Consider the following 125,000-nt stretch of genomic DNA (forward strand, 5'->3'; position numbering starts at 1 on the left):
ACAGAGGCTCAGAGGGACAGCCTGTGTGCTGGGATCCGGCCTCCGTTATCAATGTGCTTCGTGACAGTACTTGGGGAACCCCAGAGAAGGACTTCCACCTCCTCTAAGATAAACAAGATGAGATAAAGCCTAAAGAAGCTTATCAAAACAGACAAGTCTCTCATTCCAGAAATGAGTCTCTTTGGATTATGGGGAGTGGAGTGGGGAGGAGGCTAAATGAGTCCTATGAACTATGGAAGAAGGACATTGGAATTGGAGTGCTAGGTCTAGTGTGGTAACATTGTAGTCCCCAAAACCTAGCCTTGGGCCAAGGAGATAGTACAATGTATTGGAGCACTTGTACTCGAGCAGACACCTGGGTTCATTTCCTGATACCTTCAGCATCGCAGAACCCAGCGTTGAGTGGAGAGTATTGCTGAGGGTGGTTCAAAAACCAGAAATGGGCCTACTTGACCCCTATCACTGCTAGAATTTCTCTCAACACATCAGCTAGCTCACTTCCTCCTCTTCTGACAGTTAGTTGCATTCTGTCTTCTTGATACGAGTTACAGTTGGGGCCTTAACAGATTACAATATACAGAATACAATCTTTGAGATAATCTTATCAAAAATCAAGACTTCTGGGTAGAGCTTTACTGACATGGAAATTAAAGAGAGAAAAGACAGTCCTGAAATGACAAGGAGAAATGAATTTTCTGCTTTTGCACAAACTTGCCATCCCCTCCCTTTGGTCTTTGAACAGCAGTCCCTCCCAAAATTAGTTCTGTCACACATAAAATCAAGCTTTTTGTGCATGATGGGAAGAAATCTGGCCTCAGGAAGATGACTGGGATTCAGGACACAAATACACCAAGCAGGAAAAATAAGAAGAGCCTCTATTTGGGGGTGCAACAGAAGGTGGGTGTTGAATCTTGGTCTTTCAGTTACTCACTAGCAGAGGTAATTGGGACTGCCAGGCCCTACAGGCCTCAATGAACTAGCTAGTAGCATTCAGAGACTGTAGGATAGGGGCTGGAGAGATAGCATAGAGGTAAGGTGTTGTCTTGTATGCAGAAGGACAGTGGTTCAAATCCCGGCATCCCATATGGTCCCCTGAGCCTGCCAGGAGCAATTTCTGAGCATAGAGCCAGGAGGAACCCCTGAGCACTGCTGGGTGTGACCCAAAAACCAAAAAAACAAACAAACAAAAAAAAACCATAGACTGTAGTATGGGGGATAATGAAAAGCTGTCATTGATAGTAAAGATGTCACACTCTTTTTCCTTCCCTTCTTCCTTTTTTCTTTTATTTCTTTTTCTCTTTCTCTTTTCTTTCTTACCTTGATAGTGGACTATGAACTTTTTCTTTCATTCCTTCTTTCTCTCTTTCTTTCTTTCCTTTATTTTTTTGGGGGAGAGTCAGTGTCCAGGGGCAATGTTTCTGGTTCTGTGTTCATAAATGAGCATGGCAGTGCTCGGGGGACCACAGGTGCTGCCAGGGATCAAACCCAGGTCAGCCACATGCAAGATAAGTGTCCTACTTACTGCACTACCTTCTCTAGCCTCTTTGTTTGTTGGCCAAGAGATTAAATGGTTAATCCTGGACTTTCTTAAAGCCTACCTCCCACCCTCCCAGACTCCCAAATTTATAGTCATCCTGGAAGCAGCTGTATCTCACCCCAGGCATAATCATTCGCTCAATGTCGCCAAAGATGCTGTCCCAGTTGTCAGGCTCCTCGGGGGCACTCTCAGGCATCAGGGCTCTAAGGTATCCAGGCTGCACATCTGGAGTGACTCTGCGCTCTCGCACAGTGCTCAGGTAATGGCAGATGTAATCCACCATCTCCTTCCCTGCAGGGGCAAAGAAGGTCAATTCACATCAGACCCCAGGATTGGGACCAAGAGACTTGGAGAAAGAGATAGGCTGCTGCTGGGGTGGGGAGGGGAGGGCAGGCCATCCCCGACATCTGCCTCATTGTCAGTATTTTTTTTTTTTTTTTTTTGGTTTTTGGGCCACACCTGGCGGTGCTCAGGGGTTACTCCTGGCTATCTGCTCAGAAATAGCTCCTGGCAGTCACAGGGGACCATATGAGATACCGGGATTCGAACCAACCACCTTTGGTCCTGGACTGGCTGCTTGCAAGGCAAACACCGCGGTGCTATCTCTCCGGGCCCTCATCGTTAGTATTTTAAAAAGACAAGAGAGCATGAGTGAATGACAGAAACGGTGGCAAATAAGTAAATATCAACCAGCTCCAAACAGGCTGGAATATCATCCAATCTCCAAACAAGAACCTAGTGCCAAAGCAAAGAGTTTCTTCTTCCTCCTCCCCTTCTCTGTAGCAAACTTGATTTTTAGAGTCTTTCATTTTTCAGAAATAGATTATCTATTAATGTACCATCGGGGAGATTTGGTATAAATTTTTGAACTCTCTTTACCTGCTACTTTCTCAAGATCAGACCACTAATTTACTACCTGACGTGTTAGGTATAAACTCTCTCTTACAATATAAAGAAAATTACACACTTAGTATCACACACCACACACACACATACACACACACACACACACACACACACACACACACACACACATACACACACACCACATGGATACACCCTAATTTCTTTGTAAACCCAGAGAGCATGTCCTCGTGTAAGTTCTGATAAAAGGGGAAAGTATATTTGGTCACAATTTGCAGTGAAACTGTCATGGCTTCTCCTTAAAAAAATTCTGTGCTGCTTTCAGGGTCTGATCTAAATAAATTAAAGGCTTCTACAAACTCTCACTATTTTGTGTATAATTGTTGGCATTCATAGGATCCCTGGAGCACACAACTAAGAACCATACTCTGTACCAGGCTCTTAGGATAGGAGAGTGCTGAAAAATTTTTAGATTTTGATAAGAGAATGAGATTGAGAAAAGGAAAAAGAAAGGGAAAGGAGGGGAGAGAAAAAAGGGGGAGAAAAGGGGAGGAAAGGAGGTAGAGGGTTTGGGAGGGGAGGAAAGAAGATAAACAAAAGCAAATTAAAGAGCAATTGAATAGGTAAGGGAAAATATCCTCACTGCATACTCTAAAATCCTTAGAAATAATTTATTCATTTCCTGGGGCCGGAGAGATAGCATGGAGGTAAGGCGTTTGCCTTTCATGCAGGAGGTCATCGGTTCGAATCCCGGCGTCCCATATGGTCCCCCGTGCCTGCCAGGAACAATTTCTGAGCCTGGAGCCAGGAATAATCTCTGAGCACTGCCGGGTGTGACCCAAAAACCAAAAAAAAAAAAAAAAAAAAAGAAATAATTTATTCATTTCCCTTCCATTTTTCCAGTATCTCTGTCTCCAATTCTCTTTTGTTCATCACTCTTCTGAGTCTCTGTGTTCATTCTTCTCTGTCTCTATCATCATTTATAATAATCCTCTCTAGAAACCCTGTGGGTGTCTTTTCCCCTGCAAAAAAAAAAAAAAAAGTAAAATAAAACTGGGACCAGAACATCAGTACAGCCAACCTGGATTCAATTCCTCTGCACTTTGGTCCTCCATCCCCAAAAGTGAGTTCTGAGTGCAGAGAAAGGAATAAGCCCTGAGCACCACTGGATGTGGCCCAAAAACAAATGAAAGAAGGTCAAATAAAACTGAAAAGAGAGGAAACTCTGTTTCTCTTCTTTGCATCAACTGTGTGTGTCTGTGTGTGTGTGTGTCTCTGTGTGTGTGTGTTTATGTGTGTGGTATATTCAAGCAAAAGTCTTAAGACAAGACAGGCTGCAGACCTAGCCCAGAAGGAGATAAAGGATCGTTTTTCTTCCCACACCCAGGCCAGAGCCTCAGTGCAGTGCCAGCCCCGTCAGCACTCAGAGAGGGCAGGACCTAAATCTGCATTTGTCCAGGGACAAAATGAAGTGAGTTTGTGTTGGTCCAAAGGAGCCTGTTCTTAGCCAAAAGCGCCTTAGGAAAGCACTGGGCTTAGCAGCCCTAATGTGGAAAGGCTGAGTGTGGGGTGGTGGGTCCTCTCTGGGCAGAGGAAAGGAGTGAATTAAGAGCCTGAAATAGAGCAGTGCCTTTGAGTAGAGGCATTTTAGGTGATCTAAACTGCCAGTGGGATGACATAAAAATTGAAGGGAAAGAAATGATAAGGGATTGTCTACCTGTCCTCTCAGGAGATCCAAACCTGACTGGCACCATTCAATTTGTTTCCCCCCCACCCCCAGCTTGATGCACCACAGCAAGTATTCACGGATGGAATAAATGACCAGAAATCAAAACACTACAGGGGCTGGAGCGGTGGCACAAGCGGTAGAGCATCTGACTTGCATGCACTAACCTAGAATGGACTGCAGTTTGATCACCTGGCATCCCATATGGTCTCTCAAGCCAGGAGCAATTTCTGAGCACATAGCCAGGAGTAACACCTAAGCATCACCGGGTGTGGCCCAAAAATGAAAGAAAAGAAAAAAAGAAAGAAAAGAAAGAAAGAAAGAAAGAAAGAAAGAAAGAAAGAAAGAAAGAAAGAAAGAAAGAAAGAAAGAAAGAAAGAAAGAAAGAAAGAAAGAAAGAAAGAAAGAAAGAAAGAAAGAAAGAAAGAAAGAAAGAAAGAAAGAAAAGAAAGAAAAAAAAGAAAGAAAGTACAGAGTCATACATACATGAAGAAAGGAACTACAGAAAATTGTTTTTTTGGGGGGTGTTATTTTTCTATTTCAGGATTCAAAGAATCCCCTTCTCTTTATTCTTTTTGGATATTCTTTGGAGCAAGAATCCAAACCCCTTTATTTTCTGAGGTAGGCAACAAGGAAAGCGGTGACCTAGTGGCGGACACATCACAGGGAGAATGAGAATGACAGAGGCTGAGAAAAGTTTTCAATTCAGGTTCCTCCTCTTGTTAGCAGAAAAAAAAGGTTGTGGTACCCATTTTTTCAGGATAAAATGCTAACACTGCCACAGAATGACACCCTACAGTACAAGGGTCGACTGCCTGCAAAATTCTCGCAGGAGTGGCCTCTGCGAAGAAGGTGGACCGGCTTGCACTCACCTCTCTCTCGGTACTCCTCAGGGCCCATCATCTCTGCAACTTCAGGCTCCTTCTCCTACACAGGCGAGGGCTCGAGTTGGCTGCAAGTGGAAGGCATCCTATGGGCAAACAGACTGAGCTCTATTAATATAGCCCTCTTCTTGAACCTGAGCTCCGCCCTATAAAGGGCCCGCCTCTGGCTTTAATATATTCCACCCCTATTTCTCCACAGTCCTAGCTAGAACTGAGACTCCAACTTTGCCTCATCTGGAGATCCAGGGAGAGGGAAAAAAAAAAGACCCTTCTGAATTAGACAACGCTCCTAGCAACCCCCTCACAGCAGCTTCCAAGTGGAGATATTGAAGAGCTCTCAGTGCTTTCTGCCCCTGCAGCTAAACAAAAGATCCCTGACCAACAGAGAGCATTCTAGAACAAAGCTAAGTATATAGAGCATATAAGTGGCACCAATTGTATTCTTCTGTTCCTACCTTCCCATCAGGCAGCAATATCAGAACAGCAGATGCTATCTACTGTCGACACCCTGGGTTTTATTACTGAAGTAGTATAGTAGGTGAGAAGGTGGACAGTGAGCAGGTAAGGAGTTTTGGAAAATAACACAACCAAGATGCAACATAAAAAGAAATTACTGGGGTCGGAGCTGTGGCACAAGCAGTAAGGCATTTGCCTTGCCTGCACTAGCCTAGGACAGACTGCGGTTCAATCCTGCAGCATCCCATATGGTCCCCCAAGCCAGGAGCGATTTCTGAGTGCATAGCCAGGAGTAATCCCTGAGCGTCACTGGGTGTGGTCCAAAAAATAAAAGAAAGAAAAGAAAAGAAAAAAATATTACTGTATTGTCAATCCTGTTTCCAGTCCAAACAGCAAAAGCATCCTCAGGAAAAGAGAAATTTCCACAGGAAAAACCCTATAAGACGGAGAGAATGGGGCCGGAGCGGTGGTGTAAGCAGTAAGGCATCTGCCTTGTATGTGCTAGCTTAGGATAGACCGAAGTTCTATCCCCCTGCCTCCCTCCCATATGGTCCCCCAAGCCAGGAGCGATTTCTAAGCGCATAGCCAGGAGTAACCCCTGAGCATCAGTGGGTGTGGCCCAAAAACAACAACAACAAAAAGACTGAGAGAAGACAGTCCCCAAGTTCCAAGTCTTGTTTTTGGTTGATGGGGTCAGAGCCTGCTCAATGCTCGGGGACTGCTCCTCCTGACTCAGTATTTGGGGATTTATCTCCGGACTCAGACATAGAAAGCTCCAAATTGGGGCAGTTTGGGGAAGAGCCTATAACACCAGTTTTTTTTTTTTTTTTGGTTTTTTTTTTTTGTTTGTTTTGTTTTATTTTAGCTTTTGGGTCACACCCGGCAGCACTCAGGGGTTACTCCTGGCTCTGTGCTCAGAAATCGCTCCTGGCAGGCTCAGGGGACCATATGGGATGCCAGGATTCGAACCACTGTCCTTCTGCATGCAAGGCAAATGGCTTATCTCCATGCTATCTCTCCAGCCTCTGGCTTTTTTTTTTTTTTTAAGCAAGCGATGTGTGTTCCACTTCTGCATGCATTGTTTCTGGGTGTGGAAAACAAAAACAGAAAGAGTGGGAGAGATAGTACAGGGGTTACAGGGGTTAAGTTACTTGCCTTGCACACAGCCAACGCAGATTCAATTTCTAGCACTGAGTAGGAGCCCCAATCACTGCCAGATGTGATTCATGAGCACAGAGGCAGGAGTAGGCCTGTGAGTATTGCCCCAAATCTTCCAAACAAAAATAGTTTGAGTGTGTTCTTTCCATATCCAAAGCCCATTTCTGCGTGCTCTTCAGCTTCTGGTTCTGCATTCCATTTCTCCAGTCATCTGCATCTGCAAGTTAGGTTGTGTCACTGCTCCCATTTGCAATATGGGTTCTCTCTCTCTCTCTCTCTCTTTCTCTCTTCTCTCTCTGGGTTCTCTCTCTCTTCTCTCTCTCTCTCTGGGTTCTCTCTCTTCTCTCTCTCTGGGTTCTCTCTCTGGGTTCTCTCTCTCTGGGTTCTCTCTCTCTCCTCTCTCTGGGTTCTCTCTCTCTCTGGGTTCTCTCTCTCTTCTCTCTGGGTTCTCTCTCTCTCTCTCTGGGTTCTCTCTCTCTCTCTGGGTTCTCTCTCTCTCTCTCTCTGGGTTCTCTCTCTCTCTCTCTCTGGGTTCTCTCTCTCTCTCTCTCTCTCTCTCTCTCTCTCTCTCTCTCTCTCTCTCTCTCTCTCTCTCTCTCTCTCTCTCTGTCCCTGTCCCTCTCAGATTCTCCAGTCATCTGCATCTACAAGTTAGGTTGTGCCATTGCTCCCATTTGCAGTATGGGTGCTCTCTCTCTCTCTCTCTCTCTCTCTCTCTCTCTCTCTCTCTCTCTCTCTCTCTCTCTCTCTCTCTCTCTCTCTCTTCCTGCCTCTCTCCTCAGATTCCTTAAATATAATGACTGCTTCATTATTTGTCTTCTTAAATTCTTTTCTGTGAGACTAGATAACAAAATGAGGAAAGCTGGGGAAAGTCAAGACAAACTTTTACTTTTCCTACAAAGAGCAGGACACTCCCTCCAGCCTGGAAAGGCACAGCTCCCTGGAAAACTCAGTCTGCCGCAGCACCTCTATATAACATTTACTGCAGAAAAGGACGAGAAGACAGATCAAGATGGGAAAACAGAAAAGTAATAAAAAAAATTTTTTTTCAGATTTTTAGCATTTAAATCGGTGTGCAAATTATGTATGTGTGATTATGTTTGAGAGCATTTGTGTGCACGCGTGTATTTAAAAGTACTTGGAGAAACCACTATGGTAAGGAAAATACCCCCTCTTAATGCTTGATTTGTAAGTAAAAAGTGGTCAAGAGTCAGGGGGCCAGGGGCCTAAATTTGCTTCCAGCACTGAACTCTATGACCAGATTGGTAGAGTATCTCTAGAAATGGCCCCAAAGGGGCCAGGTCAATAGTGTGACAGGTAGGTTATGTGCCATGCATATATATGGCCAATCCAAATTTGATCCCCAGCATCCCATATGGTTTCCCAAGTCTACCAGTGGTCCCTGAATGCAGAACCTGGAGTAAACCCTGAACAAAGCCAGATGTGTCCTCCAAAAAAATCAAAAGAAACTAAAGTATCCAATAATTTCAAGTTGTCTGTCTTCGTCTCTGATCCTCTCTGCAACAGGTATTTGGACCTTCCTGCTCCCTGTGCTGAGCTCAAGAGCTTCTCCTCCAGGACTCTCCATGCAGCTATCTCCTTGCACCCCTGAATGCATGCTTTACTGTTATCAGCAATCTCTCCGCCTATGGGCTTTATCCATCTCTAATTATTATTATTTTTTGGTAGCGGCCACACCCAGTAGAGTTGGTGGGACAGCAGGCAGTAGAGTGTGGGATGCCATGTTGGAACTCAGCTAAGGGCGAGAACACAAAGGCATGTGCTCTACCACTTGAGCCACATCCCCAAAAACCATTTCTATGGCTTTATGTTACCTATATGGTCCACAAAGGTCAAATCTCCATGTAAAATATATAGCCTGAGGCTCTTCCAGTCACCTGATCTCCAAAATTTTATCTCCAACTTGCTAAAAATGCCTCTTAAACTGTCAAAAATGAAGGTCTTGTTTTTCTCTAAAAAAATGCTTCTCTTCCACTCGTCTCCATCCCAATCCCACTGCTCTTCACCTATCCACCTATCATACCACATGCTCAAAGCATAAACCTCAATTCTTCTTCCCCCTTCACACTAGGGACCCCACACCTAACAACTATTTAGCTCCATCTAGCCACCAATGTAATATTCCCATTTTTTTTAAGTTCTCCCCATCTCAAAGCTAACCAGGGGGTTCTTAAATGGTGGGTCCCAATTCCATATGACTCACCTAACTGAAGGCCTTCTTCATAAAATTTAATTATTTACTACCTGTCAAAGGTCTCCCAAACAACACTTAGATTTAGAACCAGAGTTTATTTCCAGTGATGATACCGTTTTCCATCAGAAGTTACAGATTAATCTGAAAACGAATTCAAGAAATTTACGTCAAACTGAAACCATGTGTTCTGAGATTATTTTATCCATCGTTAGAAAGCAAATAGTAAATAAACATTATTGTAGACTACAACAGATTAGCTATCTATAATGAAATCCAAGTACAGTAAATATTGCTTTATCAAATAACAATTCTGTTAGCTCACTCCTAAATTGATCTGATGTGATGGAGAAGTTATTTATTCAACAGAAGCAAGGAGAATAGAACTGACATTTTCTATTTGCATATAAGCCTGATTGTTAATGCCTTGGGAACCCATCCATATGGACATAAAGGTTCCTACTATTGCTTTTGTGATTTTATCTTAAAAGGTTTTTCTTCCTAATATATTTTGAAGTAGTTCTCAAGGTTTTTCAGGAGTACTAGGAAATCAAGAAGAAACTTTGGGTTGAATAATGCAGAAAAAAATCAGTTTTAATGGCATAAGGCTTCTATGTCTATCAATTTGTCAGTTCCTCTGTGGGTAGGAGTTTCATTTCTAATAACGTTTTGTTTATTGAATATAATGGCATAAACTTCAATTAGTGTGTTTTGCATAAACATAATTGTATGCAATCCTTTTTGGTAAAATTAAGTGTACTTAAAATTATATGGGATTTATCTCCCTTTTTTGAATATCATAGGAAACTCAACCCCAGTCAGCCCTCCTCCATCATTAAAACAAACAAACAACAACAAAAGAGGGTCAGAGAGATAGCACAGCAGTAGGGCGTTTGCCTTGCAAGCAGTAAACCCAGGATGGACGGTTGTTCAAATCCGGCAGCGCTCAGAGGTTACTCCTGGCTCTATACTCAGAAATCACCGCTGGTAGCACAGGAGACCATATGGAATGCCAGGATTCGAACCACCATCCTTCTGCATGAAAGGCAAACGCCTTACCTCCATGCTATCTCTCCGGTCCCCAGCAGGAGTGATTTCTGAGCAGTCAGGAGTAACCCCTTGTGTGCCCCCGGGTGTGGCCCCAAAACAAACAAAAAAGAGAGCAATTGGGGTAAAATAAAGGAGTATTAATTCTCCTTGGTGCAGTTGATAGTGTATGCCTATAATATTAAGGGGCCAGAACAATAGTACAACAGAGGGGAGGGTACTTGCATTGCAAGTGGCTGATCTGGGTTTGATCCCCAGATCAAAAAAAAAAAAAATCCCCTATGATCCCCCAAGCCTACTAGAGTAATCCCTGAATACAAAGTCGAGTCATCCCTGAGCACCACCAGATGTGACCCCCCCCCAATAAAAATAAAATCAGGCCGAAGATAGCATGGAGGTAAGGCATTTGCCTTTCATGCAGATCAGTGGTTCGAATCCCAGCATCCCATATGGTCCTCTGAACCTGCAGAAGCAATTTCTGAGTGCAGAGCCAGGAGGAACCCCTGAGCAGCTGCCAGGTGTGACCCAAAAACAAACAAAAAATATCAATATCATAAATCACAACTCAAAGAATAATTACTCTGCCTTCATATCACAAAAGATTAACAAAAGTAATCCCTAAAAAAAACAATGTAAACAAATGGCATTACCAGCACTTGGAGAAAATTAACAAAATTAACTTGGAGGAAAAAAGCGGACTGGAGTGATTGCACCGCAGGTAGGTGCTTCGCTTGCCATATGTCTGATTCAGGTTCAATGCCCAGCACCATATATGATCCCTCGAGCCTCCAGGAGTAGTGGTCCCTAAGCATTGCCAGATGCGGTCCCAAAAACAGAAATAAAAGGAAAACAGAAATACAGTTCATGCAGATGCCACTTGCCAGACATTGCTTTCTGAAGGCATCACAGATTCATATATAGAATTTGTGATCCTGGGGGCGGAAAAAAAAAGAATTTGTGACCCTGGAGTTTTAGTTTTTTTTGTTTTGGTTTGTTGTTGTTTTTTTTTTTTTTTTGATGGGGTTGAGTATATTGAGCCTAAGGATCACATATATAAGCACATTCCTGGCTCCTGGGAAGTGTTAAATCTTAAGAAATGAGGACATCTAAAGAACTCAGTGTACACTATGCCCACCACTCTTATAGATGACATAGGTATAAACTATTCAGTACAAGAAATAATATCATGAAGTCCATTTGAATGAAGAGACCGAATTCTCTCACAGAGCTAGTTGAGAATGGTTGCTCTGATAAAGGCTTATTCAGCCTGACTGGCAATTACTAGCCAGCATTCTGGCAACCTGATGACCCTTAAAGTGTAAATCACTCGTGGGAGTGAAACAAAACACAAGTGTGTATTTCAGAAGACTTGAATGTTATCCTTCCATGTTTAATCCTCTGCTGAGATGGCCGCCAAAATGCAAGGCTTTTTTTTTAGTGAGGTAAAGTATTTTTATTTAAAGAAATTTAGAGAAAGGTGAGGGGAATAAGGGAAGCATTCCAGAGAGATTACGGGCGTATGCGAAGTGGAAAAGAGCAGACACAGAGCTTTATCTGCTTGCCTGCAAACAGAAGCTACAAAGTAAAAAAAAAAAGGAAACCCATTTTAACTTTTAGTCTTAAATTCTTCACTATCGGTTTCATAAGAGTATCAGGTACATACAAAGAATTACAATCCAACATAAATAATCAGACTGAAAAAATGTGGACTTCCTGTGATATTTGAATATGATTCTATCATTGGCATAATGCCTTAAACTATAAAATATTTTCCTATGTCAAATTTTACTACAGATTTTTTTAAAGGGGTGAAGACCTGGGCAGAAGGTTTAGTGATCCTAGCAGTGCTGCAGTGCTTGGGGGACAATATGCCATGTCAGGGACTGAACCAGGATCTGTTGCATGCAACCTTACCTATTTTCTTTGCCCCCTACAAATCAAAATTCTTTTTAGTATCAGGGAAAGCTGTTAGCAGAACAGGCAATTGAAAACTAAAGGCATCATTAAATTCACTTTCAGAAGTTTGTATTTATCATGGTCTCAAGCTTCTTCAGAGCTAACATGGCCAGGAAGTAGATTGGTTTCACTAGGATGAAGCCCGATACTGTGTTTATCAGAGCACCCCAAGTAATAGGACAGTTATCAAAATTAGATACATGCTGCAGAGACAGTACAGGGGGGAGGGTGCTTGTTTTGCAATGTGGCTGGATGAGGTTCAATTCCCAGCAACCATATGTGGTCCAGATTCCTGCCAGAAGTAATCCCTAACCAAGAATAAGCCCTGAGCATGGCCAGGTGTGGCCCAGAAACAAACAGAAAGCACAGAAAAAAGTATCTACATACTCCTGCCATTAATAAAACCCATAATTTCAGTACATTTAAAATGCAAACCGTAGGAGCCTGGGAAGATAGCTCAAATGGCAGAGCCTGGCATCTACAAGGTCCTCAGTCAGTCCCTGATAACAAATGATCCACCTCAACGCTGCCAGGCTGAAGCATCTCAGGAGCAGATACTGACCACACCCCCACCTTCCTAGGAGCCAGCCTTTGTTTTTTGTTTTTTTTTGGGGGGGGGCACACCCAGTGACATTCCGGGGTTACTCCTGGCTATAGACTCAGAAATCACTCCTGGCTTGGGGGACCATATGGGACACCGGGGTGAAGGAGGGATCGAACCGCAGTCCATCCTAGGCTAGCGCTGGCAAAGCAGACACCTTACCACTCTTCGCCACTGCTCCGACCCCTGGCCCTTATTTTTCAAATGTTAAACATAGTAAAAATTTTAAAAGATTTTTGCAATCCTTTGGTATTTTTTGCAGAGCCACGAGTTAAGCTCATGTCTCACGCACATCTCTATTAGTGAACTATATCCTCAGTCCTCTCTAGAGTTCTTAATGTGCCCTAAAATTTTTCTAAATGCTTCTAATAGCAACTGTGAGTTCTTATTACTACATTCACTGTACTGATCACTCTAGTGAGAGAACCAATGAATTCCCAAGGAGTTATCTCAAAGACTTTTAAGACTATCATATACATCATAACCAATATTCATTATATGGTATATATCCTTTTCAATGTATGTAAATATAAAGATTATACAATTTTTCTGTACAAAGGAAGACAGCTCTTATACATGGAACATATGTTTTAAAATAGGAATAAAATGTGGCAAAAACGTAAGTCTACACTGAACTTATGTGGAAAAGATATTTAATTGTAAAATAGAAAAGTAGGCCAGAGTACAGTTTTAAGGGTAATTGCTTCTTTATACAGTATAGGTAATCTAGAGGGATCTTAGGGTTAAACATTTTCATAAAGCAGTAAAACATTAAAAAAAATAAGAGGGTACTTGAAGTTATGCTTTACCAAAAAAAAAAAAAAAGACAGTATGACAGAACTTAATGTCAATACATTGTGGAATTCAACAATATTGTTAAAAGAGCAAAATATCACAGCACATACATACATAAACTTTCACAGGGAAAAAGAGAATATATACGACATATCGATATGGCATCACTGTTGTATAAAAGATTCTTGTTCTACATACAAAAGCAATGTTTCTCCATAAGAATAATTTGGGGGAGGGGAATGAGTCCATGAATATTTCAGAAACTCATATGCATAGAGTTTTCCAAAAGACATTATCTTAAAATCCAGTGCCTTAAAGTGCTTTCATGTGGAAATCATGATGGAAGGCACAAAATAGGTTCATATCCCCACTATGAAATTTTTAAAGAGCATATATATTTTGCAGTTCGCAAATTCAAGTTTTCTTATAAGCTGCTCCTATTAAGAACATTGTCATCCCAATAAAACCAGCTGCTAACTTGTCCAGTTCTGATGAATAAAAGGGATTTTTTTCCCCTTGTAACTGTCATCATCTTTGTGGGAAAAATACCTATGCAAGTGATGCATTTGGAAAATATAAAACATGCAGAATATGTACAGACAGAAAGTTTAAAAAATATTTGCTTCATATACATGTAAATCTACTGCAGTATAGCTGAAATTGAACAAATATAAAAGTTCACTTTCTAAAAATGTTTCCAGAAAACCTGAGACAACTTAGAGCTGTATAAAGATTTCCTGGGAGAGAGCTTCTCTTTAAATAGAAGGTTATACCTAAAAGAGAAATTCCAGCATCAGTCCACCACATAATTATTACACGACATTTGGTCTAATCAACGATCACCCTTAAAACTGTTCTGCTTCTGAGAAATTAAGGTTTGTACTAAAATCAGAAAAAATTCACAAAAGCATTGGCTTGTTGTTTTTGGATCTCTTCAACAATCTTTATCAACTCTCATTGGGAACTGTAAAAAAAAAAAACCCAGAAACTATTTACAGAATTCAGTTTTAAATACATGTCACAACTTTTGAAGTTTTATGTTACAAGAATTCAGAGCTCATGGCTTAAGTCCAATTATCAATCTGCAGACTCTTCAACTATCCTGTCTTCCCACGACTGTACATAATGTGTACAGTTCAAGATTGTATTCTTTCTTGACCAACAGTAACTCAAACTACATGTTCATTTCAATTAAACAGCTTCTTTATTAGTCTGAAGTCGAGTCATTGCTTCTAATTTCTGTCTGTAGGCCTCTGCTTCCTGTTCTTTCTTTAGAAGCTGCTGTCGATACTTTTGTGCTTCTCGATTTGCTTCATCCAGCTGTTTTTGAAGGGCTTCTCTTTCCTAATTTAAAACAAAAGGTTTTTCTTCAATTTTTGCATAAGTACATTAATACATATAAGCATGCAGCCTTCAAATAAAAAAAAACAGTTGTGGCTAAAGACACCCTGCCTTCCCAAACAATAATTAGAGTCCATAATTTTGTTGAAGCTTGACAGCACAAAAGGTAAGGTACTTGCTTCCAGAGTGGTCAACCTGGGTTTGATCCCTTAAGCCTCTCAACAGGTGTGATCCCTAAACTCAGAGCCAGGAGTAAGCAAGCCCAGATATGGAGATAATCCCAAAACCAAAATAACAGAAACAACTTAAAATTCCTCATTCTGTATCCCAGACTAGACCATATAGATAACAACTTCTGACACTTAAGAAATTCTTTTCTTGGGGCCGGCGTGGTGGCACTAGAGGTAAGGTGTCTGCCTTGCCAGCATGCGCCTAGGTCAGACCGCGGTTCGATCCCCCGGCGTCCCATATGGTCCCCCAAGCCAGGAGTGACTTCTGAGCTCATAGCCAGGAGTAACCCCTGAGCGTCACCGGGTATGGCCCAAAAAACAAAGAAATTCTTTTCTTTTTTTCCCAGGGATTAAACCTAGGGCATATATGTACAAATCAAGTGTATTACTGGTGAGATGTATCTCCAGCAAAAAAGAAAAAAAAATCCTGATTAAAGAGAGATTAACATAATGTACCACCACATGAGCACTATGCTGGGAGTAGCTCAAGTACTGCCAGGTGTGAACCCAAAACAAAATTACAGCGTGAAAACTCAAAAGAGGGATGGCATGCTGTACCTGTGCGAGTTCTGGGTTCAATCCCAGGCACTATATGAACCCATGAGCACCACTGTCTGTGGCCAAAAGGAAAAGAATTCAGATTTCCCATTTTCTAATAAGCATATAGATGAAATGTTCAGCTTGTACAAGCCCAAGTCTAAGACCCATTACAGAGGTCCAGGATATCTTTGAGAGATAGGGACTGAGAATGGGGCTTTTGATGACAAGGACCAAGTTCCCAGGGGATAGGACAGCGCAGCTGGGACTGAAAGTGGGCTGTCAGCAGCTTGCTGGAGAAAAGGACAATAATCAGGTCTCTGCCCACTACGATTCCACTGAGGTTTCCTTTCCCCTTCAAAGGGGCCCAGAAGCAAGAGTCCAGTACCCTTCCTGCCTCCCTGGCTTCTTCCTTTGACCACAATGAAAGAAAGCTAGATTCAGCACGCACTTTTCCTATGGCTCAACAGACGTAGAGGCTGACTAATCTGACTAATCACAGTTAATCGCTAAAGGTTTCCAATTACACAAGTATTCTCTTATCTCTGATTCAAGCAACAGATCACCTCACCCATGCTAAACTCATCTTTACCCTACAGATAACAGAACAAGTTGAAAAGGATATCAATGAATTGGGTCCTCATATTAAAAATCAATACCAGTCCCTTAGTGGAGGCTGGGGAAACGGGACTCTGAGAACTTCAAGAAGAGGTGGGGGATAAAGTTTGTTTCTTAGGAGCTAGACTCTTGTCAGGGACTCTCACAGCCTTGCATCAGTGTTTTTACATTTTCATGTGTGAGAGCCAGAGAAAGAGTACAGGGTTTGAGACTTGTCTTGCATGCAACCAACCCCATGCAATCCCTGACATCATATATGGTTCCCCAAAGCACTGCCAGGAGTAATAGTGGAGCACAAAGCCAGGTATAAATCCTGAACCTCGCTAAAACCCGAAAACAAGAAAGACTACACATGTGATAAGATCCTTTAAGTGGTCAACATTTTGAAAATGGATAAAAACTTGGCCAGATTAGATGGGAAATACTGGATACATTAACTCTAAAATATCTAGTTTCAGTGTTTAAACTAAAATCAGCTACAAATCCAGAATTATTTAGATGCAAGCAGATCCTAGGGCCAGTCTAATGAGTCTAGGCGGGCTCTCTTCAAGTGTGTGTTCTCCCTTGCTTGAACACTAATGTCTTTATCACTCTTGCTTGTCTCTTATTGTTTCTTTGCTTTGTCTATTTCAAGTCTGGAGACCTTCCTGTTCTCTCAAAATACGTACTTCTCCCTCTCCCCTCACGTATTTCTAATAAATTTCAACAAAAGGTTTTCTCATGTCCTGTATTTTTGTTTTTGTTCTTAAAGAATCTTACTCCCTTCTGCCTAATAAATAAATAAGGCTCATTTCATTATGCTTTATTGGCAAAGTCTGTAAAATCTGAAAGGAAAAAAAAATTACTGGCACTTCTCGTTGAATATACTTAATCCTCAAAACAAAGTATAATTAACACATAAATTTGAGTGGCCTTTGTTTCGGGGCCATACCCAGAGGTGTTCAGTGTTTACCCCTGGCTCTGCACTCAAGCATGACTCATGTCAGTGCTTGGGGAACCACAAATCATGTACCAGGGATCAAATCTGGGTCAATTGCACGCAAGGCAAATGCCCTATCTGCTATACTATTGTTCTCTCTGGCCCCAGTGTTTTCTTTTTACACTTCTCAGCACTTAGGAGGTATTGAGGCAAAAACTTTTCCCTTTGTCACTTTTTTTTTTTTTTTTTTTTGGTTTTTGGGCCACACCCAGCGGTGCTCAGGGGTTACTCCTGGCTGTCTGCTCAGAAATAGCTCCTGACAGGCACGGGGGACCATAGGGGACACCGGGATTCGAACCAACCACCTTTGGTCCTGGATCGGCTGCTTGCAAGGCAAACACCGCTGTGCTATCTCTCCGGGCCCTTCCTTTGTCACTTTTAAAAGCAATTAAAAATTCTCTAAAAAGTGAAGAATAATATTTATTTTACTCTATGTTTCAAATTTATGTTAACTCCTTTTTGGCCAGGCACTCAGGGAATCAATCCCAGTGTTCACACTTGCAAAGTATGTATTCCAGTTCTCTGAATTACCTCCCTGCCCTATTTATCAAATGTTAATTGAACATATATGCAAGACCCTCCCTTCCTACAATCAGTAATTTGGCTGTTTTACACACACATACATGTTCTGAAACATTTGAATTTTAAGACATTTGAGATCTATATTTAACTAGAAATACCAATCGTATGGGTTTTATCTTTTTCAACAGAACTTTATTAAGGATTCTGATTATTTTTAAAATACTTAACAGTATGAATGGAAAAATTTCAGGACATGTAATATGTAATTTCTGATTCATTAAGATTTGCTAACAGCTGAGATTTCATTAATATCTTACTAATGAAGTATCTTACATTAGAACTACAAACCCATGTAATATGTTCCCATTTCATTAGGCAATGGAATAAGGAGATTTGCACTTGCTTTTTAAATTTTTCAAACCTAATTCATGCATTCTGCTTCATCTGCAGCAAATAAGATTAAGTTTCCTTTGGGGGTGGGGGTTTGGGACTCACCCAGTGGTGCTCAAGGGTTCATTTGCACTGTGAAAAATTGAATAGGGGTAAGTAGGATGCAAGGCAAGCACTTTAAACCCTGTACTATCTCTCTAGGCCTTAGTATCTCTGATAATAAAATTTACATGTTACTTTAGCATATAAAGCAAAAAATCATCACGCTTGTCTTTTCACCAGTCCTTAAATATATGCGTATTTAAACATTTCTATGATTCGATAATGTAGGTACTCTTCATTTTCCATCTTTTACTAATAGGAAAGCCAAGCCTTGAAACAAACAACTAGACCAGATCACACAATCAGGAAATTATATAATTCCAATTTAACCTGACACTAGACCCATATTTGAATAAGGTAAATTTAATCTCAATTCAGACCATTGATTTATGTTAATCAAAGAAGCCTGTAAATAACAACTCTCTCAAACAATTACCACCAAAGAGGTAAAGTTAACGAGTGAAAATGACATATTATTGCAATTTGGTATCTTTTATCTCCTCTCCAATAAACCATATATTTAATTACCCTTAGCTATACTATTTACAATTCATTTTCCTTCACAAAGCAACTTTCCAGAGTGACAGACCTCTGCAGAGACTCCAGTACTTTCATTAGACATTCAGTCTGATAACTTTAAATACACACGCTCAAAGAAAATCCAAACATGTTAATGTTATTCTTTAGTTTCTTAACTTCATGCTAGTGTTTTAGACCACTGTATAGGGGAGGGTTTGTCCTTTATTAAGGGGAACTGTGCACTGTAAGACATTAACACAAATCTAGCCTCTATTCACTAAATGCAAGTGGCATACCTCTAGGGTGACAAAATGTCTTCAGACACTGCCAATTGTCCCTAGGAGTCAAACTTGCCCCAGTTAAAAACCACTGCTTGAGGGAGCCTTTGGATTAATGGTCAAATGATTATGTACAAAGAAAAGTCAACGTAAAGAGACAAGTCATAACCCAAGATAATCCTACTGGTCATCTAAGAAAATAAATTCAAAAGAACCCTTCATGTATTAAAGGAAATGATTACCTGGTTTGATGAAAATATTGGAGGTCATTTCTTCATTCTATATCTCCATCCCACCTCTACCATCTATACTTACTGTATGTTTAAGGGTTTCTCTTTAATACTCTAAGTAGTCATTCAACCTTGATCTGAACATTTTTAGTGATGGAGAGTAAGATTTCCATTACCAGAAAGCTCTAATTACTAATAACAAAAAACCACTTTTTTAAATACCAAGTTGACACCCTATTTCTTATCTCCTTCGTTTTATTCATACTTTCATGTTATTTAAAACTATGTGCAACTATGTGCATTCCTAAAGACCTTAAGAAAGAAATTAGGGGCCGGCGAAATAGCATGGAGGTAAGGCGTTTGCCTTCCATGCAAAAGGACAGTGGTTCAAATCCCAGCATCCCATATGGTCCCCCATGCCTGCCGGGGCGATTTCTGAGCGTAGAGCCAGGAGGAACCCCTGAGCACTGCCGGGTGTGACCCAAAAAACAAAAAAAGGAAGGAAGGAAGGAAGGAGGGGAGGGGAGGGGAGGGGAGGGGAGGGGAGGGGAGGGGAGGAAAAAAGAAATTAGACTAAACTCTAGGTTAAAACAGAGGTGACAAATTAAGATTATAATTTTTTGGTATTATGGTCTGAAAGTTAAAAGTACACAATGACTCTTTTTTTTGTTTGTTTGTTTTTGGGCCACACCCAGTGGTGCTCAGGGGTTACTCCTGGCTGTCTGCTTAGAAATAGCTCCTGGCAGGCACAGGGGGACCATATGGGACACCGGGATTCGAACCAACCATCTTTGGTCCTGGGTTGGCTGCTTGCAAGGCAAACGCTGCTGTGCTATCTCTCTGGGCCCACAATGACTCTTTTTATGTCACCTGATATAAAAGACACATTTGTTACTAATTTATACTAATATTATTCAGTGGAATAGATTTGTTTGTGAATAACTAAAGTTCTGAATATTACTTTTATTTGATGAAATAAAGCAACATAATCAAAATTTAATAACCATAATTTTCATCATAACTTAATAGCCATAATTTTAATTTAAAATTAATCATAATTTTAATTTTTTTGTTTTTTGTTTTGTTTTTGGGCCACACCCAATGACGCTCAGGGTTAACTCCTGGCTATGTGCTCAGAAATCGCCCCTGGCTTGGGGGACTATATGGGACGGTAGGGGATCAAACCGCGGTCCGTCCTAGTTTAGCGTGTGCAAGGCAGATGCCCTATGGCTTGCGTCACAGCTCCGGCCCCCATAATCTTAATTTCAATAATAATTTTAACCAAACATTCTGGTTAAACCACAAACAAGTTTCTTTTAACTCAGTACTGTTATAATGTGTTTATAGGTCTGTAAGTCTAATATTTAAACAAATTTACATCAGGGGTTTTTCTAATTGTCTTTAGTCAGAATTGTGACTCTTAAATGACTTTTTAATTCTCATTTGTAGGATGGCCATTTTAACAAGAATTTCTAAATATTTACCAACATTTACTAAATGAATTGGCTGACATTTTAAATGATTAGAATATACAAATACAGATGGTTTACTTCTAAATTTTAATTTGAAAAGGTTTTTTTTTAATCCAAGACTCAAGTAAGGTAACTTGCCTCCATGCAATGATACAAACCTAACTCAGTAAATTTCAAGTTCAAGTCCAATGTTCCTTACACTGCATTTATTATTTCAAAGTTATTTAAGGTTTTCATTTTATGTATATTAAGTATCAAATTTAGGAGATGTGATTTTATTATAGTTGTGTGAAAGAGGGAAAATGAACCTGTCAGGTATCTATAGTTTAGTCACTCATAACTAATTTGTACTTATTAAATGTTTGGGAGAGAGTAAAAAGGCTGATTCTTATCAACTACTACTCGACATTCATTTAATTTCCATACTTCATTAGTAAAATAAGAAATTATCTACCAATTAATAAATAATAATCATGGACCACCAATCTCAAAAGGCATTTGTGTTTCATTTTTGAAAGAAAAGAAAACTCCTTTTAAGTACCGGTGAGAATAATGTGTTTAATAGAAAATAAAGAATGGAATACAAGAACCAAAGACATTCTGATGTTACCATAAAGACAGACTTTGTTACAAACAAATTCTTCACTCATCCATTCATTCATTCAATATTTATTTATTGAGGGCTTGCTATATATGTAAGGCAAAAAAAATAAAAGACAAAATAAGACAAAATACTAGATGCTTTCATTCTGTATCAAAACAGCACTGTCATCAATAAATATAAAAGACCAAAAAAAAAAAAAGGCAAAGCAAATTCAATTTATTTTGGATGACTGCTGCAAAACACACCGGGCAAAAGACTCCTTACTTCTATTTCTGCAGATTCCACCCGGTTTTCAATTATTTCGATACATTGTCTCTTAGCTGGTGGCTCTTCGCTTATAACAGTTTCTTCAGCAATGTCCGTTGCTGGAACTGTCAATACTAAAAAGAAAAAACGTATACATATACACATATCACTTTACTGTCAGGTTTAGCAGAAATATCTTGGCATCTTGGAGGCTCATGTAAAACATTCGTGCTCTTTTTGGAGGGAGAGGAGGCAGGGCAGAAATTTGAGCCACACTTGGCAGTGGGATCAAACCCAGTTTGGGTTGATGGACTAGAAGACAAGTGCCCTACCTGCTCTACGTTCTCTCCATAACCAAGCTCTCTTTAACACATGGGACAGAAATATATTCTTTAATTTCAAAGCAGTTGAAAAACTCTTTACTTTTACATTATGCAGTTTAATTCTCTCATGTTCAGAGAATATGCTCTGCATGAATTACATTCTGTGGGGGGGTGTTTCCCAAGCAGAGCTCAAAGGGCCCAAGGGCAATTTCCAGAATTTCTCAGGGACCAGGGCAATATCCAGCACTTAAAACATGTGGTGCCAGATAATCAAACCCAGGACTTCATCACAATGAAAATCCTTTGTTCTAGGCCCTGAGCTATTACTATGATTACTATTATTGTTATTTTGGTTTGGGGGCCATACCCAGCAGTACTAGTGGGTTTCTTCCAGCTTTGAGTTCTAAGGATCACTCCTGGCAGTTTAAGTATATGTGGTAGAGGGGATTGAATTGGGTCAACTTTGTTCTGGCAAGCACCTCCAGCCCTGGACTATTTCCCACTATGCATGCCAAGTCTATTTCCTTGGGCGACTTCCTACTCAAACCAAGCCCTCTCTTCCTGACTTCATAAATGGCCTTTTCTGTCCTCCATGTGCCATGATACATTTCCAGGAGGACTGTCTTCTCCCTGGCTGTAACAGTCTTAAAGGTTTGAGGAACCATTTAAAGTACAGAATTTTATAGTCTTCTATCTTCCAGATTCATTAAAAGTGTGGCTTTAATCAGTCATTTTATTCATCTAAAAATTTTTATTTCATTCAAACACTGTATTTACAAAGTTCTTCATAGTTGGGTTTCAGACGTACAATGATGTAATTTTGTTCTTTTGAAGTTTCCCGGAGGGAAACAACAAGGTTGTTTAAAGTTGCTTCCTAGTCCTACTCCAAGTCCTGAATCCAAGTTTTTCATTTTGTATGCTATCTTAACTGCATTACATGCAATCAATAATTCTGAATTATTTAAGTTTATTTTCCAATCAGAACAACTGAGGCTCTTTCCACTTAATATGTATGAGATAAAGTTAATTTTAATATCCTAAGGAATTTGGACAATTAAGCCAGATGTGAAAAACAGGGCTAAGGATATGGCTCAGTCCTAGAGGCTAGCATATACCTTGAATTTGTGCCTGGGCTTCAATTCTTAGCTCTGCCAAACAGAACAGCAAAACAACAACAAAAAACAACAACAAAAGATGTCATTAAATGCAAAAATAAAATCTCTGAAGAGCCTCGCACAATTTCTAGTGAAATAAAACAAAATGTGTGCAAATGCCTCCTACCAACCTTGCTGTCCATCTGGCATGGTCACAATGATGGGTTGGCCTATTCCGCTTGTTGGAATGGAGTGCAAATTTCCAAGCTGAATTCCATCTGTAACTATTGTGATGACTTGCTGACCCCCCGAACTAACTACTTGCTGAATTGCACCATCCACAGATTCTGCAGTGACTACTTCCTCCGTGGCCACTACTGGAAAAAAACATATATATGAAAGTCAATGAACATATACCAATGTATGAAGAGAAACTTATATTTGCTTTATTACCTTTGCTTTCCCAAATTACTTTGTTTATTTGCTTTGGGGGGGGGGGGACACGTCACACCAGGTGATACTCAGGGGTTCCTCCCAGCTCTGCACTCAGGAATCACTCCTGCCAGAATTCAAGGGACCAGATGGGAAGTTGGGGTTGAAGCCAGATTGGCACATGCAAGGCAAGAGCCTTATCTGCTATACTATCCTCTGGCCCCTCTGGGATTCATTCTTACACAGAAAAGCTTTTGAAATTCAGTCTTCATTGTTCTGTAGATATTTATATATAAACAGCTAACTACAAATTCCACATATACAGTTAGTTCCAATATCTATGTGTTGTTTAAATGAACAAGTTTTCTTTAATTACATGAAGTACTAATTTTATAAGACCTCTTGAGGTCATTAATATGACAAAGTCTTTTTCTTTTTTTCTTTCTTTTTTTTTTTCTGGTTTTTGGATCACAGCCGCCCAGTGCTCAGGAGTTCCTCCTGGCTTACGCTCAGAAATCACTCCTGGCAGGTTCAGGGGACCATATGGGATGCCGGGATTTGAACCACTGTACTTCTGCATGCAAGGCAAACGCCCTACCTCCATGCTATCTCTCCGGCCTCAACAAAGTCTTTTTCTTTGTTTTGTTTTTTTGGGCCATAACCGGTGACCCTCAGAGGTTATTCCTGGCTATGCACTCAGAAATCGCTCCTGGCTTGGGGAACCATATGGGACACTGAGGGATGGAACCTTGGTCCGTCCTAGGCTAGCGTCGGCAAGTCAGCCAGCCGCCTTACAGCTCCACGCTACTGCTCCAGTCCCATGACAAAGTCTTTTGACTTAAGCAGTAAGATTATGGTTACTTACAAGGTTATAACCCCATTTATATTGACATGGGTTGAAAATTCTATATCCTAACTAAGTAGGTGAGGCCAATGACAGAAAAATTTGTATTTTTCTTTTTAAACTTTATTTATTGATTGATTGATTGATTGGTTAGTTTTGGGGCTATACCCAGCAGTGTACAGGGGTCTCTGGCTCTGCACTCAGAAATCGCCCCAAGCAGGCTGGCAGACCATATCGGATGCCAGGAATCGAACCAGCTCCGTCCCAGGTCAGTCACATGCAAGGCAAACACCCTACCATTGTGCTATCTCTCTGGCCCAAAATTCGTATTTTTCAAGCAAAATAAACAGAATTTCCTTTTAGGATTATGTAAGCAAGAGCTATTTGTTAAGTGGCCTAACTACATGATAGTGAACAATATAATATAGTAGCTTACTTCAACCACTGTATACATGGGGACTGGCATGTTCTCAATAATTTATGAGACACTCAGAAAATAGCACCCTAGTTTTGCCTGAATAAAGAAACTACAAGTTAATACTGCAAAATCCTATTCAATGGGCAATCCTAAATCCAACCGCTAATATTGAAAAACAAGCACAAGAATATTCATGGCAGATTTAGTGTAGTTAAAAACTTAAAACGGGGCCAGAGCAGTGGATCAAGTGGTAAGGCAGACTGCGGTTTGATCCCCGGAATCCCATATGGTCCCCCAAGCCAGGAGCGATTTCTGATTACATTGCCAGAAGTAACCCCTGAGTGTCATCAGGTGTGGCCCCCAAAAAAACAAAACAAAACCAAAAAAAATACAAGAGGGAGAATGTACACGCAGGTACAGCCAGGTATTAATAGGTGAGGAGTACAAATAAAAAGTACACAAGAGGTTTATCCACTGTTTTTCTATAGTTCTAAAAATAACATTAAGGGGCTGGAGAGACAGCATAGTGGTAGGGCGTTTGCCTTGCATGCAGAAGGACAGTGGTTCGAATCCTGGCATCCCATATGATCCCCTGAGCCTGCAGGGTGCGATTTCTGAGCGTAGAGCCAGGAGTAGCCTCTGAGCTCTGCCGGATGTGACCCAAAAACCAAAAATCAAAAAAAGAAAAGAAAAGAAAAAGACATTGAAAAGTCTAATGGGGGGGTCGCTAAAAATTTTTTTAAAAAATAAAAGTGTTGGGGCCGGAGAGACAGCATGGAGGTAAGGCGTTTGCCTTTCATGCAGAAGGTCGGTGGTTCAAATCCTGGCATCCCATATGGTCCCCTGTGCCTGCCAGGGGCGATTTCTGATCATAGAACCAGGAGTAACCCCTGGGCACTGCCAGGTGTGACCTAAAAAAACAAAGAACAAAACAAAACAAAAAAGTATATAGTGTATATAGCCGCTCTTATATATTACTCCTACCCCCACTTCAGAATCCCTTTTACCTTCTCATCCCCCAATCCTGATCCGTTATCCCTCCTTATTTAACCCTCTTTACCATCAGTTCTTAACTGACACCACTGACACTGTCTGGCACCAAGACAGACCTCCTGCCCCAACAAACCCCACCCAGTTCTTCAACAAAAAGACACCCTCAGTCCTACATCTCGTGCCCTAGCAAGAAACTACAACCACACATATGCTGACTCATGCTATGTGGCCCTTCTCACCCCCCTCAAAATATGGACTGTTGCATGGTACCGAACTCAGCTTCAGAAAGACCCCGTCTGCCAGAGGTATTCCCTGAGCACAAAGGGAAGAGTAAACCCTGAGAACTGCTGACCCAAAAAATTAAAATGAAAACCAGGATCCTAGTTTTCAAGACCTTCCTCAGACAGCAGTCCTATTATTTTGTTCTCTAAAAAATCAAAACAATCTCTATATTTTGATTTATTTTCTTAAAATATAATTAGGCTTTGTCACCAGGCACTTAAAATAATTTCAGGAAGGTAATTATAAAACAAAATGTGGGGCAGAAAATAACAGAATGACTACTAAGGTTTTCAAAAACATTAAATATTGCTTTGATTTTTTGAGAAAAATATCCATATAAAAGATTTTTTTTACTCTGGTTGAATATTAACTACCAATATAAATACTTTAAAGCATAATCATATGTAAGAAATTTCTGAGACGAAATATAATCAAGACATAACTCGAGAACTTTCATCTTTGCACTATCTGCAATGACTACTATTAAAACAATAGAGTATTCTTGCCTTTCATCTAAAAAGCTTTCTTTTTAATTTGTGCTAAGGGAAAGAATTTAAAAATAAGTAATTGTATACAACATTTATTTACAAATTTACATCTATATCAATATTTTTAAACATCACATTTCTTATTTCTCTAACATAACAAGGTTTTATATTCCTCTTTATTGTGACTGAGCCTTCATTTCTTTCCTAGTTTCAATCTCCTTTCTAATTTCCTAGATTAGAATATACTTATAGAGACATCTAAGCTTCAAACTTAAGATCTTGAAAACAAGCACAGCTTCTCTGATGTATAGCACATATAAGCATTTCAAAGTTTAGATAGCTCTGAAGGAAATAAGTCAGAATGGCATTGGGAAGTAGATACTAAGGGAAGCTCTACGTAAACAGGCAAGAAATCTATCACACATGCTGAGTTTCCTTTAAAAAAAAAACAAAAACAGACAGACCAAAAGTAAATAAACCATGCTTAATTCTTGGCCACATGAACAGGAAATATACTATGAGAACACTTCAAATATATGTTTTTCAGGAAGATGCTTACTTTTTCTAAAATTAGAGAAATAGGAACATAAGAAAACAAAAACATATTTTAACAGAACCTCTGCAAATCTTACCTGTTAAATGAAATGTTTAACTATGCCTAAGACATAACTTGCACAGTTTCCTAATATTAAATTTCCTATGTGGTTAGGTGACTACCTCAAAAAAAGCAAATGTGCAAAGAACCCCAAAGAGCAGAGAGAAAAATAGAACTGAAACTAGGCTTCAAATAGACTAATTTGGCACAAAAAGCCAAAAAAGTTTGTCAAAAGAAAATGGTAATCCTGCTGATTATTAAGTTTCACTATGGGAAATACCAGCAAATATAGCAGATATTCTTCATTTAAAGTGAAGTTAAACAGGGGTTGTAGTAATAGGACATCAAGTAGGGTGCTTGTCTAGTATGAAGCCAACCCAGGAGTACAAGCCCTGAGCACAGAACTAAGTGGAAGCCCTGAACACGGTTGAGTGTGGCCCCAAAACAAAACACAACACAACAAAAAATGGGCTGGAATGATAATATAAGTAGGTGGAGCATTTCCCTTGTACACAAGTTCAATTTCTTGCAGCCCAGCTGGTCACCAAGCACAGAGCATCTCCAGAAGTAACTTCTAGGTGCAGAGCCAGGAGCAATTTGTAAGAATTACTGAGTACTGGGTGTGGCCCCAAAATTTAAAGAAAAAACTGAACTATAAAGCACTAATCATTAATACGGCATGGTATTAGAATAAAGACAGGTCCTTAGGTATATGATCAATTAATCTTTGATAAAGGGGCAAGAAATATGAAGTGGAACAAGTTCGGAAAGCCTTTCAACAACTTGTGCTGGGAAAACTGGTCAACTACATGCAAAAAGTTAAATTCAGACCTCTCTTTAACACCATGCACAAAAGTCGAAAACTTTTGTGAAACTTTTTGGGGAACTAGGGTGGGACCAGGACTCAGTCCACAGCAGCCGAAGTTACTTTGGGACCCAGATGTTGGCTCGCTGTAGTGGATGCCAGGGATGCTGCTAGGCGTACAGGCTGTATTAAAGACCTTGAGATCAGATCTGAAACAATAAGGTTCATAAAAGAATACGGAGACAGAATACTTCATGACATTGAAGCTAAAGGCATCTTCAAGGATGAAATATCACTAAGCAAGTGGAAGCAAAGATAAATGAGACTACATTAAACTAAGAAGCGTCTGAACCTCAAAAAAGGGGGGAGGGGCCAAAGTGGAGGCGCAGCAGAAGCATTTGCCTTGCAGGCAACTGACCTAGCATGGACTATGGTTCAATCCCCCAGCATCTCATATGGTCCCCCAAGCCAGGATAACACCTCACGTCACCGGGTGTGGCCCATAAACCAAAAAATAAATAAATAAATAAATAAATAAATAAATAAATAAATAAGTAAAAATAGGTGACTAGGATATAAAGTCTACCCACAATGGGGAAAAAACTATTCACCCAATACTCATCAAATATGGGGTTAATATCTAAGTCTTAGATTCTAAGATATACAAGGCACTGGTAGAGTTTAGCAAGGAAAAAAAAAAAACTAACCCCACCCAAAAATGGAAAAAAGAAATGAGTAGACATTTCCTCAAAGAAGAAATACAGATGGCAAAATGAGACATGAAAAAATGTTCCACATGATTTATCAACAGGGAGACCCAAATCTAAACAACAATGAGATATCATCTCATGCCACACCCAGACTGGCACACATCGCAAAACAAGAAAAACTGGGGTGGATACAGGGAGAGTGGGGTGGATACTCATTCATTGATGGTAAAAACTAACCAAATAATATAACCATAGGACAGTGTTTAAATAAAGTAATTAATGTCAACTGGTCCACCTTTTTGAAATCAATATGAATATTCTTCAAAAAAACTAGAAATTGGTGCCAGAGCAATAGCAGTGATGGGGCATTTGGCTTGCACGTGGCTGACACAGGACAAACCTGGGTTTGATCCCCAGCATCCCATATTGTTCCCCAAGCCTGCCAGAATCAATTTCTGAGCACAGAGCCAGGGCGAGAGCTGCTGGGTGTGGCCCCAAAAACAAACAAAAATATTGAAATTGAGCTCCTATATGACCCAACAATACCACTCCTGGAAATACAGCTCTAGGAGCTTAAAAACAATGTAGAAACGCCCTCTGTATTCCTGTGGCAGCAGTGTTCATTATAGCCAGAATCTGAAACAAGCCCAGTGCTCTAGAACAGATGAGTGGATAAAGAAACTGTGGTACATCTATACAATGAAATATTACACAGCTGTTAGAAAAAAAATGAAGTAATAAAATTTGCTTATGCATGGATGGATATGGAGTATTATGTGAGCAAATGAGTCAGAGGGAAAGAGATAGACATAGAATGATCAAACTCATTTGTGGGATATTAAAAAAGATAGTGTGGTAATAATGTCAAGAGACAATAGTGATGAGGGCCAAGAGGACCAGTTCACCGTAGGAAAATAGCGGGGGAGGGCAGTAGGGCAGAGAAGGAAATGATCACTCTGGATAAGAACTGGGTGCTGAAAGCAGATAAAGTGATGTGCATGTTACCCCTTCAGTAACAATATTGCAAATCAGTGTCTAAAATGGAAAATAAAAGAGACAGAGACAGAGAGACAGAGAGAGAAGAAAACAGGCAGGAGGATAGTGGGAGGGAAACTGGGGACATTGATGGTAGGAAATGTGCACATTGTATAATAATTATGAACAACTTTATATCTGTGGGGGAAAACCCAACTGTATTATGTGACTTTGGCATGTGTTTAAATAATTAAAAATAATGCTTTTAGGGGCCGGAGAGATAGCATAGCAGTAGGGCATCCCATATGGTCCCCCGAGCCTGCCAGGAGCAATTTCTGAGCGCACAGCCAGGAGTAACCCCTGAGCTTTGACGGTGTAACCCAAAAACCAAAAAATAAATAAATAAATCTTTTATTAAAGGCTTGATTTTTTTGTTTTGTTTTGTTTGTTTGTTTTTTGTTTTGTTTTGGTCCACACCCGGCAGTACTCGGGTTACTCCTGGCTGTCTGCTCAGAAATAGCTCCTGGCAGGCACGGGGGACCATATGGGACACCGGGATTCGAACCAACCACCTTTGGTCCTGGGTTGGCTGCTTGCAAGGCAAACACTGCTGTGCTATCTCTCCGGGCCCAAGGCTTGATTTTTAATCAAAATAGTATATACGTGGGGAGGGGCGGGAAAAAATAGTATATATGAAAGAGAGTTTACCTTGACCATGACCTGCTCAGATTTGATCCTGGGCATCCCACAGAGTTCCCCTAAACCCACCAGGAGTAATTTCTAACTGCAGGGCTATGAGTAACTCCCAGGTACCAACAGATGTGGCCCAAAAATAAAAACAACAAAAAAGATATGCATTCCCATAGTTTAAGTAGGAAAAAAAGAGCCCCCTGAAAAAATTCAGACTTTTACAGCTCTTTTTCATAAACCAGGATGTTCTTAGTACTCACTGATAAGTAGCTGTACAAGATAAAATTTTATAAGAATCCCACAATTGGCAAAATATTTTTCATCAGTTTTTACAGAAATTAATGTTTTAGATAACAGCATATATTGATATGGGTAACTGAAAGAGATACATAAACTACAGAGAAGTGGATCGTTAAGATCTAGACACTGGGCCCGGAGAGAAAGAGCACAGCGGTGTTTGCCTTGCAAGCAGCCGATCCAGCACCAAAGGTGGTTGGTTCGAATCCCGGTGTCCCATATGGTCCCCTGTGCCTGCCAGGAGCTATTTCTGAGCAGACAGCCAGGAGTAACCCCTGAGCACCGCCGGGTGTGACCCCCCCCCCCAAAAAAAAAAAAGATCTAGACACTGTTGGGGCAAATAATTGCTGTTTTGTTTATTTATTTGGATTTTGGGCCATACCCAGTGACACTCAGGGATTACTCCTGGCTATGCGCTCAAAAATCACTCCTGGCTTGGGAGACCATATGGGACGCTGAGGATCAAACCGCAGTCAGTCCTAGATCAGCCACATACAAGGCAAACACCCTACACCACAGTGCCACCACTGCTGTTTTATTTTTATAAAGTGCTCAATACAGGGCCCGGAGAGATAGCACAGCGGCATTTGCCTTGCAAGCAGCCGATCCAGGACCTAAGGTGGTTGGTTCAAATCCCGGTGTCCCATATGGTCCCCCGTGCCTGCCAGGAGCTATTTCTGAGCAGAAAGCCAGGAGTAACCCCTGAGAACCGCCGGGTGTGACCCAAAAACCAAAAAAAAAAAAAAAAAAGTGCTCAATACAACACTCTTCTAATTGCAATGTGAGAAATCTGATCTTAATAATCCAAATTAAATTACATTCTAATTACCTTACGCCAGCCTTATCATTATTCACCTCTTGAAAAGGTTAAGTAGCAGGTATCCATATATATAGGAAATGACTAGCTACTACATTAAAGCTATTATATAAACAATTAAAGTTATTCATTTCATATGACTTTTCCTTATATGAAATTCACCTAAGTCTTCCATAATAGCTAAATGAATATTAAATTACATATAAAACAAAGTAAGAAGGTTGAAGAGAGCTCTCAAAAGTGCATACTTAATGTGGGAAGCCCAGGATTGATACCGGAATAGCATGGACCACAATATCTTTAAGTAATGATGCCAAGTAATGAACCAGGAGTGAGTCAAATAAAGTCATATATATATATATATATATATATATATATATATATATATATATATTTTTTTTTTTTTGGTTTTTCAGGCCACACCCGTTTGATGCTCAGGGGTTACTCCTGGCTAAGCGCTCAGAAATTGTCCCTGGCTTGGGGGGACCATATGGGACGCCCGAGGATAGAAGCGCAGTCCTTCCTTGGCTAGCGCTTGCAAAGCAAACACCTTACCTCTAGTGCCACCTCGCCGGCCCCAACATATATATTTTTTTAAGTAGCTAAATATATATCACTCAATCAGATACTGCAAATTAACTGAGTTCAAATTAGTAGGAAACTTAAATTACAGTATGTTTGAAAGCACATAAGCTCATCACATTGCCTACATACACTACTAACAATTTTATGTGCAGTTCTTTTTGTATGTGCATAGTTTTAAAAGATTTTACTGATTAATTTTTTTTACTGATCTATTTCTAAACTGAGAAATTTTCATATATCAAGGAAATGTGATAGCTAGTCTTTGAAATAAATGTTAAAGTAGGGGCCAGAAAGATAGCATGGAGGTAGGGTGTTTGCCTTGCATGTAGAAGGATGGTAGTTTGAATTCCATTATCCCATATGGTCCCCCGAGCCTGCAAAAAGCAATTTCTGAGTGTAGAGCCAGGAGTAACCCCTGAGCACTGCTGGGTGTGACCCAAAAACCAAAAAACAAAACAAAACAAAATAAATGTTAAAATAAGCCGAAGAGGACAAAACCACAGGAAGCACTCACTTTTATGTGGAACTGAACAATGGAATGCAACATGTGAAAGGGAAAAATGCGTAGATCACTAATGGTCCCAGAAGGAAAGAGAAGAAAGTGAGGAAGAAGAAGAGAAGCAATGGGAAACAGGGGGTCAAGGGGATATACGTACTTCAGTGGTGTACAGTGGTAAATACCTAAACCAGAGTCAACAACACTGAAAACAAGAAATATAAACTTTAACAACCAAACTTAAAAATGTACCTAGCAAGGCAACAGGCTGGGGATGGGGAGGAGATGGGAACCTGGGAACACTGATGGAGGAAAGAAGACACTGGTGGTGGAACTTATTCTAAAACCCCACTATAACTTTGTAAGTCATGGTGCTTTAAAAATGCATATAAAGAAGAGGCACAAAACAAGAACCCAATAATCATTATTATTTTTCTATATTCATGTTATGTTTATAACTAGTATTAATTGCTTCAATTCTGGCCTGCATGAATATTGACAAGAGAGAAAGAGCGTACAGTATGCCCCTACATTTACCATAGGGTGGGGGAAGAAAGAAGAAAAAAACCTTCTAGAATTCAAATCTATCAGGGTGAACAGTATCTGATGTAAATGTTTGTGTTCAGAAACACAGGGTCTGAGGACCCGTTGGGCCGGTGTGCAAATGCCAGGGAGCCCTGTTTTCTGGGGAAGGTGCAGTCTTCCTCCACAGGGTCACTGGGGGTTCCTCTCCCCAATGTCTGAGGCCAACACTGGACCTCTTTGTTGCCACACTATCCTGTAGAGTGGAAGTTGGTAGCTGAAGCACAAGGCAGTGGGGAGGGCCTCTCCAAGGTCGAAAGCCTGGTGTCCCCTATAACCTCGGGGGCCACCTGCTTCGGCCTGGCCGGCAGTGGAGGCTGGGGTATGAGGGCCTGAGACCAGGGTGAAGGTCTTCTAGGCCAGGCAATGTGGGGTTTGAGAGAAGAACCTCAAGACGGGTAGAAAGGAGAAAGGGGAAAGGGATTGGGCCGCAGAAGTCTCCATGTCAATTGCCAAATCACCGGTTGGGGGCGCAAAAGAGCAGCTGCCCCCCGCAAGGTTCTTAATAAGGTGGGGAGGAGAGAATTTGTGCGCTGCCGCCTCTGTCGCCCCGCCCCACAGGCCTCCTGCTTCCCTTTCACTAACTTAATCTGTTCCTTCCATTAGTGAGAAACAAAAATGCAAACTAAATGTAAATGGAGACACAGAAAAAAAAAGTATGCCCCTGATTTGTTTAATACTATATTATTATTTATAATATATACAATATATTATACAATATTACTATATAGTATATATTACTATATACTATATTATACTATATTATTATTTAATACTATAACCCTACAGGTACAAAAACTAAAATAATTTCTACCAAAACTAATAATTATTAAATTGCCTCAGTATGAAATTTAGTAAATTACTTTCCTAAACTGCTAGTACAAACAAGAGAATCAGAAAAATTATACATAGGGATATTAAAAATTTACTCAAATTAAAATTTAGAGAACTTGGGGCTGGAGTTGAGTCTTGCATGCAGCTAACCTGGCTTCAATTCCTGACATCCTATATGGTCCTCCGAGCCCCACCGAACTTCAGGACAAATTCCTGAGCACAATCAAGAATAATCCCTGAGCCCACTGAGTGTGGCTACAAAACAAAACAAATTTCTGGTAAGGAAGACACTTCCTAATGTATCCTAATAATCAAAAACTGACAAGTTAGTTTCACCAAAGAAAAAGCACTATCGCTTAAATGAGGTTCCCACTGAACTAATGCTAATTTGGGGAAGGGAATCAAAGAACTTAATGCAATTATGATGATATTTATAAAGCCATTTTCCCAAATAAAACAGTCTGGCATCCTGAACTACTTCACTCTCTATATAGGACTAGTCAGCCAAGTCAATATCCACCTCAGATATAATCCATCTGGTGTTATATTTTCTAATTGCTACCAAAAAAAAACCAGATAAACTATTACTACTGAAACAAATTTTTTACAAAGGGGGGTGAAAAACAAGCAGTGTCAACTAGTATATTGAAATTTCTTATATTTTGGTATTCAAGCATTAAAAAAAAGGCAAAAGAAAACAAAACACTCAATTTTCATTTCAATAGCCACAACTAAGAATTAAAAGTAGAAAAAGTAATGCCTCTGCTTAAGAAAAATAATTCTTTATTTTCCCCTTGGTTTTCGGGCCATACCCGAAAGAAGTCGCTCCTGGAAGGCTAGGAGGACAATATGGGATGCTGGGGATTGAACCCGGCTCCATCCCAGTTGGTCTCATGGAAGGCAAATGGTCTACCTCTGTGCTATCACTATGGCTCCAAGAAAAGTAATTCTAATTACACAAATAGTTATTTCTTTCTTTCTTTTTTTTTCTTTTTTTGGTTTTGGGGTCACACCCGGCGGCACTCAGTTACTCCTGGCTCTATGCTCAGAAATCGCTCCTGGCAGGCTCAGGGGACCATATGGGATGCCAGATTCAAACCACCGTCCTTCTGCATGTAAGGCAAACTTCTACCTTCATGCTATCTCTCCGGTCCCACAAATAGATATTTCTATCAGAAGCAAATTATGAACATTCTAGAAAAGATATCGCCATTGAGCACACGAAGAAATTATATAGAATGGGCCAGAGCAATAACACAGTGGGTAGGATGTTCGTTTTGCATGCAGCCAATCCTGCCAGAGATCTTTCTGAGTGCAGAGCCAAGAATAACAACTGAGCACTGCTGGGTGTGGTCCTCCAAGCCTCCCAAAAAATTATAGAGAGGAAAGAGTTGACGTGATCACAGCACACTACTTAGCAATGAGTCAGATACCAAACTAATTTGTGAAAAATTACTTCATTCACCTGTTTGATCCTATATAATATTTATTGTCCAGACTCTAGGACAACATTCTTGAAAATTAATATACATGTATATTTCTAAAATCAATATGAATCTTATAACTGATGTTGAAAGAAATTGGACAATGAATTTATAGCACACTTTTCGTTGCCTGAATATGCACAAAATGATTTCTTAAGAAATCTTCTTAAAATAGATTCTTTTAAGATATCTTTACATTTCGGCTGAGATGTTCATACTAGTGGCAACATATTCAACTGAACTTACTCAAGTTCTTAAAATATCTTCAAAAAGATTCCAGTACAATGTAGCATTACAGTAACGTTTTGTGCTAGTAAAAGATTGTGAAAACATAAAAAAGTAGTAGTAAAACTAACTTCCTCACCTAACAATAGGAAGACACAGATACGTCATCCTTTGATCTGTGCAAACACCAAGATCATCATCGCTAACTACAGAAGACTGACTTTGACAACCATAACTGAGCAGAACTTATCCTGGACCAGTAAAAAGACCCTAGCCTAGACTTTGACCTATGATCTATACAACCAAGAGCTCTAATTCCAGAGGTCTGACTCTGACAACTGCGACTGAGCAGAACTTCTGGAAAATAATGAAAGACTACATCCTAGGCGTCGTCCTAGGATAGGTGCAAAAATCAAGACCACCAATTACAGAAGATGATTAAAACAACAGGGATGGAACAGAACTTCTACAACTGTAAATTAAGACTCTATCCTAGGCTTCATCCTGTGACCTGTACAAATACCAAGACCTCTAGTTACAGAATCCTGATTTTATCATCCACATAATAAAGCACAATTTTTTTCTTCTTTTTCTTTTTTCCTCTATTTTGTGCTCGTGATTGTTTGGTACTTGTCTTTATTGCTGTGGTGCTTTTTTTGTAGTCGCTAGACACAGAGGGAACCACTTATATTATCAGCCAGGGAACATAGAAGGGGGATATGGGATGCATGCTGGGAAGAAGGGTGGAGGGAGGGAGGACAACACTGGTGGTATGAATTCCCCTGATTCAATGTTACTATGTACCTAAAATATTACTGTGAAAGATCTGTAATTCAGTTTAGTCACAATAAAAATGATTGAAAAAAATAATTTCCTGAGTAGCTATACATAACATTTTCAAAGGTAGATGAAATTATATACAAGTTGGTATAACCAATTGACAGTCAAACATCTGAAGTCAAAACTAATAGCTGAAGATGCTTAAGAAAAGCTGATTAATTTTCATGGCCAAGTAATTTAACTGAAGAAAAAAGTGTACAAGTTTAATCAAAAAGAATCCACTGGTAAAGTGAATTTCCTTTGATTTATTCAGGCATTTATAAAGCCAAAGAAGCATAGGTCATAAAAAGCTGGTCAAAATGCATGTAGCTACCAGTTGTAAGTAACAGATATATCTAATTACAAGTACCTAAATTTATTCAGAAAAATTTTAACATATATAAAGGTTTAGATTCAAAAATAGCTAAACTACTCTAAGCTGGAGAGTGGATGTCAATTAACACTCATTAGTAAGGAGAAAGAAAGAGAGAAAGAAAAGAGGGAGATAAAATGTATAATATCGGGCCCGGAGAGATAGCACAGTGGCGTTTGCCTTGCAAGCAGCCGATCCAGCACCAAAGGTGGTTGGTTCGAATCCCAGTGTCCCATATGGTCTCCCGTGCCTGCCAGGAGCTATTTCTGAGCAGACAGCCAGGAGTAACCCCTGAGCACCACCGGGTGTGGCCCAAAAACCAAAAAAAAAAAAAAAAAATGTATAATATCCCTTCACCCACCACCAAACAATGCCTTTCAAGCATAAAATTCAGTTATATCTAACTTCAAGATTTTGGAGAAAGATTAAATGAGATCATAAGTTAACACTTACCACTATTCATAGCATATACAGTAAGAATTTAAGGAATTTTTTTGCTACTCTAATGGATCACAACTAGAAAAATCACAAACTCAAATACTAAATGACAAAAAACTAGCGGCGATTTCTTTTATAAGTATTCATCCAAGAGGTTTATATTAAGAATATTTTTATGGATTTATTTTTAATTTCCTAGTTAAAAGCTATTTTATTTATATAGTAGTTACAGCAAGTTATTGTAGTTAAGTATAACTTAATAAAATAGCTATATTTTATCATTTAACACCAAATAATCCTTTAATGCTTTTACTGGTATCTAATCTGTTGACGATGATTTCTTTTCTTTTTTTTTAAAGGACTGAAAAGCACCCACGGGACTCAAACCACCAGAGGTGATTGGTTTCAAAGCAAAGCTTTGTGACAGCGAAGTAACGGCTGAGCTAAGGCTAGTCCGACACTATCATTTCTAACAGAGCTAACCAAAAGTAATGAAAAGGACATTTTTCTTTACATATACAACTAGTAAAACAAATGCCAAACTGGGTGTACAGACATGTTTTCTGTGAAGCAGAAAGATCTCTTTTTTATTTTGCAGCACCAGGGATCAAACTCAGAATCTCACACAAGCAAGGCAAATGTTCTTCTACTGAGTTATATTCCATATCCTACATGCTTGTCTTTTAACTTTAATTTTAAAAAATATCCTATCAAAACCAAAACATTTAACTTTCCACAAGGAGAAAAATGGATACTAACAGCCCTGAGCTTGTAAATATGGTCAGCTAGAGCTAAACCACAGCTGCCTACTCCTGAATCACTCCTGCCCATTCCACCTCTATGGACGACCGACCATACTCAATCCCACCCACTTTAGCTTCATACAGAATTTTTCTGGCCTTTTATTTGAAAATACATGACTTCTAGGTGTATATCTGACACAATTTTTCTAACCTGGGGTTTCTGAAGAATTGGATAACGGAGCAGATGCTTCGGCTAAGGCAGCTAATGTCGCTAATACTGATGTAGAAGAGTTTCCAAACTGAACAGCAGACACTCCTGTTTCATCTATGACAGAAGAGAAAACAGATTAGAATTTAATGAGCTCGATCTCATGCATTTCTCTGCTATTCTATTTGCTTTACTAATTTCTTTTTGGTGTTATTTTGTTTTTGTATGTGTGCGTGTTTGGTTTTGGGTTTTGGGAGAGGTTATGAGGCAATACCTGGCTGTGTTCAGAACTTTCTTCTGACTTTATAGTCAGAAATCAATCCTGACAGGTGCCAAGAAATCAAACCCATGTCAGCTATATGCAAGACTGGTTCCCTAAAGGCTACACTATCACTCTGGCCCTGCTTTTATTCAATTCTTACATGACCACTGGCTAAAATTAATTTTGTGGAAAACTTGGTCATTGAAAGACAATGTTGCAATTATTATGCAACATCATCTTTTAATATTCTGTCCTATTAAAAGGTTTTCCTGTCGATTTGATCAAAGAAACCAAGGTGACTGATAAAGATCTTACCCTTGATCTCCAAGAGTATCCTTAAAAGGATGAATACCTACTAAGCATAAAATCCCAACAGCTATCCTATATGCATCTCAATACCTGTTGCCTTGGCTGAATTTTCTGAAGATACCAGACCTGTTAGGTTCACCACCCCTCCAGGTCCAATGATAAACTGTGGTGTTGCAGCATGTATCGTCACAGTGTCAGGACTCTCTGGGTTTGTGTTGATTTGGTTCTGCATAGCAATCTGGGGAATAAATCATTGTTTTAGAATTAGAATCAGAACACATAGCAGAGTCTCTCCAAGCAGTCTAAACACAAATACTAAAGGATATGATCTAGTTCAAACAGCCATCTTTATGATCTACTGAGAGGATGTGGTAAACCAAATGTTAATGTATGTCCTAAGTGTCCCCATAAAGGAAATAAAATAAAGGCAGCAAAATCCCATGCAGACGAATTAGTTTATGAATATCTTTTATAGGGGCCAGAGCAGTGTGCAGCAGTAGGGCGTTTGTCTTACAATCAGCTATCTTAGGACGGACTACGGTTCTATCCCCCTGACATTCCATATGGTCCCCGGTCCCCCAAGCCAGGAGTGACATTTGAGTGCATAGCCAGGAGTAACCCGAGTGTCACCGGATATGGCCCAAAACCCCCCCCAAAAATCTTTTATAGGGTACATTTACAAGATTCTGCTGCCTTGAGGCTACAAAATTATATAACTTAAGTCAATATACCCTTTACTGTATTAAGTAATACTGAACACTTCAATGAGAAGCATGTCCTTAATGTAAGGAGAGCAGTAAACAGTTTTGGGGCATGTTGGTGGTAGTGAGGTACAGAAATTGTGTACATCAAACCCATAAACATTAACACTATAGAAACATGCAACATAGGGAACTGGAGCGGTAGGGCATTTGAACTGCACACAGCTGACCCGGGTTCAATCCCCAGCATTCCATGTGGTCCCCCCCCAGCCTGCTAGGAGTGATTTCTGAGTGCAGAACTAGGAGTAACCCCTAAGCACTGTTGGGTGTGCCCCTAAACAAAACAAAATAAAAACATGCAACCTAAATTATAATAAATAAAAATAAGTAAATAAAAAGCAAGCCCTTCCTCTAGTTTCAACTCCAGCACCAAACTGCACTAATAGGATTAGAATAATTGAAAGAGACAACAAAATTTTCTTGCACATACAACATATTTCTAAAGTTCAATAGTCAAGTCTGAAAGAAAGAGGAAACCAGTAAACTGGAAAGGTAAGTAAGAATGTAAATTTAAAAAGGCAGTAAGGAAAAAAGATAATTTCAACTGAAGAGAATAGTAATTTTTTGAAAAACTTGTCCAAAAACTATAAATAACTATGCTCACAGATATTTTCTTTTAGTAGTGGTCAAAGAAGTCAGGGCCGGAGAGATAGCATGAAGATAAGGCATTTGCCTTGCATGCAGAAGGACAGTGGTTCTAATCTGGCATCCCATGTGGTCCCCCAAGACTGCCAGGAGTGATTTTTGAGCATAGAGCCAGGAGTAACCCCTGAGCACTGCTGGGTGTGACCCAAAATAAAATTAAAGAAGTCATCAAAAGGGGCCAGAGCAATAGCAGAGCAGTAGGGTGTTAGCCTTGCACATGGCTGACCTGGAACAGACCCAAGTTTGAATCCCAGCATCCCATATGATCCCCCAAGTTTGCCAGGAGCAATTTCTGAGCGAGGAGTAATCCCTGAGAGCCGCCAGGTACGGCCCAAAAACCAAAAAAAGAAAAGAAAAAGAAGTTATCAAAGCAATAGACTGCATTATTAAGAGCTGTTAATAGGTAACTGAAAACATTTAGTGGAAGTACAACAGATTGAAAATCATGTGGCATCCAATGACATACAGATAATTGGATGAGATGAATTCAGGAACTTGAAAACACATAAGCACCTTTTCTTCTCTTCTTTTTTGGGGGTGGGGGTGGGTGTCACACCCAGCTGTGCTCAGAGCTTACTCCTGGCAGGGGTAACAGAAACACATGAAATGCCAGGATCAAACCCAGGTGGGCTATATGAAAGGCAGGCACCCTGCCTGCTATACTATCTCTCTGCCCTCAAATAATCACCTTTTCTACTCTACTATTATATACAAATAATTGCTCGTATAATGAGAAAAATAAACAGCAGTGAATAAAGAAGTGAAAGGCATGTCCAAATTAACGAAGTCCAAAATGAAAAGCTATGTTCAAATCATCCACATGACAAATTATTTTGTCTTATATTTAAAAACCAAACATTACCTGTAGTATCTCTGCTAAATCTTCATTCCCATTGTCTACTGAAATATCAAATGCAGTTTTACAAAATTTACTTTGCGTGTGTACATCAGCACCATATTTGATTAAAAGTTCCACCACCTCCTGATGATTATGCTCTGTGGCCCAATGTAGAGCTGTCATCTTTAACATGTCCTTGGCATTGACATCAGCACCATGCTATGAAAAATAGTTCAAAATAAGATCTTTCTGAAGACTACTAGATAAGAAAATTCTAGACACTAAACTCGAAAGCAAGAATATTGTACCAACATGACCAACTTTATTTTCAGGGGTTGACATCTGTCTTACAGGAATCATCAACCATATGCCATTTAATCAGTCATCAATCACACTGAATTCCTAATTAATTTCCTTCTTAATAACTGTAACAATTGGTGGGAATAGGAATGATATATAATGATTCCACCCTTTTTTTTTTTTTTTTTTTGGTTTTTGGGCCACACCCGGCAGTGCTCAGGGGTTACTCCTGGCTGTCTGCTCAGAAAGAGCTCCTGGCAGGCACGGGGGACCATATGGGACACCGGGATTCAAACCAACCACCTTTGGTCCTGGATCGGCTGTTTGCAAGGCAAACACCGCTGTGCTATCTCTCCGGGCCCATGATTCCACCCTTTGAGTCATCTTTTTCCTTGCCACAATTATGTTTCCAATCATATCACTATCACTAGAATGATTAAAATAATATAAGAGAGGGCCCGGAGAGATAGCACAGCGGCGTTTGCCTTGCAAGCAACGATCCAGGACCAAAGGTGGTTGGTTCGAATCCCAGTGTCCCATATGGTCCCCCGTGCCTGCCAGGAGCTATTTCTGAGCAGATAGCCAGGAGTAACCCCTGAGCACCGCCAAGTGTGGCCCAAAAACCAAAAAAATAATGATAATAATAGTAATAATAATATAAGAGATTAAAAAAATGATCCGCATTCCTGAAATATCCTTTTCAATTCCATACGAAGCTGGTCCTCTAGCTCCTTATTTATACAAAATAGCTTTGCTTTAAAAACCAGCCATACGGGCCCGGAGAGATAGCACAACGGTGTTTGCCTTGCAAGCAGCCGATCCAGGACCAAAGGTGGTTGGTTCGAATCCTGGTGTCCCATATGGTCCCCCTGTGCCTGCCAGGAGGTATTTCTGAGCAGACAGCCAGGAGTAACCCCTGAGCACTGCCGGGTGTGGCCCAAAAACAAACAAAAAATAAATAAAAAATAAAAACCAGCCATACAAAGAGTTAAAACAAAGTAAAGCTATCCAGAAATACAAGTGGCTATTAAATACTGAAATATTGCTAGTTCAAATATAAGCAGGGTTGGGTATAACACATTAATTCAAAGATAACACAAAAATAGACATCAATTTGCATGTATATTGATTTTACATTTGAACTACCATATTTTGCATACATTGATTGAAATAAAATATTAACATGAACTTTTATATTATAGCTAATAGAAAATCTAGAATTATATGTGATTCACATTTGTGGCTTGCTTGCATCGTATTTCTCTGTCCAGAGACTGCAGTAAGAGTCCATCACAAAAATAACTAAATGATCTCTGTCTCAAAATTTTTCCACATCATTTTTTAGCATTTAAATGATTAAAGAAAATCCCCCTTTTTTTTAAGCCTACAGTACCCGGTATTCCCAGGCAGTCTCCCATCCAAGTACTAACCAGGCCCGACCCTGCTTAGCTTCCGAGATCAGATGAGATCAGGGTGGTATGGCCGTAGACGAAAATCCCCATTTTTTTTTTTTGTTTTGTTTTTGGACCACACCCGGTAACGCTCAGGGGTTACTCCTGGCTATGTGCTCAGAAGTTGCTCCTGGCTTGGGGGACCATATGGGACACCTGGGGATCGAACCACGGTCCATCCAAGGCTAGCGCAGGCAAGGCAGGCACCTTACCTTTAGCGCCACCGCCCGGCCCCGAAAATCCCCATTTTTAACATCAGTCTGTTAATCATCCAAGTCTAAGTCTTTATTCCATTCATAGACTTAAACAAGACAATATTGTGTTGTTCACTCTCCAGAGGGAAGATTAAGGTTTAAAAGACAGTTGTTTGATTTAACAAAGAACATACGTGGACACACTTTTAAATTTTAAGATCATTTTTACTAATAGTTTGCATACACAGAAATGAGATAACATTGGTTAAACACTAAGAAGTTGTTTTAAAAAAAAATCTAGTCTCCTCTTAACTGTTCTCTGGCAGGGTCAACTTTGAAAAGGAAAGTTCGAGACAAAACTACATACCTTAAGCAACACCTCTACTATGCTTGCATGGCCCTCAGAAGCTGCCATATGTAATGGCGTTCGGTCCACTTTGGTTCTGGCATCCCTACTTACACCAGCTCGGAGAAGCACTTCTGTGGTGGAATAATGTCCATATTGTGCTGCCAGATGAAGTGGAGAAGTTCCTAGCTGGAGCACAAAAAAAAAAAAAGGAAAGAAAGAAGAAAATTCAAGTTTATAATTATTATAGATACACTTCTATTATTCCTTAATAATTTTATGTAGCAAACAGTTTTTTTTTTTTTTGGTTTTTGGGCCACACCCAGTAACGCTCAGGGGTTACTCCTGGCTATGTGCTCAGAAGTTGCTCCTGGCTTGGGGGACCATATGGGACACCGGGGGATCGAACCGCGGTCCGTCCAAGGTTAGCGCAGGCAAGGCAGGCAAGGCAGGCACCTTACCTTTAGCGCCACTGCCCGGCCCCAGCAAACAGTTTTTATATTTTATATCTACACAACGAACTGACAAGCGCTCTACAAGTGAGAGACAGAACAGAACTTTGTTTTGTTTGTTTTGGTTTTTGGGCCACACCCGGCGGTGCTCAGGGGTTACTCCTGGTTATCTGCTTAGAAATGGCTCCTGGCAGGTACGGGGGACCATATGGGACATCAGGATTCGAACCAACCACTTAGGTCCTAGATTGACTGCTTGCAAGGCAAACGCCGATGTGCTACCTCTCCGGCCCTAGAACTTTGTTTTTAAATTAGTTTCTAAAACTGAGTTGTTCTAACTGGAATAAAAAATTGCATTCACTTGATAGTCAAGATAATAATTTGACGTTTATACCCTGCAAATGACCACCATTTTAAAAAGTCCACTTGGCACCTTATAAAATTAAAATTTGTATTTGTTTTTGTTTGGTTTGGAGCCACACCAGGTGGCACTCAGAGGTTACACCAGGCTCTGGCACAAAAATTACTCATAGCAAGCTCAGGGGACCATATAGGATGCCAGAATCGAGCCCAGGCTCTACCTGCTGTGCTATCACTCCAGGCCCATTTATTTTTATTTTTTCTTTCTTCTTTCTTTCTCTCTCTCTCTCTCTCTCTCTTTCTTTCTTTCTTTCTTTCCTTTTCTTTCTTTCCTTCCCTCCCTCCTTTCCTTCCTTCCCTCCCTCCTTTCCTTCCTTCCTTCCTTCCTTCCTTCCTTCCTTCCTTCCTTCCTTCCTTCCTTCCTTCCTTCCTTTCTTTCTTTCTTGGGGTCTTTTATTTTATTTTGGGGGGCTTTGGGAGTTTTTTGTATTTTAGGACCACAACCAGTGATGTTCAGAGGTTACTCCTGGTTCTACACTCAGAAATCGCTCCTGGCAGTCTCAGGTGACCATATGGGCTGCCAGGAATAGAACCCAGGTACATCCTGGGTCAGCTGCATACAAGGCAAATGCCCTAATTCTGTGCTATCCAGCCCCGTTTTTCTTTTTTAAATTACAAGAATTCTTTTTTGGCAGTGCCAGACCTGATACCCAGAGTCTCAGATATCCAAGGCAGATGCTCTACCACTAAGCCATGAGCCCTGTCCTTCTTACAAGAACTTTTCAATCTCTTTATAACTTTCAAATATGCAACACAATCTTTTTTTTTTTTTTTTTGGTTTTTCGGACCACACCCGTTTGATGCTCAGGGGTTATTCCTGGCTATGCGCTCAGAAATTGCCCCTGGCTTGGGGGGACCATATGGGACACCGGGGGATTGAACTGTGGTCCTTTCCTTGGCTAGCGCTTGCAAGGCAGACACCTTGCCTCTAGCGCCACCTCGCCGGCCCAACACAATCTTATTAATAACTATCATGCCTACATCTTAATCTCTATGACTTACTGATACTATAATTGCAAGTCTGAACCTTTCTTGACCCCCGTCAACCATCTGCCCATGCTAACAATCATCAATCTTGTTCTCCATCTATAAACTTAAGTTTTTTGTAAGAGATCATATCTGGTTTTTTGCATGACTTACTTCACTTTATTAATTTACCAGATAAATAGCCAAATAAAATTGATTTTAACAAAAATTTAGGGTTGGGGCCAAAATGAGAACACAGTGGGTAGGGCATTTGCCTTGAACACAGTTGATCTGGGTTCAAACCCTGGCAACTTATATAGTACCCAGAGCCTGCCAGGAGTAACTACTACAAGCAGAGCCAGGAATAACCCTTGATTGCCACTGGGTGTGGCCCCAAAAAAATTTTTTAAGTAGTAGTACATTTAACTGATTTGTAGGCCTTTTAAAATAAAATGATTTTGTTCTTGTAAGGTTATACCCAGCAGTGTTGCTAAAGGGTCTCTCTCCCCAGCACTGCTGCTCATGTACCATGCATTGTGGAGATTCAAACCAAAACCTCCTACCCTTTGGCTATCTCTCTACTCCTAAAGAGATTACTTTTTTGTTACTTTTTTGTTTTTGGTTTTTGGGTCACACCCAGCAGCGCTCAGGGGCTACTCCTGGCTCTACACTCCGAAATCACTCCTGGCAGGCTCAGGGGACCATATGGGATGATGGGATTCAAACCACCATCCTTCTGCATGCAAGGCAAATGCCCTACCTCCATGCTAGCTCTCCAGCCCTAAAGTGATTACTTTTAAAGGTGTTCATACTCATTTTTCAAGGGCAACTTTTGATTATAGGTATAGCTATGCCAACAGTGAGTCAGAACAAAACAAAATAGAAGCCAGTTCTTCTGAAATTGGTGTAAGTGGGCTAAGGACTACATTCACCAATATATGTAGGAAGCATTAAAATGTGTAGTAAGAAGAGCCTTTATGAAGTTAAAAGGCATAAACTTTAACAAGTGGAAATTATGATTAAATTATATACATTTTGTGGCAGAGAAAGTCTGATTATCAAGTTACCAATGTTCTAGTTTGTTAACCAACCAAAATAGCTCAATGAAACATGAAATTGCAAAACCACTACTAAATAACTGCAATGAAGGTTTTCTTTCAAGGTTTTTCATGGCAAGCACTATTGTGATATAGCAGGTAGGGCACATGCCTTGCACACAGCCAACCAACATTTGATCCCCAAGTACCACCAGGCATAATTCCTAAGCACAGACCCAGGAACCTTTGTCTAAAAGTCATCCTGTAAGTGTAAGCCATACTACAAAGCTAGGTATGTGTCTTGATAAATAGTAAAAATGAAAATCATTTACTCTAAGAACAAAGACTATATATAAAATTCTATAAAAAATAAATATCGGGCCTGGAGAGATAGCACAGCGGCGTTTGCCTTGCAAGCAGCCGATCCAGGACCAAAGGTGGATCCAGGACACAATCTCTGTGTCCCATATGGTCCCCCGTGCCTGCCAGGGGCTATTTCTGAGCAGACAGCCAGGAGTAACCCCTGAGCAACGCCAGGTGTGGCCCAAAAACCAAAATAAATAAATATCAAAAAAATCTTGGACTGTCACTTGAACAAAGATTTTTGAACAATCTTTTCTCTAAACTTCATATTTTTCTATAATTGCTCCTTTAAATACTCTGACAATATTTAATTATATTTTCAGAGGGGGCCACACCAGTAGCACTCAAGGGTTACTCCTGACAAGCACAGAGGATCATATGGGATGCCAGAAATTGAGCACAGGTCAGCTGCATGTAAGGTAAATGCTTTATCCACTATGCTATCACTTTGGCCCCCACCCTAAATTTCTGATGAAATTAATTTTATTCAGCTATTTATGCGACACGTGTGAAAACTGGATTTATTTTTTCTTTTTGAGACCTTTTGTGTTGATGGCAAAAAAAAGTGTTCACATACAATAAATACATACCTATTTAAGACTCATTTGCCTACATCTATGTACCTTAAAGAAAAAAAAGGCTCTCTTGAGAACACCTTCTCAGTCCATAAAAGAACCGTTGCCAACAATTTAAAACAACTTCTCGGGAAAATGTTCCATTTCTGAGCTAAAACCCCTCCCTCACCAGAGGTAATTATTAGTTTTGGTTCTCTGGTAAGCATTGCTTTGTGTTTGCTGAAGTTGTGTTTGTTTTTAATTATAATTACTTGTGAATTCTAAAATAATATAATTTGCTTTTGACTGTTTTTGGCTCTATTCAAATTCTGCATGTATTATTTCTCTATGAATTATCTTCATTTGTTTAACATCATAAGGTTAGGCCTTGTTTAAGTGAACTTAACTGGTATTTACCAATTTAATTTTCTCTGCTCTATACTATTCCACTGGCTCAAAAATCTAACTTAATCAGTTGAACATTTAAGCTGTTTCTAGGTTTGTGTTGTTTTTTTTTTATCATAAATGATATAGCTGCTTAAAAAGTTTTGAAATGTGTCTCAAGAATATATCAAGGGCCGGGCGGTGGCGCTGGAGGTAAGGTGCCTGCCTTGCCTGCGCTAGCCTAGGATGGACCGCGGTTCGATCCCCCGGTGTCCCATATGGTCCCCCAAGAAGCCAGGAGCAACTTCTGAGCGCATAGCCAGGAGTAACCCCTGAGCGGCACAGGGTGTGGCCCAAAACACCAAAAAAAAAAAAAAAAAAAAAAAAAGAATATATCAAGAAATTCCCTTGAAAATACTCTTAGATAACAAATGCATGATGAACCAGAGTGATAGTACAGTGATAGGGCATTTGCCTTGCACACAATTGATCCAGGACGGACTCGGGTTTGATGCCTGGCATCCCACAGGGTTCCCTGAGCTTGCCAGGATAGATTTCTGAGCACAAGATCAGGAGTAACCCAAGCACCTCAGTCAGATGTAGCCCAAAAGCCTGAATAAATAAACAAGCAAGCAAACAAATGCAAAAGGTATACATTGTTCAAAACTTATTAGGTTTAATCAAACATCTCTAAAATGACTACATGACCAGTCTTACGAGCCTTTGATCTGATGTGTCTAGGGATGGATTTTTAATTGATCCTGCATTTTTAGAGGTACTTGACTCTCAGAACTGCTATTTTCAATCACTCCTAGAAAAGTCTCACTCATTGTCTCTTTAAATTATTTCACCCCTATACTCAATATTCTGTAGATTTGTTATTATGGACATTTTTAGTCTATGGCAAATGTCTTCAGGGCTCCTTTTAACTCTCAGTAATGTGCACCATTTACAACCTTAAGTCATTCTAGGAACTTTGTCTTGTCAACCCATTTATCAAACATGGGCAATATTTACCTCCAGCTAAACTACCAGTTATTTTATGGTATAACCATTTCTTCTTAGAAGCAATGGTGACATTAAATCCCTCTTAACCTGACATTTTTCTGAATTAATTATTCCACGTGTTATCCTAAGAATATTAAGTCCCAAGCTATCTTTTTACATTCATCCTAATGGGGGGGGGGGGGGCGTGTTGGGTCACTCCCAGAAGCGCTCAAGAGTTATTCTTGGCTCTACGCTCAGAAATCACTCCTGGCAGGCTCAGGGGACCATATGGGATGCCGGGATTTGAACCACCATCCTTCTGCATGCAAGGCGTAAACGCCCTACCTCCATGCTCTCTCCGACCCCTTCATCCTATATTATTGAACTTCATTTAAAAAACTCTTTTGGGCCAGAATGGTGGCACAAGCAGTAGGGCATTTGCTTTGCATGTGCTAACCTAGGAGATTCAATCCTCGGCATCCCATATGGTCCTCCAAGCCAAGAATGATTTCTGAGCGCATAGGCAGGAGTAACCCCTGGGCATCACTGGATGTGGTCCAAAAAGCAAAAAATAAAAATAAAAAAATTAAGCTCTTTTCAGTTTAAATAATATAGTATCAAAAATCAAAGAAAATTATATGAATCATTTCCTAACAGAACTATAATTCTAAAATTGCAAATACAATTATAAAAAAACAAGTTGTCTACCTCCTTTAAAATATTGACTAAATTTTTTCTGGAAATATTAAATAAGAAAAAATTGCAGTATTAAAATCACTCTTTACCCAGTCTGTAGTAAAAGGAGCTCCATTCGCCATCAAAATACGAACTTCATCATCTTGCCCTGCACGTGCTGCTTCTAGAAGCTTCTTTCCCAAATCTACCAAGGACATCTAAATAAAACAGAATCAATCATCATTTGATAGATTACAAACTATAAAATATACAAAGGCAATTTATATTTGAATTTTTTGAAAAAAATATTCTCAGTAAATTTTTTTTTTGGTTTTTTGGTTTTTGGTTTTAGGGTCACACCTGGCAGCGCTCAGGGGTTACTCCTGGCTCTATGCTCAGAAATCGCTCCTGGCAGGCTTGGGGAACACCATACGGGTTGCAGGGATTCAAACCACCAACCTTCTGCATGCAAGGCAAACAAACGTCTTTCTTCCATGCTATCTCTCCAGCCCCTTAGTAAATCTTTTTACTTAGGATAATAAAATAGTTTGAAAACATAAGAAAAGGATTGTCTAAAATTATATTGGCAACAGAAGACTTTAAAAGACATTCCTTGCTTTGATTTTAATGTTTTTCAACCAACAGTTTTTACCAGAAGAGTTAAAGGAACAGTCTTCACATAAATTAGCAAGAAATAAAGTAAAGGATATTGGTACAAATTTAAAGAAATCTACCAGTATATGTATTCTGAACCTAAAAATAAAGTGTTTTCAACTCTGTATTGACAATGTATTCTAGACTTTACAGAAGGCAACTGTACCATTAATCTTTGTTTCAAAGCTTTACTAAGAGTTGTCCATATTTTTTGAAAACCATGTCACCAAAATCAGTGCCACTATAGTACCTGGATTACCAAAACTCTATCAATCAGCTTTCAGGATTAATAAATTAAGTGGTTTTATAAACAAATGGCAATCATCTGACTACTTCAGCCATTCAGTGTAATCTGCTCATGGTTTTATGTATTCTTTTTTTTTTTTTTGGTTTTTGGGCCACACCCAGTGATGCTCAGGGGTTACTCCTGGATGTCTGCTCAGAAATAGCTCCAGGCAGGCACGGGGGACCATATGGGACACCGGGATTAGAACCAACCACCTTAGGTCCCGGATCAGCTGCTTGCAAGGCAAACACCGCTGTGCTATCTCTCCGGGCCCGCATGGTTTTATGTATTAAAATACATATTGCTGGTGTCAGAGCAATAGCACAGTGCATAGGGCATTTGCCTTGCACATAACCAACCTGGAACTCACCCAGGTTCAATCCCAGTGTCCCATATGATCCCCAAGCCTGCCAGGAGCAATTTCTAAGCACAGAGTCAGGAGTAACACTGAGTACTGCAGGTGTAGCTAAAAAACCCAACCCCCCCACCCAAACACACACACACACACACACACACACACACACACACACACACACACACACACACACACACACACACACACAAACAGAATCATTGTGGTTGAGTGGTCCAGAAATTCCAGCCCCACCAATTCCATTTTTACTTACTACTGTCACCCCCAAAGGAGCACACCAATCTAGACGAAAATGTGTATCTATCTACCTAATGTTCAGAAAAGGAAACACAATGATCAACAAGCAACAAGAACTTAATACTTCTTTTTCTTGGGGGGTGAGGGGGCCTCACCCATTGACGCTCAGGGGTTACTCCTGGCTATGCGCTCATAAATCGCTCCTGGCTTGGGGGACCATATGAGACACCGGGGTATCAAACTGAGGTCCATCCTAGGCTAGCGCTTGCAAGGCAGACGGCTTAACTCTAGCACCACCATTCCAGCCCCGAGAACTTAATACTTCTGACAATGACTCAATGACCTCATTGCAAGATACAATAATTTTCACAAATTTTCTTGTTACTGTACCATGTTCTTTTTTATTAATTTCACTCCCACTTACCAGAAAACAATTTTTTTTTCTGGTTTTTTTTGGGCCACACCCGGCATTGCTCAGGGGTTACTCCTGGCTGTCTGCTCAGAAATAGCTCCTGGCAGGCACGGGGGACCATATGGGACACCGGGATTCGAACCAACCACCATTGGTCCTGGATTGGCTGCTTGCAAGGCAAACGCCGCTGTGCTATCTCTCCGGGCCCAAAACAAATTATTATGATCAACTGTCAACTATGTGATACATGATCTATAAGTAAAAAAAATTATTTTAAGAAAAGGGAAAATTAGATGGGGCCCAGCGATATCACAGCAGGCACGGACGGCATTTGCCTTGCACATGGCTAACCTGGTTTTGATCCCCGGCATCCCATATGGTCCCCCAAGCCTGGCAGGAGTAATTTCTAAGCACAGAGCCAAGAGTTACCAAGTACCACCAGGTGTAGCCCAAAAGTCAAAAGGGGCAGGGAGAAGAGAGTGAATATAGTGTAACGGATAGGGCAACTGCTTTGAATGCAGTTAACCTCGGACAAAAGGGGCAGGGAGAGGGTGTTGGCCATGTGCAATGCAAATACCCTACCTACTCTAGCTCCAACATATATATTGAATTTATGCCTTTTTTTCCTCAAATAACTAGGCCATATAGTATTTTAACATCATAAAATATAATATCATTGATTAGCAGATACAAAACACTTATTTGGTCCCCTGAGCCTGCCAGGGGCGATTTCTGAGCACAGAGCCAGGAGTAACCCCTGAGCACTGCCAGGTGTGACCCAAAAACTAAAACCAAAAAAAAAAAAAAAAAAGATGCATATTTAGTAAGGAGATAGTTAAAAGGTCTAGAGAGCAAGGTCCTGGGTTCAATCCAGGCTTCCCCAAACATCAATGGATGTAGAACCCTGGTGACTATCAGCACTCCTGGGTACCCCACTCCTCACCCACCCACACACACACACACACACACACACAAATGAGCCAAAGAATATAACAGGGTTTAAAGTCCCTGAGTTGAATGTGGCTGACTCTAGTTCAATCCGCAATATAACACAGTCCTCCAAACACCACCAGAGTAGCCCAGGTAATCCTCTGGAAAAGGAGCAGCACTGCATTCTCAGGCCCTCACAGAGAACAGCTCCACTGGTTGGCAGAATATCACCAGGAAAGGCCCTATATCTCCTGGGCACCATTTGACAGACCCAGCAGCCAGAAAAGAGCAATAAATACATTGGAATTTAAACTCAATAGATAAAAGTACACATAAAATTTTAAAAAACCCAAAATCAAGTGCTCTGATTTTGTCAGGATAATTAATAAAACTCAAAATAATAAAATATAAAAAATAGTGATTCTACTGTCTCAATGAGGTAAACTCTGTTATTTTGAAGACTCTTTTTAACCCTTAAAGGAACTCAGGTGTATCAAGATAACAAAACTGACCAAAGGGGTAGATTGTTGTTCCAGGATGAGCCCTCATTATACATTAGAAATAACCAGATTTAAATAAAACAATTTATTGATTTTATTTTCTCTCTTGCTTCATATAATTTTAATTTTAAACCTCAAACTTAAATAATATATTAGGGAAAGGGTAGAATAGAAAATTTTCTCAGTCTGAGAAAGATCTATGAAAAAATTTACGGTTGATTTTTTTTTTTGTTGTCTTAGGAATTACTCCTGGCCCTGCATTTAGGAATCATTTCTAGAGGTGCTCGGAAAATGACATGGGAGGCCAGGGATCAAACAGGGTCAGAGGAGTGCAAGAAAATCACCTTACAGGGCTGGAGAGATAGCATAGAGGTAAGGCGTTTGCCTTGCACGCAGAATGATGGAAGTTCGAATCCTGGCATCCCATATGGTCCTCCGAGCCTGCCAGGAGTGATTTCTGAGCGTAGAGCCAGGAGTAACCCCTGAGCACTGCTGGGGGTGACCCTAAAACCAAAAAAAGAAAAGCACCTTACCTGCTATACTATCTCTCTGGTCCCATGATTTTACACATAAATGGCAACAAAAAGAAAAAAAAATCACTCCCTCTCCCCAACCTCATTTTAAGGTTAGGAATGAAACAATCTGTTATCATAACAAATTTAGCATTCTATTGGAGTCTTAAGACATTTGGGTGAAGGTGCAGCAATATTATACACAAAATCATAAAGGAAAACATTGCTGCAACTATGTTAAACTATAATAAAAATTTAAAACATGGGGGCAGGAGGAGACAATCTGGCTATGTTTGGAAAAAAGTCATTCTGAGAGGTCCATCTAGTGGTAAGAGTCATTACTACTACATTTTCTTTTTCTTTTTTTTTTCTTCTGTTTTTGTTTTTGGGCCACACCCGGCAGCACTCCTGGCTCTTAACTCAGAAATCACTACAGGCAGTCTCCTAGGACCATGTGGGCCGCCAGGGATTGATGGAATGCTGTCTGCCACATGCAAGTCAAACACCCAACCTGCTGTGCTATATCGCTCCAGCCCCGAGGTAAGGTAACTTTAAACTTTAAAGTAAAAAAAAAAGAGCATACTAAACCTTCTGCTATATTAATCAAGTTATTGGAAATACAATAATTTTCACAAATATACTTGTTACCGAACTTTTTCTTTTTTTCTTCTCTTCTGTTTTTTTATTTATTTATTTATTTATTTATTTATTTTTTGGTTTTTGGGCCACACCCTGTGACACTCAGGGGTTACTCCTGGCTATGCGCTCAGAAGTTGCTCCTGGCTTGGGGGACCATATGGGAAGCCGGGGGATCGAACCGCGGTCCGTCCAAGGCTAGCACAGGCAAGACAGGCACCTTACCTCTAGCGCCACTGCCCGGCCCCTTCTCTTCTGTTATTTAGTTTTTCTATTTTTTTATTTTTTCAATAACTTTGCTTTCCCTTATCTTGAAACAAATGTATTATGATCAATTATGTTATAAACTTAAGGTAAAGGTTGATTTCATGTGAACTGTTACTAGCACTCAGAGTGAAAATCTTGAGGATGGAAAAATATTACAGTGCACAGGACACTTGTCTTGAATGTAGCAGACCTAGGGTTCAACCCCTAGAACCATATAATCCCCACCAGGAGTAATACCTAGATACAAAGCCAGGAATAAGCCCTGAGCACCACCAAGTGTAACCCTAAAAACCAAAAACAAAACAAAAATATGGGGACTGGAGAAAAAGCATGGAAGTAGTGCGTTTGCCTTGCATGCAGAAGGATGATGGTTCGAATTCCAGCATCCCATATGGTCCCCTGAGCCTGCCAGGAGCATTTCTGAGCATAGAGCCAAGAGTAACTGCTGAGCGCTGCCGGGTGTGACCCAAAAACCCAAAAAAAAAAAAAAAAAAGTGAAATAAAATAAATAAATAAATGTAAAATGTATAGACTAAATAATAAACCTTGTTTCAAATAATTTTAGAATAACTTTGAAAATATCACTGCTAGTCTTCACAAGAACAATTATAAATCCAAAAATCCTACAAAATTCTGATGTTTTCATCAATAGAATAAACACATACAAAAGAGCTAAGTATGAAGCAATATGTGAAGAGCCTTTAAATTACTCATACTTCGAATTACTGTTCCATCATATAAAAGTAACATAAAGAAACTATTTATACATATTAATATTAAAAAATATTAATATTACTTAAAGTTGGGAAAAATTGAAATATCCTACCATAACCAATAATTAAGGAAATTAGGCAATTCTTTATTGATTTATTTTTCATTATGTTAATTTTTTGGACAATTACAATACTTTGCAGTTAACACTTACTAAATACTACTAATGGCCAACCTATATTCCACCCCACATATTTATTTTTGAAGCAAGTATTTTATCTATAGCTGCATCAGATCAAGGTCTCCACAAGATTTCAATTCCTCAGAGGCAGAAGCCTAATTCCAGATGCTGACCTTCCTAAAGTCAAAGCTAAGTATCCCTGGAAAATTTATTTTTAAAAAATCATTAAATGGGGGCCGGAGAGATAGCATGGAGGTAAGGCTTTCATGCAGAAGGTCATTGGTTCGAATCCCGGTGTCCCATATGGTCCCCCGTGCCTGCCAGGAGCGATTTCTGAGCACGGAGCCAGGAAAAACCCCTGAGCACTGCCGGGTGTGACCCAAAAACCAAAAAAAAAAAAAATCATTAAATGGGGACCAGAGAGATAGCATGGAGGTAAGGCGTTTGCCTTCCATGCAGAAGGTCAATGGTTCGAATCCCAGCATCCCATATGGAGCGATTTCTGAGCGTGGAACCTGGAGTAACCCCTGAGCGCTGCTGGGTGTGACCCAAAAACAAAAACAATCATTAAATGTGGGGCCAGAGCGATAGCACAGCAGCAAGGTGTTTGGCTTGCACTGGGTTCAACTCCTGGTAACCCATATGATCCCTCAAGCCTGCCAGGAGTGATTTCTGAGTGAAGAGCCAGGAGTAAACCCTGAGCGCCACCTGCAATCCAGCCCACTAAGCTACGTTGCTAGTCCCAAAATAAACTAATGTTAGTTTAAAATTTCATCAATCAGACTTCAGGTGCCAGAGTGGTGACACAAGCGATAGGGCATCTTGCCTTGTACATGCTAACCTAGGACGGACCAAGGTTCGATCCCCCGACATCCCATATGGTCCCCCAAGCCAGGAGCGATTTCTAAGTGCATAGCTAGGAATAACCTGAGCGTCACCAGGTGTGGCCCCCCTCAAAAAAATCAGACTACAGAGAAATCATTTATGTAAGAAGTTACATTAATTTTTGTGGGGGGAGACACACAAGGCAGTGCTCAGGGGACTTTTTGATATCAGGGATCAAATTGGTGTTTTTCACATGCAAGGCAAGTAGTAAGCATAAAATAATTATGAGATGTAATCCCAAGTAACATTATATGTATTACAACTATACATTTGTTATATGCATATAAATATTCTTGATTAACAAAATTAGGTCTCTATATCCTCATATGAAAATTTTAGGGTCAGAGAAAAAGTCCAACAAACATTCTGAACACATGCTTTGCACATGGGAGGCCCAGGTTTGAACCCCAGCATTGCATTATTCCGCTGAGCACTGTCGAGTGACCCCTGAGCACTATTGGGTCTGCCCAAAGAAAGGGGGAGGGGACAAAGAACGTACATAAAGTTAAAGCCTTGCATCTTGCTATGTCTTTATTTACATTTTCCTATTTAATCTTAAAAGCCTTTACAAGAAAATAATTTTTTTGTTGTTGTTTTTGTTTTTGGGTCATACCCAGCTTCGCTCAGGGGTTACTCCTTATTCTGCACTCAGAAATCGCTCCTGGCAGGCTCAAGGGAACCATATGGGATATGGGGATTTGAACCACTGTCCATCCTAGATTGGCTGCTTGCAAGGCAAATGCCCTTTTGCTGTGCTCTCTCCTGGCCCAAGAAAATAATTCTTTATTTTGCATAAGAGGAAAGCTAAAATTCTTCCAAAATGCACAGCTCTGGCTTAAAGATAAGATGCAGGACCAGGGCCAGTGCGGAGTGTTCGTGGGGCACCTGGTGCTAAAACCATTCTTAGACGACCTGCTTCTGGGTCAGGGTTTCATAGGTAACAGAGCAGCTCCCTTGCTTCGAGCTATGGAAAGTCAACCCTCGACATAAGGGTTTGTAGAAAGAAAAAAAAAAAAAGAAGAAAAATAAAAGATGAGATTCATATTATTCCTTTGAGGTCACCACAGGAACGCTCAGGAGCTAGTCGTACTTAGAGCTCAGATGATCACTCTGATGATGTGATGATGATCACTCTGAAGCCAAGCCTTCGTCATACAAAGCTTGCACTAGACTGGAACTTACCACCCTGGCCCCCCAAGTCCTTATTCTTTATTTTTCTATATTATGCATTAGAGAGCACACATTCCACTAACCATGTAAGGAAGATGGCTATTGAAATGTAGTTAGTACAAACTAAAGTATACTGTGAATGTAAAACACATTTGGAAGACTTAATATAAATTTTACTTAGTACTAAGTAAAATAAATGTAAAATGTTTGTTTAAATTCTGGATTCTAGTGAGGTTAAATATTGAATATATCTATTAAATACATCTATTTTTTAATGTGGCTACAACATTCTAATACATAGTTTATAATTCTGCTGGATAATGCTGTATTCCCCCCTCTCCCCCTTGGGCCACATCCTGGCTCTGCCCTCAGAAACTGCTCCTGGCAGGCTTGGGGGAACCATATGAGATGCTGGGGATCAAACCCAGGTCTGTCCCAGGCTGGCCACATGCAAAGCAAATACGCCACCACTATGCTATCATTCCGGCCCCTAATGCTGTGTTATTTTAGTATCTTTATTTAAGAACTATGATTACAAACATGTTTGTAGTTGGGTTTCAGTTATAAAAAAGGACATCCCCCCTTCACTAGTGCAACACTGCAACATTCCCACCACCAATGCCCCCCCAGCTCCTTCCTCCCCAACCCCCTGCCTGTATTCGAGACAGGCATTCTACTCTTCACTTATTAACATTGTCATGATAGTTGTTAGTGTAGTTATTTCCCTAACTGCACTCACCACTCTTTGTGGTGAGTTTCGTATCGTGAGCCAGTCCTTCCAGTCCTCATCTCTGAGGATTATTTAATAATGTCTTTTATTTTTCTTAAAACCCATAGATGAGTTAGACTATTCTGTGTCTATCTCCCTCCCTCTGACTTATTTCACTCAGCATAATAGATTCCATGTCCATCCACTTATAGGAAAATTTCCTGACTTCATCTCTCCTAACAAAAGCATACTCCATTGGATATATGTACCACAATTTCTTTAGCCATTCATCTGTTGAAGGGCATCTTGGTTGTTTCCAGTCTATCTATTGTAAATAGCGCTGCATTGAATATAGGTGTGCAGAGGGCATTTTTGGTTGTGTCTTTGTGTTCCTAGGGTATATCCCTACGAGTGGTATAGCTGGATCATATGGGAGCTCAATTTGCAGTCTTTTGAGGAATCTCCATACTGTTTTCCATAAAGGCTGGACTGGATGGCATTCCCATGAGCACTGAATGAGAGTTCTTTATTCCCACATCCACACCAGCACTGGTTGTTCATGTTCTTTGTGATGTGTGCCAGTCTCTGTGGCATGAGATAATATCTCATTTTTGTTTGGATTTGCATCTCCCAGATGAGTAGTAAGGTGGAACATTTTTTCATTTGCCTTTTGGCCATTTCAGGCCACACCCTGAGGTGCTCAGAAATCACTCCTAATGGATCTAGGGGACCATGTTGTGCCAGTAATGGGACCTGGGTCGCTGTGTGCAAGGCAACTGCCTTATCTGATGTACTAACTGTGCTCCCACAACTGTTCTTAAACTCAAAACACAATTTTTCTTTTTGGGGGGTATGGAAGGGTCATCCTGTTCTTTAGAGCAGATAAACACACATTTGGCTTTTATATTTCTACATGGGTTCTACTGTACAGCAATTTCACATTTTTCCATTTCCACAACTACTCCACCCATTCTCCTCTTCCAACACATTAAACTACCAGTTCTGCATCTCAAGTTCTCATTTTCCTGGTTGCTACCATGCTGTAGAACTTAATATTTTCACTCTCTCATTTTTCTTATAAACTGAAAGTTGGGGGCCAGAGTAACAGTGCAGTAGTAGGGCGTTTGCCTTGAACACAGCTGCCGAGCACAGACCTGACTTCAATCCCCGTCGTCCCATATAGTCCTCCGTGCCTGCCAGGAGCAATTTCTGAGCACAGAGCCAGGAGTGACACCTGAGCGTCACCGGGTGTGACCCCCTGCAAAAAATAAGTACAACCTGAAAGTTGACATTAGGTTTAACTAAATTCAGATTTTTAATTCTAGACAAAACTATTTCATAATTGATGTGGTGAACATGATAGTGAATCACAACAGAAAGTAAACAGATTTTACTTCATCTTTAGTGATATTAAGATCAGGTTGATGACAATGTAGTCCTTTTACTGTAAAGCTGAATTATTTTGAGATCAAGTAGAAAATCTCTAGCATCATGAATATCCAATTCCTAAAGGACATTTTCCCCAACAGTTTAGCATCCACTAATCACCTAGCTCAACTATATTATCTTATAGTAATAAGAAACTAGTTTTCTAACTCTAATGCCTCCTCTATTTATCATTTGCCTTTCCTGACTAACAGTAATTCACAGTTTCTATTCAAAAAGGCAATTCAAATGTTAATACTTGTAGTGACAGGTACAATAGCATCTCCATTTTTAAATTTTTGTTATATAATAATTATTTCAATCAATTAATCTCTTTACTCTCTCCATGCTCAAACTGTCTGAGCTTTGCAAAACAAGAACCTCTTTGGATTGATATTTCTGACTTCAAAAGTTTTCTTGTCTGTGGCACAAGATAGCTCAAGGGCAAATTCCCTGCCCCAGATCTAAAATCAGTCATTTTATTAAAAAGACCTGAATTCTGTGTCTACGTATTTAAAGACTGAAATCGGGGCAGTAAATATACTTTTGTTGTTGTTTGGTTTGGTTTGGTTTCCAGGCAACACTGGAGACACTAGGTGGTTATTCTGGCTTTACACTCAGAAATCGCTCATGTTGAGTTCAGGAGACCTTAAGGGATGCAGGGCTTCAAACTTGGGCTGGCCACCTGCAAGGTGAGTGTCCTATCCCTGTACCGACTCTAGAGCCCCAATAGAAGTACTCTTCCTTTTTTTTTTTTTTTTTTTTTTTTGTTCTTGAGCCACACCTGGTAGTGCTCAATAATTATTCCTGGCAGCTCAAGGAAACCATATGGGATGCTGGAAATCAAACCCAGGTCGGTCATGTGCAAGGCAAATATCCTACCCCCTACTGTACTATCTCTCCACTCTAATTTCCAAAGTAACACTGTTTCTAAGTCCTTTCAGAAGACAGATCAAGATTGAAATGTGTTTGGGAGGAATATATTTTTCAAATCATACTGACTTTTTTTTTTTTTTTTTTTGGTTTTTGGGTCATACCCAGTGACGCTCAGGGGTTACTCCTGGCCATGCGCTCAGAAATCACTCCTATTTGGGGGACCATATGGGATTCCGGGGTTTCGAACCGAAGTCCGTCCTAGGCTAGTGCAGGCAAGGCTTACCACTTGTGCCACCGCTCCAGCCCCTATACTGACATTTTTATTTGTTTGTTTTTGAGTCACACCAGCATCGCTCAAGGGTTATTCCTGGTCTACGCTCAGAAATCATTCCTGGCAGGCTCGGGGGAACCATATAGGATGCCGAGATTCAAACCACGGTTCTTCTGCATGCAAGGCAAACTCCCTACCTCCAAGCTATCTCTCTCTGGCCCCTATACTGACTTTTTTTTTTGGGGGGGGGGGTTTGGGCCACACCCGGCGGTGCTCAGGGGTTACTCCTGGCTGTCTGCTCAGAAATAGCTCCTGGCAGGCACGGGGAACCATATGGGACACCGGATTCAAACCAACCACCTTTGGTCCTGGATTGGCTGCTTGCAAGGCAAACGCTGCTGTGCTATCTCTCCAGACCCTGATATTTTTATAATTCAAGTTCAACACTAACAGGAGTTTGGCTTGACTTCTTTGATTTTATACTTTTATATCTTAGCATAAAAATGCATTGGCCATACCTATAATCTATGTATCAAAGCATATCAAAATAAAAATACAAATAATACTAAATAATAATACAAATAATATGTATGAATAATATGAAATACTGCGGGCCAGTGAGATAGCACAGTGGTAGGGCATTTGCCTTGCATGCAGCCGATCCAGGACAGAATGTGGTTCGAATCCCAACATCCCATATGGTCCTGTGCCTGACAGGAGTGATTTCTGAGCACAGAGCCAGGAGTAACCCCTGAGTGTCATCGGGTCTGACCCAAAAAAGAAAAAAGAAAAAAAACACAACTGGCATAACAATAACAAAAGTCATTCTATAAACAGGGGTCCTCAAACTTTTTAAACAGGGGGCCAGTTCACTGTCCTTCAGACTGTTGGAGAGCCAGATTATAGTAAAAACAAAAATTATGAACAAATTTCTATGCACACTGCATATATCTTATTTAGAAGTGAAGAAACAAATGGGAATAAATACAATATGTGGCCCGCGGGCCGTAGTTTGAAGACCCCTACATAACACAAAGCTTTCTCTGTAGTTCTTTCTGTCCTTGACACATTTATACAAATTAGTTTGAGCTCATTATCTTAAACAGTGTTTTTCCATGTTTTTAACTATTTTAATAGATGGGTTTATTTGCTCACATTTTTTCTGTTTTGAGAATTTAAAAAAAAATTATTTGACTAAAATTTCTGGATATGTAAGATATATAAGCTTTTGACTTTTAGTTTTAAAAGTCAAAACTAAAACAGTTAACAGAAATTTCACTTTCTGTCTGTTTTCTTCATATTACTTTTATTCTCCTCCCCTTAACAGGGTAATAATATTGGTTTCTGGTTTCTTACATTTTTTTTTTGCAATATAAACAAGTGAGCTTTTGGACTGTCAGTCCTAAAAAAGCATGCTACATCAAAAAGAACATCATGCTACATATATTATTACTTTTTTTTTTTTTTTTTTGGTTTTTAGGTCATACCCGGCCACGCTCGGGAGTTATTCCTGGCTCTGGGCTCAAGAAATCACTCCTGGGGCAGAGTGGTGGCGTGGAGCGGTAAGGCATTTGCGTTGCTGGCGCTAGCCGAGGACGGACTAGGATGCAATCCCCTGGAGTCCCATATGGTTCCCCAATCCAGGAGAGATTTCTGAGAGTATAGCCAGGAATAACCCCTGAGCATCAATGGGCATGCCCCCCCCCCCAAAATCTCTCCTGGCTGTCTCGGGGAACTATATGGGATCCGGAGATCAAACACAGGTCCATCCCAGGTTAGGCGCATGCAAAACAAAAGCCCTACTGCTATACTATCAATAGGCCCAATAATGTGGAATCTGGAGATATAATGCAGCTTTGTCTGCTCTATATGGAACTGGGATGGTTCTCATCCTGCACCTCTCCCAAGGAAGCCCCAGAGTTTCAGCCCAAAGACCAGAGTATCTGCAAGTTTCATCAGCTTGACTTGTTTCTCTTCCGACTTATGTCATGAAGCTGTGAAAGTTATGAAATTATGGGGGCCCGGAGAGATAGCACAGCGGCATTTGCCTTGCAAGCAGCCAATCCAGGACCAAAGGTGGTTGGTTCGAATCCCAGTGTCCCGTATGGTCCCCCGTGCCTGCCAGGAGCTATTTCTGAGCAGACAGCCAGGAGTAACCCCTGAGCACCGCTGGGTGTGGCCAAAAACAAAAAACAAAAAACAAAAAAAAAAAGAAAGAAATTATGGCAGAGACTGTCATATTTTATTTTAAAATAAGGTTTTTTAAAAACTCATACTCTCTTATTTTCTAGAAATAAAAATCTAACACCTAACTAGTTAAATCTTCTATCATTTGGCCCAAATTTCATGCATTCGCCTCACCTATCCCTCTCAAATTCCATTTACTAAAAGGCCCAAACAACCAGCAGATCCTAAACAATTCTTCCTCGTCCCATGGCTTTCCATATTCAAGCTTCAATGCTGCCTCTTCTTCCCTCTATGACAGGGGCCTCAAACTCACGGCCTGCGGGTCGCAAACGGCCCTCCATACAACATTTTGTGGCCCTGCCCCAGAGAAATCTTTTTTGTTTTGTTTTAGTTGTTTGGGTCACACCCCTCAATGTTCAAGGCTTACTACTGACTTGGCACTCAAGGATCACCCCGACTTTGCCTTCTGCGGCCCCCAGGTAAACTGAGAGTTTGAGACCCCTGCTCTATGACATTGTCCAAATTTAGAATGGCTATTCTTCAAAGCCCCATTTAAAAAATTCCTCTTGGTGGACTAGAGTGATCAGCACAGCGGTAGGGGGTTTGCCTTGCATACTACCGTCCTGGGACAGACCTGGGTTCCATACCCGGCATCCCATATGGTCCCCCAAGCATGCCAGCAGCAATTTCTGAGAGCAGAGCCAGGAGTAACCCCTAAGTGCCACTGGGTGTAGCCCAAAAACAAACCAAAAAATTCTCTTCTCTAATGTCTTCCATACATGAGCAAATTCCTCAATAATCCTTCTCTTTAGTATCTCTCTACAATCCATACCATAATCTGTTTCCTGTTCATTCATCAAATGAATAATCGCTAACTATAAACGTGTAATTGCAGAGGTGAATGAACACAAGTCCCAGTCTCATTGAGCTTGTGTTCTGGGGCGAGAATCTGTTAACCAACTAACCAGTGAATGCAAGAGGCAGTGATAGTGCAAGCGTTAAACAGGAGTCATGACTGCACCTAAGAAAATAAAGGTCAAAAAAACAGTACAGGGCCGGAGAGATAGCATGGAGGTAGGGTGTTTGCCTTGCATGCAGAAGGACAGTGGTTAGTGGCATCCTATATATATGGTCCCCCAAGCCTGGCAGGAGTGATTTCTGAGCGTAGAGCCAGGAGTAACCCCTGAGCACTGCTGGGTTGACCCAAACACAAAAAAAAAAAAAAAAAAAAAAAAAAAACAGTACTGGATTAGAGATGGAAATGCCATTTTAAAGAACTGGGAATGGTTCTTCTCTTCCCTTTTTTTTTTTTGTTTGTTTGTTTGTTTGTTTTTTTGGGCCACACTCGGCGGTGCTCAGGGGTTACTCCTGGCTGTCTGCTCAGAAATAGCTCCTGGCAGGCACGGGGGACCATATGGGACACTGGGATTCGAACCAACCACCTTTGGTCCTGGATGGGCTGCTTGCAAGGCAAACGCCGCTGTGCTAACTCTTCAGGCCCTCTCTTCACTTTTTTTAAAAACTTGTTGTTTTAGATTTTGTTGTTGTTGTTGATGGTGGTGGTAGATGGTTTGGGGACCACAGTTGGCAAGTGCTCTGGGGTTACTCCTGGCTCTAAGCTCAGGAGACTATATGGGATGCTAGGGATCAAATCTAGGTCAGCCCATATGCAAGACAGTACCTTACCCACTGCACTATCTGTCCAGGCCCAGGAAAGGCTCTTTTCTTGGCATATTGGAGTGTTTCATGCCATAGGTGTTCAGGGGTATTACTGGCTCTTTGTTCAGAAGTGATCCTTGGGGATGTTAGGGAACCATATGAGGTGCTAGGGATTCAAACCAGGTCAGCAGCACAAATATGTTTCCCTCATGCACTATCTCTGGGCTCTATGAGAAAAATGGTATTTGAGTAGAAAGCTAAAGAAAAGAAAGAAAGCTAAGAAGAACTCCAGAGAAAATCACCATATTGAACATGTACTCTTTTTTTGTTTTGTCTTGTTTTGGGGCCACACCAGGTGACGCACAAGGGTTACTCCTGGCTCTGAGCTCAGAAATCACTTATGGCAGGCACGGGGGACCATATGGGATGCCAGGGGATCAAACCGCAGTCCGTCCTAGGTCAGCCGCGTGCAAGGCAAACGCCCTACCACTGTGCCACCGCTCGAACTCTATAAACATGTACTCTTGAATAATAACCATCAGAGTACCTTCACATACACCTAAGGAATTATCCACTACATGAGTTTCTCAATCATTTTCTCAATCACAAACCCCTTCCAATCTTGCTTTCCTTCCTGTACACCTACTTTCCTATCACCTGGGCTCCTAGTCTCATGCTGTGGGACCCCTTTTTATGCAGTTTTCACCTACAGCCTCTGGAATATCCTGTGGTACACAGGGTTTTTGGTTGTTTTTGTTTTATGTTTGTTGGGGGGTCACTCCCAGCAGCACTCAGGGGTTACTCTTGGCTCTGCGTTCAGAAATCACTACTGGCAGGCATAGGGGACCATATGGGATGCAGGGATTTGAATCACCGTCTATCCTGGATCAGCTCGTGCAATGCAAACACCATACCGCTGGGACACACAGGTTTTATGTTTCCAAATGAAAAATGTTGTTCTATGAATCTTTTTTTTTTTTTTGGCCACACCCGGCGGTGCTCAGGGGTTACTCCTGGCTGTCTGCTCAGAAATAGCTCCTGGCAGGCATGGGGGACCATATGGGACACTGGGATTTGAACCAACCACCTTAGGTCCTGGATCGGCGGCTTGCAAGGCAAACACCACTGTGCTATCTCTCCGGGCCCACTATGAATCTTAAAAGAAAGCAGAAACCTTCACCTACTACTAAAGTTAAATATTTGACTTCCCAGTTTCCCATGTAGCTAGTACACCAGGGGTCTCAAACTCAATTTACCTGGGGGCCGCAGGAGGCAAAGTCGGGGTGATCCTGAGTAAGCCTTGAACATTGGGGGGGTATGACCCAAACAACTAAAACAAAAATCAAAACAAAATAAAAGATTCCTCTAGGGCAGGGCCACAAAATGTTGTACGGAGGGCCATTTGCAGCCCGTGTTTGAGACCCCTGTAGTACACTGTCCTGTGACCACTTCTCCCAACAGATGGCTCAGTTCTAATGAACTAATCTTCTATTCATGAGACCTGGATTTAATCCTTAGCAACCTCCCCCCAAAAAAATGCAGTGCACAAAAAAAAAGAAAAAGTACATTTTGTACTCAGCCTGATAAAAGTAGTAACTTAATCCAACAGTAGTTTCCTAATGAGATAAATTCCTTTTCTACTTAAATTCACCAGAGATTAAGTTTCAAGTGTTTAAACATGAAAATCCAGAGATGGAACATCAAGTATTGGAAAACTGAACCAGCATGAGAAAGGATGGCAGGAAAAGCAATCACAGATAGATGCATGAACTGTGACATGTAGGAATGCAAAGGCAGAGGCAGAAGTGATAGCATGGGGTAGGTTGTTTGCCTTGCACACGACTGACCTGGGACAGACTCAGATTCAATTCTTGGCATCCCATATGGTCTCCCAAGCCTGCCAGGAGCCTTGGGCTTTTTGGGGTCTAATTCCCCCCTAAAAATATTCCCTCATATAATATAGAGACCTCAAAACATGTTTTTAATGTTTTATGCTATCAAAATTCATTTATATTTTCTAAGTATATACCACTTTGCTGCTGCTGTTATTTGGGTCACAGTCAGGGGTAACTTCTCAGCCTGCACCCAGAAATTACTACTGGTGGTACTTAGGGAACCATATGGGATGCTGGGGATTGAACCCAAGCTGGCTGACCACATGCAAGGCAAGCACCTTAGCCACTGGACAATCACTCCAACCCACATATACCACTTGCTTTATTTTCAGTCCTTCCCACATTTCATTCCTAACCTGTAGAATCAACTTCATTCTGTCCTATATTTAAAGAATACACAGAGTTGATAAATGTGAGTAAAGAAATGGATAAAATTTAAGTTTAATTAAAAATTCAGGACTGGATCAGGGACACTGGTGGAGGAAATGTTGCACTGGTGAAGGGGGGTATTCTGTTTATGACCGAAACCCAATTAACAATCATGCTTGTAATTATGGTGCTTAAATAAAGATTTTATTGGGGCCGGCGCAGTGGCGCTAAAGTTAAGGTGTCTGCCTTGCCAGGGCTAGCCTACAAAGGACCACAGTTCGATCCCCTGGCGTCCCATATGATCCCCCAAGCCAGGAGCGACTTCTGAGTGCATAGCCAGGAGTAACCCCTGAGCGTCACCGGATGTGGCCCAAAAACCAAAAAAAAAAAAAAAAAAAAGATTTTATCATTAAAATAAAATTCGGGGCTGAAGCCATAGTACAGTGGATAGGGCACTTGCCTTGCATGTGGCAGAGCTGGGTGAGATTATCACCATCCCAAATTCCTCTCCACCACCCCCCACCGCACCCCCCGCTCATCCCCAAGAGCATCATCAGGAATAATTCCTGACAACAGAGCCAGGAGTAGCCAGATCACAAGTTAGTACATCCCCAAAATGTAAAACCAAGACGTAGAACTCTTGGGTTCATCAAGGGAACAGGGGAGGATTTTCTAAGGGAGCCTAGAGGCAGTGGTAGAAGGATAGGGACCTACACTCTACTGTGGGCATGGGCAGCAACACTATAATAGCGACATATTGCAAATCACAGGGCCTAAGTAATGCTTTCTTTTTTTGTTTGTTTGTTTTCGGTTTTGGGGTCACACCCAGCAGCGCTCAGGGGTCACTCCTGGCTCTACGCTCAGAAATCGCCCCTGGCAAACACAAGGGACCAAATGGGATGCCGGAATTCGAACCACCATCCTTCTGGATGTGAGGCAAACACCTTACCTCCATGCTATCTCTCTTACCCCAGTAATGCTTTTTTTTTTATTGCAAGAATGTCTTTTATTTTTATTTTTTTTAATAATATTTTTTATTTAAACACCTTGGTTACAAATGTGATTGTGGTTGGGTTTCAGTCATATAAGAGGATACCCCCCATCACCAGTGCAACATTCCCATCACCAAAGTCCCAAATATCCCTCCTCCCCACCCCGCCCCCACCTGTACTCTATTTCCCTCATACATTCTCATTGTTAGGATAGTTCGCAATGTAGTTATTTCTCTAACTAAACTCATCATTCTCTGTGGTGAGGTTCATGAAGTGGGCTGTAACATCCAGCCCTCCTCTTTTGTCTCTGAAAATTATTGCAAGAATGTCTTTCATTTTTCTTAAAACCCATAGATGACAGTAATGCTTTCTTAATTCAGTTCCTTATCACCCCAGCTAAACTGCAAGTACTCAACAACTCTATACAGTTGAGAGTACAACAATGGACAGCACAGGTAAAGATCTTCCAACACAGAAATGTTTCCTTAAAGTTGGTTTATATGACTTTTTCTTTTCTTATCCCCTCAGACTCTAATGAGCTTTCATTTTTGGGAAGAAGGAACAGGAGTAAATTATAACAAATAGGTGAAATGTTGATAACTTGTTTCTGTCTAAAATCAACTTGTCACCACGATTATTTAATAAGTAATTACTTAATACTTACTTAATAAGTATGTCACTAGGACAGATGTTGATCTGTAGCAAACATAACTCAAAACGATTTCACCAAGTATGAAATCCTATGTTAGGGGATTTCATTTTGTAATACGTATACATCACTAGTTTCTGATATTCATTCTTGGCTTTTGGTTTGATTTTTTTTGGGGGGGGGGGGGTGCCACACCCAGTGACGCTCAGGGATTACTCCTGGCTATGTGCTCAGAAATCGCTCCTGGCTTAGGAGACCATATGAAACACGGGGGGATTGAGCTGTGGTCTGTCCTAGGCTAGCACACAAGGCGCAAGGAAAACGCCTTATGGCTTGTACCACCACTCCAGCCCCTCATGCTTGCTCTTAAGAAGCATTCGTGGTCGTCTATATTTATGGCTAAACTTTTCCTTTCACTACTTCTGAGGTTCTTTTTCTCTGTCATTGGTTTCCTGCAATCTCATTATATGTCTGTGTTTGGATTTAGTTTCATTCTAATTTAAATTTATTTACTGAATTCTCATTTGATATTTTCCAATGATTCTGGGTAACACCTATCATCTCTTTTTTTTTTTTTTTTTTTTTTTTGGTTTTTGGGCCACACCCGTTTGACGCTCAGGGGTTACTCCTGGCTATGTGCTCAGAAATCGCCCCTGGCTTGGGGGGACCATATGGGACGCCGGGGGATCGAACCGAGGTCCTTCCTTGGCTAGCGCTTGCAAGGCAGACACCTTACCTCCAGCGCCACCTACCCGGCCCCTCCTATCATCTCTTTAAATACCATTTTATTTCTCCTTATTCTAAAATTATAATGAAGACCTCACTATATTCTTACTATCTTACCCTATTTTTTATATTTTCCACCTTTTTCTATGCAACTAGTTCCTATGTAATTTTTTTCAGATCTATATTCCAGTTAATTAAGTTTTCTGATATATCTAATGAACAACAATTACACAGGTCAATTTTTTAAAATTTCAATTAGCTATTATATTTTTTAAAAAAAACTTTTGGGCCCGGAGAGATAGTACAGCAGCGTTTGCCTTGCAAGCAGCCGATCCAGGACCAAAGGTGGTTGGTTTGAATCCCGGTGTCCCATATGGTCCCCGTGCCTGCCAGGTGCTATTTCTTTTTTTTTTTTTTTTTTTTTTTTGGTTTTTGGGCCACATCCGGCGGTGCTCAGGGGTTACTCCTGGCTATCTGCTCAGAAATAGCTCCTGGCAGGCACGGGGGACCACATGGGACACCGGAATTCGAACCAACCACCTTAGGTCCTGGATCGGCTGCTTGCAAGGCAAACACCGCTGTGCTATCTCTCCAGGCCCACCAGGCTTACTCTTAGTGGTGCTCAGGGACCCAGATAAAATGCCAAGGATAGAATCATGGCAGTCCCAAGCCAGGCAGTGCACCCACTTTACTATCTCTCTCAGTCCTGGGTCTTTTCTGTCCATCTCACTACACAAAGCTGACAGAATTAAATTTCTTAATAACTGCCAACATATTTTGGACAAAAGCAGCTCCAATGCCCGTATACTATGTCAACCTCTTTTTTGGGGGGGCCACACTGGTGATGCTCAGGGGTTACTCCTGGCTATGCACTCAGAAATTGCTCCTGGCTTGAGGGACCATATGGGATGTCGGGGTATCGAACCGTGGCCCATCCTAGGCTAGCACGCACAAGGTAATGGGCCTTACGCCGTGTGCCATCACTCCAGCCCCATTAACCTCTTATTTTAAGCATTCTTTCAGAATGTGATCTACCAGATCCTCCTACTTCCCAATTCTTCAAAGCTTTGGTGAAGCATTCCATAATATGTCTGGCATTTCTGTTTCTAAAAGAGACTAACCAAAATGATCTGCTCCATCATTACCTATTTGTAAAATAGAATTCAAAATCAGGATAAAAAAAAAAAAATCAAGCTTTCTAATGCTGTAGATACCAGAATAAAGAAAACAGAGAAGTCATAGAGGATGCCGAGGACTCAGCCTGAACAACTTGTTGAAAGGGGAAATTATTAAAATGACGATTGAAAAGTAGAATGGGAATATCAAAAGTTGGACAACTGAGGATGCGGGGGGGGGGGGGGAGGGCTAGACCTCGGACTTACTAAACTCAAGACGTTCTAGCTCAGTTTTAAATTTCTTATAGAAGAGAAAAAAATGTACTTTTAGTGTCAAATGAACCCATTAGAACCTTGGTACTTGTACTCATCCAGTATTCAGCTAGTCACAATCGGCTCATTTTGTTTACCTCAGCACTAATGCCCATTTGGGCCTGAGTTCTATGTGGAAAACTTCCCCGTACACCGTTGTTATTCGGCAGTGACTGTGGCCTAACCCAATAGATTCCTTCCAGTGGCACAATCCATCCATTTAATGATCAAAATACAGCATCAGGGATGTGGCTCAAGTGGTACAACTTGTAGAAACCCTAGTTTCATTCCCCACATGTGTCTTCCCATCATCAGCACCACTCAAAGATTGAGTCTCTGTGCTACCCCACTCCCAATATCATATGGCCTGGGCTCTGCTGCAAGCACCTTCCAAAACTGTATCTCTAGGGGGCAGAGCAATAATAGTACAGTGTGTGGGTCGCTTGCCTTATATGTGGCTGACACAAGTTGGATCCCCAGCATCCCATATGACACCCCAAGCACTGACAACAGTAATTGCTGAGGGCAGAAACAGGAGTTACTCCTGAGTTTTGTTGGTGTAGCAAAAAGGGGGTTTGGGGGGAACCCTACATAGTCCTCCAGCACTGACTGGAATGATTCCTGAGAGCAGAGCTAGGAGTAACCCTTGAGCATTGCCAGATATGGCCCAACTAAAAAAAAAAAAAAAAAAAAGTATGTCTATGGGCCAAAGAGATGCATGCGACTGACTTGGGACGAACCCACATTTGATCTCTGACATCCCATAGGGTCCCCCAAACCTGCCAGGAGCGATTCCTGAGTGCTTAGCCAGGAGTAACTCCTGAGCACTGCTAGGTGTGGCCCAAAAACAAACCAAGTGTCTCTAAATGCAGCTACATGTTCCCCTCATGAAATAATCCTTGATAATGATTCATGGAGAGGCTCTAAATAAAATGCTTCTTGAATTAAAGTTAATTTCTATACTGTGCTATGCCATCACCATCCTTGCAGTCAATGGGACACCTCAATGTTATATGAGGTAAAATGAGAAGTATCCAAACCCAGCCTGCAGCCCAACCCAATTAAGCATTTCTCAATTTACGTTTCCCTAGGTTCTAGAGGACTGCAGAACTGAGAAAAAATAAAGGCTAAGTACAGGCTGGAGATGACACCTCATTTAAACATGACAGTTTCTGTTTCTATATATAACATTATAATTTTAAAACATTTTAATAAAGTATTCCCAGGAAAATGCCCGCTCTTCAGATATAAAATGATTAAATGTTAAAGTTCAAGCAAGAATTACTTAATAGTTCTTAAAAACCACTAAATTCATTTGCAAGTCCTGGCATGTGTGTGCTCCTCTTTATTGTTTGACTCTATGAAAACCAACTAGACAACCATATAGATAAATCAGAGCCTCATAACTCAGATTCTGAAATACAACTTGTCCAAAAAAAATTTTTTTTTTGGTTTTTGGGCCACACCCGGCAGTGCTCAGGGGTCACTCCTGGCTGTCTGCTCAGAAATAGCTCCTGGCAGGCACGGGGGACCATATGGGACGCCAGGATTCGAACCAACCACCTTAAGTCCTGGATCGGCTAATTGCAAGGCAAACACCACTGTGCTATCTCTCCAGGCCCATCCAAATTATTTTAAGCCCAAATTAGCAAGAAACTGTTTTAGGCAGAACTCAACACATATGACTCCTTTTCTCCATGAGATTATATCTTATTATAGTAAGTTTTAAATATTATAATCTCATTTACATAAATATAACTACCTTCATTTCTTTGAATCTCAGGTATCACAGGATGTCAAGAAAGCAGAGCCATGCTAATAAATGTTTATTTCCCACATAATCTATTCCTTTATCAAATACATTTTCAATTTCCTAATATTCTCCGTGCACAATGTCACTATTTGACTATAAAGTTACATTACAAAGAATTCTCCATAAAACCTACAATAAAAAAATCATGGAAATAGTTCAAAAGGCGAGAACACATGCTTTACGTGCAGGAAACATGGAATCAATTCCTAGAATTCTGACCCCATAAAAAAAGAAAAAAACTGAACACCAATAGGTAAGGTATGGCACACGCACTCACGTACACACGCACATACACACAAGCACACACACACACACACACACACACACGGAATCAATTCCTAGAATTCTGACCCCATAAAATAAAAAACTGAACACCAATAGGTAAGGTATGGTGCACGCGCACGCACACACACACACACACACACACTCTCTCTCTCTCTCTCACTCACTCACTCTAAGACACTTCAAGTAAAAACATGTTTTTATTTCAGGATAAAAATATCTATTTATGGGGCCGGGCAGTGGCGCAAGAGGTAAGGTGCCTGCCTTGCCTGCGCTAGCCTTGGACGGACCACAGTCCGATCCGCCAGCGTCCCATATGGTCCCCCAAGCCAGGAGCAACTTCTGAGCGCATAGCCAGGAGTACCTCTGAGCGTTACCGGGTGTGGCCCAAAAACCAAAAAAAAAAAAAAAAAATCTATTTATGGGGCCGGAGAGATAGCATGGAGGTAAGGCGTTTTGCCTTGCATGCAGAAGGTCGGTGGTTCAAATCCCGGCATCCCATTTGGTCCCAAGCCTGCCAGGAGCGATTTCTGAGCGTAGAGCTAGGAGTAACCCCTGAGCACTGCTGGGTGTAACACCCCCCTCCCAAAAAAAAAACTTTTTTATGGGCCAGAAAGATAGCACAGCAGTAGGGCATTTGCCTTGCCAAACCCAGATTCGATCCCCAGCATCCCATATGGTTCCCTGAGCCTGCCAGGAGCAATTTCTGAGCACAGAGCCAGAAGTGGTCCGTGAGTGCCTCTGGGTATGGCCAAAAACTAAAAACAAATCTATTTATATCTATAAATAGATATAGCTATTTCACATTCACGTTTATTATAAATCCGGCATTCCATGTCGAAGGCATAGATGCGTGCCAACACAGAAATTACAAGTGAGTAAAAATCCATCAATTTGTATGTCTAGAACTGACATGTGCAGGCCAAAACCTTAACTTCCTGTCATACTTTCTAGTGATTCTAGGCTCCTCCTTTCTTAACTCTAACAAGAAATTGGGGGATTATCCTCAGCTTCTTTCTTTGCAGTTGGTCATCAAGTCCTGGAGCCGCATTTACATCTTGCTCTTAATTTTTTTTGTCTTCTTTTTGGGCCACACCCAGCAGTGTTCAGGACTTGCTCCTGGTTCTGCACTCAGGAGTTTCTTCTGCTGGTGCACAGGGGACCATATGAAACGCCAGGATCAAGGCAAGCCTCCTACAGCTGTTTAAATTTCCTGCTTACACGGCAGCATTTTTTTCCATTATTTTTATTTTTGTCACCTTGGTTTCCAAACAAAAATCTATACTATTCCTACTTATTCTTAGCATCAACAGCTCTACAATACCAAAAGATGGCATCACTCCTTGTATGCTGATCTATTTTGGTTTCATTTGGTTTGGTGCCACATCTAGCAATAATCAGGGGCTACTCTCCAATTCTGTGTTCAGTGTACTAGTGGTGCCAGTAATCAAACTAAGCTACCACATGCACTTTAGTCTGTTAAGCAAACTCTACAGTGCTATTCATTTTTTATTTCAATGTATAAACATACAGCTCTACTTATTCATTTTCTTTTTTTTAAGGTGAGGGGTACTTTTTAACCATACATGGCAGTGCTCAATATTATTCCCAGCTCTGCACTCGGGGATTACTTCTGGAAGTACTCAGGGGATGACATGGAGTACGGGGAAGGCAAGCACCCTACTTTCCATATTATCACTTTGGCCCCTCACTTTATGATCAGTTTTATGTTTACAGTACGTTCCCCCATACACACATCTTTTCTGGAACAAACCAGCAGTGCTTAGGGGACCTATGCAGTGCTGAGGATGGCTCCAGAGGTTCCCACAACCACCACCAAAAAAAAAAAGGGAAGAAAAAGCACTCAGTCCTTTGAGAGAGCTGCCAACCCCTTTCCTCCAGGTTTTCATTACATGAATTTTTTTTAAACTTTATTGATTGGTTGATTGGTTGGTTGGTTGGTGGTTTTTGAGCCACACCCAGTGGTACTCAGGAGTTACTCCTGGCTCTGCACTCACGCTCCTAGCAGGCACGGGGACCATATAGGATGCCAGGAATCTGAACTGTGATCCGTCCTAGGTCAGAGCATGCAAGGCAAACACCCTATCGCTGTGCTCTCTCTCCAGCCCCTCAGTACATGAAATAAACACATGCTTTCTTATACATATTTCCTTATACACATTTTCTTATACATGTATTTCCTCTGATGCAAAGTGGTGAGATAGTTTGGAAGTACTTTAATCTGTGCTATCAAAATGCCACAGCAGTTTCTACTCCCCAAATTGGCTGTACCAACTTATATACTCCCAACAATAGTTTTTTTTATTATTCCTTTACAATACAATACAACCAATCTTATCAGTCCCTTTAAATGTTTGTGTGAAGAGTAAAAGATATTTCCAGCTATTGGGATAGCTCAGTGGTAGTATATGTGAATCCCCAGGCCCCAGTATTCAAAAAAAAAAATTTTTTTTTGGTTTTTGGGCCACACCCAGCAGTGCTCAGAGGTTACTCCTGACTATCTGCTCAGAAATAGCTCCTGGCAGGCCCGGGTGACCATATGGGACGCCGGGATTCGAACCAACCACCTTAGGTCCTGGATCGGCTACTTGCAAGGCAAACACCGCTGTGCTCTCTCTCTAGCCCCAGCATTCAAAATTATTTTGTTTTAATTTGCAGTTCCTAAATTACTAATTGTTTACCTCATCAAATGTTTGTTGGCTATTAAGATGTTTCTGAGACTACCTATATCCATTTTAACTACTTTTTTTTTTTTACTGTCCTTAACATCTGACATTTATTTACTGTGACCAGCTCCTCTCCTACCCCACACCTAATGTTAGCTCCAAGAAACAGAGACTGTCTTATGTTTTGCGCATTATTTTAACATTAGAACAGTGCCTGGCACGGGGCAAACGTTGCTAAATAGCCCTTGACAGGCAAGGAAAAAAAAGAACACATGGAGTTGTGCCTGTGCATGGTCTATTACAGAGTAAATTACTCGTTTGATGATGTTGCAGAGTAAGATTTAAAAAGTAATCTGGCATGTGCATACACATACACACACAGAGATTAAAGATGCAAAATGTAATATGAAACGTTTTGAAAGCCAAAAAGTAGACTTTGTACTTTATCCTACAGACAACTAAGAGTTATTCAACATTTGAAAAGATGGTGCTCTACTCAAATATTTATTCAGCACAAATGCAACTCACCGTGAAGAGTACAAAGAGCAATAGTACATGCTCAGAGTTTAGTAACATTGAGATCAAAAACAGTTTAGGAAAATGATGCTAACAACCATATGCAGAAAGGTTGGAGGAAAAACACACAAAAGTTAAAATGAACCATGCTAGAGACTGGAGAGATAATACAGTGCATGCCTTGTATGCAATTGACACCATCTAGTTCCCTTCTGTGTAAGTTTACAAAAATAAAATTAAATAAAGACTTGGGACCAGGGCAATAATAAAGAAGGTTGGGCCTGAAGATTGCCACCTTTCAGGGCAGCTAACCCAGGTTTGATACCCAAAATAACATGTGGTCCCAAGCACAGAGCCAGGAGTGCTCTCTGCTGAGCACCACCCTGAGCACTATCAGGTGTGATGTCCAAAAACAAACCAAAAAAGAATAGAGACTATTCTATAAGGATTTTTTTAGGTTGTCCTTTCTTCGGTGTTTTTCTTTTTGTTTTTTTGGGCCACACTGTTTGATGCTCTGGAGTTACTCCTGGCTAAGTGCTCAGAAATTGCCCCTGGCTTGGGGGACCATATGTGACACCTGTCCTTCCTTAGCTAGCACTTGCAAGGCAGACACCTTACCTCTAGCGCCACCTCAACGGCCCCTAGGTTGTCCTTTTTAATGCAATGCCATGGATCCAACCCGGAATACCACATATGTACACTATATACTTTACTGCTAAGCCATATCCCCAGTCCTGTAAAGTTAATTTTTTAATGTTCACACTTTTTTTTAATTAAAAGGAAATCAAGGACAACTTAAGAGAGAAAACTTAGAGAAAAAATTAAGTGATTAATGTCTGACAAAAAGTAGCAACTGTTCACTATAAATGTATAGTGAGTGACCAAGAAATCTTAACCACCTTCCTCACTTTTGTTGCAACCCAGTGGTTGCAAGAAAATCAAGAGGAAAAATGAAGAAAAAAATGTATAGGGGGCCGGAAAGATAGCACAGCGGCAAGGTGTTTGCCTTGCATGTAGAAGGACAGTGGTTCGAATCCCAGCATCCCATATGGTCACCCGAGCCTGCCAGGAGTGTTTTCTGAGCATAGAGCCAGGAATAGCCTGAGCGCTGCCGGGTGTGACCCAAAAACCACAAAAAAAAAGTAACAATCCAATCAAACATGAAAGCAACATATGCCAAGTTTATATAGGTATTATATACAGGGCTATATACAAGAATAAACTTAATGAAAAGGAATAGAAAACAGAAACAAATATGAAATTGTCATATGGGCAAAGATAAAAAAATTCCAACAAGTGAGTCAGGATGCAAGAGAAATTATTCGATCTTCATTTATAAACAGTGTGCAATGGCCTAAAAGTTTGTTTCCCAAACACATAGAATGTATGTTGAACTTCCAACATTAAAGTGAAGGCGGGCCGGGCGGTGGCGCTAAAGGTAAGGTGCCTGCCTTGCCTGCGCTAGCCTTGGACGGACCGCGGTTCGATCCCCCGGTGTCCCATATGGTCCCCCAAGCCAGGAGCAACTTCTGAGCACATAGCCAGGAGTAACCCCTGAGCGTTACTGGGTGTGGCCCAAAAACCAAAAAAAAAAAAAAAAAAAAAGTGAGAAGGCAGGGCCATTGGGGAGTGACTAGAAATACATCTTGAAGACAGAGCCCTCAGAATGAGCTTAATTCCTTATTTTAAAAAGCCTGCTCCTGGGGCTGGAGCAATAGACAAGGGTAGGGCATTTGCCTTGTACGGCTGACTCAGAATGGACCTGGGTTTGATCCCCGGCATCCCAAATGGTCCCCTGCCTGAGCCTATCAGGAGCGATTTCTGAATACACAGCCAGGAGTAACCCCTGAATTGAAGGAGCAGGTAGAAGCCTGCTCCTTCTACCTTTCCTCTCTCCTACAAGAGGATAGATACAACAGAAAATTTTGTAACCTACAAGGTTTCACAAGAGACCTAAACATTTTGGAACCTTGATTTTGGGCCTCTAAGCCTCCAGACTGAAGAGCATGGGAAGGCCTTGGGTACAATTCCTAGCATTCACGATCCCAAGCACCACCAGTTGGCCCCTAGTGGTCTGAAGCTTGGGAGACCTCAAGAAAGACTCAAAATTGAGTGATATTCTCTACGTTCCTGTAATTTCAAAATCAGAAGGCATGAAACCCAAAATATCCCATTACCTGAACTGACAATAATGTATAGGCTTTAGTTATCCCATTTATTATGAACATTCATACATTATACTACAGAATTAGTACCATGTGGAGATTCTGTTTAACTATTAAAACGTAACTTTTATTACTTAAACACAAAATGATCCTTCTTCAAACATGAGAAGTTTGTATCCAAATGCAAAAGAATTATGATAATCATCTTTATTTTGAAGCCTTTTAGACATCAAGTTTTAAATAGAGATAATAAACTGTAATAATAATTTGTTTGGTTTGGGTTTTTTGGTGTTTTGGGGCCACACCCAGTGGCACTCAGGGGTCTATTACTCTTGGCTCTGCACTCATAAATCATTCCTGGAAGGCTAGAGAGACCAAATGGGATACAGGGAATTGAACTCAGGTTGGCCATGAGCAAGGCAAACATCCGACCCATTGGCTATCATTTCTACCCCCAAAGTAGTAGCTAACATAGGGGGATGGGGAGTGCACACGCATCAGTGCTCAGTAGTTACTCTTGGCTCTGTCCTAAGGAATTAGCCCTGGTGGCACTCAGGGGAACATATGGGTTGCCGAAACCAAATTGGGGTTGGCAACATGCAAAGCAAATGCCCTACCCACTGTATTATCTCTCTGGTCCCCATAATAATTATTAATTTATTTGGCTATTAATTATGTCACACAGTTTTCTGATCACTGTTTATTACAAAATTCAATCTAACCATGATGAGATATTGTAATCACCCCTATTTTGTAACAGAAAACTGAGGCATACGGGGCCGGGCGGTGGCGCTAAAGGTAAGGTGCCTGCCTTGCCTGCGCTAGCCTCGGACGGACCGCGGTTCGATCCCCCGGTGTCCCATATGGTCCCCCAAGCCAGGAGCAACTTCTGAGCACATAGCCAGGAGTAACCCCTGAGCGTTACCAGGTGTGGCCCAAAAACCAAAAAAAAAAAAAAAAAAAAGAAAACTGAGGCATAAATATATTAAACTGTATAATGTCACATCAAGAGTGACTAAGCTAGTATGAACACATTTAAAATATGACACATTGAGAAAACAAACTAAAAAAAAAAATGTTTTGGTAGGAGTAGGAGTGATACTTTTCTCTACTCAACAAAAAAAGTAAGTAAAGAGGGCCAAGGATGCGACTCAGAGATAGAGCACTTGATTTTATGTGTGAAACCCTGGGTTCAATTTTCAGCACTGCAAAGCAAAGAACCAAGAATCGAACTTTTAAAAATATAAAACAATTGGGGCCAGAGAGATAGCGTAGCGGTAGGGCACTTGCCTTGCAAGCAGCTGACTCAGGACCAATAGTGGTTCGAATCTCGGCATCCCATAAGGTCCCCCGAGCCTGTCAGGAGCAATTTCTGAGAGCAGAGCTAAGAGTAACCCCTGAGCACTGCCAGGTGTGACCCAAAAAATAAATAAATAAATAAATAAATAAATAAATAAATAAATAAATAAAAAGTGTTGAGCTTACATCAGGGCTGCTTCCTTTGCTCTGGTAATTCAACATTGGGACAGTAAAACATGGAATGGGAGAGATGATTGCATAAAAGGCACTTCTCTATTCATATTCCTCCTAGCCTACAAAAATATAAAAATATTAAACACTAGAACTGGTATAGGGTACTTGCTTTGCATGCAGCAACCTGAATTCAATCCCCAGCATCCCATATAGTACCCTCAGCCAGTCAGGAATAATCCTTGACTGTAGATGGGAGTAAACTCTGAGCACAGCTGGATATGGCCAAAAAGTTTAAAAAAACACACACACAAAACATTATAGGGCAAGAGCGATTAGCATAGTAGGCAGAGTATTTGTCTTGTACTCAGCTGACCCACGTTCAATCCCCAGCCTCCCAAATGGTCTCCCTCCAGAATCCATAACCAGAAGTAACCTCTGAGAGCCACCAGGTATGGACAAAAACACAAAAAAATTAAACTAAAAAAAAAAAATCACTGCATGCATTCCTAGGATAATGCACACAAACTACATAATATAAAATCCAAATCCTTGCCTTATGCTGATGTTTTAAATATTTTACCTGAAATATAATACTTTAAGTTTTTTTCATTACAAGTAATATATGTGATCCTTGTAGAAATTGTAAAATTCGGATAAGGAGCTGGAGTAAAGGACAGCAGATAGGGCACTTACCTTGCATATGCTGAATTAGGTTCAATCCCCAGCACCATCTGGTTCCCTTTCTCTCTCTTCCCTTCAACACAGCCAGGAGTAATTCTAAAGTGGAGGAATAACACCTGAGCATTGCCGAATGTGGCCCAAAAAACAAAAAAATACTCCATAAAATTATACTCTGAAACAAACTTTTTTCTTTTTAGTTATTTGGGGGGGGGGAGGTGTCCACACCCGGCAGTGCTCAGGGTTTACTCCTGGCTCTGAGCTCAGAAATCGCTCCTGGCAGGATGGAGGACCATATGGGATGTCGGGATTTGAACCACTGTCCTAGATCAGCTGTGTGCAAGGCAAATGCCCTACCGCTGTGTACCCCCCTCCCGAAATACTCTTAACAATTAGCCACATTATATTCCAGAAGTCACACATTCACTTCTAGAGGTAACTCCTAAATACTGTTCAAAGGATACTCCCAGTGATAACTGGCTTTCCAGGTAGATGTTTCAGTTCTAGAACCCAAGGATACTGAGCTGGGGATCACAAGGGTGCTCCAACACAAGGGTGTTGGGAGTAGGGGGTCTTGTGCAGAGATGGCATGGTAATACCTGGTGCATGCAAAGTATATGTGACCCGGACTGCTGAGCTATTTATTATCTCGCCAGTCCCAAGACATTTTTCTTTAACCAAAAGAGTAATTAATTGGGAGTAAGGAGTCCAAACCAGGCAGTGCTCAGGGGCTGTATGTGGTGCCAGATTTAGACCACTATCAGAGCTACAGTCACAGACAAAGCAGTGCCTTCACTGCGCGCACGCATCCAAGGGGTTACTTCCTTGGATACCAAGGAGCAATCTGGGTTGGCTGCGTGCAAGGTAAATGTCCTACCAGCTGTACTATCATTCCAGCTCCTAGTACTATATTCTTAAACCTGCTTCTTTCACCAAATAAGAGTAAAATGTTTTTCCTTATCTTTGTATAAAAGAAACACTATTCTAATGGTCTGTCAGTACCCCACTATAGGAATGCATCTATCCTAACAAGGAAACATTATAGATTGTTTATAATTTCACAACAGGGTGAACAAATCTGGCTCCGGAGGTCCCAAGCCTTGGTTCTACCAAAAAAAAAATTGCACTTCGGGCAAGTTCCATCATTTCTCTATGACTTGGTTTTCTCTTCTGATAAATGGAGACATTCTGGACTTTACGTGATTAGTGACAACCAAGTGTGTTAAAACATAGCTTTATTACCAGCAGTGCTGTTGTTAGCATGCTCACAGCTAATCTTTGCATACATCTTTATTTTATCAAGACAAATTCCCTTAAAAGGGAATTTCCATGTCAGGAAGCATGCCCAATTTCAAGGCACTTGAGTCTGCCAAGTCACAGCTTGTTTTAAATCCCTCCTAATGTTTTTTTCACTCAGCACTCATTTCTCTTTAACTAAGGTGAAACTTGTTTCAGTTTGTCAGTGTGCATGCGTGCAAATGTAACCACCAGGAATTGAACCAAAAAACTCAGATGTGTTTTAGCACTGTATCACATCCCCAGCCCTGATTTTTCAATCAGCTCGCAGGTATTCATTCAGATATAAATACTGAGAAATGAGACCAAGGATGGGGTCAGTGGTAAAGTGCATGCCTTGCATGCATGAGACTTGGTCCAATCCTCGATTCTTTTTTAAAGAGTATTGGGCAGGAAGTATTCTTTTTTTTTTTTTTTTTTTTTGGTTTTTGGGTCACTCCCGGTAAGGCTCAGGGGTTACTCCTGGCTATGTGCTCAGAAGTTGCTCCTGGCTTGGGGGACCATATGGGACACCGGGGGATCGAACCGCGGTCCGTCCAAGGCTAGCGCAGGCAAGGCAGGCACCTTACCTTTAGCGCCACCGCCCGGCCCCAGGAAGTATTCTTAAAGAGACCTATACTCTTAAAAGTTGAGAAGTAAAGATCCCATTTATGATATGCCACCTCAGAAACAGACATCAATACACAAGGGGATAAGCCATTGCAAAGTACAAAAAAGTCAGTCCTTTTCACTTTTAACAGCTTGCTTTTTTATATGCTACTCTACCTCTTCGTATTGATTTATACTAAATGTATCTTTGGTTAGAACAAGCAAATCTTTTTCACATTCTCTACTTGTGCCTAAGTATCATGATCCCAAACTGCCACCCTGTACAATTATTCCCTTAGAAGAGATTTAAGAGTTATTTTAGTTTTTTATCTGTATTATAATCCTACATGTGGATTTACCTCCAGTGGACTTCATATTTAATTCTTTATACCTCACAGCATAAAGAAAGGTGCTCCAGTGCATAGATCACTGAACTGACAGAAACACTTGGTTTCTGGACAGAACATTGCTGTCAACATCTTGAAAAAACACTAGCCTTTATACTAACAGATTACCCTGTTTTGCTTTGGGGCCAAACCCAGCAAGGTTCAGGGGTTACTCCTGGCAGTGCTTGAAGAAACCATAGGGGATGCCAAGGAAAATAATCAGGTCAGCCCATGCAAGGCAAATGCCCTACTATTCCACCGTACTATCATATCATTTCAGCCCCTAACAGATTTCCTTTCTAGAAACTATGAGGGAGCAAACAGCTCCAGGAAAGTTCAGAAGGTAGCATCACATTGGTGCCACAGAAACATATATTACTAGTTGGAAAACTACTGAGGCTAACAAAATTAGAAAACTAATTTGCTATGAACTTTAAGATTTTGCTTTTTTAAGTTGGCAAAGTAAGAAAGGAGACCCTGGTGATTTCCTCCCACAGTTGCAGTGACCATGTACTCTCAAAATAAATTCATGATTCGAAATGTACTAAAAACACTGGATAGTGCTACTCAACTATAAAATAACGACTCCATATTGCAAATTATGAAACCTCAATTAAAATCTTTTCAATTTAGGGGCCGGGCGGTGGCTCTGGAGTTAAGGTGCCTGCCTTGCCTGTGCTAGCCTAGGACGGACCGCGGTTCGATCCCCCGGCGTCCCATATGGTCCCCCAAGAAGCCAGGAGCAACTTCTGAGCGCATAGCCAGGAGTAACCCCTGAGCGTCACAGGGTGTGGCCCAAAAACCAAAAAAAAAAAAAAAATCTTTTCAATTTAATGTGTGGCTTTTAAGTTCCTTAGGACTCGTTTGCTTTACCCGTTATTATTTCTAACTTCTGAGGCAACCATTGTGCCAATGCCAAAGTGACATTCTACGGGATAGGAGATTACATATACGTTTTATAGAAAGGCAGATAGGAGGAAACCAAAATAAAAACCAAAAATTAACCAAGATCTGATCCAACATTTATTTTCATGTGTACAGCAAACACCAAAAATACACCTGGCATTTTCTAACAATTACACGAAGAATGACCAGATGCTTCCTGTTGATGAAACAGGAGAACCACAGAGGACAGATTCAGAGGACAGTTCACAGAACAAATGTTAATGAATTTAGGTAATTTCAAAACCATGAAACCAGTGTATGACTTTAAATTTTCATATCTTTAGTCATAACTAGCCCCCAAATTAGTTAAAGAAACAAAGAATACTTAGCTCTACAAGTATATGCTTGGATAGAAAAATTATTCTCAGCAAATTCAGATACCACTTAATTCCTTTCCTATCTTCTAACTCGAAAGTGTCCAACAGTCCAAGTTACATTTTGTTTTCAGAAGAACATCCGACACAAAAGTTCATGTTTCTCTTGTGTCCATTATTAAAAAAAAAAATTAAATCATTTAAAAATCTTCAAATTTTCCAGTCTGCAGGACCAAAAGTTTGGTCTAAATATCTAAATCTCCAACTTGGTTTAAAAAAAAAAAAAGTTCTGGGGGAAAGTTATCTTCTCTATATTTCCAAAAAGGATCCTTTTGTAATAATCTAATCTGGCTTGAAGGGGCTTGTAGAAGGGAAACACTTCTGGGCTTCAAAACTTTTTTTTTTTTTTTTTTTTTTTTTTTTTTTGGTTTTTGAGCCACACCCGGCAGTGCTCAGGGGTTACTCCTGGCTGTCAGCTCAGAAATAGGTCCTGGCAGGCACGGGGGACCATATGGCACACCGAGATTCGAACCAAGCACCTTTGGTCCTGGATCGGCTGCTCTGCTTGCAAGGCAAATGCCACTGTGCTATCTTTCCGGGTCCTGGGCTTCAAAACTTTTATGTCAAGTTTTTTAAAAAAATCACAGTGCTGTGAAACCGGAACAGACCAACATGCACAGTAAGCTTAAGACTATTTCAATGAACACGTAGGAACGACATTCAGAAGTGCAAAGAAATAAAAAGAATCACCGTTCTGGTCCCATACATGCAACGGATTTTAATCATTAATTTAGGAAAAGTTTTCGTTTGAAGAAGTTTGAGAGAGAGAGAGAGAGAGAGAGAGAGAGAGAGAGAGAGAGAGAGAGAGAGAGAGAGAGAGAGAGAGAGAGAGAGAGAGACACACCTCACCTTTAGCTTTCCTAATTTCAAAAACTGAGGTCGAAAAGTGGGAAGCTAGGCGGGCTTGATGTCAGTGCAAAGGCATTTCATTGCAACCAAGCTGGGTGGGTCTGAGGGAGCGAGCGAGCGAGCCGGGTCATCTACCGTATGTGTAAATGAAACTTCCAACCACCAACTTCTGCATTGAATACAAAAAAATGTAAAAAAAAATATATTTATATATATAAAAGTTTATATGTATATATATAAGTCATATCTAAGTCAACTTTGCAAGTTTCGGGAGGACTCCAAATGGTGCTTTGGGGAAATGAACTTGCCTGCGAAGAGACTCGAGCCCCGGCAGGAAGCGGGGCGCACTTTGGAACTCATCCCCAGGAAAACTCGCGACGCCCGAAGGGCGGGCAGCGAGCGGGGCGGCCGTCGACACCCACCCGCGGCGGGACGGGGATCGGAGCCGAGGCTGCGGGGGGGCTGCGGAGAGCCAAAAGTCGCCGGCGGGCCGGCCGGGAAGGGGCCTGCACGGTGACCCCTGGGGAGGCCGGTCCAAGCCCGCGCGCTCTCCCGCCAAGCACCCGCGCGGGCCGGGCCGGGCCGGGCCGGGCCTCGCCTCGCCTCGCCTCGCCTCGCCTCGCGGGCCCCGGGAGCATCCCGCCGTCCGGGCCGGCCGGGCCGGGCCTGGCGCGTCTGCCGGGACAAAGGGGCCAACGCCGCGGGGCTGCGGGGCTGCGGGGCTGCGCTCGGCTTCGGCTTCGGCTCCGCGGGGCCGGGCGAGGCGGCCCGGCCCGGCCGGCAGCAGGCGCGGCGGGGGGCGGGCGGCCCCGGGTCCCAGGCGGCCCCCGGCGGCGGGCCCGAGAGCCCCGGAAACCCGGCGTGGCCCTGAGCGCGATCAACAGGAAATCGCGGCGCCGATCTGGGTTCCGGGGGAAGTGGAATTCGTCGGGAGCCGCGAGGAGATCCACTTCCACATCCGGTGCTAACGGGGCCCCACACGGACCCGCACTGACCTGGAAAGGCTTCGGAGGGAGCGAGCGGGGCGCGGGCGAGGAGCGGGCGGGCGGGCGGCGCGCTGCGGTGTGGTGTGGCGCGGCGCGGCGTGGCGCGGCGCGCTGCGGCGAGGGCGGGGGAGCGCCTCGGACTCGCACTCGGACTCGGACCCGGACCGGACGCGCGGCCCCCCGAGGCTCCGCAGGACAACGGCGAGGCGAGCGCGCTCGGGCTGGGCCCCAATGCCGCCACCGGGCTCGTCGGCGCCCGCCAAGTCCCCGAGCCGAGCCGAGCCGAGCGCGCGCGGAAGGACACCGCGGCGGGCGAGCGAGCGAGTGAGTGAGCGAGCGAGCTCCCAGCATGCCCGTCAGACCCTCCCTCACTCCCTCACGCCGCCCGGCCGCCGCTGCCCCGCATCCGCCCCCATCCGCTCCCCGGCACCCCTTTCCCGAGGCACGGGGGAGGCTGAGCGGCGCGCGGGACTTGGGGCTTGTTTTTATGAGTAGTAGTGCTTTCCCTGACGGGACGGGAAGGGACGGGCGACGCCATGTTTCCGAGCCCTTCCGCCACACAAAGAACGCGGCGGAAGGATCCGCGGCCAGCCGCGAGTCCCGGCTCGGGCCGCGCGCGCATGCGCATTACGGGGCTTTTGGGAGTGCTGCGCGGACGGCCATGTGCCTGCGCCTACCTAGATAGTTAGCTTTCCCGCGTCTTTTGGGGGTGGGGGGGCGAACTGACTGACTAGGCGGTGCGCGCGCGCCCGCCCTCCCGCCGCAGCCTTGCTGCTACGTGGCTGTGGAGGACGGACTTTAAGGCCAAAGGAAATGGAGCCCTGCTGCCTGGAAGCGGCCTCAGATGCAGCTGGGCCCGGGGCAGGGGAGGGAAGGAGCCCTGGAGGAGGATGGCCTCCTCGACCTGCCCAGTCTTGTCACACTGTTTTGGGCTCCTTAAAACTCCTCGCTTAAGGCCATCGGCTCCCTGTCACTCGGGCTCCAGGGAAGTCAGATTTTTCCTTTCACCTTTGCCATGGTTTGTGATTAAGAAAGGAAACAAGTTTTGTTTTTTGCGGGGTTTTTTGGGGGGTTTTTGGAGTTGGTCCAGAGTGAAGACCTGAGTTTGTTTCTGGGAAGTTCTGTTGGCTGTTGATGAACCTTCCCAGCACTTTCCCTCCTGAGGACGTGCTGTTTGTCCTCTTCACCTCCTCAGCTGCCCAGAGTTGGGCACACTTGAGAAGCACCCAAAGTGGAATCTGCCAAGAACTCAACCTGAAAAAAAAGATTCCACCCAAAGTGGAATCTTCCCAAGAACTCAAACGTTTCTGTTAAATCCTGGTTGCCGACTCCTTTTTTTTTTTTTTGCTTTTCCTCTGGTAATCATTTACCCCCTTCTCGTGGGCATTGCAGATGTCAGGATTCGTGAGGTCCTTGCGAATCAAAGCAGCCAATCTAAAAAAGAAAAGGGGAAAGGCAGAAGTAAATGGGATTTACGGTTAGAGCCATAGCACAGGGAGTTGGGCGTTTGCCTTGCACCAGGCTGACCCGGCTTCAATCTCCGGCTTCCCATATATGTCCTCTGAGCCTGCCAGAACTGACTGATTTCTGAGCTTAGAGCCAGTGGTAATTACTTTACCCCTGAGCACCACCGGGTGTGGCCCAAAAACAACAACAAAGTAAAATGGGCATGAAAACCAGAGTCTTTGTTTTCCTTTCATATTTTCATCACAACGCTAAGATGTGCCTGTTTTTGTTTTTGGTGTGTGTTTTGTTTGGCATTGGAGCCTCACCTGGCAGTGCTCTGGGCATCTGCACCTGGCCCGGCGTTGTTCTGACAGTGCCCAAGCTGGGACCATGTGGTTGATGCTTGGAAATGGAACTCCTGGCTGCCACATGCAAAGCATGCGTACTAACTTTTTTTTTTTTTTTTTTTGGGCCACACCCGGCGATGCTCAGGGGTTACTCCTGGCTGTCTGCTCAGAAATAGCTCCTGGCAGGCACGGGGGACCATATGGGACATCAGGATTCGAACCAACCACCTTTGGTCCTGGATCGGCTGCTTGCAAGGCAAAAGCCGCTGTGCTATCTCTCCGGGCCCGAGTACTACCTTTTGAGCTTGTTCACTGGAGTAACATTTGTCAAGAGTGTGGTATGATGTACATTAAGCTTGAGTTTTGATTAAACATTCTGCTAATGAAGCGCTAATAGAATCCTTGTCTTCATTAAGTTTATGCTGTGGGATATAAATAAGTAAATAAACATCACAGGAGTATGGTGAGACTAGCTGCTAAGTGAAATCTAAGGAGAAATCCCTCACTTCCCCCCCCCCCCTTAGAATAGAGGAATTGAAAGGGAATGGAGGAAAATTAGCTTTAATAAGAGAACTTGGAAAGGGGCTTACAAGACAGCAATTAAGAAACAAAATGAAGAGAGTGCTGAGCAAAAAAGATACTCGTACGGTCCGAGACAGTATAGTGAGTAAAGCACTTACTTTGCATGTACCAATCCAGGTTCAGTCCCTGGAACCCTGAACTCTGCCAAGATTGAGTACAGAGTCAGGAGTAATCCCTGAGCACTGCTGAGTATGGCTCAAAAATAAAACTAGTGCTATTCCAAGGATACTTAGTGTGGGGGGTAATCTTGAAAAACTGGAATGCTAAAAAAAAAAAAAAAAAAAGAAAACAGAAAGGGGCCGGAGAGATAGCATGGAGGTAAGGCGTTTGCCTTTCATGCACAAGGTCATCGGTTCAAATCCCAGCATTCCATATGGTCCCCTGAGCCTGCCAGGAGCAATTTCAGAGCGTGAAGCCGGAGTAGCCCCTGAGCGCTGCCAGGTGTGAACCAAAAACCAAAAAAAAAAAGAAAAACTGGAATGCTGTGTACAGAGATTAACATTATTTTTCTTTTGCAGTGCTGGGGGTCAAACCTAGGGACCACACATGTGAGGGAGGTGCTCTGCCACTCAGCCTGGACACAGAAATTAACTGTGAGATTCATGTGGAAACAGCTATCAGATACTAAATAGAAGCTGGGCAGGTTGCTCAAAGAGCTGTAGTGCATCCTTTCCCTGCAGAAGATTTAAGTTTAATTCCTGGCACCACGTGGTCCCTGGAAATAGCCCCTAATCATCAAGTTTGGCCCAAAATCGTTGCCCCTCTCTACCTGCCTGCCCCTCACCAAAACAAAAGATACTAAGTAGAAAAATTATAAGATCATATTCACGTTTTCTTTGTTTTTGTTTTTGTTTTGTTTTGTTTTTTTGGTTTTTGGTTTTTGGGTCACACTCGGCAGCACTCAGGGGTTCCTCCTGGCTCTATGCTCAGAAATTGCTCCTGCCAGGCTCCGGGACCATATGGGATGCCGGGATTCGAACCACTGTCCTGCTTGCAAGGCAAACGCCTTACCTCCAGTCTATCTCTCCGGCCCAAGGAATAATTCTTGAGTACCACCGGATAGGGCCCCAAAACAAAAAAATAAAAATTAAGTGCCTAAAATGTGCATGAGTGTAGAAAGGGGATCTGCTTTGACCCTATAGAATTAGAGTTGCTCTGGTGCCAACCAAGTAGACACCTATTAGACAATTAGGTATTTGTACTTATAACCTACACCAGTGGTCAGCAAGCTGCGGCTCGCAAGCCACATGCAGCTCTAATTTACACTTTTTTTTTATAATTTTTTTATTTTTAATTATGAGAACAAGGATGCAAAGAAAGAGGACAAGGTAAAGTTACAGTGGAAGAACAATCACCCATAACATAATTCTCAGAAGTCCCCTTGCTGATATCTTAACTTTGAAATTTCAGCCAAAGAACCAAAGAACATTAAGATAATTTACACTTTTTAATGCGGCTCTTCTGTGTGCCAGGCGGCCACTCCAGGTGTCAGGACTCTGCTCCTAGCCTCTGTCAATGCACGCCCTGTGTAGCTCTCAAAATAAATTTAAATTGTGGTTTTGGCGAGATTTGGCTCAGTTGAATAAAAAGGTTGCCCACCACTGACCTACACTATTCTTCGCCACACTGGATAGCTTAAAAAAGCAACAGGGCCAAAAATGTACCTGCTCTCTTCTATAGTGGATGGAGCAAACTAGTAACATGACTAATCCAAGAAAAAAGGAATATCCCTTAGGGGCCAGAGCGATAGCACAGCAGTAGGGTGCTTGCCTTGCACATAGCCAATCCACGTTCAATCCTCAGCATCCCATATGGTCCTGAGCTTGCCAGGTGTGATGCTTGAGTGCAGAGCCAACCGTAGTCCCTCAACACTGCTGGATGTGGCCCAAAAACAAAATGGGGGAGGGGGATATCTCTTCATGTTCCCTGAAGTGGTACAGGGGTTTGTGTTGAGGGCAGAGAAGGGCACTCTTGGTAGAGTTCTAAGAACACACAGCAGCTCTAAGCAAAATTGTAGGGGTTGGGGGAGGCATAGAAGAGGAGAGTGCAGTGCCAGGAATCTAACCAGAGGCTTCATATATATGTAAGGTAAGTGCTCTTCCACTAAGCCATATCTCCAGGCCATAAATGAATATTTGAACCAAACTAGTCTTGGTAGACAAACGAGCAAAATTGGGGTGATTGGTCTAATGGCCTCACTCAGAAAGCATCCTTGGGGGTGTGGGGAGGAGCAATAGAACAGTGGGTAAAATGCTTGCCTTACATGCAGCTGACCTGGTTTTGATCCCCAGCATCCCATATGGTCCCCAGAGCCCTCCAGGAGTGATCCCTGAGAATCACTGGGAGTGGGAAAAAAAGGCATCCTTTTTAACCAGCGAAGTCGTAATGACCCAAGGTTATGTGTAATATTTGAGGCCAAGAGAAATAACGACGAAAATTTTACAGTGACAAGTGTTTGCAGCATTTAGCAAGGGGTTCATTGTGACTGAAATCTAGAGAACAGGAGGGAAGAGTTAATGAAGGCTGCAACTTTAGTAAGTGTAAGTGCCACTGACATCATTGAAAAGTGATTTTTTTTTTTTTTGGTTTTTTTGGTTTTTGGGCCACACCCGGTAACGCTCAGGGGTTACTCCTGGCTATGTGCTCAGAAGTTGCTCCTGGCTTGGGGGACCATATGGGACACCGGGGGATCGAACCGTGGTCCATCCAAGGCTAGCGCAGGCAAGGCAGGCACCTTACCTTTAGTGCCACCGCCCGGCCCCTGAAAGGTGATTTTTTTGGAGCCACACTCAAGCAGTACTCAAGGCTTACTTATGCTCCTCACTCAGGGATCATTCTGGTGGGCTTGGGGGATCATATGGATGCCAGGGATCAAACCCAGCCCAGCCATATGCAAGGCAAGCACCTTACTCACTTGACTACCTTACCCACTGTACTATTTCCTGGCCCCACCACTTAAAGAGTCCTAAGACTGGAGTATGCCAAGGATCTGATCCAAAAGAGTAATTTCTCTTTTTCTCAAACATGTTTGAGTTTGATTCTCAGCATCTCTTGCTGAACAGCCATCTCAGCATGGCTGTTCAAACTCAGATTACAGTAACTGAACTATTGGAGCCCTTAGCACCGTGCGCTGAATATCACCAGATAGATAGATCTCTGTTTTTTGTTTTTCTCATTACTGGCATAGATCTCACATCTAAGTATTTATCTCAGAAGCTGAATTCTTCTGAGGAACCAGAGAGATTGTATTGCAGCCTACCTCATTCAGTCCCTGAGTGTTTTCTGAACCAGAGGGACTGATGCTGTCATGTTAATAGGTGACTCGGAACCAAAACTAGTGCCCCTTCTTGATTCCTCACATTCCATGTTCTTTTTTTTTTTTTTTTTTTTTTGGTTTTTGGGCCACACCCTGTGACGCTCAGGGGTTACTCCTGGCTATGCGCTCAGAAGTTGCTCCTGGCTTCTTGGGGGACCATATGGGACGCCGGGGGATCGAACCGCGGTCCGTCCTAGGCTAGCGCAGGCAAGGCAGGCACCTTACCTCCAGCGCCACCGCCCGGCCCCTCATTCCATGTTCTGATCCCAGATCTTCAGTTCCAGAAGTCTGTTTTTTGTCAGTACTCAAAAATAGTGTCGCCAGAAGGCTGACACACAGGCAGCCTAAACCCTTTATTACTTGCCCATGACAAGACATTTACGAAGATGGAGATTAAGGACATTAGAAGAAACTAGCTGTGTGTAAAAATGATTTCACACTCATTTTCAATTAGCTGATCTACTAAAGCCCTGTGTTATTTCACATGTCTTACTTTTCCTTTTTGTTTTCTTCTCCTTTTCTAGTCACTTAGTTTCTAAAAACCCGACCCAGGCAGTTGTGGGATGGTTTGGGGGCGGTGCCAGGGGATTCTCAGGGCCAACCTGGCTGTGCTTCAGGTTGTGATGTGATGACAGAAATCAGACTGAAAGCCAGAGACAAGCAAAGTGTGTGGTGCTCCTCTTTAAATTAGCTCTCTGACCCTCTAGTGATTTTTTCTCTACAATTTTGCAACACTGCTCTAAAAGAGCTTAGTGAGAGGATGTCAGAAGGACCAAGTTCCCAGACATAATCTAAATTCAAAGGTCTTTGTTCTTTTTTATTTTTATTTATTTATTTATTTTGCCTGTTGTCCTGATAGTGAGAACTGTAACAGCTAAAACTGGAATGGACAGCTGTTCAACTTCTTCCTTCAGTGAGAACTCAAAGTCTGATAGAAGTAACCAAATTTATAATAGATAACTTTTATTTAAAATTCTCTAGATACATCTAGTGCACAAAAAAAATTGCAAATATTGCCTCATTTAATCCTTACAATAACTTTATAAAATAGGTATTTTAGCTCTTCCCTTTTTCCCTATACCCCTTCCTCAACAAGGAGACTGACCTAAAATTGCTGAAATAACTTACCTAACTTGGAAAGTTACTGAATATTAAGAGTCAGGATTCAATAATATTATTTTAGGGGCCAAGAAGATGGCTCAAGACTGGGAGGATATGCTTTTGCTTGTCACCAAGGTGGGTACAGAATTGAGTTTAAGGCTTTACAGATGCAAGGCAGATGCTCTTTGTTGTTTATTGAACTATAGTTTGGAAGATGGGTGTTATTATCTATCAGTCTGTCTGATAAACTCTGAAATAGTTCAATTTTTTTGCTGGAGTTAAAAGTTAGAAAAGGGACCAGATGGGCTGGAGAGATAGCATGGAGGTAAGGCGTTTGCCTTTCATGCAAGAGGTCATCGGTTCGAATCCCAGCGTCCCATATGGTCCCCCGTGCCTGCCAGGAGCAATTTCTGAGCATGGAGCCAGGAGTAACCCCTGAGCACTGCCGGGAGTGACCCAAAAAAACCACAAAAAAAAAAAAAAAAAGAAAAGGGACCAGATTATAGTACAGTAGCTAGGGTGCTTGCTTTGCATACAATAAACCTGGGTTGGATCCCCAGAACTACATATTGTCTCCTGAACCCCACCAGAAGTAACGTTTTGATACACCCAGGTGTGTCCCATAGAACAAAAAAAGTTAGGGAAAAAATCTTGGGGAATGAAGAGATAGTATAACAAGCAATGCTCTTGCTTTCCATGCAAGAGGTTTGATCCCCAGCACCCTCTGGTCTTCAAGCACCACCAAGTGTGATCCCTGGTATGGCCTAAAGACAAAAGAAATATGAGCGATACACATGATGAACTCATTTTTTGTTTGTTTATTTGTGTCTACAACCAGCAGTTCTCAAGGCTTACTCCTGGCTCTGTGCTCAGAGATCACTATTAGCAGGGTCAGGGGACCATATCAGGTGCTGGGGATTGAAAACAAGTCAGTTGCATGCATGGCAAGCTCCTTACCTGCTGTGCTATCACTCCAGCCCTCACATAGTGAACTCTTATCTAGCTAACTAAACAGATTTATATAAGCATTTTAACTGTAAAGGATAGGAAAGACAAATACTTGGAGTTGCAGTGGTGAGAGAAGAAACACCTGCAAATTATAGTCTAGAACTGAGGCAGTCAGGGAAGGTCTGAGAGTGGCAGTCAGTGTGAGGGGTATCTTCAATTCAGTCTTAATAGATTTTCAGTCTATGACACTCTAAGCCAGGGGTCTCAAACACAAATTTACCTGGGGGCCGCAGGAGACAAAGTCAGGGTGATCCTTGAGTGCAAAGTCAGTAGTAAGCCTTGAACATTGGGGGTGTGACCCAAACAACTAAAACAAAACAAAAAAAAAAGATTCCTCTAGGGCAGGGCCACAAAATGTACTGAGGGCCGCAAATGGCCTGTGGGCCGAGAGTTTGAGACCCTTGCTAGTAAGCATATAAGCTGATCATGTTTCCAACTTATCTTTTTTTTTGTTGTTGTTTTTTTTGTTTTTTTTGTTTTTGCTTTTTGGGTCACAGCCAGCATCACTCAGGGGTTATTCCTGGCTCTATGCTCAGAAATCGCCCCTGGCAGGCACAGGGGACTATATGGGATGCCGGGATTTGAACCACCGTCCTGCACACAAGGCAAACGCACTACCTCCATGCTATCTCTCCGGCCCCTCCAGCTTAATTTCGTTTTTCTCACTTGCAACTGGGTGTCAGTTATAAAACTGGCATTATTTGTGACCTTTCATAAGTCATTATAATGTCATATAAAAGTTTTGTTTCTAGGGGCTGGAGCAGTGGTGCAAGCAGTAAGGCATCTGTCTGCCTTGCCCATGCTATCCTAGGACAGACCACAGTTTGATCCCCCAGCGTCCCATGTGGTCCCCCATGCCAGGAGCAATTTCTGAGCTCATAGCCAGAAGTAACCCCTGAACATCACCAGGTGTGGCTCAAAATCAAAAAAAAAAAAAGTTTTGTTTCTATTGTGGAAGCTATTCCTGGCAGTGCTGAGACCTTCAGGAAGTGCCTGGCCTTGAACTCAGCCTCATACATGCAAGGCTCATGCTCTGCCACTTATGTCATATCACCAGTCCTCAGAGTTTTATTTATACCCAATTCAATATGCTGGGTTAAGGGGAGAGAGTTAGGAGTCTTGAGACTTTCAATGAGCAATGGAACTAATACTAAAATAAGATAAGAAAACTAAAGGAAAGTGGTTTTTGAGAGTTTTGTTTCATGAGTATTGAATTTAAAATAATGCCAGAACATCAAATAGATACAAATATATAATGTTTGATTCATTGGATTGGTGGCAATTAGAAGTTAGACATAGGGGCCGGAACAGTGGGTAGGCTTTTGCATTGCACATGTCTGGGCTGGTTTGGGGTGTTTTGGTTTTGGTTTTGGTTTTGGGGTCACACCGGCAGCATTCAGGGATTACTCCTGGCTCTGCACTCAGAAGTCGCTCCTGGCAGGCACGGGGACCATATGGGATGCCGGGATTCAAACCACCGTCCTGGATCGGCTGCATGCAAAGTAAACGCCCTACCACTGTGCTATCTCTCTGGCCCTGGTCTGATTTTGATACCCAGCATCCAATATGGTCCCTAATTACCACCAGGAGTAATTTCTGAGAGTAGAGCCAGGAGTAACACCTGAGCCCCCCCCCCACAAAATAAAACCTGTGGCCCATAAAAATGTAAGTTAGACACAGACAAGTAAAATTTTCAAGCCATTGAAATGAATGATATCATTGTGAGAGAATATTGAAAAAGCCGTGAAGTCAGAAAAGGGAAATGTAAAATAGAGAAGAAATTATAACAGTTTCAACACTTACTGAATACCAACAGCTTGCTTCTTAATCACTATGCTACAATTTTAAGGTCACCAATAAGGTAAAGAGCCATCACATAAGGACCACTGAGATAGTACAGGAATTAAGGCACTTGCTTTTTGGGGCTGGAGAGATAATACAGCAGGTAAGGCATTTGCCTTGAATGCAGGTAACCTTGGTTCATCCCAGACATCTCTCTGTGTGCCGCCAGGAATAATTCCTGAGTCCAGAGCAAGGAGTTTTCCCTGAGCATCAACAAGTGTGACCCCAAAACAAACCAAAAAAACATGCTTTCCTTGCATGCAGCTGACTCAGAACCACATATGATCCCTGAGCAATGCCAAGAATGATACCTGAGCACAGTCAGATGTGGCCCGAATTGTTTTATTCAGTATCCTGCATCATTCCTAGAAAGCCAAATATCTCTTACAAAAAGTCCATGGGGAGATTACATGCTGAGAAACAATCGGACCTGAGGGGATCGTGAAGTGTTCCTGGAACATATGTAAGAGAGTCTACATGCTCCTATGCTGTGCTTCCATGAGGTTGGATGATCAGACAAATTATTTGTACTCTTGACCTTTGTTGATAAGAATAAAGTCAAGGTGACAACAGTAAAGTTTAGAACATTGATTCCAAACTGAATTATTAAGCTTAGAGGGCACTCCTGCTTGCCAAATGCTTTGACCCTGAAGCCTTAAGAGATACCAGGTGCTGTCTCACTGGGATACATTGTTGGTAGTGTGTTGCCTGGACACATCTCACATGTCAAGAAAGGCATGTATCCTCACATCGGGAATCACTGGAATACCACATATTTGTGCTCTCATTATTTATAGTGCAATGTCGATTACATGCAATTCTAAGGGAGAACATCGAGGTGATTTTTGTTATCAAGGTCATTAAGATCAAATTAACAAGTCTCACTGGTGCTGAACTTATTCAGAGTAGGTCTCTCTTCAAGATTTAAAAGTATACACTAGATTTTATTAGGAAGACTTCCCTAAGTTTAGTTTAACAGTTGTTCATTTACTACTAAAATAGCATTTACCAGCAAGAATGAGCATCCTCTTTCCCACGCTGTGGATGAGGGGTTTGTGGTTCAGACTGTCACCCTGAGGATTCCTCCCTAAATTTTGACTCGTGTGAAAAATAAGGAAAGAAAAACAAATAAAGAAAAGTCAAAGAAAAATGTTTCCCCGTACTACAGTGACTAGCTTCTTCCTGAATGATGTCATATTTACAAATTAGTGATGTATGGATTTTGTGCAGACCATAATCTGGAGGACTTTTCATTGCTTACAGAAGCATGATGTCATCTGCCTTTGTTCCAGTTTCTCTTCTGTGTTCTAGAGACCCCCTCCCAAAAGACAAATAGAGGTAAATTAATTCTCAGGAGGGCTGGAGAGATAGCATGGAGGTAAGGCATTTTCCTTTCATGCAGAAGGTCATTGGTTCGAATCCCAGCATCCCGTATGGTCCCCCAAGCCTGCCAGGAGCGACTTCTGAGCATGGAGCCAGGAGTAAACCCTGAGCACTGTCAGGTGTGACCCAAAAACCAAAAAGAAAAACAAAAAAGTTAGAGCTCAGAATCCCAGAAACACTGGGAACTTGGATTACTAGGAACTGGTTAGGCACAGCACTTCAACCACCTATTTTACACACTTGACTTAAAATTACCTTGTTTTCTTACTCCATTTTAAGGCAGCTAATATTTAATAACTGTTGGTAACATTTCCACCCAGATTTTTTTTGGAAGGTGGGGGTTATTTTGGACTACACCAACCAGTCCTCAGGGGGTGACTTCTGGCTGCATTCAAGAACCTCGCCTGACAGTACTCCACGGACCATATAGGATGCTGGGAATCAAACCCCAATTGATTTCATGCAAAGCAAATGCCCTACCCTCTGTACTATCTCTCCAGCCCCCCCAACCTTAATTTTTGTTGTTATTTTGTTTCTGTTATTTTACCACACCCAGCAATACTATGCACTACTGCAGGGAGAGACCGAAAGAGACTGACTAATAGGAGACCATGCAATGCCAGGGATCAAGCTCCAGCTCCCACATACAAAGCATGCCCACTAACCTTCTGAGCCATATCCCTGGTCCACCACCCAGATTTTTTTTTTAATTATTTGAATAGATAATACATCTACTGATGCAAAAAGTTTGTTTTAACTTTGGGGGCTGGTGGAGCCCTCCCCAACAGAAAGGCATCACAGTCCCCACCAGGAGTAATTTCTGCATGCATAGCCAGGAGTATACTTTAAGTATGGTTGAAAATGATAAAAAATAAAATAAAATAATAATAACTAAAATAAAAGCTTTTTAACTTTTTTGCTATCACTGTCTTTTCTCTCATTTAATTCCACCCCCAAGGTAACCTCTGCTCTTATTTTTAATGTATTTTTCCAGATTATTTTATTGTCAATTTGTATAAGAAAAAAATCTTATATCTAATCTTCCATGGTTCCTCCCTATTTTTATATAAAAGGGAGAAACACTATACTCTCCTGCACCAGCAAGATATTTCAGGCTTTTCCATATGAAAGATGAAAGGTTACTTTTTCTTCTCCCTGAGACTAGCCGGTCATTGATCAATTTGGGGACATTACATGAAACATGAATTTCTTGTCTTTTATATTATAATTAGCACCTAGGTGACTTTTTTTTGTACATCCATCATTTCTCTTATACTTAAATATGACTCATCACAGTTCCCAGAGTGGAATTGCTCTGCAAAATGTACAAACGTTTTTCTTTTGTTTTTTTTTTTGGGGGGGGGGGGTGTTATTGGGTTTTTTGGTTTTTTGTTTTGTTTTGGTGCCACACCCTCCAGTGCTCAGGAAGTACTCCTGGCTCTGCTCTCAGAAATTGCTGCTGGCAGATTCAGGCAACCTTATGGAATGCCAGGAATAGAAGAACCCAGGTCAGTCCCAGGTCGGTCCCAGTTCGGCAGCGTGCAAGGCAAATGCCTACTGCTGTGTTATCACTCCAGCCCACACATATATTTTTTTAGTTTCGTGGGAACTGCCATGTTGCTCTCTGTGCAATCAAATGTTTTCTTAGCATCACTACAGAATAGACTATGAACAAATTTTGGAAATTTTTCCTACCAGAATTGTTTAGGGGTGGAAGCTGGTCCTGCCCTACCCCTCCTTTCTTTAAAATGGGGGTGATGGAGTCTAATTTATGGAAATGTTCAGATTATAAAATATCATTTGCTGCTGCTCCTATATCTACACCCACAAAAGGTATAAACATAGTTTCTAATGCAGTCAGAGCAGCAGTAACCTGGAATGGAGCCAGGAACAACTACAAACAGCCTACACCTACACCGTTGTGGGGGGCGGTTTAGGGGACGGTTGTGGCAGAGCAAATTTGCAAACTTAGCGGATCTGCAAATATCCTTCAGCCTTTGTTTCAGTTGCAGAGAATTGACCTACTAGGCAGAAGAAAACTACTCATCTCCTGCCCATATTCCATAGTACAATAGCAGATGAAATAAGTTTTAGTTCACATTGCTTTGGCATTGAGGCATCTGCAGAGAGAAAGTAGAGACACTAGTGTGTTTGCCACCTGCCCTGTGGGAATTCGACCAGGATGTGAAGATTTCCAGAAATGATGATCTCTTTTTTAGAGCCAGGGGAAGTGTTCAGATGCAGTTGGTTCACTTACTGGTTTGTCAGATTCTTTAATCATTTTATAAGTTTATAATTAAAAACGTATGACCTGGCCCACCTCCAAAAGAAAAATTTCCTATATTGGAGCCCACACTTCTTTCAAATTTGATTGAGATATAACTGACATAAAACTACATTTGTTTCAGCTGTAGAATGATTTTATATGTATATGCATTGTGAAATGATCACCACAGTAAATCTAGAGCTACCTGGCACCATACTACATGTACACTTTCATAATTTATTATTATATATTTTCAATTATATTCAACATATTTACTATAGCAGCACTATATTTACTATATGCTGCATATCTGCATGATGGGGAGGGGAGCTTTTGCCCCACACCAAAAGATTCTCAGGGCTTACTCCTGGCTCTGCACTCAGGAATTACTACTCCTGGTGGGCTCAGGGGGCTATGTGTAATGTTGGGAATCAAATCAAACCTGAATCAGGCACATGCAAGGCAAATGTCCTGCCTGCTCAAGTATTGTTCCTGTCCCAGTCTGGATGATTTTTTAAAATATTCTAAATTAATGCATCATTTCCCCAATACTTATTGTGCCTATGCAAAAAAAAAAAAAAAAAAAGCTTTGCCACATCAGCCCTTCATTTTTTCTCTTGTGGTTGTGGTTGTGGTGATGATTTTTTTGTTGCTGCTGCTGTGTTTTTTGTCACTGCTTGTTTGTTTTGTTTTTTCTTTTCTTTTTTCCTTTCTTCTTCTGAATTGATATTTATAGCTTCTAGACAGATTCCCTCCAGCGTTTTTATTTTTCTCTTCTTTCTATCTTTCTTTTTTTTCCCAACAGAACCACAGAACTTGAATCATTTTGTTCTCCCTCATAACTTGACGGAGGAAAAATTGGATGGCACCCCGAACAACCAATCGTATGAACATTGAGTAGAATAAAAAATGATCAGACTTGGGCCCGGAGAGATAGCACAGCGGCGTTTGCCTTGCAAGCAGCCGATCCAGGACCAAAGGTAGTTGGTTCGAATCCCGGTGTCCCATATGGTCCCCCGTGCCTGCCAGGAGCTATTTCTGAGCAGACAGCCAGGAGTAACCCCTGAGCACCACCGGGTGTGGCCCAAAAACCAAAAAAAAAAAAAAAAAATGATCAGACTTAAGCACCAAACGCAAAGTCAACAACACCAGAATCATACAACAAGCTATACACAAAGGGGACCAGTTACACTAGCAGTCCGGAAGGTCGGGGAGGGGGGTCAGATATGGGATGCATGCTGGAAACAGGTGAAGGGAGGACAACACTGGTGGTGGGAATGGTCCTAATTGTTTGTCATTATGTACCTTAAATATTACTGTGAAACACTTGTAATTCACTTTGATTACAATAAAAATCATTTAAAAAATTAAAGCCTCATAATTTACAAAGTTATTCATAGTTGAGTTTCTTGGAGGCGAGTTTTTTTTTTTTTCCTTTGAGAGGTGTGGTGTTGGGCCATACTTGGCAGTGCTCAGGAGTTATTCCTGACTCTGTGCTTAGGGATAACTCCTGGCATGCTAGGGAGACCATAGGAGAATCAAGGATTTGATTGCCACCAGCAGTGTGCAAGGCAAGCGCCCTACCTCTGTACCATCTCTCCCACCCCTCACAATTGAGGTTTTGTTTTTGATTTTGGGGGGGGGTTGGGCCACACCCGGTAACACTCAGGGGTTACTCCTGGCTATGAGCTCAGAAATCGCTCTTGGCTTGGAGGACCATATGGGACACTAGGGAATCAAACTGCGGTCTGTCCTAGGCTAACAGGGGCAAGGCAGATGCCTTACCACTTGTGCCACCGCTCTGGCCCCTCATACTTGAGTCTTATACAAACAATGTTCCAGCACCAATCCCACCTCCATAGTCAATTTCCCGCACCAGTTTTCCAGGTTCCTTCCATACCTCCCCATCCCAAGCTGACATCTTGACAGGTATCTTCTTCAGTTTGGTTGTTAAGGGATCAGAACAAAAGTACAGCTGGCAGAGCATTTACCTGGCTGATCCAGATTTGATCCCCAGTATCCCATATGGTCCCCAAATACTATCAGAAGTGCAGAACCAGCAGTAACCCCTGAGCATCACAAGGTGTGACCCAAAACAAAAACAAAAATGTCTTGTTAAAGTTTGGGTGAAGTGGGGCTTCTAATTGGTTGGTATTTGGAAATGAAACTTTTGGGAAGTGGAGACTTGAGTTAGATCATAAGGATAGGGCCCTCAGGATAGGATTAGTGATAGTAGACAAAAGAAAGCTCAGCTCTGGAGTAGTGACTGGGGAAAGGTCTCTATTGTGTGGGCTAGAAACCAAATCAGCCTGCTTTATGTCTTGGCCTGACCAACTTAGAGAACTAAGAAGTTTCTGTTGTGTGTTTGGAGCCATGGCATAGCAGATAGGGCGTTGCCTTGTATTCAGGCAAGTCTTGGGTTCTGTCCCCTACATCCTATATGATGCCCTCACCAGTACTGACCAGGCTCCACCCCTTCCCAAAAGAGTTGCCCAACCTTTCCTCAACAATGACCTTTCAGCCTTGTTTCCTTCCTATGCTTCCCCCTCTTCCTACCAGTTATCCCTTTGTCTCCTGCCACGGCTCTCCCACTGACAAGATTTCATCTGGTCCTCTTGCAATACTTTGAGGGTCTCCAGGGTACACTAAGTCCCCTGGCAGAAAAATGCTTAAGTAAATGTTTGAGACTATGGTGATTTATTTGGCTACTCATGCTCACAAAGACCATATCTATTGTTTTTCACATGTTCATAAAAGCTTATTCCAAAAACTTAAAATTGTCACAGCTGTCCATAGTATCCTTTCTTCAAATTAGCTGCAATCAACCATCTGTATAGTTCTGCTCAATTTGGAAACTGTCCTTTTTAGGCATAGCTGGTGGTGGCAGACCCTCCTCAAGGGCTGGAACATACTACAGCAGATAAAGCACTTGTCCTGCATACAGATGACCCAGATTAGACCTGGCATTTCATATTGTTCCCCCAAGCACTGTCAATAGTGATTCTTGAAAGTAAATCCAGGAGTTACATCACCAGTTATGTCTCAAAAGCTAACAACAAAAACCAGCAGACCTTCCTCAAGAACAAGGGTTATATCCTAGTGAGCGTATTATTGTCCATTGTAAATGTCCTAAGTCAAAAATGCATTTAATACACCTAACCTACATAACATCTCACTTTAGGCTACCTTACTTTAATTGTGCTTGGAACACTTACATTAGCCTACAGTTGGGCAAAATAATCCAATACAAAATCAACATTATAATTAAATGTTAATATTTTAGACACTCCTTGAGACAGCATAAAAAACAATATTCAAAAATTGCAGGCAATAGTACATGGTAGAGTATCAGTTATTTACATTGTGATCAAGTTATTACCTGCTGGAAGTTTTGATTTTCTGCCACTACCCAGAAGAACAAGAAACTGGAGATCAGGGAAAAAATCAAAATTGCTTTCAACTCCTTTGTAAAGTACAAAATAAAAATAAAAAGTTGGGGCCGGGAAGGTGGCGCTAGAGGTAAGGTGTCTGCCTTGCAAGTGCTAGCGTAGGACGGACCGCGGTTTGATCCCCGGGCATCCCATACGGTCCCCTCAAGTCGGGCGATTTCTGAACGCATAGCCAGGAGTAACCCCTGAGCGTCAAACGGGTGTGGCCCAAAAAAACAAAACAAAACAAAAAAATAATAAAATAAAAAGTTAAACTGAAGCATTATAAGCTAGGAAAGTCTGTGTTGAAAACATCTTCACGGGCCCGGAGAGATAGCACAGCGGTGTTTGCCTTGCAAGCAGCCGATCCAGGACCAAAGGTGGTTGGTTCGAATCCCGGTGTCCCATATGGTCCCCCGTGCCTGCCAGGAGCTATTTCTGAGCAGACAGCCAGGAGTAACCCCTGAGCACTGCCGGGTGTGACCCAAAAACTAAAAAAAAAACTAAAAAAAAAAAAAAAACATCTTCACTTTGTTTAATCTCCCTATATTATATATATTTTGGGGTTTTTGTTTGTTTTTTCTTGGTTTGTTTTGGGACCACCCAACGGTACTCAGGAATTACTTCTGGCTTTCCATTTAGGGCTCACTCCTGGTGAATGAACTCAATGCAAGGCAAAAGACTTACCCACTGTATTATCTCTTGTCCCTACTCGCCTATATTTTTAATTTTCACCTTATAAATGGTTTGGAATTTAGAACTATTAAATGAATTTTAATTTTATTAAAGAACATTTCTGCAAAGTTATAGATAATGTTTTGGGTGTATAGTATTTCAACACCAATCTCACCACCCATCCCACCACCACCAACCCTATCACCAGTGCTCCCCTTCTCCCTCATCTCCCTACCCCCAACCACGCTTCCCTCCCCTCTGCCTATCACCTTGGCAGGCACATTAACGTTGGGTTAGTCTCATGTTGTTAGCATCGTTGAGTCTGTGCTTTGGATATGTAACTCTACCATTCTCTCACACCCCCAAAATAACCGAAGCCTAGATTCCTTCCCACCACCACCCCCATTACTTCCATTTCTCATCTTCTTCCTTCTTGCCTTGATGATTTTCTTCTCTGTCCTCCTTACGGTCTGGGGTCAAGGATGATTGAGGCATTCCCCTTTTACATAAACTTAATTCTTAGAGGAATGAAAGTTGTTGAGTCAGATCTAGACTCAGTGAGTTCAGGACTTAATGTTTCCTTAAGGTACAGTCGACCTTTAAGTCCCACTTTGGGACTATGGAAGCTTTAATATGAAAGGACAAAAGACTCCAGAAATTATTCACATTTGAGTGAATCTATCATTATAGTTTTTTTTAGTTATTTTATTTATTTTTTTTTCTTTTTTGTGGGGGGAGCATACCTGCAGTGCTCAGGAATTACTCCTGGCTCTGCACTCAGGGATCACTACTGTCAGTGCTTGGAGGACCATATGGGATTAAATCTAGACTGGCCTCATACAAGACAGCTCAGGGCTTACTTCCTGGCTCTGGGTACAGAGATCACTCCTGGTGGTGTCTAGGATTTGAACCAGGTCTGCTGAATGCAAGGCAGACCTAATCTCCTATACTGTCTTTGGCTCTTAGCTCTGTAATTACTATTCCAACTATTCTAGCTTCTTTGATATTGTCAGCAGTTAGCACTCAGTCCTGTTTCAGATCATTTTTTAAAAAATCCTAAATATATTTCCTCTTAAACATTTCAGGCTGTTTAAAAAGCTTAATCAGAGGGGCTGAAGAGATAGTACAGTGGTAGAGCGTTTGCCTTGCATGCAGCAGACCCAGGATGGAAGATGGTTCAAATCCCGGCATCCCATCTGGTCCCTCAAGCCTGCCAAGAGACGGGTGTGACCCAAAAACTTAAAAAAAAAAAAAAAAAAGCTTAACCAGAGACTAGAGAGATAATATAGCCAAGATGGGGGCTTGCCCTACATGCATCTGATGTTTTGACTCCCAGCATCCTATCCTTCAAGCCCCACCTGAGCACAGAGCCTGGATAAGCCCTAAGCACCTGTGGTTGGGGCAAACAAAAGGGAAATGAAAATGAAAAGCTTGACCAAAATAGTATTAGTATAGCAAACCATCACAGTTCAACAAAACTGAATTTCTTTTTTTTTTAACTGAATTTCTTGGTACCCAGGCACTTAGCAGTGCGTTAACACTATTTGCAGCACATGAAGTCAATGCATTTAATCTACACTTAAGTACCTCATTCACTTCAATGAATTCACTTCATTAATTCATGAAGGTGAATGGTACCTTTATGTAGTTAAGAAGTTTCACATCATCAAAATATTGTTTTTACACTGGTAATGGAGGAGATAGGAGACATAAGTACCACATCCAGTGTGGTGAGGTTGAGAGGAAAGTTGCAATGTCTGTGGGTGTATGTATGTATGCGTGAATGCATGTGCACTCTCTTGAACCATACTCAACAGGAATACTTCTGACTCTATACTCAGGACTCAAGGGACATAGAGGAGGCCAGGGTCTAAATCCAAGTCTGCCATGTGAAGGGCAAGCACCCTGCCTGCTTATTGCTGTTCAGGCCCTCAAGGCCTATGCTTTAGCAGTAGCAATTGAGCACATCATTTATTTAAGATGTCAGTGTTTTTGAGGAGCAGAGAAATTGGAAGAGTGCTAACTAAGATAATTCTTAGCTCATATAGGAAAATAAGCAGAAATTATTAGGAAGCTACAACAAAACAATAAGGGGAAACTAGTATGTACTAAATTATTAAATTGTGAAGCCTCCATAAAGACTAGTTCAGGCTCGAGAAAGTATACAGTGGGTAAGACACTTGCCTTACATGCCACTGACCTAGGTTCAGTCCCTGGCATCTCATCTGGTCCCCTAAGCACATCAAGGAGTGATCCTTGAACACAGCAGAATATGGCCAAAACCCAAAAAAATAAAAACAATACATGTCAAAATAGCAGTTTGTTGGGGATTCAGTTTCTATGAAAGAGTTGTGGGGAGGAAGCAGTCTGAAACAACAAATATTAGGTAGGGATTATAAAGGTCTATGTAAGTCTCTAGGGTGATATAAACTATACATCAAGTTCTAAAAGGTACAGAAGGACCAAGGAACTAATATAGTGGGAAAGACACTTGTTTGGCATGCAGGTAACCCATGTTTGATATCTGTCACTGCATAGGGGACCCTGAGTATCTCTGGAAATGAGCTTTGAGTGCAATCCGGAATAAGCCATGTATACATCCAGCGGTGGTAAGAGAAAAAAAAAAAAAAAGAGCCAGAGCTATAGCACAGCAGGTAGGACGTTTGCTTTGCACGCAGTCAACCCGTGTTCGATCCACGGCATCTCATATGGTCGCCTGAGCCTGCCAGGAGCAATTTCTGAGCACAGAGCCAGGAGTAACCCTTGAGCACAGCTGGGTGTGGCTCAAAAACAAACAACAACAACAAAAACACCAAAGAAAAAAGGTGCAGAGCATGTATATAGTATGGTGCCATATTAATCAATGTAGGCAATAGGTATGTGTATGTTTGTATTTTTATTTATTTTTTTGTTTGTTTTTTGGTCATACCCCGCATCGCTCAGGGGTTACTACTGGCTCTATGCTCAGAAATCGCTCCTGACTGGCTTGGGGGACCATATGGGATGCGGGATTCAAACCACTGACCTTCTACATGCAAGTCAAACTCCTTACCTCCCTGCTATCTCTCCAGCCCCAAGTTTGTATTTTTATTGGTAAATTTGAAAGATCTCTGAAATTTTTTTCTTTATTTTTCTAAGATCCCTGAAATTAATTTAAATGACTACCCATTATAGTAAGTCTATGAGAACAGTATTGGAACCAGGAGTTATCAGTAGATAGTCTTGTTTTCTTTAAATAATATGAATTAAATATTTTAATATTTTCTATGTATAAGTATGGAATTCCAGAGTTGGAACAGTCTCCAAGATCATCTAAAACAGTATCCTCATTTAAAAAATAGAGGGGCTGGAGAGATAGCACAGCGGCGTTTGCCTTGCAAGCAGCCGATCCAGGACCTAAGGTGGTTGGTTCAAATCCCGGCGTCCCATATGGTCCTCCGTGCCTGCCAGGAGCTATTTCTGAGCAGATATCCAGGAGTAATCCCTGAGCACCACCGGGTGTGGCCCAAAAAAAAAAAAAAAAAAAAAAAACAAACAAATAAGTTAATAAATAATAAATAAATAAAACCCAGAAAAATAGCGCGGGAAGGGCATTTACCTTGTACACAACCAATCCAGAACTGACCCTGGTTTGATCCCCGGCATCCCCTATGGTGCCCTGAGCCTACCAGGAGTGATTTCTTTTTTTTTTTTTAACTTTATTTATTGATTGATTGGTTTTGCGGCCACACCCAGCTGCACTTAGGGATCACTCCTGCCTTTGCACTCAGATATTGCCCCTGGCAAGCTGTGGGGGGACCATTTGGGATGCCAAGAATTGAACCAGGTTCCTCCAGGTAGGCCGCATGCAAGGCAAAGGCCTTACCACTGTGCCTCAGGAGCGATTTCTGAGTGCACAGACAGCAGCCAACGAATGCCTGAGCCTGAAAGCTGCTGCCTGTTGTGGCCCCAAAAACAAAACAAAACAAAGAGGGAGGGAGGTAGCTCAAAGGACTGAGCACATGATTTGCAATCAGGGGTCTGGACATGATCCCTGGCACCACATGCTCCCCCAATATCACTGGGTATGACTCCTGAGCATTGATCCAAGAGTAGTTCCTGAACTCCATTGGGTGTGACCTAAGAAACCAAGATAAAAAAAAAATTAGAAAATGGTCTGAGGGCCGGGTAGGTGGCGCTGGAGGTAAGGTGTCTGCCTTGCAAGCGCTAGCCAAGGAAGGACCGCAGTTCGATCCCCCGGCGTCCCATATGGTCCCCCCAAGCCAGGGGCGATTTCTGAGCACATAGCCAGGAGTAACCCCTGAGCGTCAAACGGGTGTGGCCCAAAAACCAAAAAAAAAAAAAAAAAAAAAAAGAAAATGGTCTGAGAAATAATTCAATGGTAAATCCTCTGCCTGCAAGTGTGAAGTCATGAGTTTATGTGGCCCTGGTGGTCACCTTCAATGAACATAGTTCTGGCAGCTCTATTCCTGAGGTTCCCTGAATTTTAAGTGATTTCTGACACACCATAGCCAGTTGTGTGCAAGTCAAACAACCAAAAGAAACAACCTCCAGCGAGCCACCAAACAAAAAAGACGAATAAACACTGTGATCAGGAGCACAGCGAGAGCACTACGGCCCACCTCTGTGAGCGCCATCATCAGAATGTGCTGAATGAGAGTCAGCTCTGCATTCTGTGCTAGTCTCCCAGCCTTCTCTGATTCCCCCCAGAAAGCAGCATAGCTGTGTGAGAGCACCATGGTTAAGCATATATGACACTGATCACCAAAACGTCACCAAGAGAAGAAGGGAAAAAGACAGTAATAAAAAGCTCATAAATAAATAAAAAGGATAGAATAAAAATAAATAAATAAAAAGGATAGAATCACCTACCTTGCAGGCATAAAACTGCAAGTTTGATTGCCAGTACCATGGCACATGGCAAATGCCTTCTAAAGGAACTGCCTTTTGGGATCCCCAACATCACAGCAGAAGTGTATGAGGTCTCTGGGCTCACCCAATTGTATTTGAGCACTGTTACTAAAGTTTATGGCCAGGGCCAGAGAGATAGCACAGTGGCAGGGCATTTGCCTTGCAAGCAGCCAATCCAGGATGGACCATGGTTCAAATCCCGGCATCCCATATGGTCCTCTATGCCTGCCAGAGGTAATTTCTGAGTGCAGAGCCAGGAGTAACCCCTGAACACTGCCAGGTGGGACCCAAAAACTAAAGTGTATGACCCTTGGTTATTTCAACAACAAAAATAAATGGGGAATATTTAAAAAATTTTTAATGACACAAAAATATGAAGCCATATCAAGAGCAAAATGTTGCATGAGATAGTATAGCCAGCTTCCACTGCTAGGGTACAGTGTTCCTGAGTGGTTTTCTTCACTTAGTACATGCTCTCTCCTCTACCTTTACTGGGCTCTCTTTTCATTAACACGGATGTTCCACCTCCTTTGTTCCTTATTTCTTGTCTATTTACTTGTTCTTATCAATGTTTGCATCTTCGAAGGTGTTCTGCTCCATTTTCCAGAGCACTTTACACAGTTTGGCCAACTGTTTGTGTTAACTTCTATTCAATGTTTGTTCATTAAGAGCCAGAATTTGAAACTGAGGTAACGGGTTCTGCTTTTTCTTTTAAAAGGGCTACACCTGAGGGTCCTGGGGCCCACATAGTCCTCAAGGCCATATCATGCCAGTGATCAAATCCGGAGCCTCAACCCACGCATTTAACTTTTTTTTTTTGGGGGGGGGGGCCACACCCATTTGACGCTCAGGGGTTACTCCTGGCTATGTGCTCAGAAATTGCCCCTGGCTTGGGGGGACCATATGGGACACCGGGGGATCGAACCACGGTCCTTCCTTGGCTAGCGCTTGCAAGGCAGACACCTTACCTCTAGCGCCACCTTCCCAGCCCCGCATTTAACTGTTTTAATGTCAAACTGCATCCCAGCATGCCTAACCAATGTGATGCCATATGTCAGAGACTTGACTAGTGACTCTTCTTAGGTCAGAGCGCCAGCAGGAATGATGTCTGTGTCATCGCTTCTATTTAAATGTTAGGTGGACAGGACTGAGAAGCCTGGACCACCTGCTGCTAATTATGCAGAAATTCCCCTTTAATTTGGGGACCTCTCCTTCAGGGATCATTCCAGGAGGTGGTCAGAAGATTATATGGTGCAGGGGACTGAACCCAGATGTTCCACATGCAAATGTGTTATTGCTGCAGCTCTCTGAGCCATCTTAAGAATGTCCTTGATTCTACCTCTTGGAAAAGGGTCACTCTGTATTCTGGAGATTTTTTTTTTTTTTCGCGGTGGGGGGAGTCACACCCAGCGGCACTCAGGGGTTACTCCTGGCTTTGTGCTCAAAAGTCGCTCCTGGCAGGCTCGGGAAACTATATAGGATGCCGGGATTTGAACCAGGGTCCAACTTGTGTTGGCCTTGTGCAAGGCAAACGCCTTACCGCTGTGCTAAGGCTCTGGCCCTGGAGAATGTTTTTAGAAAACACAATTCTATAATATTCTGATCTTGGGTGGAAAATCTAGCTGAATTGAACTGAGAATGATCAAACAATGGGCTTGAGAGTCAAGTGTACCCTCCAGTGTCTCTACATTGAATGAATTGTAGTTGGTTTCCAGTCTGGGGTGTGTGTGTGTGTGTGTGTGTGTGTGTGTGTGTGTGTGTGTGTGTGTGTGTGTGTGTGTCTGGGGTGTGTGTGTGTGTGTCTGGGGTGTGTGTGTGTGTCTGGGGTGTGTGTGTGTGTGTGTGTCTGGGGTGTGTGTGTGTGTCTGGGGGTGTGTGTGTGTCTGGGTGTGTGTGTGTGTCTGGGGTGTGTGTGTGTGTGTTTCTAATTTCCATGAGTAAAATCTGTAGCTTCCATTATCTTTCCCCTACCTGGAAACATTCCTAAAAAAATTAATCTCAGAAGTAGTTCTTTCCTTTTGCCCAAGGTGAAAAACACTTGGCAGCTGGAATGCTGCTATGTTCCTCAAGGATTTTCTCAGTACCAAGTTCGAGACAAGCTGACAAGTTATACTTCCACCAAGTTCAAGAGTTTCTCCAGAAACCAGAGTCCAGGGCACGGTTAGGTGATGTGTCCTCACATTCCAACTCTAAGTCTTGTTGTCCTCACCCTCACCTGGAGAGTCTGCACCAGTATGCCTGACATAGCATGAAGCACTAAAGCACTCTGAGCATCGTTTTGCTTATTTGTACATTTAGAACAAAACCGCTACAGTTGCCATGATTTTGTTAGAGAATAAAGGTGGGTGGAAATGCTCCAATCGTTTTCACAAATAGAATACGATGAAGAGCTTTCCCAAGTGGGACTACTTACCTGATTTATAGAAAAGTGTGCTGAGCTTTTGAAACAGGCAAACAAAGCTCTCTTCAAAACTTGTCTTGGCTCGTCTCTAGCGCTTTCACTTTGGAACGTTGTGTTTTTGAAATGGTTCATGGTATGTCCTGATCAAAGGCCAAGATTAGTTGTGCCAGTGATGTGGATGTGGGTGGAGCTTCTTAAAGGCACTCTGATGCCCAAGGCATGCAAGACAGTCTCTGGACTGTCTATGATCACGGCCAGAAAAAAAAATCTATAAATAAAAAACACATGGTAGTAAGTGACATGATATAAGAGACCTAAAAGAAAATACTGGGCCAGAAAGACAATACAGCAGGTAAGGCATTGACTGTCACAAGGTCGACCGGGTTCAATTCTTGGCATTTTGTATAGTTCCCCAAGCACAGCCAAGAGCATCACCAGGTGTATCTCCCAAATAAAATAATGAAAATCATTTTTAGGGGCTGGAGAGATAGCATGGAGGTAGAGTGTTTGCCTTGCATGCAGAAGGATGGTGATTCGAATCCCGGCATCCCATATGGTCCCCTGAGCCTGCCAGGAGCGATTTCTGAGTGTAGAGCCAGGAGTAACCCCTGAGCGCTGCCAGGTGTGACCCCCCCCCCAAAAAAAAAAGAAAGAAAGAAAAAGAAAAGAAAAGAATTTTTAAATGAAAAAAAAAAACACTATGATAAGTTTTTTCAGAACTGTTGTTTTATAATTACATTATGTAAGCACCCATGGATACACAATTGTTCCTGATTAAGGTTCACTTATTGAATGTTCCCCACCTTTCCCCAGTACACATGCCCTGCTATCAATGTCCTCAGTTTCCCTCGCACCCCAAAATGCTTAAAACTTACTTGAAGATTCCTGATTTGGGCAGGACCCAGAAGTTTCATGTCACATGACAGGATTCCTCTTTCTCTACCTCTGCCCACTTCTTTGTGCTCCTCCCTGTCTGCTGTCAACTTTATCGCCTGGACTAGATTCACTCTAAGCTGTGTTGACTCCTTCTCCCCACACTCGGATGGAACTTAAACCCAAATTACAATAAAAAGCCTTGAGTCTGCGCTCAAAAAAAAAAAATTACTTACAGAAACGGAGAGATCTTTCAACAGGCTGAGACATATTATGAAAGCAGAAGGCCTTTAAATTTGGTCTCCAATATTATGTGGTCCTCTGAACACCAGTAGCAGCTATTTCCAAGCACAGAACAAGGAAAGACCGGAGAGATAGCATGGAGGTAGGGCATTTGCCTTGCATGCAGAAGCACAGTGGTTTGAATCCCTGAATCCCATATGATCCCCCATGCCTGCCAGGAGTAACCCCTGAGCACCGACAGGTGTGACCCCCAAAAAAAAATTCAAGCACAGAACAAGGAGTAACTCCTGAGCATCATGAAATGTGCCCCCCCCCAAAAAAAAAACCTTGCTTTTGAGGCTCTCAGAATTTATTAGGGAGCAGTATGATAATAAAAAATATTGCAGAACAATTTGGTTTTTTTGTTTGGTTGATTGGTTTGGGGCCACACCCAGCAGTGCTCAGGGGTTACTCCTGGCTCTGTGCTCAGAAATCACCCTTGGTAGGCTTGGGGGACCATATGGAAAGCTGGGAATCGAACTTGAGTCAGTCCTAGATATGCCCAATGCAAGGCAAATGCCCTACTGTTGTGCTATCACTCTGGTCCTGCAGAACAACTTGAAGGGGAATGTTTTGCATTTTTAAATTGGAGCCAAGTCTAGCGTTGTCTTGAGATTACAGCCTACTCTGATGGTGCTGGGAGCCACCAGAGGAAGTAGTTCCTGGAGGTGTGATGCCATGTGGTACCAGGATCAAATTCAGGGCCTTAAGCATGTGTTCTTCCCACTGGGCTTTCTCCCCTAAACACCGGTGTATTCTACACAAATATGTTGTATGTGTTTTGGAAGTAGGTACCAAGAGTGATTGATTCTATTTTTTTTTTTTTGGTTTTATCGGGCCACACCCATTTGATGCGCAGGGGTTACTCCTGACTAAGCACTCAGAAATCGCCCTTGGCTTGGGGGGACCATATGGGACGCTAGGGGATCGAACCACGGTCCTTCCTTGGCTAGTGCTTGCAAGGCAGACACTTTACCTCTAGCGCCACCTCACAGGCCCCGATTGATTCCATTTTTAAGGATAAAGAGAAAGATTCTAGGAAAGAGTATTCAAAAAGAGTTGGTAAACCCTATCAGCATCTCCAAGTGTAATTGCTCATTTGTATGTATCTTATATTCTCTAGTAGATGTTTTCACCTGGAGGCCATATTTAGAAAAGGATATTAAATATGTACATTGGGGTTCAAAGAGATAGCATAGTGGTAGGGCATTTTCCTTGCAAGCAGCCGACCCTGGAATGACGGTGGTTTGAATTCTAGCATCCCATATTATTTCTGTTTATGCTGCATCCCGTGCCTACCAGGAGCGATTTCTAAGTGCGGAGCCAGGAGTAACCCTGAGCACCACCGGGTGTGACCCAAAAACCAAAAAATAAAGTAAAAGAAATATTTATATTGCTGACACAAAATGAAATAAGAATAATTGAAGCATTCAGAAGTGAGGAGACTTCAGAAAAATGAAACAATAGATAGAACAGCGGTAGGGCATTGCACGCAGCTTGCACGCAGGCTTTGCACGTAGCTGATCCAGGATGGAAGGTGGTTCGAATCCTGGCATCCCGTTGGTCCCCCAAGCCTGCCAAGAGCGATTTCTGAGTGCAGAGCCAGGAGTAACCTCTGAGTGCTGTAGGAAGTGACCCAAAACAAAAACAACAACAACAACAAAGGAAGAAATATAAAATAGTTGTTACTATAGTATGGTTAAGTCAAATGAAATAATATATGGGGACCTAGGCAAGAATGCCCCCGCTGGTAGGGAGGGCATTTGCCTTGCACACGGCCCACCTGCATACAGTCCCTGGCATCACATCAGGTCTCCTGAGTTCACCAGGAGCGATTCCTGAGCTCAGAACTAGAAGTAATACCTGAGCTGGGTGTGGCCCAAAACAAACAAACAAATTAGTTACTTCAATAAAAATTTGCTTTATAAAATAATAATAATAGATGTAACCCAAGGGTAGTCTGACTTGGCAGTAGAATACTTGCATTGCATGCCTAAGCCCCTAGATTCAGTCCATAAAATCACAGTGCAAAGACAAAAACAATACACATTCAACAAGTGAAATTTGACAATGGAAAAACAAAGCTCTTCACAGCAGAGAGGACAAAGGTTAGAATGCTTCACAAAGACAAGCCATGTGGTTTTGTAGATGACAGGTTGCATAAGGCACAATGGTTGTAAGGACTCCCATAAGGATGGGAAGAAGGAGTGAGGTCCCATTCCAGAGGAATGGAAAGGAGAGGTCAAGTGGAAGAAGCATTGTAGACATGGGTGAGCTGATCTTGGCAACCAGAAAATGTGAAGCAGACAAAATCTGAATCTAAAAGAGGGGAGAAGATGATGTCAGAAATCACATTAGGGGCCGGGCGGTGGCGCTGGAGGTAAGGTGCCTGCCTTGCCTGCGCTAGCCTAGGACGGACCGCAGTTCAATCCCCCGGCGTCCCATATGGTTCCCCAAGAAGCCAGGAGCAACTTCTGAGCGCATAGCCAGGAGTAACCCCTGAGCGTCACAGGGTGTGACCCAAAAACCAAAAAAAAAAAAAAAAAAAAAAGAGAGAGAAAAAGAAATCACATTAGAGAAAAAAAATAGGAACTAACTCATTCTGGCCAGAGATTTCAGGCATAAGAGATTTTATTAGGAACCAGAGAGAGAATACAAAGGGTAAAGGCAAGCATTTGCCTCACATGTGATCTACCTGAGTTCAATCCTCAGCTCTATCCATGTCCCTCCTCTCCCCCCCCCCCCCAGAACTACTAGGAGTCATCCAGTCACCTCTGGGGCACAGAGCCATGAGAAATTTCTGAGAACTGCTAGGTGTAAATCCAACCAAATAACCAAAAAACATATTTTCAATCTTTCTTAAAAATTTGATCTGCTTCGGGGAGGGGGGGGAATTTGATCTGCTTCAACTGGTCTCAATTTTTTTTTATTTTTCTGGATTAAAAATATTGCCACAATTATCTTTTCCAGTTTCTTGGTAAATAAACCAATTTCTGCCAGACGTCGACTATAACCTACTTAGTAAAAAACAATTGGCAATAGTGAAGTATAAAGTTGTTAACTGTTTTCTGGTAGGCCCTGCTTGTTTAAATGCTTCACACTTGATATCACAATCTTCTGCAAATGCCTCTTTATTTGTGTGTCTAGGGAGATTGTTTAGGGGCCACACCTGGAAGTGTTCAGAATCACTCCTGGTGGTTTGAGAGAAACCATGCAGTGCTGTTGAGCAAATCTGGGCCTCCTTGCAAGTTATGCCCTCAGCTCAGCCCCTGAAACTTCCTCCAGCCCTGGCAACTGGCTCTTCAATAGAACTTTTCCATTTGGATAGATGCCAATTTTCACAGACTTCTCTTAGACATTTTTTTAAAGTAAGAGTAAAACAATAAAAGTTAGAGAAGAAAATGTGAAGAAGGTTTTCATGGCATTAAATAAGAAAAACATTCTTTTGTCAGGGAACACACCTGGAAGTGTTCAGGGTTACTCCTGGTTCTGTACTCAGTAATTACTCCTGGTTGTGCTCATGGAACCTATGACATGCCAGAAGTCATGTTAGCCGTGTGCAAGGCGTTTTTTCTTTTTCTTTCTTTCTTTCTTTCTTTCTTTCTTTCTTTCTTTCTTTCTTTCTTTCTTTCTTTCTTTCTTTCTTTCTTTCTTTCTTTCTCTTCCTTCCTTCCTTCCTTCCTTCCTTCCTTCCTTCCTTTCTTTCTTTCTTTCTTTCTTTCTCTTCCTTCCTTCCTTCCTTCCTTCCTTCCTTCCTTCCTTCCTTCCTTCCTTCCTTCCTTCCTTCCTTCCTTCCTTCCTTCCTTCCTTCCTTCTTTCTTTCTTTCTTTCTTTCTTTCTTTCTTTCTTTCTTTCTTTCTTTCTTTCTTTCTTTCTTCCTTCCTTCCTTTCTTCCTTCCAACCTTCCAACCTTCCTTCCTTCCTTCCTTCCTTCCTTATTTGGGCCACACCTGGTGATGCCCTACTGCTTATGCCACCACTCTGACCCCAAAACTTTTGTTTATTTGTTTGTTTTTGTTTTTAGCTTTTGGATCACACCCAGTGGCACTCAGGGGATATTCCTGGATGACTCAGGAGACCATATGAACCAACCACCTTTGTCGGCTGCTTGCAAAGCAAACGCCCTGTGCTATCTCTCCAGCCCCTGGAATGTGGAATTTGAACCACCATCAGTCCTGGGTCTGCTGCTTGAGAGACAAATGCCCTACCTCTCTCCAGCTATCTCTCCAGCCCCAGGCAAAACTTTCTTAAAATTAAAAAAAAAAGTCACTAGCCATAAAGAGGGGAAATATGCTAAATCAGGACGATTAAACAGTTATGATTTTTTTTTTTTTTGGTTTTGGGTCACACCCAGCAGCTCTCAGGGGTTACTCCTGGCTCTATGTTTAGAAATCGCTCCTGGCAGGCTCCGGGGACCATATGGGATGCCGGGGTTCGAACAGCCTTCCTTCTGCATGCAAGGCAAGTGCTATCTCTTAGGCTCAACAATTATGAATTTTTACTTGTACAGATGCCAATAAGATAGTAAAAAGATGGCCAAAGAGAGACCACATTCAAGAGATGGGATGCACAGGGACCTTAGTTAAATCCACAATGACTCTCTGAGTATCACAGGTGTTCTGGAGGCCCCAGTTCTCCTGAGCCTAAGCATAGAGCCTTTCCACCAGGTTGGCCGGTATCTCAGGAGTTGCCCCCTGAAAACTGTTTAGGGGGGCCGGAGAGATAGCATGGAGGTAAGGTGTTTGCCTTTCATGCAGGAGGTCATCAGTTAGAATCCCGGCGTCCCATATGGTCCCCCGTGCCTGCCAGGAGCAATTTCTGAGCGTGAAACCAGGAATAACCCCTGAGCACTGCCGGGTGTGACCCAAAAACCACAAAAAAAAAAAAAAAAAAAAAAACCTGTTAGGAATCTCTGCTGCTACCCCACCCTAACCCTAACCCTAACCCCACCCACCCACCCCCCCCCTGCCACAAATGGTATGAAGAGAGTCTTGGGATGTGACTCAGTGCTTAAACATATTCTTTACATGTGGGAGCTTGCTTATGAAAAGCCGTGATTTCAATCCCCAGGAAACACACACACACACACACACAATAGATCAGTATGCAAATTAGATTGTCATACAAATAAGATTAGTGTGCAAATAAGATGCCACCAAGAAAATTTAAAGAATTTTTTCAAATCAATAAGACAAAAAGCTCAATTGTAAAAAAGACAAGTAATTTAAACAGGCATTTCAGAAGGGATTATCCAAAGCAATAGTTTATTTACTATTGTTTATTTATTTAATAAGGGCCACATCCAGCAACACATATGATCCCCTAAACGATACCAGGAATGATCCCTGAGTGCAGAGTTGAGTAATCTCTGAGCACTACTGGGTGTAGCCCCAAAACAAAACAAACACAAAAAAAAAATTGTGGGGGAGTGTTGAGAAATCCAAGGATAGATAACTAAGTTCCTGTCTTGAGGCTTCACTTTGGATCCCTGGCACCTCTCCATATGGCAATTTGTGAGCTCTAGTGAATAAAGCAACCAAATGTGTTCCACTTCTGGGTCATTGCACAGCATTAAAGGGAAGAAAAGTAAAAAAAAAAAAAAAAAAAAAAAAGTGGGGCCGGGTAGGTGGCGCTGGAGATAAGGTGTCTGCCTTGCAAGCGCTAGCCAAGGAAGGACCGCGGTTCGATCCCCCGGCGTCCCATATGGTCCCCCTAAGCCAGGGGCGATTTCTGAGCACATAGCCAGGAGTAACCCCTGAGCGTCAAACGGGTGTGGCCCAAAAACCAAAAAAAAAAAAAAAAGTAACGCACATGCTCCTCATTGGCTCTTACCTTCAAAATCTCTAACTGCCTAGTTTCCACATCTTAAAACCACTTCCGGTCCAGAGAGCGAGTACAGGAGGTAAGGTGCCTGGCATGCAAGTGGCCAACTTGGGTTCAATTTTCAGCATCCCATGGATTTCCTGCCAGGAGTAAGCCCAGAGGCAGAAGTAAGTCTTGAACACTGCCAGATAAAACCCAAAAACCAAAAAACCAAAACCAAACAAAAGCACAAGCAAACAAGACAATAAGCTCTGTGCTTTGTGGTCTGTGCTTTCATGTCATACAGGTTTCTGGGTCTTTCCCTTAAGTTCTATAATACTAAACCAGTGACAGAGCTCAATGAGCTGAGCTGAACACATGCTTTGCATGCAAGATACTTAGTTTTGGTTCCTGGCACCCAAACGGTCCCCCTGAAGATCCCCAAGTACCTTTGAATGTGGCCCCAAAACACAATTCTCTAGCACTAATAACATTGTTCCAATAACCTTGTGTGTAATACCAATTTGGTTTGTAGTTCACAATTTGTTTTTAGACCAGCACTATAACTGTGGACAGTCTCAGTCTGGTCTGTCTGTGTCTTTGTGCTTCTCATGAACACATTCTAATATTGTAATCTCCATGAAAAGCTATAGGAAATCTCATCAGTTCAAAAAAATCTAATGCTCATGGGAAGTGAAATAGACGTCAGAAATTTCTTCCTCACTTATGTCAACTTCCCCATTTAAAAGTTTTTCACCATCCTATAAAGTCAACAATACAAAAATATCTTCAATATGGATACCTGGGCTCTAAAGGCTGAAAATGAAACATGAAATAAAAGTTGGGTTTTTTTTTTGGGGGGGGGGGGCACACCCGGCGATGCTCAGGGATTACTCCTGGATGTCTGCTCAGAAATAGCTCCTGGCAGGCACGGGGGACCATATGGGACACCGGGATTTGAACCAACCACCTTTGGTCCTGGATTGGCTGCTTGCAAGGCAAATGCCGCTGTGCTATCTCTCCGGGCCCACATGAAATAAAGTTTAAAGAGTGAAATTTGAGTTGAGGATATAGCTCAACAATACATCACTTGCGCATGTGAAGCCATGGGTTCAATCCCTGGCACCAACAAATAAAATGTGAAAATATCTTAATTTCCTGAAAATAATGCATTGCAGGGGACAAGAAGGTAGTTCAAAAGGTTTGAACATGGTTTGCATGCAGAAACTTCAGATTCAATCTTCAGGCTACATGGTTCTCTCAACATCACACTCTGAGGTGGGCCTCCCAAGCAACTCAGGTATAGTTTTAAAACAAACAAATCCATTTTGTTTCAGAAGACCCAGGAATTTGATTGGTACTGTATTTCACCTAAAATTGTTAGGGTATGGAGTCAACTGAGAGACCACACATTTGGAATAAAGCAGTCAACCAACAAGCTACAAACTGACCCATCAGGAGGAGACCCCACCCAGGGTCACAAGCCAGGTTCTAGGGCTAGAAGCAGGAAGTCTTGACCTTTAAGTTTATTGGCTGTTGTCTAGGGTGTTTCTAGAGGGTTTCATCATGTTCTTTAATGGCTAGATGTCTATGGCAGTATATTATGGTTATAGGGCCTTGAGATCTGCGTCACTATTGTTGGGACAGAAATTTAGCCACTAAATGGAAACTTAGCCTTGTTAGCCTTACGTGGAAACTTAACATGGTTTAACAAAATGGAGTCCATTCTTCTCTAGGCTTCCCATTCTCTCCTCTTCTCTTGGACCTGAGTCAAATACTTCACTCTCACTTATGCGAGCCTGAATTTTATGGGTGAGAAGATCTTGTGGAGCATAATCAGAAACCCCAAACGAATCGCATAAGTCAAAGTTTAGGAGAGGGATCCCCAAGGTTACAGTTTTATCCACAAACCCTCCATCCACAGTTTGTGTAAAAGTCCAAGTATAGTTCACAAGCAAATGGGGTGTTCATTCTCTGCCATCATCCCAAAGACAATTCTGTCCTCCCAAGGACAGAGAGAACCATTTACTGCTCCAGGACCTGATTATTAGATGATATTCCTCTAAGTGATCTGAAGATGTTGATGAACATCTGAAACCCAAACCAGTCAATTGCCCAGACGCTCATTAAGAGCTAAGGTAGCATGAAATTTTACATCCTTCTTATAGGGAGAGCCTACAGTCCATTGCCAGCCAGAAGACCTTACAGAGGATGGACCTTCACCTACATTTCCCTTTAATGACCTCTAAGGTGGCGAAATCTTTAGAGGAAATGTAAAACAGGAGGTCAACAGGAAAACTGCCAGGGGAATAAGGGTAAAAGGGGCCACGGGAACTCAACTAGCTAAGGCAAATGATCTCCCAAGTCTGTCAGGAGTAATTTCTGAGCACAGAGAACCCTGCACATCGCTGGGTGTTTCCCCCTCAAAAAAAAAAAAAAAAACTGACTGAAATTTTGACAAGACAAGAAAAGCCTCAATCAGAGCAGCTAGAATAAATTGTAAACCTAGTTACCCCAGGGGCCAGCAAGGTGGCGCTAGAGGTAAGGTGTCTGCCTTGCAAGCACTAGCCAAGGAAGGACCGCGGTTCGATCCCCCAGCGTCCCAAGCCAGGGGCAATTTCTGAGCACTTCGCCAGGAGTAACCCCTGAGCATCAAATGGTGTGGCCAGAAAACACACACACACACACACACACACACACACACACACACACACACACACACCTAGTTATCTTGCTACTGATTGCTCCAAATTGCACCAAGATGCAAAATAGTGCACTTTAGAAATTAAGACTAAGGGGCCGGAGAGATAGTACAGTGGTAAGGCATTTGCCTTGCATGGAGAAGGACAGTGGTTCGAATCCCGGTTCGAATCCCAGCATCCCATATGGTCGTTCCCCCTCCCCCCGCCCCGAGCCTACCAGAAGCAATTTCTGAGCGTAGAGCCAGGAGGAACCCTGAGCACTGCCAGGTGTGACACAAAAATCAAATAAATAAATAAATAGTTTTGAGGCTAGAGTGAAAGTACAGCAGGTAGGGCACTTGCCTTGCAAGCAGGGTTGATCTCTGGCACCAGATACGGTCCCTTACTCAGGAGTGATCCCTGAGTGCAGAGCCAGTGTAGACCCTAAGCACCATCAGTTGTGGCTCCCAAACAAACAAAAATTGTTCTATGTATTTGGTGAGGAGGAGAGTTCTCCTAAGTGGTACATAGGAAACCCAGGTACCCTACCAGCAAATAGAGACTCAAAGCAAGGGTCTGCAGATATGATGTTATTCCGGCCCTCTGATACCTGGGATGCCCAAACCACTCCATATGGTGCTGGGCGCCCCAGAACTCTACTTTATGATCATGGAAACCCATTGGAGCTGGAAATCAAACCTGGTTCAGGCACATACTAACTTTTGTGCCTGACTGCTATAGTATCTCCTGGCCTCATAAGTACATTTTATTTATTTATTTATTTATTTATTTATTTATTTACTTACTTACTTACTTATTTTTGGTTTTTGGGTCACACCCGGCAGCGCTCAGGGGTTACTCCTGACTCCAAGCTCAGAAATCGCTCCTGGCAGGCTTGGGGGACCAAACGGGATGCTGGGATTCAAACTGCCATTCTTCTGCCTGTAAGGCAAACACCCTACCTCCATGCTATCTCTCCGGCCCTGAGTACGCTTATTTTAACAAAATTTTTTATTATCACGTTGTCAGCAAAGATATAATAGAAGATTGGGGCTGGAGAGATAGCATGGAGGTAAGGCGTTTGCCTTTCATGCAAGAGGTCATCGGTTCGAATCCCAGCGTCCCATATGGTCCCCCGTGCCTGCCAGGAGCAATTTCTGAGCATGGAGCCAGGAGTAACCCCTGAGCACTGCCGGGTGTGACCCAAAAACCACAAAAAAAAAAAAAAAGATATAATAGAAGATTAATGTGTTTTCTTGCCAATCCAAGTTCTATCCCGGCACTGCATATGGTTCCTAAGCCCTGCCAGGAGTGACCCCTGAGTGCAGAGCCAGGAGTAAACCCTGAGTAAAGTCAAGTGTGGTACCCAAACTAAACAATCATCATCACATTTATTTATTTATTTATTTATTTATTTATTTATTTATTTTTGGGTTTTGGGTCACACCTGGCAGTGCTCAGGGGTTATTCCTGGCTCCAGGCTCAGAAATTGCTCCTGGCAGGCACAGGGGACCATATGGGGCGCCGGGATTCGAACCGATGACCTCCTGCATGAAAGGCAAACGCCTTACCTCCATGCTATCTCTCCGGCCCCTCATCATCACATTTAAAAAAAAATGTTACCTTGATTAAAACTTACGTAATTAAATTGTGTAGGGTTTTGCTGTTATATATTTGTATCTCGCTTCCTATTTGGTGGGTTTTGGGGGAGGCACATCCAGTGCTCAGGGCTCACTCTTGGCTCTGTGCTCAGGGATCATTCCTGGCAGACTTGGCCACTCAACATATAGGGTGCAATATAGGATGTCAGGCATCGAGCCTAGGCCAGGCCATGCAAGGCAAGAGTCCTACCCATTGTATTATTGCTCCAGCCCTGTTTGTTGTTGTTTGATTTTTGAGCCACAACCTTGTGGCATTCAGGGCTTATTTCCTGCTTCTGTGCTCAGGAATTAGTCCTGCAGATTTATGGGATTATATAAGATGCCAGGAATCGAACCCAGGTTGGCCACATTTAAGGCAAACACAATATCCTCTGTGCTATCGCTCATGTCCTGCCTTTTATTTTTTAATAAATTAAATATTTGGGAAAATAAACTTTAAGACAAGTAATTAAAAATAACAACATTAGGGGCCAGAGAGATAGCATGGAGGTAGGGCGTCTGCCTTTCATGCAGAAGGATGGTGGTTCTAATCCCGGCATCCCATATAGTCCCCCGAGCCTGCCAGGAGCGATTTCTGAGAGTAGAGCCAGGAGTAACTCCTGAGTGCTGCCGGGTATAACCCGGCAAAAACCAAAAATAAATAAACAAACAAATAAATAAAAATATAAACATTAAATAATTATAATATAGGGCTGGCGAGGTGGCGCTAGAGGTAAGGTGTCTACCTTGCAAGAGCTAGCCAATGAAAGGACCATGGTTCCCCCGGCGTCCCATATGGTTCCCCAAAGCCAGAGGCAATTTCTGAACACGTAGCCAGGAGTAACCCCTGAGCATCAAACGGGTGTGGCCCGTAAAACCAAAATAATAATAATAATTATTATTATTATTATATTTAAATGTCTGGCTTTTGTTTTTTTATAATTTGTTGTAAGTATATCCAAATGCTCTTTTCTCTCTTGTTCTTCAAGTGCTTGGCTCTTAAACATGTATCTTCTTGCTTGTCTCTGTCTCTTCACTTGCCTTATCCACTCCAGAGAAACCTGTGTTCTCACTTAAAAATATATTTCTTGGAGCCGGAGAGGTGGCGCTAGAGGTAAGGTGTCTGCCTTGCAAGCGCTAGCATAGGACAGACCGAGGTTCAATCCCCCAGCATCCCATATGGTCCCCTCAAGCCAGAAGCAATTTCTGAGTGCATAGCCAGGAGTAACCCCTGAGCATCAAACGGGTATGGCCCAAAAACCAAAAATATGTACTGTATTTTCCGGCGTATAAGAGGACTTTTGAAACAGAAAAGTCAACCGAAAATCAGGGGTCGTCTTATACTCCGAGTATATCCCAAAAAATGTTTCAATATGCCGCTAAACGAAAATTGTTTGAATATTGCCACAAAACGAATTTTCCAACTCAGTCCTGCACCAATCACTGCCAGGCTGCTCAGACCGCCTCTCTAACTCAGCCAATCCAAGCACACTTTTGATGCATGCAAATTAGACACTGTTCTGCACCTATCACTGCAAGGCTGCTCGGACCACCTCTCTAACTCAGCCAATCTAAGCAGGCTTTTTATGCATGCAAATTAGACGATGTTCTGGACCCGAATCTACACTGTAAAAGCCGGCTCAGATTAGCCAGAGTCAGAGAGGAAGTCTACTACAGTAGAACCTTTGAACCTTTGCTTGTTGTGATTGGCTCAGTGTGGGACATACAGTTGCAGCACAGGAACGTTCTGTCTGATACAGTGAATATAGGCCTAAAGCTATGTTTTCACTACAAAATTAGAGGGTCGTCTTATACGCCCAGTCGTCTTATACGTCTTATATATATATCTTGGGGCCATAGAGATAGCATGGAGATAAGGCGTTTACCTTGCATGCAGAAGGTCGGTGGTTTGAATCCCAGAATCCATATGGTCCCCCGAGCCTTCCAGGAGCGATTTCTGAGGGTAGAGCTAGAAGTAACCCCTGAGCGCTGCTGGGTGTGACCCCCAAAAAAATAAAACAAAAAACAGAACAACAACAAATATATATATATACATATATATATATATATATATAAAATTTCCCCTAGGCCCACCCTTTTATCTTTTTTGTTTGTTTGTTTGTTTTTGGGTCACACCCAGTGGCACTCAGGGGTTACGCTTGGCTCTGCGCTTAGAAACCACTCCTGGTAGGCACAGGAGACCATATGGGTTACCGGAATTCGAACTGAATCAACACCCTACCGCTGTGCTATCTCTCCAGTCTCTCCTTTTATCTTTTTTTTATTATTATTATTTTTGGGGGGCCACACCCCGGTGACACTCAGGGGTTTCTCCTGGCTATGCGCTCAGAAATCGCTCCTGGCCTAGGGGACCATATGGAACAAGGAGGTCTGTCCAAGGTTAGGGTGCACAAGGCAAATGACTTAGGGCTTGCACCACTGCTCTGCCCCCTCCTTTATCTGTTTTGTTTTGTTTTTGTTTTCCTTTCATCTTTTTAAGTAAGTTTCCTTCAACAAAAACTATCTTGCTTTACTAAAAATGTTTTTCTCTAGCTATAATACTTATATTTTTATAAGTATTAACATATACATATATTTATACATATATGCTTATACTTATATAAGTATAAATATGTAAAGTAAATATTTATACTTATTTTCAGAGTACAACTTTAAAATTGTAGATCATGAGCCAAAAAGATAGTAAAATGGGTAAGGTGCCTGCCTTGCACTTGTCTGATCCAGGTTCAATTCTTGGCACTCTATATTGTCCTTTGAGCACCACCAGGTGATTCCTGAGCACAGAGCCAGGAGTAAGCCCTGAACACAGCTGCATGTGGCCCAACACAAAAACGAATTGCAGATCATAACTCAAGAAAGCACAAATTGGGCCTGGAGAGATGGCATAGTGGTGTTTGCCTTGCAAGCAGCTGATCCAGGACCAAAGGTGGTTGGTTCGAATCCCGGTGTCCCATATGGTCCCCCATGCCTGCCTGGAGGTATTTCTGAGCAGACAGCCAGGAGTAACCCCTGAACACCGCCGGGTGCAGCCCAAAAACCGAAAAAAAAAAGGCACAAATTATAATTTTATAAAAATATTGATGATAGGCTGGTCCGCGTGCAGTGGTGTTTACAATTAATTGATCACAGCCAGTTACAGATTTCTTCGTTCCTTCTCTACTCCCACTGCTTCACTTGACTAGCCTTAAAAAAAATCTTGATGATATATTCAATCACAATATCCCTGAACTTCAAAAGGCATTTAATGAAATAATACAAATTAAAATTTCAATCCTATATACCGTCATCTTTGTACTAATTCAGACACTACTGAACTGACAGTCAGTTGTGCAAATGAACACACACACATTTTTGATGATTAAATTCTTATGTTCTTGATGTTGTGCTGAGCTTTCTTTATGTAAAATCAAGGTTGCTTAGTTATTTTCCCTTTTATTATGAAAGCATATCTGTGAATTCAGGAGACTAGAACATTTTTGGTAACAAATTGATATCTTGTCTTAAACATGCAAATCTTTATATAAATAGTATTTAATGTGTATGTTTGTCCTTGTTTCTATGCTCTGGGCCTCTAAAATATAAGATCTACTCCCTTACTTTAACTCCAACCAAAGTTCAAGTACTGAATCTGTATCTGTCCTGAGCATAACCCTGAGTGTGGGTGAGTCCCAAGGGAGGAGGGAGAGAGGAAAGAATCTCCTCTTGCGCCCCAAAACCCTATGGGAAATTGCTTGTTTGCAATGAGGTTTTCTGCCTTCGGTTACCAGCTTGCACACAGCTACATTACAGTGAGACCTTCTGTGGGCAGGCTGGTGCCTCAGAATATTTCCTTCTGTTCCTGCAGCTTCCCAAACTTGAAAGCATGAAATAAGTCCTATTCCATGGACCCAAGATCTAGGCACCTCTTCTCGTCATGGTTCCTATGTTCCTATGTTCCTATGTTCCTTACTCTGGCAGAAGTAAAGGCTGGTCACTCACTCTCCCTTGGGCAGGAGACTCAGCTCTCCCGATTGGATGTCATGGGACCAGGAGAAGCTTTCATGCCTCAGTTCTGTTAACTATCTGTGCTATGAGTCAATTGCTTTCTCATCCTTAAACAATGACTCCAGATTATTCCCTGTTACTCTAGATTGCTCCAAGGTTTAACCAGGATTCTGGGAGCTCATTTATTGTTGTTATTGTTGCTCAATCACTGAACCCTTCTGAACTGACAAATACCA

The 125,000-nt window shown here is 41.9% G+C and overlaps 2 protein-coding genes, 1 non-coding gene and 1 pseudogene across 8 annotated transcripts in view; 1 reads left to right on the plus strand and 3 right to left on the minus strand.

Moving 5' to 3' along the window:
* HDC (histidine decarboxylase) overlaps positions 1–5,030 on the minus strand; it is a 31,878-nt gene extending 26,848 nt beyond the window's left edge. For both annotated transcript variants that reach the window (XM_049781443.1, XM_049781442.1), the window contains exons 1-2: positions 5,000–5,030; positions 1,656–1,828 (exon numbers count right to left, since the gene is read on the minus strand). In XM_049781443.1, the coding sequence (XP_049637400.1) occupies positions 1,656–1,828; positions 5,000–5,030 (204 nt within the window). The remainder of the gene's footprint in view (positions 1–1,655; positions 1,829–4,999) is intronic.
* Positions 5,031–13,077: 8,047 nt separating this feature from the next.
* On the minus strand, positions 13,078–84,838 carry GABPB1 (GA binding protein transcription factor subunit beta 1). Of its 5 annotated transcripts, none has more exons than XM_049781467.1 (10): positions 84,785–84,838; positions 83,790–83,958; positions 48,909–49,016; positions 42,982–43,149; positions 40,694–40,888; positions 38,552–38,663; positions 37,858–37,971; positions 22,913–23,095; positions 21,323–21,438; positions 13,078–14,580 (listed from the first exon to the last, which is right to left on the minus strand). In XM_049781467.1, exons 3-10 carry the CDS (start codon positions 49,014–49,016, stop codon positions 14,428–14,430), a joined length of 1,149 nt encoding a protein of 382 aa, XP_049637424.1. In that variant the 5' UTR covers positions 83,790–83,958; positions 84,785–84,838; the 3' UTR covers positions 13,078–14,427. The 5 variants fall into 5 exon arrangements, with proteins under 5 accessions (XP_049637424.1, XP_049637423.1, XP_049637422.1 ...); XM_049781466.1 differs by having other exon boundaries at positions 22,913–23,098; XM_049781465.1 differs by having other exon boundaries at positions 38,516–38,663.
* Positions 42,351–42,459, minus strand: LOC126021336 (uncharacterized; annotated as a pseudogene).
* LOC126021045 (small nucleolar RNA SNORA36 family) lies at positions 78,670–78,800 on the plus strand. Its single transcript, XR_007499663.1, has one exon. It is a non-coding gene; the product is annotated as a small nucleolar RNA SNORA36 family (small nucleolar RNA).
* Positions 84,839–125,000: the final 40,162 nt, after the last annotated feature.

This window comes from Suncus etruscus, chromosome 10 (assembly GCF_024139225.1).
Source record: "Suncus etruscus isolate mSunEtr1 chromosome 10, mSunEtr1.pri.cur, whole genome shotgun sequence".
Taxonomy (NCBI): Eukaryota; Metazoa; Chordata; class Mammalia; order Eulipotyphla; family Soricidae; genus Suncus; species Suncus etruscus.

What these genes read in the sequence shown, in the direction of transcription:
- GABPB1 (XM_049781464.1), bottom strand. Translation starts at nt 49,016, where the DNA reads ATGTCCTTGGTAGATTTGGGAAAGAAGCTTCTAGAAGCAGCACGTGCA. An exon ending in CTCCTTTTACTACAGACTGG is followed by an intron (nt 43,150 to 48,908) that starts GTAAAGAGTGAT and finishes TTTGTGCTCCAG; the next exon opens with CTAGGAACTTCTCCACTTCA. An exon ending in TGGAATCTGCAGAAATAGAA is followed by an intron (nt 14,581 to 21,322) that starts GTAAGGAGTCTT and finishes GTTTTAAATTAG; the next exon opens with GAAAGAGAAGCCCTTCAAAA.